At 32.2% G+C, this 144,179-nt stretch overlaps 1 protein-coding gene and 1 long non-coding RNA gene across 2 annotated transcripts; both read left to right on the forward strand.

The window, feature by feature from the left end:
- The first annotated feature begins 16,210 nt into the window (after positions 1-16,210).
- On the forward strand, positions 16,211-114,828 carry LOC127706740 (uncharacterized). The gene is made up of 5 exons (XM_052211399.1): positions 16,211-16,218; positions 16,463-16,746; positions 20,001-20,143; positions 100,433-100,658; positions 114,824-114,828. Exons 1-5 carry the CDS (start codon positions 16,211-16,213, stop codon positions 114,826-114,828), a joined length of 666 nt encoding a protein of 221 aa, XP_052067359.1.
- Positions 114,829-139,270: 24,442 nt separating this feature from the next.
- On the forward strand, positions 139,271-140,645 carry LOC127706018 (uncharacterized). Its single transcript, XR_007984153.1, has 2 exons — positions 139,271-139,427; positions 140,221-140,645. It is a non-coding gene; the product is annotated as an uncharacterized LOC127706018 (long non-coding RNA).
- The last annotated feature ends 3,534 nt before the right edge of the window (positions 140,646-144,179 follow it).

Genomic DNA, 144,179 nt, shown 5'->3' on the forward strand with positions numbered 1-144,179 from the left:
TATCAATTAATAACAGTCTTTAAAAATCTTGTAATTTTGAAACAAAGCAGTGAACATCCGTGACACCTTATTTTGTATCTGCAGTTAGAAAGTGAACGTTTATGTTTTTTTAGCTAGAATTGTTGCATCGTTTGCCAACCTTTATAATAGACGGCCTCTTCCTTTTATTTAAAAAAATAGATGTTAAACATGCTTTTTATCTTAAAAAATTGATCAACGGACTTTAAGTTAGCTAAATCCATCCTAAACATTAAAGGATAAATTGTGGTTACCTAAACAACAGAAAATATTGGAAAGATTGTTTTGTTGTTTGTCTGTATCACATGAATAAAGTACGTTTTCTGGTTAATTTGTTAACATGTATTTCTACACATGTCAACATAACAGGTAGTAGGTTGAATTCTAGTAAAGGTTTTTTATTCAGTCAGATCATAATATGCCTTGCAAGCACAGGCGTATATTAAGTTGCTGGTATCTGATATTTGGTCATGTCATCTGTGAAAAGTTGCTTGCTCATATACCTCCACATGTGCCCACGTATTGGTACGTCCTTGGCTTTCAACGTAATGGGTCTGAGCGTTCGTGATGTTGTCACTTTCAGAAAAATGATGCAAACGCACCAAATTGACAAATTCTTATTTTCATTGTACATTTGATTTGAATAAGAAAGGCTTCATTTAAAATATTCTCAAATTAAAATATCACAAATCGAATTCACCTGAAACAACACATACAAACGTTGATCATAAGGAAGTATTTTGAAGGGACAGTTTATCTCTGCTTTTTGTTTTATTGTTTTCTTTTGTTTTCTTTGCAGATGCAAAGTAGTAACTCATTGAATTAATTAGATCTTGGTTCACATTCTTTATTAGTCAAAACAGATTTATCATTCCTATTTATTACTATACATTATTATTTATAATGTAATATATAAGTCTGTAAATTAACATTTATCCTTGATTATTTTTATGTTATTCTTTTGATAGGAAACAAAATCCAGTACTCCTGTCAAGATTTATGAGACAACAAATTGGAAAGAAGAAGATAGGCATTTACCATTAGAAGTCTTATCACAGCTTCTTGATGTGACCAGATTGTCGAAGTCTAAATCAGCACTTTTAATGACCAGGTAATTGTGTTTATCTGTACAGACTACCATTTGATATGACAAGAACGAAAGGGCACTGTAGAAAATATATATATTTATGGTACGTGAATCTGGAAAGTTTATCAAAATTATTGAAATATATGACAAATGTAAAATGCGTCATTAGTTTCTACAAATATAGACAAAAAGTAATACGAGGTATTCATTTATCCCACAATTCCTTTAATGAAATAGACAGAAAATAAATGAGCGTTACATTTTCTTTTCCGTCATCTCAACTCACCGACCATTAACACGAGGTAAAACCCTGAACTTTACTGCCAGTTTACAATGTCGCCTATTACCGGTTTGAACTGCATTCTTTGAGATAGATGTCAATTTTCTTTGACGGACACTGCTGACTAGCATATCTAAAAATCACTGTTTATAGTTTACACTATGTATGTGCTATTTTCTTAAAAAGAACCGTTAGCCATGGATAAAAATGTATCTATCAGATTAAAACCAAACTAGTATTGAAACAGGAAATATTTCTATTGACAGATGTGAAAATGTACCTACTAACACCGTATTTCGGTTTTGTCGGGATATGTGATAAAGTTTAACAATAGACTTCTGTTACTAAAAATGAAACAAGGACGTAGATTTTGTGATAAAATACGGACATACATGTTTAAAAATAGATAAATAATATAATCAATAGATCAACAACTAATTGACCTAAAATTGGACACAATTACTAAAAGGTCAAAAACAGGAACGGAGACGTATATAAGATTCTTGAATTGTATTTAAACAAACACGATATAACTTCTTTTCGTATTGAATGAAGTTTTATCAACATACGTTAAGAATAGACGGTATCATTTAAATAATTGATACTGAAAACCATAAATAAGAAAAACATTTGTTAGTGCACAATGTTAACATGAATTGTCTCAATCGTGGTTTTACGGATAATGTGTTATTGATATTTTTTGTTACAATATTTTTTAAACTATTTTAAATCTAGGAATATATCTCCCTAATGCAAAGCTCTGATTCCGTTAATAGCTTTTGCTATACTGAATGTCCTTTTTAGTTTTATTAGCTCATCAATGGTTCAAGAAAGTTTTGGATTTTTAAATGTTTTGGCTCCGATCATCACTGAAATTACGTTAATTGTCGAAATGTGCATCTGGTAAAGTAAAATGGAATATGGTATGTAACTATAACAGAACTTATCATTACTTTTTTGCAAAAGCATATTGAATCAAAAGAATGAATTATTTTTTGAGTGTAGAAAACTCTTACACTGCTAAACCAAGTTCGATCTGAAACGGACATTTTTATCTGAACAACTCTTATCAATGAAGTATTAAGTCTTGCAGTTAATTTTTTAACAGCCACGGTAAATTCAGTACTTTCCAGACAATTCGCTTACAGTCAAAAACTTTTTTGACTTCATTTTAGATAGTTCAGGTGCACACAGGAAACTCTATACTACAATTTTGGACTAGAGTGATAATATTTTGTTCTGTTTTGAAATTTCCTTTTGGGTTGGAAGGTGACTTTTATTTTGGTCCCGTTTTGCCGTTTGTATATTTCTGAATCCGCTCTTTATACCAGTGTCTGCAGTGAAATTTAAGATTTAAGTGAACGCAACCTTCGTATAACAAATAAATTATTGAGTCAGAAATTTCGTGACTACGATAACTAAGAATTCCTTTACCTAATAAGTATTTCTCTCTTTAATATAGCTGTTCGAAATTTTAGTTCAACGGGTTATCATATTGACTGTTTTGACGGGGATGTTGTTTATAGATCTCGGAAATAAAAAAAATGAATGTATATACATATATATAAACTGTTTCATCCTTTCAATAAGCTAATGTTCATGATACCTCTTCTGGTGGACTGTTAGTCCCCGAGAGTATCACCAACAGAATGGGCAAGATTTCTGATTGGCATTTTAGTTTGAAAGAACATGGATTAATCAGAAGTTAATTTTGACATCTTGTATAACAATTTTCAGTAACTGCAAGGCCTCAGAAGTTTAATTTGTGTCTTTTGTTTTTCTATTGTTTGTTTTTTCGTTCTGAATAACGATCTGACTATATAGATTTGTTCTTATGTTGTGTAGTTACACCACTGTGCCGGTAGTGAGAAATGTTAAGCGATCACACATACATTTATCGTCGCTTTATTCTTATATTTTGTGTCAGAAGGCTATAATCCGGTGGTCTTCTCTGCTTATTTTCGGTAAAAAATGCCGTTGGTGTCTTTTTAGTGATTCATATTTTATCATCTTGAAGGCAGTATGTTAACTAATAATATCAACATGCATTAATTTTTGAGGTTATATAACAATAAACGAGGTTCCTAATTTGAGACTGTAACATATATATGTAGCTTTTCATTATATCAATGCACTCACAAAATGCACATAATAGAGCATTACATTAGTTGGAAAGCATTGATCCTACTTATGAATCAACAGCCATTGCGTCATAAGACCATACAAATGCAGCAAACACCGACCAAAGTATACATCATGATAACATCAGTAATTCCATGGCATGACAAAAATGTCAAAAGTCGGAACTATTCATAAGTAACAACGCTGGACCTATACTGTAACTCGGTGACAAAGGCAGTATTAGAATCAACGTTCAATGCCACTACAGACTTTTTTTGTACCTTAAATCTAACGTAGAAGGGACGAAAACTGAACGAAAATCTAATTCCTGTCTGACAGTTTTTCGATTTAACATTAAAACATGTAATTGTTAAATCAATGACATAGCAATTATTATTCCGGAAAAATATCTGTTCGATAAAACCAGGAAAAAACAAACCGCTATTCCAAATGTGATGCACTAAATTTTATCACATTACGTTAAGCTGAGAAATTGTTTACACAAATAATCACACATAAATAGTATATAAGATAAAACAAAATATATAGATATTGTTAGCATGATTGACCATGTCGTTAAATTTAAAACAGTTTGTAAACACAGTTATGATATTTTTACTGTTTTAATTTGTGTTTCAGTAATGAGTTAGGTATATGTATGGCTGGGATATTAAAAGTTTGTGCAGATGTGTTACGAGCTATTGATGGGGGCTCAAGCTTCAGTATTTTCCAGCTGGCAAAAGAAGCCAGAAACCAACATCCAAAGATTTTCCAGGAAATGGTGAGTTTTTATCGCGTAATATATGTTATTGTTTATGAAAAATATTGTACTTTGCTGCTCAATTATCCGGTTCTCTACTTTGGCAATAGTGTCTTTCTGGACGTATAATTTTGTTTAAACGTACCACCAGCTCAATGTCAATACTGTAGAACAAAATATACATAACGTGCAGAAACTTACAAAGAAAAGCATTGATATTGGTTTTAGCAAAGCCCGGTTTAAAAATCCCCGATCAAAATCTCCCCTTTATACTTTTGTAATCGGATGTGGTTTTTTTTTTATTAAAGCTGGTATTTTCAAGTCTAACAAAAACTTATGTCTGATCTAACTTTACTAGCTGTAACGATGATCTGAATTTGAAATGGGCATGTTTTGATTACGAATAAGAATTCCACTTGGCTAATTGGTATATGTAGGATTAATGAAATGTATTCACAAAACGCATGTAGGCTACTACATGTACATTATGTGATCTTTACTGCATATAGTAGGATGCATTTGATATTTCCAACTCTGAGCAATTGTATGGTGTTTCAATAAATATCCTATTACAATTTATAAAACTACATTTATCTACAACAATCTTTCTAAACAAAACCATGCCAACAAACTATATTTGAACCCCAACTTCTTTTTTATTGGCGATAATAAAGATCACTTGACAAACAATCTCCTTTCTTTAATTAAAATCGCAGGTATTTTGGAGATATCATTTAGCATTTCAAATCGTCAGACCATCGAAGAGATTTTTTTTCTGAACACATACCATGCAGTTGAAAGATTTCAGAAATTTCCTTAGTTTAAATATATCATGTTTAATAATCTTAGTTGTATAAATGACATAACAATAACATGATGAGATATATGGTCCTATATTAACGATGGTTAGACAAGCATTATATTTACAGATAAAATACTGATACACGCTGTGAATTTCTTGGAAGAGTTCAAAGATCTGTGGTATCAATTTCCCTTTAAAAGTAGTTTTTAGGTTGATGCAGTTACTCAAATTTATCTTCATAAGAACAAACTCATAATGCCATGGCAAAAAACGAAAAACGACGAAAAGACAAACATCATTCTACAAAACACAAAATAAGGAAAAGGGAAACTAAAGACTAAGCGACACAAACCCAACCAAACACGTTGATATGTTATATCAGGTAATTTGACAACACTCAATAGTGGAATGGTAATTGACTCTGTTGGCTATTTATGGGCTTTGCTCATTGTTGAAGGCCGTACTGTGACCTATAGTTGTTAATTTCTGTGTCATTTTGGTCTCTTTTGGAGAGTTGTTTCATTGGCAATCATACTATATCTTCTTTTTTTTTATTCTTATCTTTACTTACTCTAATTCGCAAATCGTCGAACAAGTACATGTTCTAATCCGAAAGCTTTGACATCTATTCATGCCCTAAAGAGCAAGTAATTTGTCAAGCAATAAATGTATAATACAGAAGTAAATGCCTGTACCAAGTCAGGAATGTGACATTTTTTCCTTTCGTTTTATGCGTTTGAGTTTTGATTTTGCCATTTAATAAGAGACTTTCCGTTTACATTTTCCTTGGAGTTGGTATTTTTGTTATTTTACTTTTTAATGCATGTCAAGGAAAAAGAAAGGCGAAGGATACCAAAGGGACATTCAAACTAATAATTCGAAAATAAACGGACAACGCCATGGATAAAATAGAAAAAAGACAAACAGACTAACAACAGTACACAAACTCAACATATAAAATCAAAGACTGAGCAACATGAACCCCACAAAAAACTTGGGGTGATCTCAGAAGCTCCGGAAGGGTAAACAGATCCAGCTCCACATGTGGCACCCGTCGTTTTGCTCATATAGACAAAGCCGGGGATACGTCTAATTCGGTAGGTCACATTCGGGGAAAAGGGGACCGGATTGTAGTGACGACAATTGGAACATATTTGTTGTCATCTGTGAAACGGATATTCCTTAACAGTCAACCAACTCTTGATGGCGTCCGTAAAAATTACGAAAGGACGATTTCAAATTCACCACTGAGAACTCGTGGTTTAAAAGCTTCCTTGTGAACATCAACCTTCTATCAAGGAAATGATTATAGGAAATACAAGCCCTGGGATATCGTATCAACTGGGAGATATACACTCCGTATACAGGCGCTGCTGGAATGTTGCAACATAGAAATGGAATTGGGAAGCTGAAATCTTCTCTGTTGTAAAGTTTTATTTTCAACCGACAATCATTGTCAATTTTTAGATGTTAGTTAGTCAAGATATGAGATAGATTTTACTGTATCCTTTATCTCAAGTTCGATTGGTTAGATGCGATCAACATAATGACCAAATTTTGAATTAATTAGGGAGCGATCATCATATTTATAGCGAAAAGTGAAGTTAAAGGATACTGCTTACTTCTTTTCTTTCTTCCTAAGAAGTTTCTGTATGAAGACAGCCTCATATGAATAAAGGAAAAAATGTTTGAAAAACAATTATAAATTTAAACATTTATAAAATTAATTAGGCAATACGATATGGAAATGGCACTGCTTAACTTTCATATAAACTATCAACTGATGTTCATAATTAGCTTTAAAACAAGTACACGGGCCTTCTCATTTTAATAGCATTTGGCTTTATTATGTATGAGGCATATTTTTGCCATTTTCTATTAACAAATAACAGTTGAATTTTGTTTTAATTAGATATATTTACAGCATATTGACCTTATATTCTATATTTATGTCTTTATCGTCGAACCATTCATTGAAAGTCGAGACATTACCAATGTTTTGCCTTTCGGGCGTTTCTCTAAATGTAAACAGCTGGTAACCAATGCGTTATTTTATAACCATTTACATGAAAATGTTCATAACAACATATCATTTAGATAGTTTCATATGGCTATCTCCTTGTTGTTTTTTTTTTTAATTGAACTTTGTTCTATGAATAGCCTGCCTTTAAAAATAAGAAGCCGATATTAAATCAATACCTTTTTTGAAAAGATGTTTGCTATGAGTTATATAGGAGGTATATTTCTTGTGATAAGTATGCAATTGTCGAATTACAGGCCGATCTGTAGGGCGCAGTTTATTCAAAATCAACTTTAAACACACCACCTATCAACTTATCAATCAATTATTTTTACGATATAGTTATGAATATTCGACGTTTAACGAGATTGAAACTGAATATCATACAATTAATATGATTGTTGATAAATATCAAACAATTTTTGAAGACTAGTTACGCATCCTATTTGTTTTCTTTTCAAAATGATTGACTAAATCACACCAATGAATACTAGACATATTATTTTTCATTTTTTTCATTTCAGACAGATTATGAACATTGTTACCTGTTGACACAACATCATTTGGAAAGTAATCATTTGTATGATGCAATTGACTGAGAAGTGGACAGTAGATGTATTTTATGCCTATAGTCAAGTATTGTCAATTTTGAAATTAATTTAAAATACATAAACTTGTCAGCCTACTTTTCGTTTGGTTGCTGTCTTATGGGTGAATATCCTTCCAATTCCATTCATTGATACAAAAGTTTCTTATTTATTTACTCTTTATTATTGTACTGCAACAATTCTACTATGAAATACAAATGTTATAGTGTTAAATTAGTTAAATGCAAAAGTAAATACTGACTTTGTGAAAATATAAAACGACTTATAGTTACCACAAAAGTTACATGAACAAGCTTAGATAGGTTTCCTACAAAATAAGTAAGAAAGACTTTAGTTCACATCGTATACATGTAGTACAAGTGTGAATAAAATACCTTGATGATTAATTTTTAAGTATAATTACACCTTATATAAGAATGTCGGATTTTGATTGGTTGGTAGCCAGTGTATTTTTCGCATATTCTAACCTTTTTTCCTCAGTTCAAACGAATTTGCCTGTTTTTTGTTCAACACTGCCGGTGAATATGCCTCAAATTCCCCTCTATGCCGTGGTATTTGCAATTTTGGATATTCCTTTTATACCCTCGCGACCTCTTCCCGCCAAAGTTATTCGGAACCTTTCTCACCTTATACCGATTATTAAGGCAACATGATTAAGGAATATGGATTGGTAGAGGTTATCCGAAAACTGTAAACAAAATTTTCAGACAACACGACTGCACGGCACCAATCTCGTGATCGTATATTGAAGAATGCGTTGTGTATATTAAGTGGAAAAAGACGTCTATACAAATGAACGATTTAATGATGGAATGACAATGACGTTTACACATAAATACCATGACGTTACATAAAGACAGCGCTAACGCGTATAAGTAGGCCTACATGTATAAATCCAGCGGTACTATGATAGTCTCTACTTATCCTCAAAGTATGCATAAACACGTTTATGGATTACAAAAAATGTACAACTTACTAGTAAAAAACCAAAACATTTCCCTTCACCTGTACAGATAGTTTCAATCACAATCTATTCGGTGTAATTAAACAGATATATCATTTTATGGAGGGGTATTGGCGAAAAATACCAGTCTTGGGACCAAATTTCACAGTCACTTGCCTGGAAATTGAAAACAAAAATTGTCGATTGAAATTAATTACAAAGTTTTTATACTTATTGTTATGACTTAGACACATTTAGCCGAAAGTGTCGGCCTAGAAAATTGCTCACGTGGGTAGCCAGTTACTTAAAAGGATATATCTCGTGGCCTCGTTATCCTTTCCAAACGAGAGATTTGTAAACATTGTAAACGAAAATTTTGAATAAAGTCAAGAAACGTATATAAACTATGACAAATGTGTGATAATAATTCAATTGTACGATTGCCGTTTACAAGAAAATTAATCATATGAAGATGGGAATATGTCCTATCAGGAAACCAAATAGTGGCGTATTATTTTGATATTCGATATTCAGTATAACCGGGCGATACTCGGATATTCGAGTACTCGTTGACATGCCTAGTAAATGAGGATCAAATATGTGAATAAAATCAGAAATAGCCATTCAGAAGGACATGATTTGTATAAAGCTAGATAATATTGTTAAAAATATTATATTTTGTTTTTTATTATTTGTTTTATTTATCATGCCTGTAGTTGAGAGTTTTTTTTTTATTGATAATGATGATTTTTATTGTACATTCTTGAATGTGTTTTGTGGGATGGTTGAAATTAGCCTAAACATTAGTTTAAATATTAGTTTGATAAAACTACACAATACATTCACGTGCTTGTTCCGTTACAAAACCCTCGTCAGTGGTTATGTGTTGTATATATTTAAATTGATGTCATTTGATTATTATTGATATGCTGTTTTAATGACCCCATCTGTCTTTTTTAAGATGGTATTCGTAACATATATTTCTGTTGGATATTATTATATCCCAAACTTCTATCAATAACATTCCTCACTAACGAATAATCAATCAAAAGGTAAACCTTCAACACAAACATTCATTAAATTACAGTGTTCGAGTTAAGCCTGAAGATAATTTAAATGTGATACAATTTGATAATCATTTTGACAGTCAGTGAATTTTGTACAATACTTAAGGTTCGTTTTTTTAAATTTTTTTTAAATGCTTTATATTTTCTCTTATTGCAGTTACCATGGTTACGTACAATAAATATCTTATAATCCATGGTCTGATTTTTAAGTGTAGGTTCAATAATTCAGATGTATAACTACATGTAGTTATCAATAGTCTCAAAAACGTTTTAATGTCTGTGCAATTATTTGCCGAGAGTGTGTCTGAATATCATATGCATATGTATTATTTACGCGCGACATTCATATGTTAAGTAATAACGATTCGCTTCATTGAAATTTTGAAAATGTATTAAAATCAAGTTACGAGAAATTTGACAGGGACTTTTATTTGTTTAGTATACTGATGTTTTAGAGATACGACGTGATAATTGCTAGCACTACTACATCTCTGTTCTAAGTAGAAAGATCTGATATTTTCCTGCAAAATTTGGATGAGACTAAAATAAGTTCAATCTGATATTTAAATGCGGATCAAATGAAGAGGGTGTATTCAGACGGATAAGATTTGTATAAAACTAGATGATATTGTTATATTATGTATTGTTGTGTTGTTTTTTGTTTTGCAATTCTATTATAACTGTGTTTTAGAGCTATACATGTTTATTAATAATGATTTCTATTGTACATGCTTGATTTTGCCGTATATTTTTTAAGTGATCGAGTACACAAGTATAGGGTCGAAAAACTTGGAATCAAGAAGTAGAAGTGAAATGTAAATAGCCTTTTTGTTTTTGCCTTTTTTAAATATTAACATATTTCTGATGTGTATTAAAATACTATGCTTTGTCTCCCCTTTGGTTAAATTGTTATAGTCTTTCCTGATCTTTAAAATTGGCCTACAAAAAAGTGACGCCATCAGCTTATGTTAGTAATGATGTTGTCATCTGGTTTTTTTTCGTGTCATTCTTTGAAAATATCTAGTATGAAAAAAAAAGGTTTGAATTTGTCCAGGTTTTTACAGCATAACACATGCACAGACAATCCTTTATTTATATATGTATCTACTGTGGATTCATTAATATTCGTTGAATACCAATTTTCATGGATTTCGTGGGTACAGGGGAACCACGAATTTAAAAATTCAAGGAAATACAAATTTTCTGAAGGAATTTATGCAGACTGCCAAAACAACGAAATTCAATATGCACGAAAATCCAAGTTTTTCTCAAATGCAATCCACGAAAATTGGTACCCACAAAAATAAATGAATCCACAGTATATTGTTGGAAGTATATGGTGTCTGTTTTTTCTACCAGTCTGAATTGGTAAATGTCTGCAGTAGCATAGAAACTACAACACTTCAAAATACAACAACTGAAGATTTCTGGTATTTTACTCCATTTCCAAAAAAAATAAAAAAAATAAAATAAAAGCTTTTTGGTTATGTGTTTTCCCTGAAGGACACATTTGACGTTAAATGATATGATCGTATTTCAAAACTTTACTAAGAAACAGTTTTATGCAAGTTGAAACACCTTTCAATGTGACCTTTAATGCTAAATTTATTTACGTTTAAAATATGTTTCATTTGTTACATGTGCATATAAATGTAAATAAACTTGCTTCAGCCTATGTTTTTGTTTATATTATCAACAATACGATCTACTCCTCTTTACATGATAAGGCGTTTGACCGAATACAGAAGAGAATATTATAAGGTAGAAGTTATTATAACGATTCATGCATATACATGATGAGATACCATTAACAAATAATACAATTTTAACGTCTTTGTTTGACCCGGTCGGGGTTCGAACTTACTACCTGCCGCACTCGAGGCGAACACGCTCCCATAAGACCAGCAAGAGATCGGTTATATAGAATTGCATACCAAAAACTCAAATACAATAAACAATACAGTTTCACAGAATTCTCACAGTTACTTCAGCTAGCTAAAAGTATCTAATCTAAATAAGATACGTAAATCTATAATGATATTGGAAACTACACGTAAATATGCAAAGGACTGCTACATAATATATATGTTCCTTAACGGTGATGATTCGAGCATTGATGATGTGTTCAGAGAAGATGATCATAAATCAAGTAGTGATCAAAGTAAAACTGTGACACAAGTAAAAGATCATCGAAATGAGGGTAACTGTACAAACACTCCTTGAAAGATTAATACAATTAGAGAAAAACGAAACTGAAAATAAAAGAACTATCAAAAACCTACAAACTGAAAACGACAAATTAAAAACTTTCGAGCACGCATGATCGATTAAATCAACACGTAACAGTTTTGCCCTACAGGACGTGTGAAACGCACAGCGAAGAAAACATAGACATTGCGAAACAAAATACGGAAAACAGTCACCTTACGTATAAATTACCCGTTCAACTTAAAGGTTTGACAGGCAAAGTTGAAACGACAAATGAAAACTTTTTTACGGGTGTTACAAAGAATAGAATACCTGTCGGCAATTGACTTAAAATCTACGCAGTCTGGCATCTTAAGTTATTTAGAAAATAACAATGTACATGCGACATACTTACGTTTATTCAGCACAAAGAACAATCACCGCAGGATATCTGCAAAGCTTAATAATGTTGATATCGCAGAAATGGCACAGAAATTGTCGAAACAGAAAACTTCTGGCCGAAAGGTGTTTATTGTAGAACATGGTTAGGCAACTGTAAATGGAATCAACGCTTCACGGATAATGCTCAATATGAACCGGACTCATAATAATCTATTAAAATGCAGTGTCATATACTATTTACTCTGGTAACCTTGGTTACTTTGTTGCTTATACTGTCTAGTCTAAAACTTTTAGCATGGAATGTTAGACATGTAAGAAGCATTATGACTTCTACTGTATGTTTAAGTAATTTATTAAAAGATACTGACTGGGATGTTTGTATTATCTCTGAACATAAACTTAAAAACAGATCCTTAAATGATTTGTCCAGTATTGAGCAAGGATACAAATGTATATGTAAAGCTGTTTCCTTGCTTAACTTTTATAACGCATATCATGGTACAGGCGGAATTGCCATCCTGTATAAGAGCACACTTCAATTTTCTATTAATGAAATTCACGATACGAACTCAAAAAGAATTGTTGGCTTTGAGATCAAAAGCCCATCTAAAGGGTCATTTTTTATTTTTGGTGCATATTTACCATACGATGAATCTGTAGATAACTATAGAAATGAACTTGGTATATTAGATACATCATACACACATTACAGTGATTATGGCAATGTTATAATCGTTGGGGATTTAAATGCCAGTTGTCTTGAAAAAGATGAATTATGTTCAAACAAGTACAAGTTGTTGAGCTAATGAATTTTGTTAAAAGATGTCAATTGCTTTTTCCAGGTGGAAAGATTCAACATGAACGGCCAGATTATACATTTTTTAATAAGACATCAATGCATGATTGTACTCTTATGAATGATAGTATATATAGGCAGCTAATTTCTTATGAAATCTTTAGTAATGGTTCGGTTAGTAGTACATCTGATCATTTACCAATTTAAGCCGAAACAGTGTTGCAACATAATACTCATCATGGAGTATTGAATTCATTTAGTAAGATACCAGCATGGTACAAAATAACTGACAATCAAATACAACTGTATAAACAATTTTTACACGCACCTTTACAAAATTTGATAGAGAAAATGGACTCGGATAATGAAGACGTTTATACTATATACAACGATATGGTGACTATTTCACATTTTGCAGCAGATAAAACAGTCCCTAAATATAGATTTAATCCATTTACTAAACCGTTTTGGACCTCTGGGCCCGGTTGTTCAAAAGGCTGGATAAAGTTATCCACTGGATAAGCTTGTCCACTGGATAACTGTTTATCCAGTTGATTACTATCCAGTGGTTAAATTCTGTTGTTCAAAACCTGGTTAAGGATTGGTTAGTTATCCATTGGACAAAATATTATCCAGTGGACAAGTCCCATAACTCTTAGTACTTCCTGTCACATTTGCAAAATGGAACCAGAAAAGGGGAAAAGGGCTGCAAATTTTACGGATGCAGAAAAGGTCTCCCTGACAGAGCTAGTTGAAATGAACATCAACATCATAAATGCTAAATTCAACAGCTCTATTACAAACCAAAGGAAAAAGCAGGTCCGGGAAGATATTGCCAAACAGTTGAAGCTAGGGGTGGGGCACAGAGAACTGCCACCCAAATCAAAGAAAAGTGGAGGAAATCGTGTGGGGCAGCAAGGGAGGAGGCAGCAAAGGAGAAGGTCCATGCAAGGACGACTGGTGGTGGACCTCAAGCCAAGGCAAATGACCCTGTTACGCAGAAGATATTAGAACTACATCAGGGGGCACCAAACTTTTATGGGATCCATGGAGGTCTTGACATAGGCATGCCACTGCCACTGGAATTAATCAACAATCCTTTTGGATTAAATGGTAATACTATATACAATATTTTCACACTGGTTTATAAAACACAAATGCTCATGTAATGACTACTACAAACGGCCGTGAATGTGTCGTCTGCTTATGAGCGGCCATATTTAAATCTTCAATGTTGATATGTTTTTTTATTTAAATTGTTTTAACACGAGAAACGGCGTTTTTCTTCAATCGTAAAATGTGAAGCCATATGCATTCTGCATAAACTTTACATGGTATTTGACCAAATTATACATTTATGTTGTATATACACATACGTATGTTTATTAATTTCGTAATCTGTACACCTTCACTGCCTTCAGTGGTGCCTGTTGTACCTTATCATTTACCGGTTGCCCAGTGTCTGCATTTTCTTTATCTTTCATTTTCAAAACTTCGGTTTTGTTTTTACAAGTGTCCTTGACCATGTGACAGAAAAATATTTTTCACATTCCGTGTTCATGGGTTTTAAATCAACAATTCGTATCTCCCTTCCCATTAGGTTTTGTGCTAGAACTAGATTGTACTTTGTCAAAAAAAACTTAACATACAGTTAGAAGCATTATGAAAAAATGTTCTTAAAAATAACAGACTGCATATGAATAACAAAGAATATAGAGAAATGGAAAATAGAAAGTAGGATTGAAGTACCCCAATTGGGACCTTCAATGTGCATACCATTATATCACTACTGCGCATGTCTCACCTACTTTCGAGTGAATTTACCATCTCTTATATAACCCCTTAATTCTGTTTTATCCAATAATAAAATAAGGGGTTGTATCAGAGATAGTAAATTAACTTCAAACTAGGTTAAATTGTATTAAATCAATACAAATTATGGGGGTCTTCCCAATAAGTGCCTGTGTTTGTAAAAGTTGGGTTTTATAAGTTTGGGTGTTTTTCAGTTTTTATGTTGTGTTATGGGGATTCTTGTTTTACTTTTCGCTGCTACTTTTTGGGCTTCCCGCATGAAATCGCCGTGTAGTTAAAGATTATTAAACCTTGAACCATTTTTCATTTAAGAAGGGGGTCGGAGGGGGTCCTGATTATGTACATGCGACATACTTACGTTTATTCAGCACAAAGAACAATCACCGCAGGATATCTGCAAAGCTTAATAATGTTGATATCGCAGAAATGGCACAGAAATTGTCGAAACAGAAAACTTCTGGCCGAAAGGTGTTTATTGTAGAACATGGTTAGGCAACTGTAAATGGAATCAACGCTTCACGGATAATGCTCAATATGAACCGGACTCATAATAATCTATTAAAATGCAGTGTCATATACTATTTACTCTGGTAACCTTGGTTACTTTGTTGCTTATACTGTCTAGTCTAAAACTTTTAGCATGGAATGTTAGACATGTAAGAAGCATTATGACTTCTACTGTATGTTTAAGTAATTTATTAAAAGATACTGACTGGGATGTTTGTATTATCTCTGAACATAAACTTAAAAACAGATCCTTAAATGATTTGTCCAGTATTGAGCAAGGATACAAATGTATATGTAAAGCTGTTTCCTTGCTTAACTTTTATAACGCATATCATGGTACAGGCGGAATTGCCATCCTGTATAAGAGCACACTTCAATTTTCTATTAATGAAATTCACGATACGAACTCAAAAAGAATTGTTGGCTTTGAGATCAAAAGCCCATCTAAAGGGTCATTTTTTATTTTTGGTGCATATTTACCATACGATGAATCTGTAGATAACTATAGAAATGAACTTGGTATATTAGATACATCATACACACATTACAGTGATTATGGCAATGTTATAATCGTTGGGGATTTAAATGCCAGTTGTCTTGAAAAAGATGAATTATGTTCAAACAAGTACAAGTTGTTGAGCTAATGAATTTTGTTAAAAGATGTCAATTGCTTTTTCCAGGTGGAAAGATTCAACATGAACGGCCAGATTATACATTTTTTAATAAGACATCAATGCATGATTGTACTCTTATGAATGATAGTATATATAGGCAGCTAATTTCTTATGAAATCTTTAGTAATGGTTCGGTTAGTAGTACATCTGATCATTTACCAATTTAAGCCGAAACAGTGTTGCAACATAATACTCATCATGGAGTATTGAATTCATTTAGTAAGATACCAGCATGGTACAAAATAACTGACAATCAAATACAACTGTATAAACAATTTTTACACGCACCTTTACAAAATTTGATAGAGAAAATGGACTCGGATAATGAAGACGTTTATACTATATACAACGATATGGTGACTATTTCACATTTTGAAGATATTGCCAAACAGTTGAAGCTAGGGGTGGGGCACAGAGAACTGCCACCCAAATCAAAGAAAAGTGGAGGAAATCGTGTGGGGCAGCAAGGGAGGAGGCAGCAAAGGAGAAGGTCCATGCAAGGACGACTGGTGGTGGACCTCAAGCCAAGGCAAATGACCCTGTTACGCAGAAGATATTAGAACTACATCAGGGGGCACCAAACTTTTATGGGATCCATGGAGGTCTTGACATAGGCATGCCACTGCCACTGGAATTAATCAACAATCCTTTTGGATTAAATGGTAATACTATATACAATATTTTCACACTGGTTTATAAAACACAAATGCTCATGTAATGACTACTACAAACGGCCGTGAATGTGTCGTCTGCTTATGAGCGGCCATATTTAAATCTTCAATGTTGATATGTTTTTTTATTTAAATTGTTTTAACACGAGAAACGGCGTTTTTCTTCAATCGTAAAATGTGAAGCCATATGCATTCTGCATAAACTTTACATGGTATTTGACCAAATTATACATTTATGTTGTATATACACATACGTATGTTTATTAATTTCGTAATGTGTACACCTTCACTGCCTTCAGTGGTGCCTGTTGTACCTTATCATTTACCGGTTGCCCAGTGTCTGCATTTTCTTTATCTTTCATTTTCAAAACTTCGGTTTTGTTTTTACAAGTGTCCTTGACCATGTGACAGAAAAATATTTTTCACATTCCGTGTTCATGGGTTTTAAATCAACAATTCGTATCTCCCTTCCCATTAGGTTTTGTGCTAGAACTAGATTGTACTTTGTCAAAAAAAACTTAACATACAGTTAGAAGCATTATGAAAAAATGTTCTTAAAAATAACAGACTGCATATGAATAACAAAGAATATAGAGAAATGGAAAATAGAAAGTAGGATTGAAGTACCCCAATTGGGACCTTCAATGTGCATACCATTATATCACTACTGCGCATGTCTCACCTACTTTCGAGTGAATTTACCATCTCTTATATAACCCCTTAATTCTGTTTTATCCAATAATAAAATAAGGGGTTGTATCAGAGATAGTAAATTAACTTCAAACTAGGTTAAATTGTATTAAATCAATACAAATTATGGGGGTCTTCCCAATAAGTGCCTGTGTTTGTAAAAGTTGGGTTTTATAAGTTTGGGTGTTTTTCAGTTTTTATGTTGTGTTATGGGGATTCTTGTTTTACTTTTCGCTGCTACTTTTTGGGCTTCCCGCATGAAATCGCCGTGTAGTTAAAGATTATTAAACCTTGAACCATTTTTCATTTAAGAAGGGGGTCGGAGGGGGTCCTGATTATGAAATCCCAGGCTTAAATACATGAAATCCCGAGGTCCTCAATTTAAAGAAATTTAAGTCCCGACATCCCGAAATTCGAAAAAAGAATTCCCGAACACCGACAGGATCAATCCCGAAATCCCGAGCTTAAAAACACCCGATCCCGACGTCCCGAAAAAGGTCCTGCCCCTTCAGGTAACTTAAGAGGCAGACTCTGGGCCATTTTGGTTCACCTATGACTTTTCATAAGGAAATCATTAGTTCATATAAGTCCTTGCTTTGGGTGACGAACTTTTTTTGGGGGTAGCCTCTATTTTACAGTGCAATTTTTAACAACCATGATTACCTCTGTCTAACTTTAGTTGTTTATAAAATCGTTTCATCTAATGTATTAAGTTTCCCGGGCACATGAAGGCTTATAAACACAAATATTTGCTTCAGGTAAAGAAGTTAAATCTCTTCTTCGAAAAGCAAAAGAAATGAATGTAGAAATTCAGCAATTTTTACAAGATTACAGGCCAAGTAAAGCATTACCAAAAGTAGGAGACGGTATTTTTTACAATTATGTGGACACAACAAAGGGCATCACCGAAGCTGAAAGGGATGAATGGACCTCTTTCCTCAGTACATTCAGTGAAATCAATTTTTCAGTTATTGATGTTCCTACAATGGTGCATGACACAATTGCTTTTATTGTCCACTACTCAGACAAAAAAGGTACAGCACTAGCATTGTAAACTGATAAGTTAAATCAAAATCTAATACAAATACAGCAATTTCATAAGCATTTCCCCTACTTATATAATGACGTTCAGCTAGCTTTATTGTTGAGAAAGACCGCTTTTGTTTAATAAACTGTTATCACAGAATTATGTCTCGCCTTTTTGTAATTTTGATAATGCAAATGTCGAAATTAAAATAGCAATACTTTAACATGTAAGTTATGCAAATATTCAAAGTCGATGAACCATGACTGAAGGTACATGGCTAAACAATCTCCATGGAATGAGATGTGCCAATGCTAATAAAACTGCATACCAAATACCATTGACTTATTATAAGTCGTTCCCTTTAAACAAACCTAAACACAAACATTAACTTGTAAACTATGTAAAAGTTTAAAAGTCAATGAACCATGATCAGGGGTGGGGCTATATAATCTCCATGGAAACGATACTTGCAAATGCCAATAAATTTGCATACCAAATATCATTGACTTAACATTAGCAGTTCATCTTAAACTGATCTAATCACAAACTAATACATGTAAACTAAGCAAAAGTTTCAAAGTAAATAGACCATGACTGAGGGGGCGGGGCCAAATATTCTCCATGGAAATGAGATGTGCTAATGCTTATACAACTGAACACCAATTAACATTGGCCTACCACTAATGGTTCCCCTTGAACTGACTTAAACACAAACTAATACATGTTAACTTAGCAAAATTTTCAAAGTCTATAGACCATGACTAAGCGGGCGGAGCCATATAATCTCCATTGAAATGAGATATGCTAGTGCTTATACAACTGCATACCAAATATTATTGACCTACCAGTAGTGGTTCCCCATAAATTGAGCTAATCATAAACTAATACATGTAAACTATGAAAAGTTTCAAAGTCAATAGACCTTGACTGAGGGGTAGGGGCCGATTAATCTCCATGGTAATGAGATGTGCCAATGCTAATACAAATGCATACCAAATATCATTGACCTACCACTAGTGGTTCACCATGAACTAGACCTAATCACAAACTAATACATTGTTGACGCCGTCGCCGACGACGGAAACAGCATACCTATGTCTCGCTTTTTGACTCCGTCAAGGCGAGACAAAAATGATAAGCCGGGTCGTTTATGTTTATAAACCAATGTCATTAATTTAACAGAGTAACAGAAATTTGTATTGTACTGCACACAGTCTGTGCTAAACTGTTTTAGGGTTTGTCTGACCGAAAGAGAAATTGGATTTTTCTTCTAAATATTCAACCAAAATATTTTTAAATTTCTGTCTGTCCGAATGATTTTTTGTCTGACATTTTGTCGGTCAGACAGAGTTTGGGATACACTGTGCACAACAGAGGACTTACAACAGACACATATCATGACATGACTGGAAGAGAAAACAGTAAATAAGTTGTTATAGAAAAATGCAATATAAATATAATTGTATATAGAAACTATCCCACGCATCAATAACAAAATAACTTTGCTAATATTTCTTGTTTATTACAGAAAATGATGCTTCTGAATTCGTGGTCCTAAACGACCCAAGTAATTATGTTGCCTGCAACACAGAGCAAAGAGAGATTATTGCCACTGTCGATTTGCCAACACTTCGGGTGAAAGGTGTGTTAGGACAAGAATCCCCAAGTTGTGTACGTATTTCTTCATGCCAGTGTCTTGCCTCCTATGCTGTTGTTTATGTTTTCAGTGTTACAGTGTCTTGCCGCCTATGAGGTAGACTATGTTTGATTAATTATCAAATCTTCAAAAATATCATCTGAAGTACATTAACCGTCCGTAAAACACTTGTTTGTTGGCCCCTTTTTGGCCTCTAATTTCTTAACAGTGGGGATAAATATATATATATTTTGTGGTATTAACACTTTTGGTAAATTCCACAAAGATCCATACACTTTAACTAAAGTTATTGTCCGGAAAACAATCTTTCCACGGATGCCGCCGAAGACGACGTGATAGCAATACTGTGAAAGTATTTTTATTTGTGGGTATCAATTTTCGTGGTTTCAGCAAAAGTTACATGTTCGTGGGTTCTTAAATTCGTGGATTTAAGTTTTCTGAAAAAAAAATCGAGTGACGAATTTGAAGACTTCAGAATCGAATATTCGTTATATAAATCATATGTTGTTTTATAATGATTTGTGGGGCATTGTTAAATAAGGTGTTCATTTTCACTAACTTGTTCGTCCTTCATAGATAACAAATTCATAATATTTTGAATTGTAGAATCAATTATTATGACATAAAAAAGCAAGCCCAAAATGAAATCAGTATTTTTTTTCGTATGAGAATTATGGAAAAAGGAACATTTCATTATCGCATATCATCACCGGACATCTGACTTTCATCGATAAAAATATTTCTCATGAGAATTAAAATGTTAACAGTCGTACATTTTAAATTTTTTAAAGATTAAATGGGTAAAATCCGGTCTGAAGTTGTACAAAAAAAATGTATATTTAGTTCATAGTACGTTGGTTTATATGACCGTATCCATGTAATCAAACCTACATGGGGATCTTTCCATGTCTGGAATTGGACAACAGTTATTATATTCGTTGGACAGTTAAATTCGTGGATAAAACCATCTACGAAAACCACGAAAATTGGTACCCCACGAATAAAAGTACTTTCACAGTATACGAACTCAATTTGTTTGCACTCATATAAAAACTTGTGAACTCTGAAAGACTAAGTTCAAGTATCAGTAATACCAGTATACAGAAATATATGGATATAACCTTTTTTCAATTAATATTTCCTTTAAATCAATTCATAGAGAATTAAATCAAAATAAGCTTCTGGTAATCGTACAGTAATGTTGTTTTTCTTTCGAAATGAACAGCGAACCAGGAAAAGGTAACTATACCCGGAGGGGTTTACTCCTGGTTTGCCCACTTTTAATTACACCTATTATTTATTAGTAAAGAAAACAAAAAAGACAAAAGGTTTAATGAGCACACAATTATATAGTCTGTTCTAACTTAGGTATATAGTTTATCAGTGTTTTCTATATATATTCAGGTATTCTTTATTTTGTAATTCCATTTTCATAAATGTATAGATAAATTATAAATAAATTATATATTTTTTCTCTCAATAATTTAACATACATTGTGTCATAGGTCAAATTTATTTGTTCAGTGTATGTTCAATGGTGTTAATATGTCCTTTGATTGAGTTAAGTCATTTCAGTTGATATTTTATAGTGTGTCTTTCTATGTTGTGATGTTACACTATTGTTTCAGAAAAAGGGTGAAGGTTTGGTACCATTAAAACGTTTAAACCCGCTGCATTTGTTTGCACCTATCCTAAGTCAGGAATCTGATGTTCAGTAGTTGTCGTTTGTTGATGTGGTCCATAAGTGTTTCTCGTTTCTCGTTTTTTATATAGATTAGACCGTTGGTTTTCCCGTTTGAATGGTTTTACACTAGTAATTTTTTGGGGCCCTTTATAGCTTACTGTTCGGTTGAGCCAAGGCTCCGTGTTGAAGACCGTACTGTGACCTATAATGGTTTACTTTTATAAATTTTGACTTGGATGGAGAGTTGTCTCATTGGCACTCATACCACATCTTCTTATATCTATGTAAAACAATGGCACTAGCATGGTTTAAAAGTAATATAAAGTATATTAAAAAAAAACTAAACAAATTTCGTGCGCAGGGTTTTGGGGCCGCTGAAGGCCCGAAGAAGCTATAGAAAAATGTATGCAAAATCATGCATTCTGCGCATTTCCCAGAACCTTTCTTGATCAAAAATGCAATTTCTGTTTTTATTATTTTTTGACAATATTTTGGTCTCAAGGTAAACTATATAGTTTCAGTGTAAGACTTTTAGTTTTTAGGGACATCAAAAGACCAATATGTAGGATAAAGCAAAAACATGTAGTTCACATATAGTTTAATGGATGTGGTTGCTATTTTTATTTTTAGATAAAAAATCCTTAAAAAAAATAAAAGTCAAGTTAAATTTTTTTTACTAAATTACAAATGGAAAGCAAAAGAGAATAAAAGTAAATGTTCCTGAGACAATATACCTAAGTTAAATGAAACCCATTTTCAGACATTTATTTCAAGTAAATTAATAATTATACATTATATTATTTAAAGATTTGGGAAGTTTTTCCCTAAAAAAATGAAAAAAGACGAATTTTGGAAGAATCAGGTGCCATCTCATACTTTAGAATAGCATTTATAAAATGGCTTAAAAGACCTGCCAAGTTATTTATTTTCAATACATTTTAAGTCAGTTAAACTTTATTAATTTTCAAACTACTACAGGACAAACCATTATTTTTTTCTTATTATCAAGGCTGAGTTATTTATTTTCAAAATCCTCCATGTACTACAATGTTCCATATCACAAAGGAAAAGCTGGGTTTGAGTTTGGGGGTAATTGCCCTAAACGTTTAGGAATTTGGGGCCAAAAAGGGGCCAAAAAACAAGCATTTTTCTAGTTTCCAGACAATAACTTGTGTTCAAGTGTATGGATCTCTCTGAAATTGTACTGCAAGGTACCATACCACAAAGGGAAAGCTGAGATTGAGTTTGGGGGAGATGAATCATAAGGGGGTTCAAAAAATTTAAGGGGGATTTTTTTTCCCTTTTTTTTCTTTAAAATTTTCCATTTTAAATTAGTTATTTCTGATTTATGTATAAAAGCAAATAATAATGATATGGTTTGAATAGGTAAATTAAATTTTTTTAAGTTCTTAGACCACTTTCATTCTGTGTCAGAAACCTATGTTGTGTCAAATATTTAATTACAATCCAAATGCAGTGCTGTATCAAGCTTGAATTTTGTGTCCATACTTGCCCCAACTGTTTAGGGTTCGACTTCTGCGGTCGTATCAAGCTGCGTCCCAGCGGAGCATTTTATTGTTATTGTTGAAGTTTACATAATGTCCTATTATTGTTATTATATTTGCCTTTAAAACTCTATGCTGTGTCAGTTCATGTTACTCAGATATATTTCTCAGCAATAACAGGGTGCAAACGATTAATATTTCATATGAAGGATGAACATAATAATTTAAAAAAACATTTTTTTTATGTATTTGCAGCAAGCTTCTGTAAGTTCCGTTGTAGCACTAATAGCAACAAACGCTAAAACTTCAATAACTAAACCGGTATCAATGACCCAGCCAAAGAAAAAGCAAACCTACCAGGAGCTTCAAATTGAAGTTCTGAAGCTGCACAAAACAAGAATCCTTCAAGATGAAAAGAAAAATAATATCTAAAAGAGAAAAGCTAGAGCTAGACAAAACTCTCCTGAAATTAAAGATCAAGAAATTGAAACAGGAATTAAATGATAATGAACAGTGAGACTTTACATTCCAGTATCAATTGTTAGATCTTCAATTAATTGTGTGATTAACAAATTAGTGATTATAAAAAAGTAATTTGTGAAAATTTTAATATTTCTCTTTGTAAAATCAGTGTGGACTGATTTTTTGGGTCTTTTTCTAATCTGCTGCAAAAAAAAACTATATTCTGTGAAAACAATTTATATACAAGTACAGTCTGCATGAAGCTAAAAGATTTATCCTCATTATATTAGGGAAACAATTGTAATTTTGTACTATCTACGTTTAGAAAATGTAGCATTAAACCATATTGCACATGTACATTTTAAAGCTTTCAAAAAATTATTTGTATGAATAAACTGTAACAAAACAAAGAGATTTACAAATTGAAATCAGTGCTAGAAATGACCAGCATCATGAAAATAAAAATAAATGTTATTTCATCAGTTTGTTTGATTCAATTTATATAACACTAGAAATAAGTTGTGGCAATTAAGTTACGGATATTAATTCCGTTTTGATGTCCCAAATCTTGTCCAACATCAACATCTTCTATTTCCCGGTCATCTACCATTGGCTCTTTTTGCAAAATAGCAAAATTAAATAAAATGGCACAGGCAACAATAACTTTACAGACTCTGTCAGGGGTCAACCTGATTTCTGAATGCAGCAGATGAAACCGTCTTTTCCAACGTCCGAAAGTCCTTTCAATCACGGACCTTGTCCTGGATTGAGCACTGTTATATCTCTCTTGTTGTCTGAAAAAGGTATTGCTATGGTAACTCATTTAGAAAATTTATATACAAATATTTTCAAATAATTACTTCACTAATTATCTTAAATTTGTAATTTGATTTTTAGATGTGTTCTAAAGTTAATAATATTTTCGTTCTATGTAATTCAGAAGACTAGTTTGGTTCATACAAATGTCAAATATAAACTTTAAAATCAGAATGGTTTTTATGAAAAATAGCAGAAAAGATCTTTACCATAGAACATCGGGTTCTATACTAAAATAGTTTTTAACATTGACTTTTGACCTACAAACGTTTTGATGTAGACTCTGGTGGTGGTTAATGTACATGTAAAGCAAACATTTTGAAATAAATCATAACGGTAATCAAGATATATGGCAAACATAATTGTGTAACTGACGGACGTACAAACTGACCACTATAGGGCGACCCTAATAACTTAGATTCATGACACAATTTGACTATAAGATAAAAACGCAGTTGCTTTATAACATGGAAGCTACAAGTAAATTTAATTATAAACATATGCGACATTAGTGTCAATGAGACAACTCTTTTTTAAACGACAAATTATTGTCAAGTAAGGCCTTGTTCACACCAAACGTCATGTACAGTAAACATGTTTACAATTAGTTTAATGTAATGTACACTGGTTTCACATTAGATTCGCTCCCTTATGATAGATATAAGAAGATGTGGTATGAGTGCCAATGAGACAACTCTCCATCCAAGTCAAAATTTATAAAAGTAAACCATTATAGGTCACAGTACGGTCTTCAACACGGAGCCTTGGCTCACACCGAACAGTAAGCTATAAAGGGCCCCAAAAAATTACTAGTGTAAAACCATTTAAACGGGAAAACCAACGGTCTAATCTATATAAAAAAACGAGAAACGAGAAACACTAATGAACCACATCAACAAACGACAACTACTGAACATCAGATTCCTGACTTAGGACAGGTGCAAACAAATGCAGCGGGTTTAAACGTTTTAATGGTACCAAACCTTCACCCTTTTTCTGAAACGATAGTGTAACATCACAACATAGAAAGACACACTATAAAATATCAACTAAAATAGCTTAACTCAATCAAAGGACATATTAACACCAGTGAACATACATTGATGATTTGCAGTACTTCAAAGATACTCAAGATGTTTCGATTACGCAATACAATTCCGCATATATACACGTACATTGCAAAGATGCAATATTTAAAGATATATATATAGAGATTTTGTGAAAAATAAGATAAAAAACAATTTACCGTGTTGAAGGCCTTAAATAAGGAGTCATGAGATAAGGTTTACAGGCATAACCACTATCTCCTAACAACAGTCCATCAACATCAAATCCTCTGTGGTTTTGGTCCAAGTGTATCCCAACATCAGAATTTCGGAAAATGAAGCTGTCATGTGTTGACCCTGGCCACTTGGCAACAATGTTGGTGAATTTTCCTGAAATTGATATATATAATCTTGTAATTCAGTTAGAGAAGTATATTGAATCTGAGTACTTTCCTACAAAACTATAACATTTTTACTATCGCAATTAACCGTTGCAAGAAACTCATTCCCACACGCAAAATCTTATTATGGGGTCCTCAGCTATCAAATGCGACACAATTATATCCATGAATTTTCTATTTGTGTTCCCATTGAACTCATGATGTGGTTTGATAGTTTGCTTAGATATGATTTATTCTACAAATATGACAAAACTTTGAAAACATTCGCATTTAAATGAAACTCAGTGGTGTGTATGCTTTTGTTTGAGGTGATGTGGTTGGACCCCCGTTTAAATATAATAACAATATGCATATGTTGGAACCCCCATTTTAAAAATGAATGTAGCCGCCCTTGAAACACGAAATTTAAATTGTCAATAATATATCATTAAATCAGCTGTAAATATAAAAATAAGAAGATTTGGTATGAGTCCCAATTCTTCAAAAACACAGCAGTTAAAGGTTAATGTACGACCTGCTATGTTATTGATATCAAAAATTATTTGACATACATACATTTACCCTTATAATTTCATCAACTGAAGTAAATTTCTGTCCTCCATGCCGGATGCATGCATGAATAAACCAACTAAGAATATTTTATTTCACTTATAGATAATATTGTCGGATAAAACTTTCGATGGCTCATATTTTATCAGGTCCCAATCCGATCTTGCATTACGGCAATTAGTTTTCAACGTAACTATAGCTTGTGCCTAGAAAGGTTATACTAGTATAAGAGAGACAACTCGAACGTAATTAATCATCACCAAATTATAATTGCGCTGACCAAGCATCTCTTAGTTAATTGCTTTTTTTACGTCCTATAAAAACAACGTTCTTAAGATTTGTCAAAAATGAATGACACTTTAATTTTAAAAAAGAAATAAACCAAACAGTAACAAATTAATTATGGTCGAAAATATTCTTTTCTATTTTGTACATCGACTAACAATTTTTTTTTCTTGTCTGTATAATCTCTCCTTTTTGAAAATAGCTTAATTTAACATTTCATTTGTTTACCTTCGTGGTCACAGATACCCTGAACATTGATGGAATGGAAGTTTTTCCTGTTGACGAATGCATACTTATTATCACTGGGTGCTTGTATGCGAATGTGAGTTCCATCCACTGCTCCTATAACACATGGGAATCTGGCAATGTCATAGAATCCATTTATAATGGCTGGTTTGGAAGTCTCGTCAGGCCAACGAAGAAAATCTGCCCCATGAGAGTATATTGCACCCGTCACTCCCTGAATAATCCTTGAAACGGTTGATTTATTGTACCCGAACGTATCACCAATGACTTGCATAAAGCTGCCAGAAGCATAATATCTTAATGCAATTTTAATCTGAGTTTCTACCGGAATTGCATGGCTTCTGTGGGTAGGTCTTTTAAGATCATCATTAAGCAAGTTTGTTAGAATTTGAATGCTTTCTTTTGAAAACCTATACCTTGCCTGAAATTCAGACTCTGTGTATGGTTCTGCACCAAGAAATTCCCTATAAATACGTGGTTTATACCTTTGCTGTACATCATACAGCAAGCGGGCAGCCATATTTAACCTCTGGATAAGAACTTATCCGAACCCCCAGACACTGGACAAAATTTGTCCATGGTTAAGCTATGTTATCCACTGGACAACTTTTGAACAACCGAATTTGTCCAGTGGACAAAAGTTATTCAGTGGATACAGAATTTATCCAGTGGATAACTTTATCCAGCCTTTTGAACAACCGGGCCCTGGTGTTAAGATTGCTCATGAGAAGGAGAGGACATGGAAAAGCCTGGGTGATTGATGGTCGCTCTAGAGGTATGCATCAGGATTCATATAAGATTTACAAGAGAGCAAGACATGAATTCAAAAATATACAACAGGCTGCGTATGAACAATATATACAACAAACTAACGATGACATTAATAAGGCAGCTGAATGCGGTATCCGTCTTTTTTGGAAACTCTTTAAACGTAAGAAAACTGTCTCGTCCAAAATTTGTCCTGAAAAAATCCAGGATTACAATATATACAACACTCTCGCAAGCATCGCTAATGCGTGTATTGACTACTTTTCGAAACTTTACAAGCCTGACAGAAGTTTATGATAATGACACGAAAAAACAGATAGAGCTTGATTACAAGTGTACGACAAGGAGGTGTTCTCTCAGGTTAATTGTATATAGATATAAGAAGATGTGGTATAAGTGCCAATGAGACAACTCTCCATCCAAGTCAAAATATAAAAAAGTAAACCATTATAGGTCTTCAACACGGACTCTTGGCTTACACCGAAAAGTAAGCTATAAAGGGCCCCAAAAAATTACTAGTGTAAAACCATGCAAACAGGAAAACCAACGGTCTAATCTATATAAAAAACAAGAAACGAGAAACACTTATGATCCACATCAACAAACGAAAACTACTGAACATCAGATTCCTGACTTAGGACAGGTGCAAACAAATGCAGTGGGTTTAAACGTTTTAATGGTACCAAACCTGCACCCTTTTTCTGAAACAATAGTGTAACATCACAAAATAGAAAGACACACTATAAAATATCAACTGAAATAGCTTAACTCAATCAAAGGACATATTAACACCAGTGAACATACATTGAACAAATAAATTTGACATATGATACAATGTAAAAACAAAATAAATAAACTAAGGGAAGAATAATAAAAATAACATGTTATATCGGTATGAAATGTTAAACAAATTAAGAAAAACAATATGCTCGAACAAAAATAGCAGCCATTTGCAATAACTTTAAACACAGGTAAATGAAAATAATTTTGTTGTTAGGTATACGTGTACAGTTCCAATGGAGAAAGCATATATTTTTACAAAATAAATAATTGTGATGTTCATAGTACGAAGTGAAAAATTATAGTAATACCAAACACTTATCAAAGCTGGTATAGAGACCAGATACAACCCTGAATAACATTAAATAACAAAAAAGCATTACAATTAGTATCAACAGGTCAAATAAACAAGAAAGTACGATTTGAGAGTACTCGCAGTTACTGACAGCTAGTTAAAAGCCAAAACAATTAATAATAAGAAATCATGCATCAGAGACTAAAATCAACTAAAACACATCCCAGAGATTTAGTATTTTAACGTCGTGGACAGTCAAAGAAGACATGACTTGTGCAATGCCAAAAATAAATGTATCGACAGACAGTAAGATAGTTAGGAGTTTAACCTCTTTATAGATCAAAATGAACGTTGGTGTGTCTTTATACATCCCGTTTGAAAAGAATACAAATTTAGTTATGTTTTAATTTGCTGATGACAAAATGGATATTAGTGTCAATGTAAACTATATTCAAAGATCTATTTACAACATTGGTAAGATAACCTTTACTAGTAAGTCTGTTTAAAGGTTCGATGAGTTTAAACGGATCACATAGTGATTTCCGCGCTTTAAGTACAATATTACCGTAAAATATAAGATGTGAAATACCAATTTTAATCAGTTTTCTAAAGGTACAGCCAAATTTACTAATCAAATCTTTGTATCTATGAAAGAATTTAGTAAAGGTTTTGCGTAATTTATGGTAACGAAATCCCTGACTTAATAATTTACCAGTGATGTATTGATTACGTTCGTTAAAATCTATGCCATCACTACACACACGGGCATAACGAACAAGTTGGGATATATAAACACCGTATGATGGAGCCAAAGGAACATCGCCGTCTAAAAAAGGAAAATTAACAATAGGGAATGAAAAGTCGTCTCTTTTGTCGTAAATTTTAGTATGGAGTTTTCCTTTAGAGATGATTTAATTTGTGATCTGGAAAAAAATAATCTAAATACAGGTATTTTAAATATCAACTGTTGTGCACCAGCTCTTGCTGATGACATCATGTACTGCCACATCACCAGTATCCTTAAAACGTATGCTTAATGTGTGTAACCAATATTTCAAGAAATGGCGTTTTCGTTACAATGCCAATAAGTCGTGTATTATTCAATTTTCTGTAAATGCGAAAGAGATCAATGTCAATGTCCCATAGTTTATTATTGGTAATGAACGTATTCCGATAGCAAATAACATTTTTCTGTTAGGTAAAGAACTTAACTGTCGATATAAATCAAATCAAAGAACTGAAAGTTGATGCAGAAAAGGCAGAAAAGCATTCATTGCGTAAACTGGTATCAAGACAAACACAACGAATCCTTGTGTATTACTATCACTTTATAAAACTGTGATACTGCCCAGTGTTTTGTACGGGTGTGAGATGTGAAGATCGTTTTCACGTGTAGAGAAATTTACTAATTACCAGTGCATGATATGATTACATCTTTCTTATAGGTCAATGATCTTATGGGGTCAGCACGAGTTCACGTGTACGTGCTCAGTAAGCAATTCCTTTTATCATTAGCTTTTGACTTGATAACCTGTAATTCTTATCAAGCAATTTGTGAAAAGTTCCCAACCTCATATCTCCTTTAATTTTATCTTTAGAAGAATATATGTATATATATTTATTAGCGGGGCAGACTTTTCTCCTCAACTTTGCTATTCTTCATCATATATTCAATTGATATGATTTTAGTTCATGTAATTTCGTATTGATTATGTATTATAATTTCATATCAATTTGGAACTTTTATGTCAATTCAGCTTTTATATCATATAGAAATACGCGCTCAGACTCTGGCCTGTGAATACATAAGTATGTTTATGGTATCTGTTTGTCTATCTTAAATATTCTTATTTCAAAACTTTACTAAGAATGTTTAGAAAATTAACAGATTTATGCAAGTTGAAACACCGTTCAATGTGACCTTGATGTTAAATTTATTTATGTTTGAAATGTATAAATTGATAAGACTGTCGTACAAGTGAGAGGTAAATAAACTTGTTTCAGCCTATGTTGTTGGTTATATTATTAACAATACGATTTACTCCTCTTTACATGACAAGGCGTTTGACAGAATACAATAAAGAATATAATATGGTAGACGTTATCATAACGATGCATACATATTAAAGATGAGATACCATTAACAATTAATACAAAAAGTAGGTTCATACAAGGTAGGACGACCAATGATAAAAATTAAGACACCACGTTAAATGAAGTTATGATGGGTAGGGGCGGAAATTTAGCCATAAAACAAACCCTTACTGTGAAGAAATTTTCAATTCTAAAAAATCAGAAATCCAAGAGGAATAGGTATTCTTAGAATAATCTACCAGCTCTTGGTTATATTTTAGTCAATTGGTTCTCAAACAACTGGTGTTTCCTGTTTTTTTTTTAATGTTTTATGTATTGCTTTGTTTCAAGGCCAGAAGGGTTAGAAACACCAATGTAAAGTATCAAACTATCTTTCGTTTCATTTAGTTTTATAGTACAAACTAAATGCTAGCTCTTTTCATACTAAAATGAAAATTAAGGATTTGTATAGATCAGTATACTGGTACTGTGAAGATCGGAAACACATTAAAACCAGTGAAATATGAAATCATAATAAGTGGTGATACATCTGACGACACTACTAAGAAGTATTTTGTTTGATGTCATAATGTTCCGGAAAAATGTACTGATAGAATCGTGACGTCATATGCATAAAATTGTGAATGGAAATGGGGAATGTGTAAAAGAGACAACAACCCGATCTTAGAGTAGAAAACAGCCCTAGGTAGCCAATGGGTTTTCAATACAGCGAGAAAATCCCGCACCGCTAGGCGGGCTGCAGCTAGCCCCTAAAAGACAAAAATATGTATTATATTAAAGAAAATTGACGTCATACTTAACTCCGAAACATATAATGAACCAAAATTCAAAAAATCATACAAGACTAACAAAGGACAGAGGCTCCTGACTTGAGACAGGTGCAAAAATATGGCGGGGTTAAACAAGTTTTGTGAGATCTCAACACTCCCCCTATTCCTCTAGCTAATGTAGATTAAACAAACACACAGCAATACGCACAGTAAAACTCAGTTTAAAAGAAGTCCGATGTCAGAATAGGTAACAGAAGAAAATAGGCATACTAACAATGATACAGATCTCAATTAAACTGATTGAAAGATTATGTCTTTATTATATGAAAATTAAGCAAAATTCCTCCCGTTATGGGTTTAGTATTATACCATCATAACAAATATGAGAAGAACATAACCCGTATCATGCCAGCAACTGGTTTTAGAATAAATGTATATATTGCCGATGCAAAGACCCTATGAGTAAATTAATATGTATTCCAAAGATGCCATCCATAATGACCTGACAACACTATCGTAACTATATCCCTTATAAATAAGTCTGTTTAAAATTGGTTAGTTTTTTAGGTGAATGACGACATTTTTGTGCTTTGTATAGAATATTACAATAGAAGATTTGATGTGAAATACTAGAACGTATAAGATGTCTGCATGTTGATGTATATTTACGAATAATGTCCTTGTACCGATGATAACATTTGGTAAATGCTTTGACAAGAATGTATACTTTAGATACAATTATTTGATGTATGCAATGTTCTCTCCCTAAATATACAAAATTTGGTGACCATGTTGAACGAATCTATCCCATCGAACTAGAGATAAAGGATACTACAGATACAGTTAAGTCTGCCTCATATCTTGACTTACATCTAGAAATTGACAATAAGGGTCGGTTGAAAACAAAACTTTACGACAAAAGAGATGATTTCAGCTTCCCAATTGTGAACTTTCCATTTCTATGTAGCAACATTCCAGCAGCGCCTGCATACGGAGTATATATCTCCCAATTGATACGATATTCCCAGGCTTGTATTTCCTATCATGATTTCCTTGATAGAAGATTGCTGCTCACAAGGAAGCTATTAAACCAAGAGCTCCAAATGGTGAAGTTGAAATCATCCCTTCGTAAATTTAACGGACGACATCACGAGTTGGTTGACTGTTATGGAATAATCGTTTCACAGATGATATCGGATATGTTCATTATGTCGTAATTACAATACTCTTCCCTTTTCACGAATGTGACCTACCGAATTAGACTATTTACCGGATTTGCAATAACATAAGCAACACGACGGGTGCCACATGTGGAGCAGGATCTGCTTATCCTTCCGGAGCACCTGAGATCACCCCCAGTTTTTGGTGGGGTTTGTGTTGCTTAGTCTTTAGTTTTCTATGTTATGTCATCTGTACTATTATTTGTCTGTTTGTCTTTTTATTTTTGGCCATGGCGTTCTCAGTTTGTTTTCGATCTATGAGTTTGACTGTCCCTCTGGTATCTTTAGTCCCTCTTTGAGGAGAAAAAAAAACAAACAAGTTAATGGAAACAAACTGATTCTTAAACTTTATGCTGGATTTAAAGAATTTAAAAAGTTTTAGTTATTCTAATTCTATAGAGAATATCAATTATGTCATTAATATTCAAACATAAAGTTGTATTTGTTTGTTTCAAAATTCAACTTTTTCTCAGTTTCAATCGTAAATCCTTCGAACCTGATAAATGTGCTTTAAGGCACTTGTTAATCATTTACATATTTTTATTGTTAGGAACTCTAAGATAAAATCCCTTACTAACAACATGATTTACATTCATTCTTCACAATTTAGGAACACCAAATTCTACAATTTCAATTGCCCAGAGCACTATGATATATTTTGATGGTATATGATATACTATTTAACTATTAATTATTTTAAAACTGTACTTGAACAAGTTTGTCTCCTTTTCTTTCTGTTACGATTGATCGAAGCAAAACCAATACAGCATAGTCAGCCATAAAAGGCCCCGAAATGACAAATGTAAAACAATTCAAAGGAGGAAATTAACGGCCATGTGTTTGCTTTCAAGTTTTGATAATGTGCAATCAAAATATTTCAAAGTTTAAATGCAAAAATGTTTCAACATGTACAATATATCCTTATCCGTCTTGTTGTCATGAAGATGTGTTAATCAAACAATATGATAACTATACCAGTATCAACGTTTTTCCTGACTGGACATTTTTTGGTATACGGGAGTTCACACACTCTTTAATAACATAGCTTTCTATAAAGGTGATACAAAATTTCCTAATTTTCTTATATATATTTTGATAGTCTATTGACCCAAGTTCTCAATATCCTTCTTAAAATATATTTTAAATGCTGTGCTATTGGTCAGAAGTCGTAAAAGTGGATCCGATATATAGTAAGATTATATCATTTTGACAGCTTCGTTAAACAATTTAAAATTAGAAACGTGGAATGTATTTGCCTTGCCTTTGCATTTCAGCAACTGTTACAATCTCTCAGTATTTTGAATATTTATGAATTTATAGTTTTGTTGACATATGAATAAATAAACATTAAAATATTCCTTAGAACTTGCATCAGTTATCGGTAAACGCTATAGGTTGGTTTTCTTTCTTTTTTACATCACTCCTTGGATAAAACACGACTTATTGTGCATATGATTCATTCCCTTTCTAGTGTAACCCTGTTGCACCTACAATAAAAATCAGGTCCTATTCCCTTGGCATCTTCTGTAAAGTTAAGTAACAACATGTTACTTTTAAAAACTATTTCAACTATAACACGTTTTACGACAATAACCGATTACTATATTATGGTAGCTATCATAGCGTAAAGTGAAAACTATTTAGTTAATTATCAAAGTAGGAGCACCACTTCTGTTGACTCAAGCTAGGACATTGTTGAAAGGTGTTTGCTATCTAGTTTGAATACCGAGATATGACACCGCTTATGTTTACTCTTTAGTTCCCAAATGTCTGTATCAATGATACTTATTTTTCTACATGTATGGTGTGTCAAAAATTTATCTATGACCACATTTTATTGTATTCCTGGCTTTTCCTCAATTATACAATTTGTATAGTTTCGTTTTCCTTCACTGTAATAGTTTCCAATACATTTTGCTTTCGGTTATATCAATTGTTTGTTTACTTGTATATGGAATCTTGGGTCAAATATTAGGTTACATCAACATTGGATATCTTTGTTAATCTTCGAACATGTATGTGTGTAGGCTAGACGGAGAAGAACCACAGTTGATTTTTGTCCATATGTTTTGTTTGTACTGTTGAAATAAAAATGTCAGGTTTGAGTTCCTAATTTATGACAATTAATTTTTTTATTTCCATTTGTCAGGTTCGTCAAGGAATCTACTGTTGTAATGTTAACGTGTGTTAGGGCTGTTGACAATATTGTTAACTGACCACAGTGTCGACATATCCAAGAGAGGCGGATGATACCAAAGAAATATTTAAACCACATCAAAGACAAACTTGCAACGCCATGGCAAATCAAAGCAACAAATTGACACAGCAAAACATTAAAAACCAAAGTCTGAGCAACGAGAACCCCACAGAAATCCAGTTTTGTCTATAATTGCATTATTTTCACTTTAAAAATATTTTAAATTTCACGAAAACGGTAGGAAACTTGCAAATAAGCGTGCTTGTGTAAGCTATAGTAGGATCTTACTTATATGAACATCAGAAAAGATCATATTTTGCGTCGATGTCAAATTCAAATTTTGCCATGGGAACAGAAAATCCAGAGAAATTTCTTGTTACTTGAAATTCCTTTTCAATTGTTTAAGCACATTTTTGACAATACACATAAGTCAAGATCACAGAGATTGTTCTTTGTTGAAGTGAATTAGTAATTAATTTGCTGAAACAGTTGCAATCCTGAACACAACGAATATCAAGTTAGATCTTGAAAGGACTGTACTGGTTATTCTGATGACTCAAAGATCTGATGATTGTTCAAATGTCGACGAGACGTGATTGTATATCAAAGAGTTACCCTCCCCAATACAAGACCGAAGAAGTTAAAATGATTATAATTCTATAATGTTGTGACCCTTGTTTGTGTAAACAGTATGTGCTGGTTTTCCTATCTTTAATACTTCTCAATCCTTTAATTAGTTTTGAATAGTGCTAATTTTAACAGCAAAACCTCATCTATTTCCGTAATCATACCATGATCACACCAACTTTGAATCCATATAATTTATGCCATGTTTACAATATCAATTGCTTTATTCGTCTAGATGATTTGTTTAAACGGGAGACTTAAATCACAGAAGTCTCTTTTGGCTCGCTTAGCATACTCAGTAATGGATCAAGGAACTATTAAAAAGGGGAGTTGTTATACTACAACGCGCGTCTGGCGTACAAAATTTCAACCCTTTAATCTATATGATGAATTTATTATTAATAAGGAGAGGAAGAAGGATCCATACGTTAAATTATACATGTATTTGAGATATGAATAAGGAGATGATCAGTAAAAGTCAGCGAGTAAGCAACTTACACAACAACTACATACATAGACATATATTGACTTTTATTGCGATATTGAAAAAAAGAAAATATTGTTTGGTTTGCTTGAATTCGGGAATTGAAAAATGGTGCCTGCTAAAAATGAGAGGCGTACTAGTAAGAGGCAAGACTGACTAACTTCAAGAATATTTGAGTATAGAAAAGTTCTTGCTTTTAATTTGCCTTTCAATTTCAGAACTTTGTCCTCCAACTCCTCACAATCATATACATTTTTCAGTATAATCCATATTATGAAGCTGGAGAGTGACCTATTCACTGATATTCTAGCGATCCCAACCACATATTATAAAGTAAGTGCAGCTCCTTCGAGAATAGACCTTTAAACAAACTTATTAGTAAAGGTTACCTTACCATTGTTGTAATTAGATCTTTGAATATAGTTTACATTGGCACTAATATCGATTTTGTCATCAGCAAATTAAATCATAACTAAATTTGTATTCTTTTCAAACGGGATGTATAAAGACACACCCACGTTCGTTTTGATCTATAAAGAGGTTAAACTCCTAACTATCCTACTGTTTGTCGATACATTTTTTTTGGCATTGCACTAGTCATGTCTTCTTTGACTGTCCATGACGTTAAAATACTAAATCCCTGGGATGTGTTTTAGTTGATTTTAGTCTCTGATGCATGATTTCTTATTATTAATTGTTTTGGCTTTTAACTAGCTGTCAGTAACTGTCTTGTTTATTTGACCTGTTGATACTAATTGTATTGCTTTTTTGTTATTTAATGTTATTCAGGGTTATGTCTGTTCTATATACCAGCTTTGATAAGTGTTTGGTATTACTATACATTTTCACTTCGTACTATGAACATCAAAATTATTTATTTTGTAAAAATATTTCCTTTCTCTATTGGAACTGTACACGTATACCTAACAACAAAATTATTTTCATTTACCCGTGTTTAAATTATTGTAAATGGCTGATATTTTTGTTCGAGCATATTGTTTTTCTTTATTTGTTAAATATTTCATACCGATATAACATGTTACTTTTATTATTCTTTCCTTAGTTTAGTTATTTTGTATTTACATTGTATCATAGGTCAAATTTATTTGTTCAGTGTATGTTCAATGGTGTTAATATGTCCTTTGATTGAGTTAAGCTATTTCAGTTGATATTTTATAGTGTGTCTTTCTATGTTGTGATGTTACACTATTGTTTCAGAAAAAGGGTGAAGGTTTGGTACCATTAAAACGTTTAAACCCGCTGCATTTGTTTGCACCTGTCCTAAGTCAGGAATCTGATGTTCAGTAGTTGTCGTTTGTTGATGTGGTTCATCAAGTGTTTCTCGTTTCTCGTTTTTTATATAGATTAGACTGTTGGTTTTCCCGTTTGAATGGTTTTACACTAGTAATTTTTGGGGCCCTTTATAGCTTACTGTTCGGTGTGAGCCAAGGCTCCGTGTTGAAGACCGTACTGTGACCTATAATGGTTTACTTTTATAAATTTTGACTTGGATGGAGAGTTGTCTCATTGACACTCATACCACATCTTCTTATACCTACTAGCATGTCAGGGCTCGAAAACCTAAAGCTGTGTTTTATTTTTTGTAGCTTCGACCTGTTTAGACAAGCGGAATTTCTTCCGAATTAAAACTTTCTGTAACAAAAAATGTAAAAGAAACATTGCCAAAGGTCAGGAACTGACAGCATTCAGAAACGAATCTAGTTTTACCATCCACATGTATCGTTTTCATTCTTAAATTGCCTGCACAATAGTAACCAGCTCCGAATGTGGGCGTTTAAATAGTGAGGTATATTCCGGAAAATAGTTTTACGTGCAACTATATGAAAGAAATGCCTAAATGGATAAGGACTGATGATATATTTACATTTAGGCCATGATATGATAGTTTACACTTTTGCTCGCACACATCAAAGCAAATTGAGGGGCGTCGGTGGCCAAGTGTTCTAATTAGTCGAATTACTGTATCAGTAGCCTGTCAAGACTGAGGTTGTGAGTTCGAATGCCGCACGGGGCAGGTGCACTCGACTCCAACATTAATTGACTAGGATTGTCAGTTTTCCTACCGAGATAGATGGTTCTTTCCGGGTACTCCGGATGCCTCCACCAATAAAAACCGACCACCATGAAATAGCACAATAGTGTTGAAAGTGGCTTTAAACACCAATCAATCAATCAATTAATCATTCAATCAAAGCAAATAGGAATTATGATGATGATAAATGGCTGTTTAAGGCTCAATGACAGATTACCTGCATATTCAGGACTAGAATATGATATTGTGATATGATCAGAATATCCAACCCTATGTTGTACTAGATCGACAAGCTGAGCCTGATTCTAAGTGTACTTTTTCACAAGGAAATAGTCCACAGGTAGACATATCAGCCAACGCGGACACATTATTCCGACTCTGAGTCGACCAGCTTTTGCTTTAAATCCGAAATGCAGGATTCCTAGCAGAAAAGCAGCAAGTGCGTATTTTTAAGTCTTTGGTTTGATCTCCCGTACTCGAAGGGAGCATTCTACCAAAAGATCACGAGGCGGTCAAATTAAAAGAAAATGAAGATTACACTCAATTGTGTTAACCATGTGTTACCAGTTGTTTACCTTTTATCTTGTCACTACCCGAATGACCTTAATATCAAGTAAAAAAATGATATGTTTTGAAAGTTCGTTTTGGTTACAACCCTTGATATTGTGTAAATCACACGTTAATATATAACGATGTACAATTATGAGACGAGAGTACATATTGTCTCCAGTTGTGTTATAGAGATAAATAGGTATCATTTTTACCAGTCGTGATATAATATAACTCTTGAAAACTAGATTTAAATAAAAGAGACAAATAAAACTCATGATATACGGCAACCCAACGACAAATATGACAAAAGAAAGAAATTGGTGATATATCTTGTTCATGTTTTATTTAAACTCCATATGCAGATTATCTTGACATGTGTCTGTACAGTATATGTATCTTATATAATGTCATGCTCTAAATAGTTCCTAATCTTTATATAAAAGTTGTAAATAGATTTTAAAAGAAACTCATGATCTGCTTTTAGCTAATCATTGCCAAAATGACAAAAAAAATATATAGCTTAAAATCTCATCCTTTTGCTTGATAAAAATCAATCAATCATTTATAAAAAGTTAATTAGTTTTCCCCTGTGCTGACATTTACTCTAGGAATGAAGACTAGATGTTTGGTACATTTTTTCTTACTCTTTTTATCGGATTGCATGATCTATTTGTTGATATTTTTTTTTAAATGAGTTAAAAAATGTGTAAAAGTAAGATTGAAATTAAATTATTTAACCCTGTCTGTAAGACGGAAATAACCGTTCAGGCCAAAATAGAAAATCGCACTCAGCAAAACCGTGGAAAGTATTACATGTGTGTACAGGTTTGCACATGTTAAGAACAAGTAGTTGAGTTCATGTTTACTGCCATGAAATGACCTTCTCTCAGGCGGGTTAGAAGTGGACAAAAAGTTTCTAACCAGATAATTTTCTTTCTTCCTTAATATGCATATTTGCCACTGGACATGACTTTTGATAAATGAATCAATCAATCAAAGTTAAAGTTATCGAAAAAAATATTCCAAAAAATACCGATCTACAATGTAAATTCTAACAGGGGAAAGTCCTTAAAACTGACCAAATCAAACGTTATTAACCAACGGAGCGAGTGCAAAAAAAAACTGTCCTATTCCTGACTTGGTACGGTCATTTTCAGAAACAATTGATAAGCCTGATTTAATAGCTAGCTAAACCTTCCGCTTGTATAACAGTATAGTTCTGCTTCATTGATAAAATTTGTGTGAGCAACCCAAGCAGGCATAATAGGTTAATAGAGCTTATATTTTGACGAAAGGTAGGCACGAACGTAAAGGGAGCATGTATTACATAGTCACGATTACACTCAAAATCTATGTTTTATCCGGTAAAACTGCATTCTCTTCCGAATCAAAGGTGTCTTTCAAAATTTAAACATATCGCGAATAGAACGTTCATTTAATTCCGAAAATAAAGAAAATAGTGTAAAATACACTTACGTCTAATACGTTGCTTATGTTAACCATTATTACACATATTTGCACGGGAATTTTTCATGCATGCTTTTTAAATGTTTAAACCATATACATTTTTACGAGTTTCTTGCAGTATAGTAATCCAAATTTAACGACAAAATTTGTTGTTAATTTTATATATTAAAGACTATGCCATCATCAAATTGTCAACGTGGATCAGCAAAATTTGCCAGTCTAAGATGCAACAATGTATGGAAAAATTGAAAAAAAAAACCAAACAAACCGGGAGATGGAAAAAATAGATTGTGTTTGAAGTTCTTTCAATTAAGTTGAAGTTAAAATGGGAACAAAAACGAACGAACACGTGAACTCCCGTGCCAATTCAAGGGGAACACTAAAGTTGACTTAACACACATACATCCCCACAAACAGTTTTGATTTAGATACTCGTAGTTAGATATAGGATAAATGTCCACAAAACAACAGCCAACCAACAAATAGATGACCATCACCATCAATTTAAATAGAGTTCAATGTGAACATTAGGGTACGACTATTTGATTTTCGGGGAGGGCTAGGTGCATAAACAATCTTGCACTACATATATTCTGAATTTCAATACTGATGATTTAAAAGTAAACATGCTTGGATGAAATCGCAGATTCACACTGAAAGAACGATTCTATAGGTAAGCTTACAGAGGGAAACAATATATTTGCCTTGATATTTTCTAAGGCTGAATAATGCAAATAGGTATTTTTTTTATTAAATCCGGTAGGGGGGGGGGGGGGGGGGGGGGGGGGGGGGGTCGAGCACAATCTTTTATTTTTAGCGGTATTTTTTCGTCTTCTGACGAGGCCTTTGTTTAGCAAATTTGTTGAGTTATCTCCTCCCCCTGGTGGTATTATATTTTTACTGCGTATTTCCAGAAATTCCTATGTCCTACGAAAATTCAAGTTTGACCTGTGTCGTTGCATGCAGTATAATGGTTCTTGTAATGCAAACATTGAGGCAAAACGCCGATGACAGCCTTGATTATGATTACATATATCATATTTTGAAAAGAGTCAAAATAGAGGATCCCTCAGACGGGTTTTACGTATGATTCGTCAACCGTACGTACCTTTTGTCAAATTGTAAGAAAGCTCTAATGTGACAATAATTGGGATCCAGCAGCCGAAACTGTGTAAAAATCCATCGCAGACATAAAACTCAACTGAATAAAATATTCGAACAAACATACAAATAAATCTGAAATGATAGCAAATTTGAAAAAGACGCTAACAAACAGTTTTTGTGGTTGATAGTATATTTACAAAGACGCTGATAAAAAAAAACCTCTTGGAATTGTAGGTGATAGTACATACGGTATTGTATACATTTTTTGGTACAAATAAAGTAAAATATAAATACAAGGGTACACCAAATTGAACCAACACTGTAAAAACATCTTGCGTCGGAATCTCACCTCAGGAACCACCTGCACCAGGAATGCCAAAGGTATAAAACCGGATAGCGGGATGTATAAATACCGATTCACGTAAAGAATCATACTACAAAAGAAAATATAATAGCACACAGACAAATAAAGGAAAGAGTAGAAAGTAAATTAAAAGATACACTTCAGCACCTCGATTCTATAACTCAAGACCAACTTGCATTTTTTGTAATGTAGACATTGACTTTTTATCTACCTGATATTGGTATCGTCTGATAAACCCTTTGAGTAAAAAAAAAAACGTTTTTTGACAAAGCCCTGGCTCATTATTTTTTTGCTCAGACACCGATGACGTTTGTTCTACAAGAGTTGGTGGCTTAAATAACTTGTTAATGTGAAAACTAAATATTATGAAGTGCCTTTGCATAAATGTTTCTGTTGTTTTTGGTTTAGAATAAGAACTATATTTTTTACTGTAAGTAACCAATTCTCTGAAACAACATGTACAACAACAACAAAAAAGTTCTTACCTATATCTCAATAGTAAGTAACCAATTCTCTGATACAATATGTACAACAACAACAAAAAGGTTCTTACCTATATCTCAATAGTAAGTAACCAATTCTCTGATACAACATGTACAACAACAACAAAAAGGTTCTTACCTATATCTCAATAGTAAGTAACCAATTCTCTGATACAACAACAACAAAAAGGTTCTTACCTATATCTCAATAGTAAGTAACCAATTCTCTGATACAACAACAACAAAAAGGTTCTTACCTATATCTCAATAGTAAGTAACCAATTCTCTGATACAATATGTACAACAACAACAAAAAGGTTCTTACCTATATCTCAATAAATAAACCCGTAGATTTGATTAGTAATAATTTTTATAAATTTTCATGCTTATCATATGTTAAAGTTTACACATATATCTTACTAAATTATTTAAAGATTTTTACTTAAGATATGTCTATACATCTGGACATGAAACGTTGTACAAAAGAGAAAGCATGTTAAGGCCACTGTGTTTACTCCTTGAATTTAAAAACCCCAAAATATTATAAAATTTTGAAAATGTTAGTATTGTCGGCTATGGCAGAATAAATAGTACCGTTTTCCCTATACTGAAGATAGCATGGGAATTCAAAATCAATCAGACTTCAGTTATATTATACTATTTTGAAGCTTTTGATTAGACCATTTGATTTTTATCACAAAGAATAGAAATTTTTCCCTGAGAACAATACTGTGTTGAGAAAAGTGCTGAGTCATCATAATAAGTCAAATTGATGGGTACTGATATAAAACTTTATTCTAGGATTTCAATATTAACTATATTGTATAAAATGCACCAAACTATAGTTCTTTTGTATTTGTTTTCACCTTTTGCAATGATTAATTCAATTGGAAACACCAGAATTCAAGTCGCGACAAATATTTTTAGCTGAAATATTTGCCTTTTTTTGCTGTGTAATTCCCTAAATGTATCACTTGGGTATTTCTCTAGACATAATCTATCAAAATGGGAAATTGTCTGGTTAGGTTTGTACTGTTTATGGGGTAAGACAATATTTGGTCATACTAGAAGCATTTTCAGTGTTATAATTGTCCATCTAAGAAAAAAAGAGGCCCACTTGAGGCTAAATTTAGATAGAATTTATACTCTCCTGTGTAAAGAATTGTTCACAATCTTGGCAATTCATGCAGCAAATATTTCAATAGTGCTTCATTTTGTAGTTTCTATCTTTTATTATATCAGGCATATATAATCTTTCATTTTCTACTGTTTGAAAGGACTTTTGTGGGAAATTAATACTCCCAAGGGACATAATTCAGCTTTTTCATAGATTAATACAGGCAACAAAAGCAACTTCACAGCTGAGTATTTTGCATATTTAATGTTTTAAGTGTCTAATATCTTTGTTTTATCATATCAAGACAGAATAATGGATTTTATAACAAGCTCTGAAATTTTGAACCACCATATGGCATATACTAAAGCATGGAATGGCGATTAGTATGAACAATCTTGAATTTGTGCTTATGTTGTAAATTTTGGATAAAATGAATACAAATTAAATGGAACCGTCATTTTTATCTGTTTAAATGGAACTGTTTATTATTCTTTTTAAATAAGATAAGATATGATTGGATACAGGTTGTTTATTAAGCCTTATCTGAAAGAAGCAGAGAAAGAGGTAAACCAGCATGTAGGGGTGGGGACATAAAATGATCCATGTTTCTTTAAGTAATGGGGACATACAAGTATTTATTATAGCCAAGGTTTTCACAATAACCCAGTATTGCATTAATGGTGTCATAAGAATTCTTTATATCTTTATGTCACAGTATACTGAAGATAGCAAGGGAATTCAAAATCAATCAGACTTCAGTTATATTATACTATTTTGAAGCTTTTGATTAGACCATTTGATTTTTATCACAAAGAATAGAAATTTTTCCCTGAGAACAATACTGTGTTGAAAAAAGTGCTGAGTCATCATAATAAGTCAAATTGATGGGTACTGATATAAAACTTTATTCTAGGATTTCAATATTAACTATATTGTATAAAATGCACCAAACTATAGTTCTTTTGTATTTGTTTTCACCTTTCGCAATGATTAATTCAATTGGAAACACCAGAATTCAAGTCGCGACAAATATTTTTAACTGAAATATTTGCCTTTTTTTGCTGTGTAATTCCCTAAATGTATCACTTGGGTATTTCTCTAGACATAATCTATCAAAATGGGAAATTGTCTGGTTAGGTTTGTACTGTTTATGGAGTAAGACAATATTTGGTCAACTAGAAGCATTTTCAGTGTTATAATTGTCCATCTAAGAAAAAAAGAGGCCCACTTGAGGCTAAATTTAGATAGAATTTATACTCTCCTGTGTAAAGAATTGTTCACAATCTTGGCAATTCATGCAGCAAATATTTCAATAGTGCTTCATTTTGTAGTTTCTATCTTTTATTATATCAGGCATATATAATCTTTCATTTTCTACTGTTTGAAAGGACTTTTGTGGGAAATTAATACTCCCAAGGGACATAATTCAGCTTTTTCATAGATTATTACAGGCAACAAACGCAACTTCACAGCTGAGTATTTTGCATATTTAATGTTTTAAGTGTCTAATATCTTTGTTTTATCATATCAAGACAGAATAATGGATTTTATAACAAGCTCTGAAATTTTGAACCACCATATGGCATATACTAAAGCATGGAATGGCGATTAGTATGAACAATCTTGAATTTGTGCTTATGTTGTAAATTTTGGATAAAATGAATACAAATTAAATGGAACCGTCATTTTTATCTGTTTAAATGGAACTGTTTATTATTCTTTTTAAATAAGATAAGATATGATTGGATACAGGTTGTTTATTAAGCCTTATCTGAAAGAAGCAGAGAAAGAGGTAAACCAGCATGTAGGGGTGGGGACATAAAATGATCCATGTTTCTTTAAGTAATGGGGACATACAAGTATTTATTATAGCCAAGGTTTTCACAATAACCCAGTATTGCATTAATGGTGTCATAAGAATTCTTTATATCTTTATGTCACAGTATAGGGAAAACGGTACTATTACATTTTCCCAGCATTAGGTTGGCCTTTTGTGTACCCAAGGCAGGTGAAGGAAGTCAACTTGGGAGCGCTGTGATTGGATGTAAGGGTACAATATATTTTTTTATTTATCTATGAATAACTGCAGTATGTATATTTACAATATAAATTGTGAAACCTATTGAAATATTTTCTAGAGAATTATTCGAAAAGACTTCCAAAATTTCATAAATTTGGCGTAAAAGGACGGTGGGCATGGATAACATAAACAAGCTCCGTTGGAAGTTGGTCATGATACTGTTTGGCTTCAATTTTTAAAACAGAATAAAAAAGTACTAACACCACACATAACTGTTTTATCCAGGTTTTTATTATAAAAAGTGGTAAATTTTGAAAATGTTAGTATTGTCGGCTATGGCAGAATAAATAGTACCGTTTTCCCTATACTGAAGATAGCAAGGGAATTCAAAATCAATCAGACTTCAGTTATATTATACTATTTTGAAGCTTTTGCTTAGACCATTTGATTTTTATCACAAAGAATAGAAATTTTTCCCTGAGAACAATACTGTGTTGAGAAAAGTGCTGAGTCATCATAATAAGTCAAATTGATGGGTACTGATATAAAACTTTATTCTAGGATTTCAATATTAACTATATTGTATAAAATGCACCAAACTATAGTTCTTTTGTATTTGTTTTCACCTTTCGCAATGATTAATTCAATTGGAAACACCAGAATTCAAGTCGCGACAAATATTTTTAACTGAAATATTTGCCTTTTTTTGCTGTGTAATTCCCTAAATGTATCACTTGGGTATTTCTCTAGACATAATCTATCAAAATGGGAAATTGTCTGGTTAGGTTTGTACTGTTTATGGAGTAAGACAATACTTGGTCATACTAGAAGCATTTTCAGTGTTATAATTGTCCATCTAAGAAAAAAAGAGGCCCACTTGAGGCTAAATTTAGATAGAATTTATACTCTCCTGTGTAAAGAATTGTTCACAATCTTGGCAATTCATGCAGCAAATATTTCAATAGTGCTTCATTTTGTAGTTTCTATCTTTTATTATATCAGGCATATATAATCTTTCATTTTCTACTGTTTGAAAGGACTTTTGTGGGAAATTAATACTCCCAAGGGACATAATTCAGCTTTTTCATAGATTAATACAGGCAACAAACGCAACTTCACAGCTGAGTATTTTGTATATTTAATGTTTTAAGTGTCTAATATCTTTGTTTTATCATATCAAGACAGAATAATGGATTTTATAACAAGCTCTGAAATTTTGAACCACCATAGGGCATATACTAAAGCATGGAATGGCGATTAGTATGAACAATCTTGAATTTGTGCTTATGTTGTAAATTTTGGATAAAATGAATACAAATTAAATGGAACCGTCATTTTTATCTGTTTAAATGGAACTGTTTATTATTCTTTTTAAATAAGATAAGATATGATTGGATACAGGTTGTTTATTAGGCCTTATCTGAAAGAAGCAGAGAAAGAGGTAAACCAGCATGTAGGGGTGGGGACATAAAATGATCCATGTTTCTTTAAGTAATGGGGACATACAAGTATTTATTATAGCCAAGGTTTTCACAATAACCCAGTATTGCATTAATGGTGTCATAAGAATTCTTTATATCTTTATGTCACAGTATAGGGAAAACGGTACTATTACATTTTCCCAGCATTAGGTTGGCCTTTTGTGTACCCAAGGCAGGTGAAGGAAGTCAACTTGGGAGCGCTGTGATTGGATGTAAGGGTACAATATATTTTTTTATTTATCTATGAATAACTGCAGTATGTATATTTACAATATAAATTGTGAAACCTATTGAAATATTTTCTAGAGAATTATTCGAAAAGACTTCCAAAATTTCATAAATTTGGCGTAAAAGGACGGTGGGCATGGATAACATAAACAAGCTCCGTTGGAAGTTGGTCATGATACTGTTTGGCTTCAATTTTTAAAACAGAATAAAAAAGTACTAACACCACACATAACTGTTTTATCCAGGTTTTTATTATAAAAAGTGGTAAATTTTGAAAATGTTAGTATTGTCGGCTATGGCAGAATAAATAGTACCGTTTTCCCTATACTGAAGATAGCAAGGGAATTCAAAATCAATCAGACTTCAGTTATATTATACTATTTTGAAGCTTTTGCTTAGACCATTTGATTTTTATCACAAAGAATAGAAATTTTTCCCTGAGAACAATACTGTGTTGAGAAAAGTGCTGAGTCATCATAATAAGTCAAATTGATGGGTACTGATATAAAACTTTATTCTAGGATTTCAATATTAACTATATTGTATAAAATGCACCAAACTATAGTTCTTTTGTATTTGTTTTCACCTTTCGCAATGATTAATTCAATTGGAAACACCAGAATTCAAGTCGCGACAAATATTTTTAACTGAAATATTTGCCTTTTTTTGCTGTGTAATTCCCTAAATGTATCACTTGGGTATTTCTCTAGACATAATCTATCAAAATGGGAAATTGTCTGGTTAGGTTTGTACTGTTTATGGAGTAAGACAATACTTGGTCATACTAGAAGCATTTTCAGTGTTATAATTGTCCATCTAAGAAAAAAAGAGGCCCACTTGAGGCTAAATTTAGATAGAATTTATACTCTCCTGTGTAAAGAATTGTTCACAATCTTGGCAATTCATGCAGCAAATATTTCAATAGTGCTTCATTTTGTAGTTTCTATCTTTTATTATATCAGGCATATATAATCTTTCATTTTCTACTGTTTGAAAGGACTTTTGTGGGAAATTAATACTCCCAAGGGACATAATTCAGCTTTTTCATAGATTAATACAGGCAACAAACGCAACTTCACAGCTGAGTATTTTGCATATTTAATGTTTTAAGTGTCTAATATCTTTGTTTTATCATATCAAGACAGAATAATGGATTTTATAACAAGCTCTGAAATTTTGAACCACCATAGGGCATATACTAAAGCATGGAATGGCGATTAGTATGAACAATCTTGAATTTGTGCTTATGTTGTAAATTTTGGATAAAATGAATACAAATTAAATGGAACCGTCATTTTTATCTGTTTAAATGGAACTGTTTATTATTCTTTTTAAATAAGATAAGATATGATTGGATACAGGTTGTTTATTAGGCCTTATCTGAAAGAAGCAGAGAAAGAGGTAAACCAGCATGTAGGGGTGGGGACATAAAATGATCCATGTTTCTTTAAGTAATGGGGACATACAAGATATTTATTATAGCCAAGGTTTTCACAATAACCCAGTATTGCATTAATGGTGTCATAAGAATTCTTTATATCTTTATGTCACAGTATAGGGAAAACGGTACTATTACATTTTCCCAGCATTAGGTTGGCCTTTTGTGTACCCAAGGCAGATGAAGGAAGTCAACTTGGGAGCGCTGTGATTGGATGTAAGGGTACAATATATTTTTTTATTTATCTATGAATAACTGCAGTATGTATATTTACAATATAAATTGTGAAACCTATTGAAATATTTTCTAGAGAATTATTCGAAAAGACTTCCAAAATTTCATAAATTTGGCGTAAAAGGACGGTGGGCATGGATAACATAAACAAGCTCCGTTGGAAGTTGGTCATGATACTGTTTGGCTTCAATTTTTAAAACAGAATAAAAAAGTACTAACACCACACATAACTGTTTTATCCAGGTTTTTATTATAAAAAGTGGTAGATTTTGAAAATGTTAGTATTGTCGGCTATGGCAGAATAAATAGTACCGTTTTCCCTATACTGAAGATAGCAAGGGAATTCAAAATCAATCAGACTTCAGTTATATTATACTATTTTGAAGCTTTTGCTTAGACCATTTGATTTTTATCACAAAGAATAGAAATTTTTCCCTGAGAACAATACTGTGTTGAGAAAAGTGCTGAGTCATCATAATAAGTCAAATTGATGGGTACTGATATAAAACTTTATTCTAGGATTTCAATATTAACTATATTGTATAAAATGCACCAAACTATAGTTCTTTTGTATTTGTTTTCACCTTTCGCAATGATTAATTCAATTGGAAACACCAGAATTCAAGTCGCGACAAATATTTTTAACTGAAATATTTGCCTTTTTTTGCTGTGTAATTCCCTAAATGTATCACTTGGGTATTTCTCTAGACATAATCTATCAAAATGGGAAATTGTCTGGTTAGGTTTGTACTGTTTATGGAGTAAGACAATACTTGGTCATACTAGAAGCATTTTCAGTGTTATAATTGTCCATCTAAGAAAAAAAGAGGCCCACTTGAGGCTAAATTTAGATAGAATTTATACTCTCCTGTGTAAAGAATTGTTCACAATCTTGGCAATTCATGCAGCAAATATTTCAATAGTGCTTCATTTTGTAGTTTCTATCTTTTATTATATCAGGCATATATAATCTTTCATTTTCTACTGTTTGAAAGGACTTTTGTGGGAAATTAATACTCCCAAGGGACATAATTCAGCTTTTTCATAGATTAATACAGGCAACAAACGCAACTTCACAGCTGAGTATTTTGCATATTTAATGTTTTAAGTGTCTAATATCTTTGTTTTATCATATCAAGACAGAATAATGGATTTTATAACAAGCTCTGAAATTTTGAACCACCATAGGGCATATACTAAAGCATGGAATGGCGATTAGTATGAACAATCTTGAATTTGTGCTTATGTTGTAAATTTTGGATAAAATGAATACAAATTAAATGGAACCGTCATTTTTATCTGTTTAAATGGAACTGTTTATTATTCTTTTTAAATAAGATAAGATATGATTGGATACAGGTTGTTTATTAGGCCTTATCTGAAAGAAGCAGAGAAAGAGGTAAACCAGCATGTAGGGGTGGGGACATAAAATGATCCATGTTTCTTTAAGTAATGGGGACATACAAGATATTTATTATAGCCAAGGTTTTCACAATAACCCAGTATTGCATTAATGGTGTCATAAGAATTCTTTATATCTTTATGTCACAGTATAGGGAAAACGGTACTATTACATTTTCCCAGCATTAGGTTGGCCTTTTGTGTACCCAAGGCAGGTGAAGGAAGTCAACTTGGGAGCGCTGTGATTGGATGTAAGGGTACAATATATTTTTTTATTTATCTATGAATAACTGCAGTATGTATATTTAAAATATAAATTGTGAAACCTATTGAAATATTTTCTAGAGAATTATTCGAAAAGACTTCCAAAATTTCATAAATTTGGCGTAAAAGGACGGTGGGCATGGATAACATAAACAAGCTCCGTTGGAAGTTGGTCATGATACTGTTTGGCTTCAATTTTTAAAACAGAATAAAAAAGTACTAACACCACACATAACTGTTTTATCCAGGTTTTTATTATAAAAAGTGGTAAATTTTGAAAATGTTAGTATTGTCGGCTATGGCAGAATAAATAGTACCGTTTTCCCTATACTGAAGATAGCAAGGGAATTCAAAATCAATCAGACTTCAGTTATATTATACTATTTTGAAGCTTTTGCTTAGACCATTTGATTTTTATCACAAAGAATAGAAATTTTTCCCTGAGAACAATACTGTGTTGAGAAAAGTGCTGAGTCATCATAATAAGTCAAATTGATGGGTACTGATATAAAACTTTATTCTAGGATTTCAATATTAACTATATTGTATAAAATGCACCAAACTATAGTTCTTTTGTATTTGTTTTCACCTTTCGCAATGATTAATTCAATTGGAAACACCAGAATTCAAGTCGCGACAAATATTTTTAACTGAAATATTTGCCTTTTTTTGCTGTGTAATTCCCTAAATGTATCACTTGGGTATTTCTCTAGACATAATCTATCAAAATGGGAAATTGTCTGGTTAGGTTTGTACTGTTTATGGAGTAAGACAATATTTGGTCATACTAGAAGCATTTTCAGTGTTATAATTGTCCATCTAAGAAAAAAAGAGGCCCACTTGAGGCTAAATTTAGATAGAATTTATACTCTCCTGTGTAAAGAATTGTTCACAATCTTGGCAATTCATGCAGCAAATATTTCAATAGTGCTTCATTTTGTAGTTTCTATCTTTTATTATATCAGGCATATATAATCTTTCATTTTCTACTGTTTGAAAGGACTTTTGTGGGAAATTAATACTCCCAAGGGACATAATTCAGCTTTTTCATAGATTATTACAGGCAACAAACGCAACTTCACAGCTGAGTATTTTGCATATTTAATGTTTTAAGTGTCTAATATCTTTCTTTTATCATATCAAGACAGAATAATGGATTTTATAACAAGCTCTGAAATTTTGAACCACCATAGGGCATATACTAAAGCATGGAATGGCGATTAGTATGAACAATCTTGAATTTGTGCTTATGTTGTAAATTTTGGATAACATGAATACAAATTAAATGGAACCGTCATTTTTATCTGTTTAAATGGAACTGTTTATTATTTTTTTTAAATAAGATAAGATATGATTGGATACAGGTTGTTTATTAGGCCTTATCTGAAAGAAGCAGAGAAAGAGGTAAACCAGCATGTAGGGGTGGGGACATAAAATTATCCATGTTTCTTTAAGTAATGGGGACATACAAGTATTTATTATAGCCAAGGTTTTCACAATAACCCAGTATTGCATTAATATTGTCATAAGAATTCTTTATATCTTTATGTCACAGTATAGGGAAAACGGTACTATTACATTTTCCCAGCATTAGGTTGGCCTTTTGTGTACCCAAGGCAGGTGAAGGAAGTCAACTTGGGAGCGCTGTGATTGGATGTAAGGGTACAATATATTTTTTTATTTATCTATGAATAACTGCAGTATGTATATTTACAATATAAATTGTGAAACCTATTGAAATATTTTCTAGAGAATTATTCGAAAAGACTTCCAAAATTTCATAAATTTGGCGTAAAAGGACGGTGGGCATGGATAACATAAACAAGCTCCGTTGGAAGTTGGTCATGATACTGTTTGGCTTCAATTTTTTAAACAGAATAAAAAAATACTAACACCACACATAACTGTTTTATCCAGGTTTTTATTATAAAAAGTGGTAAATTTTGAAAATGTTAGTATTGTCGGCTATGGCAGAATAAATAGTACCGTTTTCCCTATACTGAAGATAGCAAGGGAATTCAAAATCAATCAGACTTCAGTTATATTATACTATTTTGAAGCTTTTGCTTAGACCATTTGATTTTTATCACAAAGAATAGAAATTTTTCCCTGAGAACAATACTGTGTTGAGAAAAGTGCTGAGTCATCATAATAAGTCAAATTGATGGGTACTGATATAAAACTTTATTCTAGGATTTCAATATTAACTATATTGTATAAAATGCACCAAACTATAGTTCTTTTGTATTTGTTTTCACCTTTCGCAATGATTAATTCAATTGGAAACACCAGAATTCAAGTCGCGACAAATATTTTTAACTGAAATATTTGCCTTTTTTTGCTGTGTAATTCCCTAAATGTATCACTTGGGTATTTCTCTAGACATAATCTATCAAAATGGGAAATTGTCTGGTTAGGTTTGTACTGTTTATGGAGTAAGACAATACTTGGTCATACTAGAAGCATTTTCAGTGTTATAATTGTCCATCTAAGAAAAAAAGAGGCCCACTTGAGGCTAAATTTAGATAGAATTTATACTCTCCTGTGTAAAGAATTGTTCACAATCTTGGCAATTCATGCAGCAAATATTTCAATAGTGCTTCATTTTGTAGTTTCTATCTTTTATTATATCAGGCATATATAATCTTTCATTTTCTACTGTTTGAAAGGACTTTTGTGGGAAATTAATACTTCCAAGGGACATAATCAGCTTTTTCATAGATTAATACAGGCAACAAACGCAACTTCACAGCTGAGTATTTTGCATATTTAATGTTTTAAGTGTCTAATATCTTTGTTTTATCATATCAAGACAGAATAATGGATTTTATAACAAGCTCTGAAATTTTGAACCACCATAGGGCATATACTAAAGCATGGAATGGCGATTAGTATGAACAATCTTGAATTTGTGCTTATGTTGTAAATTTTGGATAAAATGAATACAAATTAAATGGAACCGTCATTTTTATCTGTTTAAATGGAACTGTTTATTATTCTTTTTAAATAAGATAAGATATGATTGGATACAGGTTGTTTATTAGGCCTTATCTGAAAGAAGCAGAGAAAGAGGTAAATCAGCATGTAGGGGTGGGGACATAAAATGATCCATGTTTCTTTAAGTAATGGGGACATACAAGATATTTATTATAGCCAAGGTTTTCACAATAACCCAGTATTGCATTAATGGTGTCATAAGAATTCTTTATATCTTTATGTCACAGTATAGGGAAAACGGTACTATTACATTTTCCCAGCATTAGGTTGGCCTTTTGTGTACCCAAGGCAGGTGAAGGAAGTCAACTTGGGAGCGCTGTGATTGGATGTAAGGGTACACTATATTTTTTTATTTATCTATGAATAACTGCAGTATGTATATTTACAATATAAATTGTGAAACCTATTGAAATATTTTCTAGAGAATTATTCGAAAAGACTTCCAAAATTTCATAAATTTGGCGTAAAAGGACGGTGGGCATGGATAACATAAACAAGCTCCGTTGGAAGTTGGTCATGATACTGTTTGGCTTCAATTTTTAAAACAGAATAAAAAAGTACTAACACCACACATAACTGTTTTATCCAGGTTTTTATTATAAAAAGTGGTAAATTTTGAAAATGTTAGTATTGTCGGCTATGGCAGAATAAATAGTACCGTTTTCCCTATACTGAAGATAGCAAGGGAATTCAAAATCAATCAGACTTCAGTTATATTATACTATTTTGAAGCTTTTGCTTAGACCATTTGATTTTTATCACAAAGAATAGAAATTTTTCCCTGAGAACAATACTGTGTTGAGAAAAGTGCTGAGTCATCATAATAAGTCAAATTGATGGGTACTGATATAAAACTTTATTCTAGGATTTCAATATTAACTATATTGTATAAAATGCACCAAACTATAGTTCTTTTGTATTTGTTTTCACCTTTCGCAATGATTAATTCAATTGGAAACACCAGAATTCAAGTCGCGACAAATATTTTTAACTGAAATATTTGCCTTTTTTTGCTGTGTAATTCCCTAAATGTATCACTTGGGTATTTCTCTAGACATAATCTATCAAAATGGGAAATTGTCTGGTTAGGTTTGTACTGTTTATGGAGTAAGACAATATTTGGTCATACTAGAAGCATTTTCAGTGTTATAATTGTCCATCTAAGAAAAAAAGAGGCCCACTTGAGGCTAAATTTAGATAGAATTTATACTCTCCTGTGTAAAGAATTGTTCACAATCTTGGCAATTCATGCAGCAAATATTTCAATAGTGCTTCATTTTGTAGTTTCTATCTTTTATTATATCAGGCATATATAATCTTTCATTTTCTACTGTTTGAAAGGACTTTTGTGGGAAATTAATACTCCCAAGGGACATAATTCAGCTTTTTCATAGATTATTACAGGCAACAAACGCAACTTCACAGCTGAGTATTTTGCATATTTAATGTTTTAAGTGTCTAATATCTTTCTTTTATCATATCAAGACAGAATAATGGATTTTATAACAAGCTCTGAAATTTTGAACCACCATAGGGCATATACTAAAGCATGGAATGGCGATTAGTATGAACAATCTTGAATTTGTGCTTATGTTGTAAATTTTGGATAACATGAATACAAATTAAATGGAACCGTCATTTTTATCTGTTTAAATGGAACTGTTTATTATTTTTTTTAAATAAGATAAGATATGATTGGATACAGGTTGTTTATTAGGCCTTATCTGAAAGAAGCAGAGAAAGAGGTAAACCAGCATGTAGGGGTGGGGACATAAAATTATCCATGTTTCTTTAAGTAATGGGGACATACAAGTATTTATTATAGCCAAGGTTTTCACAATAACCCAGTATTGCATTAATATTGTCATAAGAATTCTTTATATCTTTATGTCACAGTATAGGGAAAACGGTACTATTACATTTTCCCAGCATTAGGTTGGCCTTTTGTGTACCCAAGGCAGGTGAAGGAAGTCAACTTGGGAGCGCTGTGATTGGATGTAAGGGTACAATATATTTTTTTATTTATCTATGAATAACTGCAGTATGTATATTTACAATATAAATTGTGAAACCTATTGAAATATTTTATAGAGAATTATTCGAAAAGACTTCCAAAATTTCATAAATTTGGCGTAAAAGGACGGTGGGCATGGATAACATCAACAAGCTCCGTTGGAAGTTGGTCATGATACTGTTTGGCTTCAATTTTTTAAACAGAATAAAAAAATACTAACACCACACATAACTGTTTTATCCAGGTTTTTATTATAAAAAGTGGTAAATTTTGAAAATGTTAGTATTGTCGGCTATGGCAGAATAAATAGTACCGTTTTCCCTATACTGAAGATAGCAAGGGAATTCAAAATCAATCAGACTTCAGTTATATTATACTATTTTGAAGCTTTTGATTAGACCATTTGATTTTTATCACAAAGAATAGAAATTTTTCCCTGAGAACAATACTGTGTTGAGAAAAGTGCTGAGTCATCATAATAAGTCAAATTGATGGGTACTGATATAAAACTTTATTCTAGGATTTCAATATTAACTATATTGTATAAAATGCACCAAACTATAGTTCTTTTGTATTTGTTTTCACCTTTCGCAATGATTAATTCAATTGAAAACACCAGAATTCAAGTCGCGACAAATATTTTTAACTGAAATATTTGCCTTTTTTTGCTGTGTAATTCCCTAAATGTATCACTTGGGTATTTCTCTAGACATAATCTATCAAAATGGGAAATTGTCTGGTTAGGTTTGTACTGTTTATGGAGTAAGACAATATTTGGTCATACTAGAAGCATTTTCAGTATTATAATTGTCCATCTAAGAAAAAAAGAGGCCCACTTGAGGCTAAATTTAGATAGAATTTATACTCTCCTGTGTAAAGAATTGTTCACAATCTTGGCAATTCATGCAGCAAATATTTCAATAGTGCTTCATTTTGTAGTTTCTATCTTTTATTATATCAGGCATATATAATCTTTCATTTTCTACTGTTTGAAAGGACTTTTGTGGGAAATTAATACTCCCAAGGGACATAATTCAGCTTTTTCATAGATTAATACAGGCAACAAACGCAACTTCACAGCTGAGTATTTTGCATATTTAATGTTTTAAGTGTCTAATATCTTTGTTTTATCATATCAAGACAGAATAATTGATTTTATAACAAGCTCTGAAATTTTGAACCACCATATGGCATATACTAAAGCATGGAATGGCGATTAGTATGAACAATCTTGAATTTGTGCTTATGTTGTAAATTTTGGATAAAATGAATACAAATTAAATGGAACCGTCATTTTTATCTGTTTAAATGGAACTGTTTATAATTCTTTTTAAATAAGATAAGATATGATTGGATACAGGTTGTTTATTAGGCCTTATCTGAAAGAAGCAGAGAAAGAGGTAAACCAGCATGTAGGGGTGGGGACATAAAATGATCCATGTTTCTTTAAGTAATGGGGACATACAAGTATTTATTATAGCCAAGGTTTTCACAATAACCCAGTATTGCATTAATGGTGTCATAAGAATTCTTTATATATATGTCACAGTATAGGGAAAACGGTACTATTACATTTTCCCAGCATTAGGTTGGCCTTTTGTGTACCCAAGGCAGGTGAAGGAAGTCAACTTGGGAGCGCTGTGATTGGATGTAAGGGTACAATATATTTTTTTATTTATCTATGAATAACTGCAGTATGTATATTTACAATATAAATTGTGAAACCTATTGAAATATTTTATAGAGAATTATTCGAAAAGACTTCCAAAATTTCATAAATTTAGCGTAAAAGGACGGTGGGCATGGAAAACATAAACAAGTTCCGTTGGAAGTTGGTCACGATACTGTTTGGTTTCAATTTTTAAAACAGAATAAAAAAGTACTAACACCACACATAACTGTTTTATCCAGGTTTTTATTATAAAAAGTGGTAAATTTTGAAAATGTTAGTATTGTCGGCTATGGCAGAATAAATAGTACCGTTTTCCCTATACTGAAGATAGCAAGGGAATTCAAAATCAATCAGACTTCAGTTATATTATACTATTTTGAAGCTTTTGATTAGACCATTTGATTTTTATCACAAAGAATAGAAATTTTTCCCTGAGAACAATACTGTGTTGAGAAAAGTGCTGAGTCATCATAATAAGTCAAATTGATGGGTACTGATATAAAACTTTATTCTAGGATTTCAATATTAACTATATTGTATAAAATGCACCAAACTATAGTTCTTTTGTATTTGTTTTCACCTTTCGCAATGATTAATTCAATTGGAAACACCAGAATTCAAGTCGCGACAAATATTTTTAACTGAAATATTTGCCTTTTTTTGCTGTGTAATTCCCTAAATGTATCACTTGGGTATTTCTCTAGACATAATCTATCAAAATGGGAAATTGTCTGGTTAGGTTTGTACTGTTTATGGAGTAAGACAATATTTGGTCATACTAGAAGCATTTTCAGTGTTATAATTGTCCATCTAAGAAAAAAAGAGGCCCACTTGAGGCTAAATTTAGATAGAATTTATACTCTCCTGTGTAAAGAATTGTTCACAATCTTGGCAATTCATGCAGCAAATATTTCAATAGTGTTTCATTTTGTAGTTTCTATCTTTTATTATATCAGGCATATATAATCTTTCATTTTCTACTGTTTGAAAGGACTTTTGTGGGAAATTAATACTCCCAAGGGACATAATTCAGCTTTTTCATAGATTAATACAGGCAACAAACGCATTTTCACAGCTGAGTATTTTGCATATTTAATGTTTTAAGTGTCTAATATCTTTGTTTTATCATATCAAGACAGAATAATTGATTTTATAACAAGCTCTGAAATTTTGAACCACCATATGGCATATACTAAAGCATGGAATGGCGATTAGTATGAACAATCTTGAATTTGTGCTTATGTTGTAAATTTTGGATAAAATGAATACAAATTAAATGGAACCGTCATTTTTATCTGTTTAAATGGAACTGTTTATTATTCTTTTTAAATAAGATAAGATATGATTGGATACATGTTGTTTATTAAGCCTTATCTGAAAGAAGCAGAGAAAGAGGTAAACCAGCATGTAGGGGTGGGGACATAAAATGATCCATGTTTCTTTAAGTAATGGGGACATACAAGTATTTATTATAGCCAAGGTTTTCACAATAACCCAGTATTGCATTAATGGTGTCATAAGAATTCTTTATATCTTTATGTCACAGTATAATATCACTGGTTTTGACTACAAATTTGTATTTTTACTTTGTTTTAGTTTTGGACAGTGCTAAAGTGGTTCATTCAACCCATGCCAACATTTTGAAATTTAGATATAAAATTGTACGAACAATGTTGGCATACGTTGAATAATTTTTAACAGATTAATCGTTATAAAAACATAGATTTATTAAGGACTTATCAATTGGCATAGGTTGAAGACACCGCTTAAGTATTCCTCCTGAATTATAGGAATAGCGAGATGCTCTCATTAGCTACGCATTTTATTCATTTCTTAATTTGGCGTATAAATATTTGGTAATTCGGTTTTCATACATATATTATATCTTTCAATTTCGCGCCTTTTCTCTTGTCGAGAAAAATTCACTGATCAGATCGACACGTATACTGACCTTGTTATTATGAGTGAACCTGAACCGGAATCGCCTATACGAATTGAACGCAGTGAAGAACGTTAAGGGTCTACTCGATTTTCACCTGAGGATGCATTATCGCTGTTTACCCAAAGCCTTGATTTGACTTTGAGAAAGCACAAAGAAGAGTTATTCAAGGAGATTGACACGAGAATTGGTGCTAAAGAAGCTGACAGTTTACCTCCGGCAAAACAGATTCCTAAATTCAGGTACGACGCTAATGAAAGACAATTTAGTTTTAACGGAGAACGTTTAGTAGAACTTGAAAAGACCCTGAAACTCATAGAGAAAGACTCTCCGGCTTTAGCCATTCAGTTTCTAGAAAAGAGCATGAAAGCCCTGAAGGAAAGAAATAAGATTCTACGAATACGGTTGGGACGTCGTGGACGAATATATAGACGACCCAATTACAGAGGGGACCGACGCCGCAACTAAGTTAAGACAAGCCGATTACCGGGCTAAAGCTAAGAGACGAGACAAAGTAAGGACCCGTTCTGCTCCTTATATTCCAGAACCAGAGAGCCCTCAAGTGACTCAAGATGAGCCTTTTTGTAAAACTTCATCAACATCTACAAGAGAAGTACCTAGAAACTACAAATACCCGATTGGACAAGGAACACAAACCCGCACAGGACCTCGCACCGGTATCTTCAACCAGAATGACAACTTCACCAGTTCACAACCAACAGACAGGTGTTATTACTGCAATGGCGAGGGTCACTGGGCCTATCACTGCCCAAAGAGACGTAGGTTCCAACCAGCCGAGACCAGTGGTTCTTCAGGAGCAAAGTGATGAAACAGTTAAGTACAATTTATCTCCTTTTATAAGTCACGAACAAGATTTTGAATTTGAGTGCTCCTTAGCTAGCTCGTTTAGAGTAGATAACCTACGAAGAAATTTAGACTTTTGGAAATATACTTTAAATGCTAATAATTTTGTTCTTAACGTTGTCGAATTTGGATACCTTATTCCTTTTTTCAGATTGACTACGTCAGCTTCTTTAAAGAACAACGGTTCAGCTATAAAACACACATCTTTTGTTGAGTCGTCAATTATAGAATTATTGTCAACAGGTGTTATTCTTGAGGTGAAAGATCACATTCCTTTTATCGTTAATCCGTTATCGGTGTCAGTTAACGACTCAGGTAAAAAGAGATTGATTTTGGACTTGAGGCACGTTAATAAGTTTAATGAAAAAAGGAAATTTAAATACGAAGGTGTTACTGAAGCTTTGCAATTTGTATCAAATCCAGGATGTATGATAAAATTTGATTTAAAATGTGGATATCATCAAAATAATATACATGATGATCATCAAGAGTTTTTGGGTTTTTGTTGGGTTTTCCCAACCGGCATACGGTATTTCGTTTTTAGATGTTTACCGTTTGGTTTATCTACAGCTGGTCATGTGTTTTCTAAAGTTTTGAGGCCATTAGTTAAGCACTGGAGATCACAAGGTTACCGTAGGATCATATATTTAGATGATGGTTTGGGGATTGAGTCCTCTTTTGAGGATTGTGTGAAGCTTTCTAAGGTCGTAAAGCGTGATTTATTGACGGCGGGTTTTTTCCCGAATCATGAAAAAAGTATTTGGGAACCCACAAAAGTTTTAACTTAGATTGGGTTCCTGCTGGCATTTGGACACTTTTAATTTGGAGATACCTGAAGATAAGATTGAGCGCTTTAAAACTACTATAGATGATATTTCTAGCAACATAAATAATATTACCGCTAGACAATTAGCACGAGTTACTGGCAAGATAATTTCTTTATTCCCAGTTTTGGCAACATTTGCAGGATAATGTCCAGGAATATGCTCATCCTCATCCCCGCTAGCGATCATTGGGATTTTCGTATTCAGTTAACTAACGAAGCAATCCTAGAAATAAATTTTTGGAAGAATAATTGCAGATCACTTCCAAGGAAATCTCTCTTTCCCGTCTCATTTCTACCGGATAGAATTGTCTTTACTGACGCAAGCGGTTTCGCTTGTGCGGGGTTTTCTGTTCAAACGTTCAATAAAATTGTACATAAAATGTGAACTCCCGACGAGGCGAAGAAAAGCTCTACATTTAGAGAATTTTCAGCAGTATTTATAACCCTATTTTCCTTAATGTCCGACTTTCAAATTCGTTTTGTGAAAATTTATACAGACAATCAAAATATAGTTAAAATTGTGCAGGCTGGGAACATGAGATCAAAATTACAAGAAATCGCATTGAAAATATTTAATCTGTGCATTCACAATTGCATATCCCTTGAAGTAGAATGGGTTCCCCGGGAGCTTAACGGCATTTTCATCCATACTCCATTAACTTGCAACGTTCTCGTATTAAAGATCGATTGTAGTAAAATCCGTAAGTATATCACTCCATATCCATTTGTATTTCTTTAATTATTATTTTTCCGTCTGATATTATAATTCTATTTTTACCTTCATTATAACCAATTCCCTTTTTATATTTTATTTTGCATCTAGTTACGTATTGTTATTAAATTAATAATGTTTTTTTTTTAATTTTTTTTAATTTTTAATTTTTAATTTTTTATTATTATTCTTGCTTAGCTCAATTTGCGACAAGATCGGGTTTTATCTTTTTTGAAGTTTAGTTTGTGACAAGTTTCGTTTGAGAATCATTATTCCTAGAGTTTATTTGGCGGCAAGCTCCTATTGGACATTACTTTTCTTGAATTACTTTTGCGGCAAAGCCCAACATGGTTTTGTTATATCGAGTTTATTTGTGAAAAGTCCCGTTTGGTATTATTATTGTCGATTATATACTAGTAGTTTGCGACAAATCCCGTTTGGGCATAAAATTTATAAGAATTTGTTTTACGATACGTACTGGTTGAGCATGATCAGAATTGGAGTTGCATTTAATATGCATTTAATAGAGATAAAACCGTTTATAATGCCTTGTGCACTTACTAAAGTCCCGTTTGGGCATAACTTTGATTAATTTTTTTTTATTTTAGAGATAAGACCCCATTGGGCCCTCTCGTATGCATACATAAGTCCCGTTTTGGGCATTATTTCGATTTATTCCGTATTTGTACTATAATAAAGAGATAAGTCCCGTTTGGGCCCTCTAGCACACTTACACAAGACATTATTTTGTTTTATTTTGTTCGGTTTGTTTCGGCAGAGATAAGTCCCGTTTTGGGCCCTCTCGCACGCATGACTAAAGTCCCGTTTGGGCATTACTTTATTTTATCATGTTTTAACGAATTTTACAAAGATAAATCCCGTTTGGGCCCTCTCAAAAATATCATTTAGGTTAATTTTGTTATATCTTTATCTAAACACATTCAGTCTGTTAGTATACTTGTATATCAAAATTGAGATTATCTCTGAATAAATTAATTTACATATAGTATTTCACTATATGATTTTTTAAATATAATTAATTTCATTTCAATTTATTTTTCAGTTTAGATTCAAACATTCGCATTGGGAATCCTTAAAGCATTTTTCAAATCCTGACTTGAAAGCTCTAACAGTTTCTTTATCTTCAGTAGTTACTGCTTCAAAAAGTGAAAATACTTTGAAGAAATATAAAGGATATTTTAAAAGATTCAAATACTGGTGCTTAAAGTACAATCTGCCGTTTTTGACTACCACCGTTTGTACTTTTGCTATTCATCTTAACTACTTGATTCAATCTGGAGTTTCCACTGCCGTTTTAAACGCAGCGTACTATTCAATTAAGTGGGAACATGATCTTAATCTATACGACAGTATATTAAATGACAAATTACTAGACATGGTATTAGAAGGTGGCATAAGATTGTTATCTAAACCTTTGAAAAGGAAAGAACCCATCACCCCTACGATTTTGAAGAGTATTATTGCAAAATTCGACAAAAATAACAATTTGCCAGGGTTGAGGATCTGTGCTATGATGCTGTTAGGTTTTTCCGGGTTTCTAAGATACGATGAGTTGGCACACATCCGATCTTCTAATTTAACGTTCAACGATTCTCACATCAAATTAACATTCAAACAAGTAAGACGGATAGATATCGACAGGGTAACACTACTTTAATTTCTAGAACTGGCACTGACCTATGTCCAGTTTCTATGTTACAGAAATATTTTCGCGTTGCAAGTTTGCCCGTTGGAAGCGACGAATACATCTTTAGAGCTTTGTCGTACTTCAAGTCTATTGATAAGCACAAACTAGTCTGCAAGAATAGGCCTTTATCTTACACTCGAACTAAGGAAATTGTTCTAGATGCACTTTCTGACATAGGTCTAAATAGATCTCTATTTGGCTTACATAGTTTAAGGAGCGGAGGTACTACAGCAGCTGCTAGTAATTCTGTTCCCGACATGCTTTTGAAAGCTCACGGTAGATGGAAGACAGACAAGGCTAAAGATAGTTTCATTAAAGAAAATTTAGAAAATAGACTTAAAATTTCTCAAAATTTGGGATTATAATATTGTGATTAGAAGATCCTACCTTCCTTTGTTTTTGTCGAAACTGATCAGTACAATTTCTCATCCCACATTGCTTTTTGTTTTTTATTTACGTATTATTAAGACAATCTTTTTGTTCGTATGAGCATAGCGAAGGAGAACATAAATTCATTTCTTAATTTGGCGTATAAATATTTGCTTACACCTAGACTCGGTAATTTGGTTTTCATACATATATATCTTTCAATTTCGCGCCTTTTCTCTTGTCGAGAAAAAATCACTGATCAGATCGACACGTATATTTTGCATTCATGATATGTTATTAAATAGAGTTGTCTCTTTTTCTGATTGAACATTTTTGTATTTGTAGATTTCCTACCATTTATTCGGAGATTTGGAGACAATGATTTACAGAATTGTCACAATTCATTAATATTAAACTGATCAGTGCAATTTCTCATCCCACATTGCTTTTTGTTTTATTTACGTATTATTAAGACAATCTTTATGTTCGTATGAGCATAGCGAAGGAGAACATAAATGAACCTTTACTAACAACGGGGGAAACGGTAAAGCTCAAAAACAGAATATAAAATACAAAAATAACTTACTAGCTTCATACAAATTCCATGCTGATACTAGAAATACTTTAAGTGACTAAAAAAAGTGTATTTTTCATTAGTATAAGATTATCTGCTCGTGGATTAGGTGCTCCACGGTTCGTCAAGCGAAATTTGACAGTTTTATTATCGTTGATTGCTCTTCAGCCTTTGATAAGGTAATTTGAAAGTAATATGCAAATTGACAACGATGTGCATCATTACTATTCGGTATCAAGTAATTTTGTATTAATACACCCAGGTTGAACGCATTTTTTACGATGGTTGATATAGTCAAGCGGTTGATTTTATCAGGTTTTACGGATTTTCCCCTTATTGAATTTCCCTTGGAGTTCAGTATGTTTGTTGATATTTTTTTAAATAATAAAATGTCAGCTCTTCATTGACACGCATAGGTAATTTTGTGGAGAGAGAAAATTTGTACTGTGAGAATTGACAACATTTTAACCCATTAAAAAGTAAAATCACAAAAATACTGAACTCCGAGGAAAATTCAAAAAGGAAAGTCCCTAATCAAATGGCAAATTCAAAAGCTCAAACACATCAAACGAATGGATAACAACTGTCATATTCCTGACTTGGTACAGGCATTTTCTTATGTAGAAAATGGTGGATTGAACCTGGTTTTATAGCTAGCTTAACCTCTCACTTGTATGACAGTCGCATTAAATTCCACAGTAGATGGTGATAAAAGAGAGGCAAAAGATACCAAAGATACCCAGCCGACTATCAAACTTATCAATCTAAAATAAACTGTCAATGCCATGGCAAATAAAAAGATAAATCTGTTAGTACCTTACGGAAACTAATCTTGTTATATTTGCCCCCGGAAAGATGTACTTGTACATTAGTTCTTTGTTAGACGAAAATATTTGATTTTTTATATGATTAAAAATTATTGATTGAAAACCTAGTATACTAATTCTAAAATGTTTGTTTTAGTATTAAAGAATTAGAAGAAATTTCAAAATCTTTAACCTGTAAAAAATGAAAGTTATGTTTACTTTTATCACTTGAAATGGTGATAAACAGAGTTAAAAACTTGTTAGATTAAACAAGATAACCATAAAGAACTAATTACTGACATAAATTTGAGGAAACCGATGTTCAACCCCATGAATTGATACAAGGTAGAACATGTAGAAAGAATGCATGAACCATAAAAGCTGTAGGGCCAGGTGTAAAAAATAATTTGAAATTCCTAAGTCTAGATTACATTTGGCACTCGTTTTTTCCCTCTTTTGTGACTTTATTTTGGTCATAGGTTTACACGTTATTGTACTTTCGGTATTTGTAAGTTTTGTATTGGTCATCCAATTAACCTGCATTGTCCTGCTTTCATTCTCAATTCATATAATAAGGCCTACTGATATCCCAATTTTTAGTCTGCAAATATTAGTTTGCGCTATTATTTTTAAAGGAATTCTTAACCAAAATTAGTAATAGAACACATAGACTAATTTTACAACTTTTTAACAACAATAACTCTTTATAGTTTCCAATTCCTCGAGATACGCGGCCTTTTATAACAAACATACGATTTGGGTTTTTCTCATTGTTAAAGGCCACATGGTGTCCTATTATATGCTTACACCCTCGTTTTTTGGTTTGTACTGAACTCTTGTCTTATTTGAATTCTATCACATCTGCATTTATATGTTAATGGCATTGACCAAATATCTGTGGAAAATAAGTACTGATGGGCATAAAATAGTTATCAAAGGTACCAGGATTATAATTTAATAAAAAGTGGTGTATTGTTATTAGACAATGTAAAATATAAGCTGTTTTTTTCCTATTTCAACTACTATGGTATCTTCTAAATTATTTTCAAGACGATAATAATCATCTAAATGAGCGTTTAGGAAACATGCAAAACGTATAACACACATTTTGCCGATCAATCCGCTCGTAGAGATAAAAGAAAAAAAACCCAACAATATTCCTATATAGGAAGTATTAATTCACCATAAATTCAAAACTGTGATGAAACGTCTACTGTCTCTTGTAGATCTAGTCATCTAGTCATCGGCCCTTCGGATGGTCAATATTATGATGACTAGCATTGTCTTTGTTCAAAACGCCAGCTTGTGAATACAAAAACAAAATAATTGAGAACTTCAAATGTGAAAACGTTTTTGTTGAACGCGAAAAAGCAAGAGTTTAGAGTCTTGCATTTTCCTACACGATGCCGTTTAACAGTTTTTGCATTGTTTAGTGCGGCTTTTGTCGCAAAACGTTATTTTTAAGTAACCGTCGTCTGAGAGGCTCCAGTCCGACAGTAAAGCAATTAAAAGACAAAAAAAAAACGATTGAAAATGAAATGTCTTAATGTCTTACATTCCTGATAATTAGTTTAGTAGAATTTAAATTATTTTTTAACGTGTGATTTGTTTCAATTTTAATTCAAATGTTCGTTAAAATGAGTTCATTGAAACTGCAGAAAACAGCTTCGATTGTACATATAAAGGTCTAAAAATGTTAGTCACTTGTTCACATGTTAGGAGTTATAGTACATAAAGATACAACCATTCAATATGCTCTTTACATACTTTAAACCACAGGAAATATATCCTTTTGTACGTATTAACATTAACTTCCGTCAAGATTTCCATGTATTCTCGACATGACGTTTATAGAGGATTAAATGATGGATTTTACATTGTATCTTAGTTTTATTATAACATCATCTATAATAGCAGGTTTGTGTTGACTTACTACTTAACTTAATATTACCAAAGGTATGACGAATCAAGTATTTCCCACCAATTTTAATGCTTGACCGTTCCGTTGCCCTTAGTTATTTAGATAGTTACATATTACATATTTATATATATATCTAACAGATCTAACATTGTTGGGCTGTTGTTTAGACGATTTATATATACAGAATGTATTTTCAGTCTTGTATCACCATCACTGCTGGTGATCCGATGGATAAAATATGTTGTAGCGTCGTCACTGGTTCAGACGTACTTATAATATAATTATTTCTGTGACTGCATCTTACCTTAATTTGTAGGATCCTTTACAATAGATAATTCAGCTGATCTGTCACAATTCCATCTTCATGCCTTATATATCATGTACTGCGTTACGACGCTAGATAAAAAGTGACGAGGAAAGGTAACACCCGGCCACCGAAAGCTTTATTTTTATAGAGCCTAGGTGGTCGAGTGGTCTAGCGCGTCGGGCATAGTGCAAGGCGATTTGGTGCCACGATATCTCAGTAGCATGAGTTCGAATCCCCGCCAGGGAAGAACATAAAATTTGCCTCCGCAAATTTACAGATCTAACATTGTTGGGCTGTTGTTTAGACGAATTATATATATAGAATGTATTTTCAGCCTTGTATCACCATCACTGCTGGTGATCCGATGCATAAAATCAGTTGTAGAGTCGGCACTGGTTCAGACGTACTTATAATATAATTATTTCTGTGACTGCATCTTACCTTAATTTGTAGGATCCTTTACAATAGATAATTCAGCTGATCTGTCACAATTCCATCTTCATGCCTTATATATCATGTACTGCGTTACGACGCTAGATAAAAAGTGACGAGGAAAGGTAACACCCGGCCACCGAAAGCTTTATTTTTATAGAGCCTAGGTGGTCGAGTGGTCTAGCGCGTCGGGCATAGTGCAAGGCGATTTGGTGCCACGATATCTCAGTAGCATGAGTTCGAATCCCCGCCAGGGAAGAACATAAAATTTGCCTCCGCAAATTTACAGATCTAACATTGTTGGGCTGTTGTTTAGACGAATTATATATATAGAATGTATTTTCAGCCTTGTATCACCATCACTGCTGGTGATCCGATGCATAAAATCAGTTGTAGAGTCGGCACTGGTTCAGACGTACTTATTATATAATTATTTATGTGACTGCATCTTACACTAATTTGTAGGATCCTTTACAATAGATAATTCAGCTGATCTGTCACAATTCCATCTTCATGCCTTATATATCATGTACTGTGTTACGACGCTAGATAAAAACTGACGAGGAAAGGTAACACCCGGCCACCGAAAGGTTTATTTTTATAGTGCCTAGGTGGTCGAGTGGTCTAGCGCGTCGGGCATAGTGCAAGGTGATTTGGTGCCACGATATCTCAGTAGCAGGAGTTCGAATCCCGGCCAGGGGAAACAAAAAATTTGCTTCCGCAATTTTACAAATCTAACATTGTTTAGACTTGTATATATATATATATATATATATATATATATACAAGTCTAAATTGAAAACAACGTTCAAACCTATGATTGCGTTGGATAAAAACCGCAATTTTTATACGTGTACATGCAAAACTAATTTCTTGGTAGAGGGGTCTAAATACAGCACAAACAACATTTTCCAAAAGACCAAATGAGTGAAAAAGTATATTTTAACAAAACGCATTTGACTAGCAGGTCGAACAACTGATGTTCTTAAACCCTGCTGACTGCCATTGGCGATTGCCAAATAAACGGATCACAAGATGTTACAAAATATATCTTAATATTAATTTATTACCAAACAGAAAACAATAAACTTGCGGAAAAGATGGTATACCGCAAACATGAGGTGCAAAAATTTGTACACCATATCCGGATTTCGACAATTAATGTCTCTTCCGAGATGTTAGGAATCGAAACGGTATTTGGAAGGCCATATAATTTCAATTTAGGATAGATTCTTGAATTTTGAAAGAGTCAAAATAGGATGAACGGATCATATAAACCCGAAGGCAAATATAATACAAGCCGAAACGAAAAAAATATAAAAAAAGTCTAAATTGAAAACAACGTTCAAACCTATGATTGCGTTGGATAAAAACCGCAATTTTTATACGTGTGCATGCAAAATAAATTTCTTGGTAGAGGGGTCTAAATATAATGTTTGAATAATAGCCAACGATAAATCTTACGGGGCGATGGATCATATAATTATGATACAGTACACTACAAAATATAATATATAATAAGCAAGTCTTAACTAATATCCTTCATCAGTAAGATGTCAAATGATTCTTATCTTGACATGTGGTAGTCACACTGTAATAGTAATCTTGATCGTTATACAAATTATCACGAATCAATACGCTGGTAATTTTTTTCAATATTGATGTTTGGGAGAAGGAATAAATTCCTTCAAACTGTAAGAGTCCTGTACTAAAGCCTGAGTTACTGGAAACAAATGATGGTAGGGAGTCATTAAGAATGAAGGATATTCTTTTTCTTTTGGTGATGTTGTACCCTTTTAGATTTGCTTATTATATATAAAAGATATATTCGAGTATTTAGTACATAAATCTACATCACATGCATTATACATAAAAAGTTGTTACCTTTTTTCAATGTTAGGTTACCTCGTATACATGATATCAGTGATCGGCAATCTACGGATGCATTGTGAATTGGCTGGATTACATTAGACTTCAATGACATCAACAACTATCCTATTTGGGCATAATTTTGCAATTATAAAGCTTTACATCTTTTAGTTTTTAAACTTTGTTATTGGAATTTTAATAATCATTAGGTTTTATAACCGACAAAGGTTTCAGTAAAGCAGCTTGTATTACTTTATGGTTTGAAAATTAACTAGTGGAATTATTTTAAGAGGAATGTTATTATAATTATTTCATTCTAAAGTGATTGTATCAATAAGGTTCACATCTAACTAACGGCACCAGAGACGATTTAATTTAAGTTTTAAAACATATCGATTATATTATGGATCGGAGATTATATTTCTTTAAAGCTTTCAGACATATCCTATAATCAAGAATACAACAATTAAAGTCTTATACAAAACACAGTATTTCAAAGCGACAATTCATTCTTGCTTTGAGTTTGAAGTTATACATATGTTAATCCTTAATTTCTTGTTTCTTGATGATCGCTTCTGTGATTGTCTAAATTGTTTACGCAGTTGCCAAGCCTGATACAACAATGCGTTGTGAAGGAACTGATATAAACATAAGTAGATATGGTATAGTTGCAAATTAGACAACTATCCACCAAATGACGTGGATGTACATATGTAATCTTCTAAAGCTTATGGCCTTCAACAATGAGCAGACCGAATAGTACATTTTAAAAGGCCCGACGAAGTGTCAATTAATCAAACGAGAAAACGATCGACCTTATTTATGTAAAAACAATAAACAAAAACACAGACAACAATTAATTCCAGGGCCCTGACTTAGGACTGGCATATTAGTGTGGTTAATTAAACAAGTGTGCGAGCACTCAGCCCTCCCCTAGCCTGGGACAGTAGTTGCACAGTATATGAATTCTAGTTATGTTGATCCATAAAACATGTTTTCTGAACGTTGGTTTTTTTTTCTACCTAAAAATCACCAAACTAGACAAACACATACCATGATAAATTATAACATTTCTTTATTGTGTTAAATAAACTACAGTACAAACAAATTATTTTTCTTCCCTAATCTTAGCGTATCATTAGACAACAATTCATAAGAGTACCTACTTCGTGTCCATAGTTAACGAAAAGTGGCCATCAGTCTAACCAGTATTTGAGTTTTGAAGTATAAGCAAGTGCAAATCTTTTTAAGCATTGTTGAGCTGTAAAATACAATCAAATTAAACTTTAAAAACTTATTTTCATATTTTCCGATAAAGTATTGGTAAATGTACTTTTTTCAAATTTGTACCTTTAAATGTTATTTTTTTTATGAATTATTCATGGTGTGTGTTAGGGTTTTTTGTTAATTGTATCTTTAAATTTGTGTATTGAAATTTCATCATTGCTTCTCAACGGACAATTGCTTTGGGTAGATTTAATTGTGTAGAATTTCAAATGTTACATTCCCAAGTGATGTCTCTATGAGACGAAACACAGAGATCATAAATTGGAACCAGTACGTTAACAAATTAACATATCTATGAATATTATATATCTCCCCAAAAGAGGCATGGTTTGAAAAACAGCTGTATTTACAAAGTATAACCTATACAAACATTTATTCAAATAGAAAACTCTCCAAAAACACTTTTTCTCACAACAATACATATTTATCAGAATTATAGCCTTAAAGAAATCCCTGCATATACTCTAAGTTTTCTTTTACAGTGCATTTTATACCCCTAATCCCCCCCCCCCCCCCCCCCCCAAACGCAACATCATTTTAACGTTGAAATGTGGTTGATATTTCGTCATGACGTTGCTTCAACGTTGTTTCAACGTTGTAACTTCAACGTTGTTTCGACGTTGTAACAGCAACATCGAAGTTATGTTGCAGAAAGTAAGTTGATTCAACGTTGAATTTTAGTTGAATTTTCAATGTTGAAGTTAGGTTGAAATAAATATGTTGTTTCAACGTTAAATGTTGGTTGACATGTCGACGATGGAGGTTCGTCCAGAAAAAAAAATGGATGCATCGGTGTAAAAAATTATCCACCATCAGCGTTAAAGGCGAATCATTATAGTTGTACATCCTTTGTTATTGTATCAACAAAAGTTCATAAATAAGGATTTTGCTATGAAAAATTGTAATCAATGTTTCCTTTCATTTTTTTTTTGTACAATATCTAGTAAAATAAGGAATATTCCAACACCGGGACGTTTATCAAAATCATAAAAGTGTACAAATTTAAATTATCATTCATCGAAATATGCTACTAACTAATTTGTTATTATCCGGAAATATTTTAATCAAAGATAAGACACAGCATGTGAAAGTGCGGCATCTACACAACTGATACACGAGGATTAGCACTCCCAATAATCTATTGATAAAATTATCACGTGACATGATGCTGATTAATGTATGACCACACGTGTGTGACCGCCTTTTTCAAACGCGGAAATTGTATAATTTTCCTGGACAATATTTTACACTATAGCAAATATAGTAAATATTAGGAATCTTAGGACCGCCAACTCAGAGTTCGGACATTACCACTGCTCTCTTCACTTTATCTGGTTTTCCTTTACATAAAATTGAAAAAATATATTTTGAGTCTATTTCAGAACCCCTTCTTGGGGGTTAGGAAGGACAGCCAGAACTTGAACCAATATTGGAAGTGCTAAAGTTTTAATAACTACAACCCTTCCAATATATGTTAGTTCTCTGTAAACCCAAGTATTGAGCAATGAGAGAGAGAGGCTCCCCTTAACAAACCCCTTTTTTCAATGAAAACAAATCTGAAATATATCCGTTATTTAACACTGCACTAGAGGCATCACAGTAGCATGTCCTTATCAATTTATACGTATGGTCAAAGCCACAAAACTGCAAAGCCTTTAATATAAAAAAACCATTCGACAGTGAAAGCTTTCTGAATATCGATTAAAAGTCAAGGACTTTCGTCTTCCTCCATCTTTTCGATCAGATCATAAATAAATCTAGTCCATTCGCATGTATGCCTACTTTTAGGAACACATTTTTGTGTTTGGCTTGTTATAATTACCAGAACCGTTTTGAGTCTATTTACTAGACTTGCTGTAGCTATCTTATAGTGTACACACAACAGTGTGATAGGTCGCCAGTTCTTGAGATAAAACTTTGACTTACCCTCCTTTGGTATACAAATAATGAATCGCTGTCTTTTAGTGATAGAGAACTTTCTATGTTCTAAAGCCTCATTTAAACATCTTACCAGTGGTATTTTAATATCATCACTCCAAACAATTTTATAAAACTCAATGGTGAATCCATCCATACCAGGTGATTTGGAATTCTTCATATGCTTAAGAGAAGACAGTCATTCCTGGATTGTTAAAAGTCCCTCACAGTAACCCACTTCTTCCTCATTATGTCTTGTAATAAAAAGGATTGCCATGCTGCAGAAATGAGTCCCTGTGAGTTTCAAGTAACGAGGTTTAAAAACTTGTATATATTGTTTTATAAAATTGGTTTGTTCATTTCTAATAATAAAAATACTTGAATCTGTTATCTCAGACTCGTCCTCCAGAATAAGTTTGGGAATATTTGTTCTGTGTAATGTTTTCTTTTTTCAAATTACAAAAATAGTTACTTCCCTTTTCTCCTCTACTTACCATCTTGCTTTAGCTCTTGTAATTATTCCTTTGACCTTTTTTTCCCTGAATATTTTAAGTTCTAGTTCCACCCCTTCCTTTTTTTAGTGTTCTGATGGCAAGTTATTCTACAAGAGTTTTTTTTTTTTTTTTTTTTTTTATCTTATAATGATATTGTATATAGTAATTATTTTTCTTTTTTCTTTCCTTCCTTCTTCTGAAATGACGAAAATGAGATTGCAGATCCGCGGATTTTCATCGTGATCATATCCCTTAAAAATTGATAGCTTATATTAAACTGTTTGTCCTTTATCTCAATATTCATATATGGATCAGACTCATATTCTTCAAAGACAGTTTTGATGTCCTCTTTTACTTTTTCAACAAATTCAATTTCCCTCAAAAGACTGTTATTAAAATTCCCTTCACTCTTATCTGGCTCGAAAATTTTAAATTAATAGGTACCGGAGAATGGTTCGATCTATAACTGATCCCTATATCTGATGAAATTAGGAAATCTTCTATATCAGAGGTAATCATGTAGCAGTCAAACGACTTTGTTTGTGATTTGGACCCCGCCATGAGTACCTCTTATTAAATGGATGCTGCAGGCGTCATATATCTAAACAAAATCAAGGTCATGCATTACCGCATTTATCTTGGCTTTTAACTGGGTAGTATTTTCACTTCTATAATGTAATGTGTCTATGTCATAATCTTGAACAACATACCAATATCCCACCACTACAATTGACGAATTGCCATAGTGGGATATTTTATTTGTTATGTTCTCAAAAAAGACTGGTTCATCAGTATTCGGTACATATATATTGTTGCCAAAGTTATTAGGTAGTCCTGAATGGTGATATCTAATATAATAAAATTACCAGAGAAGTCTTTAGTTTCCTCACGGATCTTGAATTCAAAGTATTTTTGAAGAGAATAGCTACCCCTCTATATTTACTAGAATAAGAACTGAATTTCCCCAAATATCCCCATTTGTGAAGCCATTGATTTTCTTTTCCAGATGTGCTATGGGTGTCTATAATATAGTTTTATCATATACTTATAGAAAATAATGGTATAAATGTACCCCATGATAAAACTAATTTGTACATATATTTATTCATTAAATTTGAAGAATTGTCTTAGCCGTGTGATATGACTTTTGTTATCAACTGCTTCCGGTTATTATACGCTATCTATTCTTGCACTTAGCATAGATAACTCTGATTTAAAGTGTTGTTCTACTTTCGCTTGATTAGTTTGAATTTCGACCATCATTTCATTTCTAAGTTCTTTTTTCGTCTCATTTTTTTTTTTTTTTTTAATTTGGGCAAATTAGCTTTAACTGTTTCAATGATGATCATTTTAACATCTTCTTTTTTCAAAATATTTTTTATGGATTTTCTTATCTCATTTAATTCGGTTTTAATGCATAGACTGTGATCGCCATCGTTAGATAGATATATGCGGGCGTTTTGCAAATTTAAGTTTTGTTAGTGTTTCCCTCATTTTTAGTCTGTAACCCGGATTTGCTTTTATCTCTATCGATTTATGAGATCATAGGAACAACGGTATACTACTGTTGCCTTTATTTAGTCACTAAATCAGAGTCATCATTTTCCTTTGTAGCAGAGAGTTTGCCAGCATTAGATGTCGATACAAAGCTTGTAATTTGCTGCTGTTGCGCCATTCTCGGATTACGGGGAACGTTTATGTATAAATGATAAAAATATAGAATTCTCGATCTGTTTTTACAATCTATTTTTCGAACTATTCTACAGTGAGTTGTTTTTACTCAATTAAGGCACTATCAATGTCTATATTTAGAATGTTTTTTGCAATTCTTCCAACTTCGAAAGGCTTTTAAAGTATCTTTCTTTTATAAATTATAAAAAAAAATTTCAGAAAGACACATTATTGTTCGAGGTTCCAAAATCCAAGAAAAATCATATACAGGACTGCAAAACTTCAAACTAGCACAAAAACATAGGATTGTCACTACCCTCGACTAACCACGTGCACAGACGCCATATTTTCTTTCTTTACGTATACATTAAGTTACATGGAAGACAAACGATTGAGAAGATACCAAGTAGGTCATTCAAAAATCATAAGTCCAATAGAAACGGACAATTCAAAAACAAAAATTACAACGACGAAAGGACAAACAACAATGACAAAACATACCATATACAAGTAAACGTACTGTCTGTGTTTTTGTTTGATGTTTTTCTTTGTATTGATTTGATGAGTTCAGTCTTTTTTAACTAATTTTTATAGTGTGTTCTTATTTTGTTTTGCTGTTTCACCACTGTCCCAAGTTCGAGAGAGGGTTGAACACTCACATACATGTTTAACCCGGAACATTCTTTATGTGCATGTCCCAAGTCAGAAGCCTGTAGTTCAGTGGTTGTCGTTGGTTCATGCCTGTCATATTTGTTTTTTGTAAATTGTTTTGTTGTCAATTAGGCCGTTTGTTTTCTCAGTTGAGTTGTTTCATATTTTTCATGTCGGGGCCTTTAAATCCGAATTTACGGTATGGGGTTTTCTCTTTGATGAAGGCCGTAAGGTTACCTATTATTGCTTTCATCCACTTCATTTGAAGTTTGGAGATAGTTGTCTAATTTCCAATCATACCACAACTCCTTATTGTTATATATTAGCACCACGGATCCCAAGAAGAATTTTATATTTTTAAACTTGACTCTAAAACAATCTAGTTACTAAACTGTTCGATGAGTATCGTATGTGTAGCAAATACAATACACAAGAATATATATTGACACCCAGTTTAATCAGATGTCATATTAATTAGCATTTGACAAAATGCAACAGGGAAAATGGTATTATAATGTAGCCGTATAAATTGTCTGTTTGAAGATTTGACCATCAATATATGTATCTATATCTAAAAGAAACAACTTTTAGCACATTATAGTTTGGTGCCTATGTGTGTAAGCCGATTATCAATAAAATAATTTTAATTATTTGTAGAGCTGCACGCTATTTATGTCATCAGTTCCACAGTCAAATTCGATTGAACAGTTTTGGGAGTTTGTAAACAAGAACGGAGTAGAACATATTATCCTCCTTCTAAAAGAAAACCAACAGGTTTGATTTCATAGCATTTGAAATTGGCAGTTTAGATTTATTATAAAATTCTATTATTTTTGTGTTATGCCTTATGTACAAGTGCATTATACTTACTTAAGAAACTACTACCTAGAATGTCAGAAATATGGATCGAAAGTCTATGGATAAAATCATTTGTATTCGTGAAATATTTTTTTAGTGACCTGTACGTATTATTGTATAAGCACTTTTAAACAAGAGACAAGCAACAGTTACACCAGTAAACCAATTTTGAAATGCAACTGTTCAGACATTTCGCTTGCTGTCAATTAAGATCTATTCAGTTTATGTTTAGGCTGTTCAGTATTTGATATTTACCTGTAAAAATTAACATCACACTGAATCGTCAGAAATGTTACTGAACAGTACTGAATGGATTGCAAGCCAACCATCTTATCGTAACTGAACATTCAAAATCAGAAGTCGAAAACAAACTGACAACGCCATGGCTAAAAAAGAAAAAGACCTACAGACAAACAATAGTGCACAAACAACAACAGAGAAAACTAAAGACTGAGCAGCGCGAACCTCACCAAAAACTGGGGGTGATCTCCGGTGATCCGGAAGGGTAAAAAGATCCTGGTCCACATGTGGCACCCGTCAAATTGCTCATGTTAGTACAAACTCGGTAATAAGTCTTATTCGATAGGGCGCATTCAGGAAAAGGGAACGGGATTGTAGTTACGACATTATGAACATATTCGCTATCATCTGTGAAACGGATATTATATAACGGTCAACCAATTCGTGATGGCGTCCTTAAAACTTACAAAGGAATGATTTCAACTTCACTACTTGGAACTCTTGGTTTAATTGACAAATGATGGAATAAACTTATTACTTGTACATCTATTCGTGATGTTTAAGTGATGAGGCGAGAAATTATACTCTTTTATTCAATTAATCATTTTAGGTTGCAGCATTTTACCAAGGTAGTCACAAACCAATACAAATGAGCCATTTTAGACTTGAACTCGATTTATCGGAAAAGAAAAATCAGAATCTTTTTGTGTTTAATGTGCAGTTGACAAATAAGGTATACATATTATAAATAGCTTTTGCAACACTTAAATAAAAAAATGCTTAAATATTGTAAGCAATAAAGAATGCTAAAGCAAGATGTTGTTCAGATGATGAAATTGAGTAGGTTGTTCCAGAATACATAATGTGAATCATGCATGTCCATATCAACATTTGTTATTTGATGCCGGATATTTTAACAAAGATCACGTAAATCTAGAAGCAAAAGCTCGCAGCTATTCCATAACACTATAAAGAACTATTCCAAAACTATCTAAAAGTTTGACATATATTGATATCAAAGTTTTGGCATTTATAAAAATTCATGCATGTTCGGACGACCTTTCGGTTTAACTTACTTGATGTGCTTTTTGGAAACGTTTAGTTCCTAGTGTCTATCGAACATGACGAAAACTGTCATAAGACTTGTTTTTTTTTTTTACTTTTTACCTGATATTCAGAATCCTCTGGTTTAATTAACATGTGGTTTCATCAAATTTTTTGTCTGCTCACCCTTGCTTTTCTTTCAAAATTTTCTTTTATATTGTTTTGATTCCCATGTGTGAAATTCTATTAGCACCCTTGGTATATTTTCATAGTTTTCGAAAGAAAAAGGCGCCAATGTTAAATATATGGAACATTTAGAGATAACAGTAATCTGGCATTCTGCAATGACTTATATCTTAAAACCAAAGACACGAACCTTTCTTTTTTTTCAGCATATGACCGTTATTTATATTCTATCAATTAATAACAGTCTTTAAAAATCTTGTAATTTTGAAACAAAGCAGTGAACATCCGTGACACCTTATTTTGTATCTGCAGTTAGAAGGTGAACGTTTATGTTTTTTTTTAGCTAGAATTGTTGCATCGTTTGCCAACCTTTATAATAGACGGCCTCTTCCTTTTATTTAAAAAAATAGATGTTAAACATGCTTTTTATCTTAGAAAATTGATCAACGGACTTTAAGCTAGCTAAATCCATCCTAAACATTAAAGGATAAATTGTGGTTACCTAATACAACAGAAAATATTGTAAAGATAGTTTTGTTGTTTGTCTGTATCACATGAATAAAGTACGTTTTCTGGTTAATTTGTTAACATGTATTTCTACACATGTCAACATAACAGGTTGTAGGTTGAATTCTAGTAAAGGTTTTTTATTCAGTCAGATCATAATATGCCTTGCAAGCACAGGCGTATATTTAGTTGCTGGTATCTGAGATTGGGTCATGTCATCTGTGAAAAGTTGCTTGCTCATATACCTCCACATGTGCCCACGTATTGGTACGTCCTTGGCTTTCAACGTAATGGGTCTGAGCGTTCGTGATGTTGTCACTTTCAGAAAAATGATGCAAACGCACCAAATTGACAAATTCTTAATTTCATTGTACATTTGATTTGAATAAGAAAGGCTTCATTTAAAATATTCTCAAATTAAAATATCACAAATCGAATTCACCTGAAAAAACACATACAAACGTTGATTATAAGGAAGTATTTTGAAGGGACAGTTTATCTCTGCTTTTTGTTTTATTGTTTTCTTTTGTTTTCTTTGCAGATGCAAATTAGTAACTCATGGAATTAATTAGATCTTGGTTCACATTCTTTATTTGTCAAAACAGATTTATCATTCCTATTTATTACTATACATTATTACTTATAATGTAATATATAAGTCTGTAAATTAACATTTATCCTTGATTATTTTTATGTTATTCTTTTGATAGGAAACAAAATCCAGTACTCCAGTCAAGATTTATGAGACAACAAATTGGAAAGAAGAAGATGGGCATTTACCATTAGAAGTCTTATCACAGCTTCTTGGTGTGACCAGATTGTCGAAGTCTAAATCAGCACTTTTAATGACCAGGTAATTGTGTTTATCTATAAAGACTACCATTTGATATGACAAGAACGAAAGGGCACTGTAGAAAAAATATATATTTATGATACGTGAATCTGGAAAGTTTATCAAACTTATTGAAATATAGGACAAATGTAAAATGCGTCATTTGTTTCTACAAATATAGACAAAAAGTAATACGAGGTATTCATTTATCCCACAATTCCTTTAATGAAATAGACAGAAAAAAAAAATGAGCGTTAGATTTTCTTTTCCGTCATCTCAACTCACCGACCATTAACACGAGGTAAAACCCTGAACTTTACTGCCAGTTTACAATGTCGTCTATTACCGGTTTGAACTGCATTCTTTGAGATGCCAATTTTCTTTGACGGACACTGCTGACTAGCATATCTAAAAATCACTGTTTATAGAGTACACTATGTATGTGCTATTTTCTTAAATAGAACCGCTAGCCATGGATAAAAATGTATCTATCAGATTAAAACCAAACTAGTATTGAAATAGGAAAGATTTCTATTGACAGATGTGAAAATGTACCTACTAACACCGTATTTCGGTTTTGTCTGGATATGTGATAAAGTTTTACAATAGACTTCTGTTACTAAAAATGAAACAAGGACGTAGATTTTGTGATTAAATACGGACATACATGTTTAGAAATAGATAAATAATATAATCAATAGATCAACAACTAATTGACCTAAAATTGGACACAATTACTAAAAGGTCAAAAACAGGAACGGAGACGTATATAAGAATCTTGAATTGTATTTAAACAAACACGATATAACTTCTTTTCGTATTGAATGAAGTTTTATCAACATACGTTAAGAATAGACGGTATCATTTAAATAATTGATACTGAAAACCATAAATAAGAAAAACATTTTTTAGTGCACAATGTTAACATGAATTGTCTCAATCGTGGTTTTACGGATAATGTGTTATTGATATTTTTTGTTACAACATTTTTTAAACTATTTTAAATCTAGGAATATATCTCCCTAATGCAAAGCTCTGATTCCGTTAATAGATTTGGCTATAGTGAATGTCCTTTTTAGTTTTAATTGCTCACCAATGTTTCAAGAAAGTTTTGGATTTTTAAATGTTTTGGCTCCGAGCATCACTGAAATTACGTTAATTGTCGAGATGTGCATCTGGTAAAGTAAAATTGGAATATGTTATGTAACTATAACAGAACTTATCATTACATTTTTGAAAAAGCATATTGAAACAATAGGATGAATTATTTTTTGAGTGAAGAAAACGCTTACACTGCTAAACCAAGTTCGATCTAAAACGGACATTTTGATCTGAACAAATCTTATCAATGAAGTATTAAGTCTTGCAGTTAATTTTTTAACAACTGCGGTAAATTCAGTACTTTCCATACAATTCGCTTACAGTCAAAAACATTTTTTAATTCATTTTAGATAGTTCAGGTTCACACAGGAAACTCTATACTACAATTTTTGACTAGAGTGATAACATTTTGTTCTGTTTTGAAATTTCCTTTTAGGTTGGAAGGTGACTTTTATTTTGGTCCCGTTTTGCCGTTTGTATATTTCTGAATCCGCTCTTTATACTAGTGTCTGCAGTGCCATTTAAGATTTCAGTGAACGCAACCTTCGTATAACAAATAAATTATTGAGTCAGAAATTTCGTGACTACGATTACTATGAATTCCTTTACCTAATAAGTATTTCTCTCGTTAATATATTGTTCGAAATTTTAGTTCAACGGGTTATCATATTGACTGTTTTGACGGGGATGTTGTTTATAGATCTCGGAAATAAAAAAAATGAATGTATATATATATATATATATATAAACTGTTTCATCCTTTCAATAAGCTTATGTTCCTGATACCTCTTCTGGTGGACTGTTAGTCCCCGAGAGAATCACCAACAGAATGGGCAAGATTTCTGGTTGGCATTTTAGTTTGAAAGAACATGGGTTAATCAGAAGTTAATTTTGACATCTTGTATAACAATTTTCAGTAACTGCAAGGACTCAGAAATTTAGTTTGTGTCTTTTGTTTTTCTATTGTTTGTTTTTTTTTCGTTCTTAGTAACGATCTGACTATGTAGATTTGTTCTTATGTTACACCACTGTGCCGGTAGTGAGAAATGTTAAGCGATCACATATACATTTATCGTCGCCTTATTCTTCTATTTTGTGACAGAAGGCTATAATCCGGTGGTCTTCTTTGCTTTTTTCGGTCAAAAATGCCGTTGGTGTCTTTTTAGTGATTCATATTTTATCATCTTGAAGGCAGTATGTTAACTAATAATATCAACATGCATTAACTTGTGAGGTTATATAACAATAAACGAGGTTCCTAAATCAAGACTGTAACATATATATGTAGCTGAGTGAAACTATCTCAACCCTACCCTTTCCATTATATCAATGCACTCACAAAATGCATATAATAGAGCATTACATTAGTTGGAAAGCATTGATCCTACTTATGAATCAACAGCCAATGCGTCATAAAACCATACAAATGCAGCAAACACCGACCAAAGTAATGATAACATCAGTAATTCCATGGCATGACAAAAATGTCAAAAGTCGGAACTATTCATAAGTAACAACGCTGGACCTATACTGTAACTCGGTGACAACGGCAGTATTATAATCAACGTTCAATGCCACTACAGACTTTTTTTGTACGTTAAATCTAACGTAGAAGGGACGAAAACTGAACGAAAATCTTATTCCTGTCTGACAGTTTTTCGATTTAACATTAAAACATGTAATTGTTAAATCAATGACATAGCAATTATTATTCCGGAAAAATATCTGTTCGATAAAACCAGGAAAAAACAAACCGTTATTCCAAATGTGATGCACTCACTTTTATCACATTACGTTAAACTGAGAAATTGTTTACACAAATAATCACACATTAATAGTATATAAGATCAAACAAAATATATAGATATTGTTAGCATGATTGACCATGTCGTTAAATTTAAAACAGTTTGTAAGTACAGCTATGATATTTTTACTGTACTAATTTGTGTTTCAGTAATGAGTTAGGTATATGTATGGCTGGGATATTAAAAGTGTGTGCAGATGTGTTGCGAGCTATTGATGGGGGCTCAAGCTTCAGTATTTTCCAGCTGGCAAAAGAAGCCAGAAACCAACATCTAAAGATTTTCCAGGAAATGGTGAGTTTTTATCGCGTAATATATGTTATTATTTATGAAAAATATTGTGTACTTTGCTGCTCAATTATCCGGTTCTCTACTTTGGCAATAGTGTCTTTCTGGACGTATAATTTTGTTTAAACGTACCACCAGCTCAATGTCAATACTGTAGAACAAAATATACATAACGTGCATAAACTTACAAAGAAAAGCATTGATATTGGTTTTAGCAAAGCCCGGTTTAAAAATGCCCGATCAAAATCTCCCCTTTATACTTTTGTAATCGGATGTGTTTTTTTTTATTAAAGCTGGTATTTTCAAGTCTAACAAAAACTTATGTCTGATCTAACTTTACTAGCTGTAACGATGATCTGAATTTGAAATGGGCATGTTTTGCTTACGAATAAGAATTCCACTTGGCTAATTGGTATATGTAGGATTAATGAAATTTATTCACAAAACGCATGTAGGCTACTACATTATGTGATCTTTACTGCATATAGTAGGATGCATTTGATATTTCCAACTCTGAGCAATTTTATGGTGTTTCAATAAATATCCTATTACAATTTATAAAACTACATTTATCTACAACAATCTTTCTAAACAAAACCATGCCAACAAACTATATTTGAACCCCAACTTCTTTTTTATTGGCGATAATAAAGATCACTTGACAAACAATCTCCTTTCTTTAATTAAAATCGCAGGTATTTTGGAGATGTCATTTAGCATTTCAAATCGTCAGACCATCGAAGAGAATTTTTTTCTGAACACATACCATGCAGTTGAAAGATTTCAGAAATTTCCTTAGTTTAAATATATCATGTTTAGTAATCTTAGTTGTATAAATGACATAACAATAACATGATGAGATATATGGTCTTATATTAACGATGGTTAGCCAAGCATTATATTTACAGATAAAATACTGATACACGCTGTGAATTTCTTGGAAGAGTTCAAAGATCTGTGGTATCAATTTCCCTTTAAAAGTAGTTTTTAGGTTGATGCAAGTTTCTCAAAATTATCTGCATAAGAACAAACTCATAATGCCATGGCAAAAAACGAAAAACGACGAAAAGACAAACATCATTCTACAAAACACAAAATAAGGAAAAGGGAAACTAAAGACTAAGCGACACAAACCCAACCAAACACGTTGATATGTTATATCAGATAATTTGACAACACTCAATACTGGAATGGTAATTGACTCAGTTCGCTATTTATGGGCTTTGCTCATTATTGAAGGCCGTACGGTGACCTATAGTTTTTAATTTCTGTGTCATTTGGTCTCTTGTGGAGAGCTGTTTCATTGGCAATCATATACTATATCTTCTTTTTTTTTTATTCTTATCTTTACTTACTCTAATTCGCAAATCGTCGAACAAGTACATTTTCTAATCCGAAAGCTTTGACATCTATTCATGCCCTATAGAGCAAGTAATTTGACAAGCAATAAATTTATAATACAGAAGTAAATGCCTGTACCAAGTCAGGAATGTGACATTTTATTTTCGTTTAATGCATTTGAGTTTTGATTTTGCCATTTAATAAGAGACTTTCCGTTTTAAATTTTCCTTGGAGTTAGGTATTTTTGTTATTTTACTTTTTAATGCATGTTAAGGAAAAAGAAAGGCAAAGGAACCAAAGGGACATTCAAACTCATAATTCGAAAATAAACGGACAACGCCATGGATAAAATAGAAAAAGACAAACAGACTAACAACAGTACACAAACTCAACATATACAATCAAAGACTGAGTAACACGAACCCCACGAAAAACTTGAGGTGATCTCAGAAGCTCCGGAAGGGTAAACAGATCCTGTTTCACATGTGGCACCCGTTATTTTGCTCATATAGACAAAGCCGGGGATACGTCTAATTCTGTAGGTCACATTCGGGGAAAAGGGGACCGGATTGTAGTGACGACAATTGGAACATATTTGTTGTCATCTGTGAAACGGATATTCCTTAACGGTCAACCAACTCTTGATGGCGTCCGTAAAAATTACAAAGGGACGATTTCAAATTCACCACTGAGAACTCGTGGTTTAATAGCTTCCTTGTGAACATCAACCTTCTATCAAGGAAATGATTATAGGAAATACAAGCCCTGGGATATCGTATCAACTGGGAGATATACACTCCGTATACAGGCGCTGTTGGAATGTTGCAAAATAGAAATGGAATTGGGAAGCTGAAATCTTCTCTGTTGTAAAGTTTTGTTTTCAACCGACAATCATTGTCTATTTTTAGATATTAGTCAAGATATGAGATAGACTTTACTGTATCCTTTATCTCAAGTTCGATTGGATAGATGCGATCAACATAATGACCAAATTTTGAATTAATTAGTGAGCGATCATCATATATATAGCGGAAAGTGAAATTAAAGGATACTGCTTACTTCTTTTCTTTCTTCCTAAGAAGTTTCTGTATGAAGACAGCCTCATATGAATAAAGGAAAAAATGTTTGAAAAACAATTATGAATTTAAACATTTACAAAATTCATTAGGCAATACGATATGGAAATGGCACTGCTTAACTTTCATATAAACTATCAACTGATGTTCATAATTAGCTTTAAAACAAGTACACGGGCCTTCTTTTTTTAATAGCATTTGGCTTCATTATGTATGAGACATATTTGTGCCATTTTCTATTAACAAATAACAGTTGAATTTTGTTTTTATTAGATATATTTACAGCATATTGACCTTATATTCTATATTGATGTCTTTATCGTCGAACCATTCATTGAAAGTCGAGACATTACCAATGTTTTGCCTTTCGGGCGTTTCTCTTAATGTAAACAACTGGTAACCAATGCGTTATTTTATAACCATTTACATGATAATGTTCAAAACAACATATCATTTAAATAGTTTCATATGGCTATCTCCTTGTTGTTTTTTTTATTGAACTATGTTCTATGAATAGCCTGCCTTTAAAAATAAGAAGCCGATATTTAATCAATACTTTTTTTGAAAAGATGTTTGATATGAGTTATATAGGATGTATATTTCTTGTGATAAGTATGCAATTGTCGAATTACAGGCCGATATGTAGGGCGCAGTTTATTCAATATCAACTTTAAACACACCACCTATCAACTTATGAATCAATTATTTTTACGATATTGTTATGAATATTCGACGTTTAACGAGATTGAAACTGAATATCATACAATTAATATGATTGTTGATAAATATCAAACAATTTTCAAGACTAGTTACGCATCCTATTTGTTTTCTTTTCAAAATGATTGACTAAATCACACCAATAAATACGAGACATATTATTTTTCATTTTTTTCATTTCAGACTGATTATGAACATTGTTACCTGTTGACACAACATCATTTGGAAAGTAATCATTTGTATGATGCAATTGACTGAGAAGTGGACAGTAGATGTTTTTTATGCCTATAGTCAAGTATTGTCAATTTTGAAATTAATTTAAAATATATAAACTTTTCAGCCTACTTTTCGTTAGGTTGCTGTCTTATGGGTGAATATCCTTCCAATTCCATTCATTGATACAAAAGTTTCTTATTTATTTACTCTTTATTATTGTACTGCAACAATTCTACTATGAAATACAAATGAGGATCAAATAAGTGAATAAAATCAGAAATAGCCATTCAGAAGGACATGATTTGTATAAAGCTAGATAATATTGTTAAAAATGTTATATTATGTTTTTTATTATTTGTTTTATTTATCATGCCTGTAGTTGAGAGTTTTTTTTTTTATTAATAATGATGATTTTTATTGTACATTCTTGAATGTGTTTTGTGGGATGGTTGACATTAGTTTAAATATTAGTTTGATAAAACTACACAATACATTCACGTGCTTGTTCCGTTACAAAACCCTCGTCAGAGGTTATGTGTTGTTGTATATATTTAAATTGATGACATTTGATTTTCATTGATATGCTGTTTTAATGACCCCATCTGTCTTTTTTAAGATAGTTTTCGTAACATATATTTCTGTTGGATATTATTCTATCCCAAAACTTCTATCAATAACATTCCTCACAGTGTGTTCCAACTAATGAATAATCAATCAAAAGGTAAACCTTCAACACAAACATTCATTAAATTACAGTGTTCGAGTTAAGCCTGAAGATAATTTAAATGTGATACAATTTGATAATCATTTTGACAGCAAGTGAATTTTGTACAATACTTAAGGTTCGTTTTTTTAAATTTTTTTAAAATGTTTTATATTTTCTCTTATTGCAGTTACCATGGTTACGGACAATAAATATCTTATAATCCATGGTCTGATTTTCAAGTGTTGGTTCAATAATGCAGATGTATAATTACATGTAGTTATCATTAGTCTCAAAAACGTTTTAATTTCTGTGCAATTATTTGCCGAGAGTGTGTCTGAATATCATATGCATATGTATTATTTACGTGCGACATTCATATGTTAAGTAATAACGATTCGCTTCATTGAAATTTTGAAAATGTATTAAAATCAAGTTACGAGAAAAATGACAGGGACTTTTATTGTTTAGTGTACTGATGTTTTAGAGATACGACGTGATAATTGCTAGCACTACTACATCTCTGTTCTACGTCGAAAGATCTGATATTCTCCTGCAAAATTTGGATGAGACTAAGATAACTTCAATCTGATATTTAAATGCGGATCAAATGAAGAGGGTGTATTCAGATGGATAAGATTTGTATAAAACTAGATGATATTGTTATATTATGTATTGTTGTGTTGTTTTTTGTTTTGCAATTCTATTATACCTGTGTTTTAGAGCTATACATGTTTATTAATTATGATTTCTATTGTACATGCTTGATTTTCCTGTTTATTTTTTAAGTGATCGAGTACACAAGTATAGGGTCGAAAAACTTGGAATCAAGAAATAGAAGTGAAATGAAAATAGCCTTTTTGTTTTTGTCTTTTTTAAATGTTTACATATTTCTGATGTGTATTAAAATATTATGTTTTGTCTCCCCTTTGGTTTTATTTTTATAGTCTTTCCTGAACTTTAAAATTGGCCTACAAAATAATGGCGCCATCAGCTGATGTTAATAATGATGTTGTCATCTGGTTTTTTTCGTGTCGTTCTTTGAAAATATCTAGTATGAAAAAGAGGTTTGAATTTGCCCAGGGTTTTTACAGCATAACACATGCACAGACAATCCTTCATTTATATATGTATCTACTGTGGATTCATTAATATTTGTTGAAAACCAATTTTCATGGATTTCGTGGGTACAGGGGAACCACGAATTTAAAAATTCAAGGAATTACAAATTTTCTGAAGGAATTTATGCAGACTTTGCCAAAACAACGAAATTCAATTTGCACGAAAATCCAAGTTTTTCTCAAATGCAATCCACGAAAATTGGTACCCACGAAAATAAATGAATCCACATTATATTGTTGGAGGTATATGGTGTTTGTTTTTTCTACCGGTCTGAATTGGTAAATGTCTGCAGTAGCATAGAAACTACAACACTTCAAAATACCACAACTGAAGATTTCTGGTATTTTACTCCATTTCCAAAAAAAAAAAAAAAAATAATAAAATAAAAGCTTTTTGGTAATGTGTTTTCCCTGAAGGACACATTTGACGTTAAATTAAATGATATGATCTTATTCCAAAACTTTACTACAAAACAGATTTATGCAAATTGAAACACCTTTCAATGTGACCTTTAATGCTAAATTTATTTACGTTTGAAATATGTTTCATTTGTTACATGTGCATATAAATGTAAATAAACTTGCTTCAGCCTATGTTGTTGTTTATATTATCAACAATACGATCTACTCCTCTTTACATGATAAGGCGTTTGACAGAATACAGTAGAGAATATTATAAGGTAGAAGTTATTATAACGATTCATGCATATACATGATGAGATACCATTAACAATTTATACAATTTTAACGTCTTTGTTTGACCCGGTCGGGGTTCAAACTTACAACCTGCTGCTCTCGAGGCGAACACGCTCCCATAAGACCAGCAAGAGATCGGTTATATAGAATTTCATACCAAAAACTCAAATACAATAAACAATACAGTTTCACAGAATTCTCACAGTTACTTCAGCTAGCTAAAAGTATCTAATCTAAATAAGATTCGTAAATCTATAATGATATTGGAAACTACACGTAAATATGCAAAGGACTGCTACATAAAATATATGTTCCTTAACAGTGATGATTCGAGCATTGATGATGTGTTCAGAGAAGATGATCATAAATCAATTAGTAATCAAAGTAAAACTGTGACACAAGTAAAGATCATCGAAATGAGGGTAACTGTACAAACACTCCTTGAAAGATTAATACAATTAGAGAAAAACGAAACTGAAAATAAAAGAACTATCAAAAACCTACAAACTGAAAACGACAAATTAAAAACAGAACTTTCGAGCACGCATGATCGATTAAATCAACACGTAACAGTTTTGCCCTACAGGACGTGTGAAACGCACAGCGAAGAAAACATAGACATTGCGAAACATATTACGAAAAACAGTCACATTACGTATAAATTTCCCGTTCAACTTAAAGGTTTGACAGGCAAAGTTGAAACGACAAATGAAAACTTTTTTACGGGTGTTACAAAGAATAGAGTACCTGTCGGCAATTGACTTAAAGTCTACGCGGTCTGGCATCTTAAGTTATTTAGAAAATAACAATGTACATGCGACATACTTACGTTTATTCAGCACAAAGAACAATCACCGCAGGATATCTGCAAAGCTTAATCATGTTGATATCGCAGAAATTGCACAGAATTTGTCGAAACAGAAAACTTCTGGCCAAAAGTTGTTTATTGTAGAACATGGTTAGGCAACTGTGAATGGAATCAACGCTTTACGGATGATGCTCAATATGAACCGGACTCATAATAATCTATTAAAATGCAGTGTCATATACTATTTACTCTGGTAACCTTGGTTACTTTGTTGCTTATACTGTCTAGTCTAAAACTTTTAGCATGGAATGTAAGACATGTAAGAAGCATTATGTCTTCTACTGTATGTTTAAGTAATTTATTAAAAAATACTGGGATGTTTGTATTATTTCTGAACATAAACTTAAAAACAGATCCTTAAATGATTTGTCCAGTATTGAGCAAGGATACAAATGTATATGTAAAGCTGTTTCCTTGCTTAACTTTTATAACGCATATCACGGTACAGGCGGAATTGCCATCCTGTATAAGAGCACACTTCAATTTTCTATTAATGAAATTCACGATACGAACTCAAAAAGAATTGTTGGCTTTGAGATCAAAAGCCCATCTAAAGGATAATTTTTTATTTTTGGTGCATATTTACCATACGATGAATCTGTAGATAACTATAGAAATGAACTTGGTATATTGGATACATCATACACACATTACAGTGATTATGGCAATGTTATAATCGTTGGGGATTTAAATGCCAGTTGTCTTGAAAAAGATGAATTATGTTCAAACAAGTACAAGTCTGTTGAGCTAATGAATTTTGTTAAAAGATGTCAATTGCTTTTTCCAGGTGGAAAGATTCAACATGAAGGGCCAGATTATACATTTTTTAATAAGACATCAATGCATGATTGTACTCTTATGAATGATAGTATATATAGGCAGCTAATTTCTTATGAAATCTTTAGTAATGGTTCGGTTAGTAGTACATCTGATCATTTACCAATTTAAGCCGAAACAGTGTTGCAACATAATACTCATCATGGAGTATTGAATTCATTTAGTAAGATACCAGCATGGTACAAAATAACTGACAATCAAATACAACTGTATAAACAATTTTTACACGCACCTTTACAAAATTTGATAGAGAAAATGGACTCGGATAATGAAGACGTTTATACTATATACAACGATATGATAACTATTTCACATTTTGCAGCAGATAAAACAGTCCCTAAATGTAGATTTAATCCATTAACTAAACCGTTTTGGACCTCTGGGCCCGGTTGTTCAAAAGGCTGGATAAAGTTGTCCACTGGATAACTGTTTATCCAGTGGATTACTATCCAGTGGTTAAATTCTGTTGTTGCAAACCTGGTTAAGGATTGGTTAGTTATCCACTGGACAAAATATTATCGAGTGGACAAGTCCCATAACTCTTAGTACTTCCTGTCACATTTGCAAAATGGAACCAGAAAAGGGGAAAAGGGCTGCACATTTTACGGATGCAGAAAAGGTCTTCCTGACAGAGCTAGTTGAAAAGAACACCAACATCATAAATGCTAAATTCAACAGCTCTATTACCAACCAAAGGAAAAAGCAGGTCTGGGAAGATATTGCCAAACAGTTGAATGCTAAGGGTGGGGCACAGAGAACTGCCACCCAAATCAAAGAAAAGTGGAGGAAATCGTGTGGTGCAGCAAGGGAGGAGGCAGCAAAGGAGAAGGTCCATGCAAGGACGACTGGTGGTGGACCTCCAGCCAAGGCAAATGACCCTGTTACGCAGAAGATATTAGAACTACATCAGGGGGCACCAAACTTTTATGGGATCGATGGAGGTCTTGACATAGGCATGCCACTGCCACTGGAATTAATCAACAATCCTTTTGGATTAAATGGTAATACTATATACAATATTTTCACACTGGTTTAAAAACACAAATGCTCATGTAATGACTACTCCAAACGGCCGTGAATGTGTCGTCTGCTTATGAGCGGCCATATTTAAATCTTCAATGTTGATATGTTTTTAATTTAAATTGTTTTTACACGAGAAACGGCGTTTTTCTTCAACCGTAAAATGTGAAGCCATATGCATTCTCCATAAATTTTACATGGTATTTGACCAAAATATACATTTATGTAGTATATACACATACGTATGTTTATTAATTTCGTAATGTGTACACCTTCACTGCCTTCAGTGGTGCCTGTTGTACCTTATCATTTACCGGTTGCCCAGTGTCTGCATTTTCTTCATCTTTCATTTTCAAAACTTCGGTTTTGTTTTTACAAGTGTCCTTGACCATGTGACAGAAAAATATTTTTCACATTCCGTGTTCATGGGTTTTAAATCAACAATTCGTATCTCCCTTACCATTAGGTTTTGTGCTAGAACTAGATTGTACTTTGTCAAAAATAACAGACTGCATATGAATAACAAAGAATATAGAGAAATGGCAAATAGAATGTAGGATTGAAGTACCCCAATTGGGACCTTCAATGTGCATACCATTATATCACTACTGCGCATGTCTCACCTACTTTCGAGTGAATTTACCATCTCTTATACAACCCCTTAATTCTGTTTTATCCAATAATAAAATAAGGGGTTGTATCAGAGATAGTAAATTAACTTCAAACTAGGTTAAATTGTATTTAATCAATACAAATTTGGGGGTCTTCCCAATAAGTGCCTGTGTTTGTAAAAGTTGGGTTTTATAAGTTTGGGTGTTTTTCAGTTTTTATGTTGTGTTATGGGGATTCTTGTTTTACTTTTCGCTGCTACTTTTTTGGTTTCCCGCATGAAATCGCCGTGTAGTTAAAGATTATTAAACCTTGAACCATTTTTCATACAGTTAAGAAGGGGTTCGGAGGGGTCCTGATTATGAAATCCCAGGCTTAAATACATGAAATCCCGAGGTTCTCAATTTAAAGAAATTTAAGTCCCGACATCCCGAAATTTAAAAAAAGAATTCCCGAACACCGACAGGATCAATCCCGAAATCCCGAGCTTAAAAACACCCGATCCCGACGTCCCGGAAAAGGTCCTGCTCCTTCAGTTAACTTAAGAGGCAGACTCTGGACCATTTGGGTTCACCTATGACTTTTTATAAGGAAATCAATAGTTCATATAAGTCCTGGCTTTGGGTGACGAAGTTTTTTTTGGGGTAGCCTCTATTTTACAGTGCAATTTTTAAGAACCATGATTACCTCTGTCTCGAGACCTATGTCAAGTTTATCAATAAAACTTTTGTTGTTTATAAAATCGTTTCATCTAATGTATTAAGTTTCCCGGGCACATGAAGGCTAATAAACATAAATATTTGCTTCAGGTAAAGAAGTTAAATCTCATCTTCAAAAAGCAAAAGAAATGAATGTAGAAATTCAGCAATTTTTACAAGATTACAGGCCAAGTAAAGCATTACCAAAAGTAGGAAACGGTATTTTTTACAATTATGTGGACACAACAAAGGGCATCACCGAAGCTGAAAGGGATGAATTGACCTCTTTCCTCATTACATTCACTGAAATCAATTTTTCAGTTATTGATGTTCATACAATGGTGCATGACACAAATGCTTTTATTGTCCACTACTCAGACAAAAAAGGTATAGCACTAGCATTGTAAAGTTAAATCAAAATCTAATACAAATACAGCAATTTCATAAGCATTTCCCCTACTTATATAATGACGTTCAGCTAGCTTTATTGTTGAGAAAGACCGCTTTTGTTTAATAAACTGTTATCACAGAGATATGTCTCGCCTTTTTGTAATTTTGATAATGCAAATGTTGAAATTAAAATAGCAATACTTTAACATGTAAGTTATGCAAATATTCAAAGTCGATGAACCATGACTGAAGGTACATGGCTAAACAATCTCCATGGAATGAGATGTGCCAATGCTAATAAAACTGCATACCAAATACCATTGACTTATTATAAGTCGTTCCCTTTAAACAAACCTAAACACAAACATTAACTTGCAAACTATGTAAAAGTTTAAAAGTCAATGAACCATGATCAGGGGTGGGGGCTATATAATCTCTATGGAAACGATATTTGCAAGTGCCAATAAATTTGCATGCCAAATATCATTGACTTAACATTAGCAGTTCATCTTAAACTGATCTAATCACAAACTAATACATGTAAACTAAGCAAAAGTTTCAAAGTAAATAGACCATGACTGAGGGGGCGGGGCCAAATATTCTCCATGGAAATGAGATGTGCTAATGCTTATACAACTGAACACCAATTAACATTGGCCTACCACTAATGGTTCCCCTTGAACTGACCTAATCACAAACTAATACATGTTAACGTAGCAAAATTTTCAAAGTCTATAGACCATGACTAAGGGGGCGGAGCTAAATAATCTCCATGGAAATTAGATATGCTAATGCTTATACAACTGCATACCAAATATTATTGACCTACCAGTAGTGGTTCCCCATAAATTAACCTAATCACAAACTAATACATGTAAACTATGAAAAGTTTCAAAGTCAATAGACCTTGACTGAGGGGGCGGGGCCAAATAATCTCCATGGTAATGAGATGTGCCAATGCTAATACAACTGCATACCAAATATCATTGACCTACCACTAGTGGTTCACCATGAACTAGACCTAGTCACAAACTAATACATTATTGACGCCGTCGCCGACGCCGGAAACAGCATACCTATGTCTCGCTTTTTGACTCCGTCAAGGCGAGACAAAACTGATAAGCCGGGTCGTTTATGTTTATAAACCAATGTCATTAATTTAACAGAGTAACAGAAATTTGTATTGTACTGCACACAGTCTGTGCTAAACTGTTTAAGGGTTTGTCTGACCGAAATAGAAATTGGATTTTTCTTCTATATATTCAACCAAAATATTTTTAAATTTCTGTCTGTCCGAATGATTTTTTGTCTGACATTTTGTCGGTCAGACAGAGTTTGGGATACACTGTGCACAACAGAGGACGTACAACAGACACATATCATGACGTGACTGGAAGAGAAAACAGTAAATAAGTTGTTATAGAAAAATCCAATATAAATATAATTGTATATAGAAACTATCCCACGCATCAATAACAAAATAACTTTGCTAATATTTCTTGTTTATTTGCAGAAAATGATGCTTCTGAATTCGTGGTCCTAAATGACCCAAGTAATTATGTTGCCTGCAACACAGAGCAAAGAGAGATTATTGCCACTGTCGATTTGCCAACACTTCGGGTGAAAGGTGTGTTAGGACAAGAATCCCCGAGTTGTGTACGTATTTCTTCATGCCAGTGTCTTGCCTCCTATACTGTTGTTTATGTTTTCAGTGTTACAGTGTCTTGCCGCCTATGAGGTAGACTATGTTTGATTAATTATCAAATCTTCAAAAATATCATCTGAAGTACATTAACCGTCCGTAAAACACTTGTTTGTTGGCCCCTTTTTGGCTTCTAATTTCTTAACAGTGGGGATAAATATATATATATTTTGTGGTATTAAGACTTTTGGTAAATTCCACAAAGATCCATACACTTTAACTAAAGTTATTGTCCGGAAAACAATCTTTCCACGGATGCCGCCGAAGACGACGTGATAGCAATACTGTGAAAGTATTTTTATTCGTGGGTATCAATTTTCGTGGTTTCAGCAAAAGTTACATGTTCGTGGGTTCTTAAATTCGTGGATTTAAGTTTTCTGAAAAAAAAATCGAGTGACGAATTTGAAGACTTCAGAATCGAATATTCGTGATATTAATCATATATAGATATAAGAAGATGTGGTATGAGTGCCAATGAGACAACTCTCCATCCAAGTCAAAATTTATAAAAGTAAACCATTATATGTCACAGTACGGTCTTCAACACGGAGCCTTGGCTCACACCGAACAATAAGCTATAAAGGGCCCCAAAAAATTACTAGTGTAAAACCATTCAAACGGGAAAACCAACGGTCTAATCTATATAAAAAACGAGAAACGAGAACTTATGAACCACATCAACAAACGACAACTACTGAACATCAGATTCCTGACTTAGGACAGGTGCAAACAAATGCAGCGGGTTTAAATATTGTTTTATAATGATTTGTGGGGCATTGTTAAATAAGGTGTTCATTTTCACTAACTTGTTCGTCCTTCATAGATAACAAATTCATAATATTTTGAATTGTAGAATCAATTATTATGACATTAAAAAGCAAGCCCAAAATGAAATCAGTATTTTTTTTCGTATGAGAATTATGGAAAAAGGAACATTTCATTATCGCATATCATCACCGGACATCTGACTTTCATCGATCAAAATATTTCTCATGAGAATTAAAATGTTAACAGTCGAACATTTTAGATTTTTTAAAGATTAAATGGGTAAAATCCGGTCTGAAGTTGTACAAAAAAAAAGTATATTTAGTTCATAGTACGTTGGTTTATATGACCGTATCCATGTAATCAAACCTACATGGGGATCTTTCCATGTCTGGAATTGGACAACAGTTATTATATTCGTTGGACAGTTAAATTCGTGGATAAAGCCTTCCACGAAAACCACGAAAATTGGTACCCCACGAATAAAAGTACTTTCACAGTATACGAACTCAATTTGTTTGCACTCATATAAAAACTTGTGAACTCTGAAAGACTAAGTTCATGTATCAGTAATACCAGTATACAGAAATATATGGATATAACCTTTTTTCAATTAATTTTTCCTTTAAATCAAATCATAGAGAATTAAATCAAAATAAGCTTCTGGTAATCGTACAGTAATGTTGTTTTTCTTTCGAAATGAACAGCGAACCAGGAAAAGGTAACTATATCCGGAGGGGTTTACTCCTGGTTTGCCCACTTTTAATTACACCTATTATTTATTAGTAAAGAAAACAAAAAAGACAAAAGGTTTAATGAGCACACAATTATATAGTCTGTTCCAACTTAGGTATATAGTTTATCAGTGTTTTCTATATATATTCAGGTATTTTTTATTTTGTAATTCCATTTTCATAAATGTATAGATAAATGATAAATAAATTATATATATTTTTTCTCTCAATAATTTAACATACATTGTGTCATAGGTCAAATTTATTTGTTCAGTGTATGTTCAATGGTGTTAATATGTCCTTTGATTGAGTTAAGCTATTTCAGTTGATATTTTATAGTGTGTCTTTCTATGTTGTGATGTTACACTATTATTTCAGAAAAAGGGTGAAGGTTTGGTACCATTAAAACGTTTAAACCCGCTGCATTTGTTTGCACCTGTCCTAAGTCAGGAATCTGATGTTCAGTAGTTGTCGTTTGTTGATGTGGTTCATAAGTGTTTCTCGTTTTTATATAGATTAGACCGTTGGTTTTCCCGTTTGAATGGTTTTACACTAGTAATTTTTTGGGGCCCTTGATAGCTTACTGTTCGGTGTTAGCCAAGGCTCCGTGTTGAAGACCGTACTGTGACCTATAATGGTTTACTTTTATAAATTTTGACTTGGATGGAGAGTTGTCTCATTGGCACTCATACCACATCTTCTTATATCTATGTAAAACAATGGCACTAGCCTGGTTTAAAAGTAATATAAAGTATATTAAAAAAAACTAAACAAATTTCGTGCGCAGGGTTTTGGGGCCGCTGAAGGCCCGAAGAAGCTATAGAAAAATGTATGCAAAATCATGCATTCTGCGCATTTCATAGAACCTTTCTTGATCAAACATGCAAGTTCTGTTTTTATTATTTTTTGACAATATTTTGGTCTCAAGGTAAAATATATAGTTTCAGTGTAAGACTTTTAGTTTTTAGGGACATCAAAAGACAAATTTGTAGGATAAAGCAAAAACATGTTGTTCACATATAGTTTTATGGATGTGGTTGCTATTTTTTTTTTTAGATAAAAAATCCTTAAAAAAAATAAAAGTCAAGTTAATTTTTTTTTTACTAAATTACAAATGGAAAGCAAAAGAGAATAAAGTAAATGTTCCTGAGACAATATACCTAAGTTAAATGAAACCCATTTTCAGACATTTATTTCAAGTAAATTAATATTTATACATTATATTATTTAAAGATTTGGGAAGTTTTTCCCTAAAAAAATGAAAAAAGACGAATTTTGGAAGAATCAGGTGCCATCTCATACTTTAGAATAGCATTTATAAAATCAGGGGCGTTACTTAAACAAGTTATTTTTTTAAGTTACTTATATAAGTAATTTTTGTTTTTAAAAATAATAAAATTACTTAATAGAGTTATTTTAAATTTCAATAGAAGCATAGACTAAATGTAGTTTTCATGAATTTTTACATCATTTTATATCATAAATAAAGAATTTATTAGATTTGAGAGGAGTATAGAGATAAAGGGTTACTTTAAAAATAATGACAAAAATATTACTTGAATAAGTTATTTTATACATTTATGAAAAAAATAGTAATAACACTTATTGAAGGAACATATGTAATTGATTTTGGTTACAAGTTATAAATAACTTCAAGTCTTAATTAATTCACAAGTATCTATCTATTTATATCAGTCTACCTTCAAGATTTTGGAGGAAAATTATAATTTAATAGTCCCATGAGACCAATCTTCGACCCAGAAGCGTCAGTATGAAAGATAAGTGCGTCAGAAAGTTAATTAGTGTTTCAGAAGGATTAGATTTTATATTTCATGGGAAAAATAACCAGATGACTGTGAAAATTTGTTAAAGCTACTAAATGCTGTATAATTGGACACCTATAAAAATAATATTCAGAAAAGTTACTTATATAAGTAATATTTAAAATAGCCTCGTTTTCAACATTACTTGTATAGGTAACTTTAATTGTTACTTATTTAAGTAATGCCCCTGACTGTAAAATGGCTTTAAAGACCTGCCAAGTTATTTATTTTCAATACATTTTAAGTCAGTTAAACTTTCTTTATTTTCAAACTACTACAGGACAAACCATTATTTTTTTCTTATTATCAAGGCTGAGTTATTTATTTTCAAAATCCTCCCCCCCCCCCCCCCCTGACAATATCCAATGGTCGTCACCTAATATATGAATCAAGTTTATAAATGCATTGCATAAGGAAATAAATAGAGCACTATGGTAAAATAACAATCTGTTGGGTTTTTTTTAAATAATTTCATTTGTAAAGCTTGGCCACTGAACAGTTGCATTTTTATTCTATTTGTTAGTATTTATTGTCAAATTCAATACATTTTCCTGATAAAAACTATATTAAAACTTTTGAACATTTCATTGATTTAATAGCAGAATATAGTATTTGATAAAATTTTACAGGTAAAATAAAAGGTAAAAATATGACTATAATTCAGAAATAAACTATAATTGTTAAAACAACAATCCACCCTATGTTTACATATGCATGTAATTAAAAAATGGGCAAACCAGGATGACACCGTCGGATGGTGATGATACAATGTTAAACATCAATGTATTGTCATTGGTGTTGTCGTTGGTTTTTGTCTGTAAGAATGAAGCCGCCAGAGTTATCATTTGAATTTGTTTCACATTTTTCATGCTTATATATACTGGTAATAGCTGACTATATGGTATGGGTTTTTATACGACCGCAAAATAAATTTTGTGGTCGTATATTGGTATGACGTTGGCGTCGTCGTCGTCGTCGTCGTCGTCCGGCGTCGTCGTCGTCTTACGAAGACACATTAGTTTTCGCACTCTAACTGTAGTTTAAGGTAGATCATAAGTATATACTTTTTGAGATAGAATTTTCTTATACTTTGCCAAAACGAAGATTTTACTATGCTTTTTTCAAAAATATAATAAAAAGTATGGGTCACCGTGCTATTTTCCAAGCTATGAGTCGTTGAAATTTGCCTAAATTTGGTTAGATTGTTCATGAAAAAACACATTTGTGTGCATAAAAAAAATTCCATGAGATAGAATTTTGAAATAAATTGTAAGAAGATAGGTTTTATAATATGTTTTAAAAAAATAAAAAGAAAAAATGGTGTCACCGCACTTGTTTTCTTGCTAATAGTAAAAATAAAAGATTTCCCTATCAGTCCAGTATATATTTTTACCAAAAGAGTTATCTCCCCTTAAATGGCTTATTTGTATTTGTTTAAATATTTTGAATAATACAATAAATCACCAAGTTTTCTTTATATAAATAAACAACCTAACCATTAAATTGCAAATATGTCTTCTAATTTGCAGATTTGGCCAAATAACTAGACCAATTTTGTACTGAGATTGTACAATCCGAGATGGCGGTATACCATGAATCTACCTTAAGTGAATGGATCTCAATGATATTTTACCATAAGGTTCAATACCACAAAAGGAAGGTGTGGATTGATTTTGGGGGTTATGGTACCAACAGTTAAGGAATAAGGGGCCAAAAAGGGGCCAAAATAAGCATTTTTTGTAACTTCCAGACATAACTTGTGTGTAAGTGTATGGATCTCTCTGACATTGTACCACAAGGTTCCATATAACAAAGGGAATGCTGGGATTGATTTTGGGGGTAATTGCCTCCAAATTGTAGGAATTAGGGGCCAACAAGGGGCAAAAAACAAGCATTTTTCTAGTTTCATGACAATAACTTGTGTGTAAGTGTATGGGTCTCTCTGACATTGTATCACAAGGTTCCATATCACAAAGGGAAAGCTTGGATTGATTTTGGGGGTAAATGCCTCAAAATTTTAGGAATTAGGGGCCAAAAAGGAACAAAAAACAAGCATTTTTCTAGTTTCATGACAATAACTTGTGTGTAAGTGTATGGATCTTTATGAAATTGTACTACAAGGTTCCATATCACAAAGGGAAAGCTGGGTTTGAGTTTGGGGGTAATTGCCCTAAACGTTTAGGAATTTGAGGCCAAAAAGGGGCCAAAAAACAAGCTTTTTTATAGTTTCCAGACAATAACTTGTGTTCAAGTGTATGGATCTCTCTGAAGTTGTACTGCAAGGTACCATACCACAAAGGGAAAGCTGGGATTGAGTTTGGAGGTGATGAATCATAAGGGGGTTCAAAAAATTTAAATATTTAATTACAATCCAAATGCAGTGCTGTATCAAGCTTGAATTTTATGTCCATACTTGCCCCAACTGTTCAGAGTTCGACCTCTGCGGTCGTATCAAGCTGCGTCCCAGCGGAGCATTTTATTGTTATTGTTGAAGTTTACATAATGTCCTATTATTGTTATTATATTTGCCTTTAAAACTCTATGCTGTGTCAGTTCATGTTACTCAGATATATTTCTCAACAATAACAGGGTGCAAACGATTAATATTTCATATGAAGGATGAACATAATAATTAAAAAAAACATTTTTTTTTATGTATTTGCAGCAAGCTTCTGTAAGTTCCGTTGTAGCACTAATAGCAACAAAGGCTAAATCTTCAATAACTAAACCGGTATCAGTGACCCAGCCAAAGAAAAAGCAAACCTACCAGGAGCTTCAAATTGAAGTTCTGAAGCTGGACAAAACAAGAATCCTTCAAGAGAAAAGAAAAATAATATCTGAAAGAGAAAAGCTAGAGCTAGAAAAAACTCAAAGATCTATTTACAACATTGGTAAGATAACCTTTACTAATAAGTTTGTTTAAAGGTTCGATGAGTTTACACGGATCACATAGTGATTTCCGCGCTTTAAGTACAATATTACCGTAAAATATAAGATGTGAAATACCAATTTTAATCAGTTTTCTAAAGGAACAGCCAAATTTACTAATCAAATCTTTGTATCTATGAAAGAATTTAGTAAAGGTTTTACGTATTTTATGGTAACGAAATCCCGGACTTAATAATTTACCAGTGATGCATTGATTACGTTCGTTAAAATCTATGACATCACTACACACACGGGCATAACGAACAAGTTGGGATATATAAACACCGTATGATGGAGACAAAGGAACATCGCCGTCTAAAAAAGGAAAATTAACAATAGGGAATGAAAAGTCGTCTCTTTTGTCGTAAATTTTAGTATGGAGTTTTCCTTTAGAGATGATTTAATTTGTGATCTGGAAAAAAATATTCTAAATACAGGTATTTTAAATATCAACTGTTGTGCACCAGCTCTTGCTGATGACATCATGTATTGCCACATCACCAGTATCCTTACAACGTATGCTTACTGTGTGTAACCAATATTCCAAGAAATGGCGTTTTCGTTACAATGCCAATAAGTCGTGTATTATTCAATTTTCTGTAAATCCGAAAGAGATCAATGTCAATGTCCCATAGTTTATTATTGGTAATGAACGTATTCCGATAGCAAATAACAATTTTCTCTTAGGTAAAGACCTAAACTGTCGATTTAAATCAAATCAAAGAACTGAAAGTTGATGCAGAAAAGGCAGAAAAGCATTCTTTGCGTAAACTGGTATCAAGACAAAAACAACGAATCCTTGTGTATTACTAACACTTTATAAAACTGTGATACTGCCCAGTGTGTTGTACGGGTGTGAGATGTGAAGATCGTTTTCACGTGTAGAGAAATTTACTAATTACCAGTGCATGATATGATTACATCTTTCTTATTGGTCAATGATCTTGTGGGGTCAGCACGAGTTCACGTGTACGTGCTCAGTCAGCAATTCCTTTTATCATCAGCTTTTGACTTGTTAACCTGTAATTCTTATCAAGCAGTTTGTGAAAAGTTCTCAACCTCATACCTCCCTTAATTTTATCTTTAGAAGAATATATGTATATATGTTTATTAGCGGGGCAGACTTTTGTCCTTAACTTTGCTATTCTTTTTCATATATTCAATTGATATGATTTTAGTTCATGTAATTTCGTATTGATTATGTATTATAATTTCATATCAATTTGGAACTTTTATGTCAATTCAGCTTTTATATCATATAGAAAAACGCGCTCAGACTCTGGCCTGTGAATACATAAGTATGTTTATGGTATCTGTTTGTCTATCTTAAATAATCTTATTTCAAAACTTTACTAAGAATGTTTAGAAAATTAACAGATTTATGCAAGTTGAAACACCGTTCAATGTGACCTTGATGTTAAATTTATTTATGTTTGAAATGTATAAATTGATAAGACTGTCGTACAAGTGAGAGGTTGAGCGCTATAAAACCAGGTTCAATCCACCATTTTCTACATTTGAAAATGCCTGTACCAAGTCAGGAATATGACAGTTGTTGTCCATTCGTTTGATGTGTTTTGTCATTTGATTTTGCCATGTGATTAGGGACTTTCCGATTGAATTTTCCTCGGAGTTCAGTATTTTTGTGATTTTACTTTTTTTTTGTATATATAAATGTAAATAAACTTGTTTCAGCCTATGTTGTTGGTTATATTATTAACAATACGATTTACTCCTCTTTACATGCTAAGGTGTTTGACCGAATACAATAAAGAATATAATATGGTAGACGTTATCATAACGATTCATACATATTAAAGATGAGATACCATTAACAATTAATACAATAAGTAGGTTCATACAAGGTAGGACGACCAATGATAAAAATTAAGACACCACGTTAAATGAAGTTATGTTGGGTAGGGGCGGAAATTTAGCCATGAAACAAACCCTTACTGGGAAGAAATTTTCAATTCTAAGAAATCAGAAATCCAAGAGGAATAGGTATTCTTAGAATAATTTACCAGCTCTTGGTTATATTTTAGTCAATTAGTTCTCAAACAACTGGTGTTTCCTGTTTTTTTTAATGTTTTATGTATTGCTTTGTTTCAAGGCCAGAAGGGTTAGAAACACCAATGTAAAGTATCAAACTATCTTTCGTTTCATTTAGTTTTATAGTACAAACTAAATGCTAGCTCTTTTCATACTAAAATAAAAATTAAAGATTTGTATAGATCAGTATACTGGTACTGTGAAGATCGGAAACACATTAAAACCAGTGAAATATGAAATCATAATAAGTGGTGATACATCTGGCGACACTACTAAGAAGTATTTTGTTTGATGTCATAATGTTCCGGAAAAATGTACTGATAGAATCGTGACGTCATATGCATAAAATTGTGAATGGAAATGGGGAATGTGTAAAAGAGACAACAACCCGATCTTAGAGCAGAAAACAGCCCTAGGTAGCCAATGGGTTTTCAATACAGCGAGAAAATCCCGCACCGCTAGGCGGGCTGCAGCTAGCCCCTTAAAAACAAAAATATGTATTATATTAAAGAAAATTGACGTCATACTTAACTCCGAAACATATAATGAACCAAAATTAAAAAATCATACAAGACTAACAAAGGACAGAGGCTCCTGACTTGAGACAGGTGCAAAAATATGGCGGGGTTAAACAAGTTTTGTGAGATCTCAACACTCCCCCTATTCCTCTAGCTAATGTAGATTAAACAAACACACAGCAATACGCACAGTAAAACTCAGTTTAAAAGAAGTCCGATGTCAGAATAGGTAACAGAAGAAAATAAGCATACTAACAATGATACAGATCTCAATTAAACTGATTGAAAGATTATGTCTTTATTATATGAAAATCAAGCAAAATTCCTCCCGTTATGGGTTTAGTATTATACCATCATAACATATACGAGAAGGACATAACCCGTATCATGCCAGCAACTGGTTTTAGAATAAATGTGTATATTGCCGATGCAAAGACCCTATGAGTAAATCAATATGTATTCCAAAGATGCCATCTTTAATGACCTGACAACACTATCGTAACTATATCCCTTATAAATAAGTCTGTTTAAAATTGGTTAGTTTTTTAGGTGAATGACGACATTTTTGTGCTTTGTATAGAATATTACAATAGAAGATTGGATGTGAAATACTAGAACGTATAAGATGTCTGCATGTTGATGTATATTTACGAATAATGTCCTTGTACCGATGATAACATTTAGTAAATGCTTTGACAAGAATGTATACTTTAGATACAATATTTTGATGTATTCAATGTTCTCTCCCTAAATATACAAAATTTGGTGACCATGTTGAACGAATCTATCCCATCGAACTAGAGATAAAGGATACTACAGATACAGTTAAGTCTGCCTCATATCTTGACTTACATCTAGAAATTGACAATAAGGGTCGGTTGAAAACAAAACTTTACGACAAAAGAGATGATTTCAGCTTCCCAATTGTGAACTTTCCATTTCTCTGTAGCAACATTCCAGCAGCGCCTGCATACGGAGTATATATCTCCTAATTGATACGATATTCCCAGGCTTTTATTTCCTATCATGATTTCTTTGATAGAAGATTGCTGCTCACAAGGAAGCTATTGAACCAAGAGCTCCAAATGATGAAGTTGAAATCATCCCTTCGTAAATTTAACCGACGCCATCACGAGTTGGTTGACCGTTATAACCGTTTCACAGATGATATTGGATATGTTCCTTATGTCGTAACTACAATACCCTTCCCTTTTCACGAATGTGACCTACCGAATTAGACTATTTACCGGATTTGTAATAACATAAGCAACACGACAGGTGCCACATGTGGAGCAGGATCTGCTTACCCTTCCGGAGAACCTGATATCACCCCCATTTTTTGGTGGGGTTTGTGTTGCTTAGTCTTTAGTTTTCTATGTTATGTCATCTGTACTATTATTTGTCTGTTTGTCTTTTTATTTTTGGCCATGGCGTTCTCAGTTTGTTTTCGATCTATGAGTTTGACTGTCCCTCTGGTATCTTTAGTCCCTCTTTGAGGAGAAAAAAAAAACAAACAAGTTAATGGAAACACACTGATTCTTAAAATTTATGCTGGATTTAAAGAATTTAAAAAGTTTTAGTTATTCTAATTCTATAGATAATATCAATTATGTGATTAATATTCAAACATAAATTCAACTTTTAGTCAGTTTCAATCGTAAATCCTTTGAACCTGATAAATGTGCTTTAAGGCACTTGTTACTCATTTCCATATTTTTCTTGTTGTGAACTCTAAGATAAAATCCCTTACTAACAACATAATTTACATTCATTCTTCACAATTTAGGAACACCAAATTCTACAATTTCAATTGCCGAGAGCACTATGATATATTTTGATGGTATATGATATACTATTTAACTATTAATTATTATCAATCTGTACTTGAACAAGTTTGTCTCCTTTTCTTTCTGTTACGATTGATCGAAGCAAAACCAATACAGCATAGTCAGCTATAAAAGGCCCCGAAATGACAAATGTGAAACAATTCAAAGGAGGAAATTAATGGCCATGTGTTTGCTTTCAAGTTTTGATAATGTGCAATCAAAATATTTCAAAGTTTAAATGCAAAAATGTTTCAACATGTACAATGTATCCTTATCCGTCTTGTTGTCATGAAGAGGTGTTAATCAAACAATATGATAACTATACCAGTATCAACGTTTTTCCTGACTGGACATTTTTTGGTATACTTGAGGCCAAAGGTGTGAAACCCTTAACATAATTAACATGTAGGAGCTCCAGAATAAAAAAAAAACAACTCTTTATATAGAAGAGCTAAAATTGAAAAACAAGATGCTACATACATCTAAATATGTTTATTATGTTAAAGGAAGAAAAACCAAGACATATGGCATTATTTAGAACCGTATGTAGTAGTATACCTGACGACTTTATTGTACTCAGTTAACTGGCTGATCTTATTTCAACACGTGCAATATGTCAAAAGTACAGGTGTTAATGTTCATATATATTTTCGTTACAAATTTAGCATTCCTTATTGAAATCATGTTAATGTAGCGACGGTGTCAAGAATTGTGGATTATTCTGAGCATTCACAGATGTTGTATCTAGCATGCAGATCGATAACAATACAAATATCTTCCAACTACTACAATTAAGACGACCTGAGTTCTTCACACACTTTGTAGTACTAGTACTAACAATCACCATAACACTAATTTACTTAAAAAAGAATATCCATTGATGTATCATAGTTCTATTTTGGTTATGAACACTTTTTTCACAATTTGACTTTTTTCTTTTTTGCAATTAATTATGTAATTTTAGTTTTATATGGGTTTTACTAGAACGACCTTACATGTATCTTAATTGTGGCAGGTTTTGTAAATTAAAAAAAGTGTAAAAAGAGTAACAAACATCATGACTAAAAGGAACACATACCAGTCTACTTAACATTGCACAGAAAACTAAACATTATAAAACTCAAACCCAAATGAAAACCATAGTGAACTCAAGCGGTGCCTGTTCAAATAGTGGAAACTGTTGTGTCCCTCATGGGAAGTACAAGATATTGCGATATTGAAAAAAAATGTTGTTTGGTTTGCTTGAATTCTTGAATTGAAAAAAGTGCCTGCTTAAAATGAGAGGCGTACTAGCAAGAGGCAAGACTGACTAACTTATAGAATATCTGAGTATAGAAAAGTTCCTGCTTTGCCTTTCAATTTCAGAAGTTTGTCCTCCAACTCCACACAATCATAAACATTTTTCAGTATAATCCATAGTATGAAGCTGGAGAGTGACCAATTCAATGCAATTCCAGCTATCATAACCACACATTATAAAGTAAGTGCAGCTCCTTCGAGAATAGACCTAGCATGTCAGGGCTCGAAAACCTAAAGCTGTAGCTTCGACCTGTTTAGACTAGTGGAGTTTCTTCCGAATAAAAACTTTCTGTAACAAAAAATGTAAAAGAAACATTGCCAAAGGTCAGGAACTGACAGCATTAAGAAATGAATCAAGTTTCACCATCCACATGTATCGTTTTCACTCTTAAATTGTCTGCACAATAATAACCAGCTCCGAATGTGGGCGTTTAAATAGTGAGCTATATTCCGGAAAATAGTTTTACGTGCAACTATATGCGAGAAATGCCTAAATGGATAAGGACTGATGATATATTTACATTTAGGCCATGATATGGTAGTTTACACTTTTGCTCGCAGACATCAAAGCAAATAGAAGGGCATCGGTGGCCCAGTGTTCTAATTAGTCGAACAACTGTATCAGTAGCCTGTCAAGACTGTGGTTGTGAGTTCGAATGCCGCACGGGGCAGGTGCACTAAACTCCAATATTAATTGACTAGGATTGTTAGTTTTCCTACCGAAGGTCGATGGTTCTTTCAAGATACTCCGGCTGCCTCCACCAATAAAACCTGACCACCACGAAATAGCACAATAGTGTTGAAAGTGGCTTTAAACACCAAGCAATCAATCAATTAATCATCCAATCAAAGCAAATAGGAATGATGATGACGATAAATGGCTGTTTAAGGCCCAACGACAGATTACATGCATATTCAGGACAAGAATATGATATTGTGATATGATCAGAATATCTAATCCAACCCTATGTTGTACTAGATCGATATGCTGAGCCAGATTCTAAGCGTGCTTTTTCATAAGGAAATAGTCCACAGGTAGACATATCAGCCAACGCGGACACATTATTCCGACTCTGAGTCGTCCAGTTTTTGCTCTTAATCCGGAATGCAGGATGCCTAGCAGAAAAGCTGCAAATGCGTATTTTTAAGTCTTTGGTTTGACCTCCGGCACACCAAGAGATCACGAGGCGGTCAAATGAAAAGAAAAGGAAGATTAGACTCAATTTTGTTAACCATGTGTTACCATTTGTTTACCTTTTATTATGTCACTACCCGAATGACCTTAATATCAAGTAAAAAAATTATATGTTTTGAAAGTCCGTTTTGGTTACAACCCTTGATATTGTGTAAATCACACGTTAATATAACTCTTGAAAATAGATTTAAACAAAAGAGACAAATAAAACTCATGATATACGGCAACCCAACGACAAATATGACAAAAGAAAGAAATTGGTGATATATCCTGTTCATGTATTATTTAAACTTCATATGCAGATTATCTTGACATGTGTCTGTATAGTATATGTATCTTATATAATGTCATGCTCTAAATAGTTCTAAATAGGGAGGGGGCGGTAGGTCAAGAACAATCTTTTATTTTTTGCGGTATTTTTTCGTCTTTTCGTCTTCTGACGAGGTCTTTGTTTAGCAAATTTGGTGAGTTATCTCCTCCCCCTGGTGGTATTATATTTTTACTGCGTATTTACAGAAATAATATGTCCTACGAAAATTAAAGTTTGACCTGTGTCGTTGCATGCAGTATAATGGTTTTTGTAAGGCAACATTGAGGCAAAACGCCGATCACAGCCTTGATTATGATTACATATATCATATTTTGATAAGAGTCAAAATAGAGGATCCCTCAGACGGGTTTTACGTATGATTCGTCAAACGTACGCACCTTTCGTAAAATTGTAAGAAAGCTCTAATGTGACAATAATTGGGATCCAGCAGCCAAAACTGTGTAAACAAGCATCGCAGACATAAAACTCAACTGAATAAAATATTCAAACAAACATACAAATTAATCTGAAGATGATAGCAAATTTGAAAAAACAAACAGTTTTTGTGGTTGATAGTATATTGACAAAGACGCTAATAAAAAAAACTGTTCTGTAGTTGATAATACATACGGTATTGTATACGTTTTCTCGATAAAGTACAAATAAAGTAAAATATAAATACAAGGGTAAACCAAATTGAAGCAACACTGTAAAAACATCTTGCGTCGGAATCGCACCTCAGGAACCAACTGCACCAGGAACGCCAAAGGTAAAAAAAACCCGATAGCGGGATGTATAAATACCGATTCACGTCAAGAATCATACTACAAAAAAAAATATAATACCACACAGACAAATAAAGGAAAGAGTAGAAAGTAAATTAAAAGATACACTTCAGCACCTCGATTCTATAACTCAGGACCATCTTGCATTTTTTGTAAAGTAGACATTGACTATTTATCTACTTGATATTGGTATCGTCTGATAAACCTTTTGAGTAAAAAAAAAACGTTTTTGACAAAACCCTGGCTCATTAGTTTTTTGCCCAGACACCGATGACGATTGTTCCCCAAGATTTGGTGGCTTAAATAACTTGTTAATGTAAAAACTAAATATTATGAAGTGCCTTTGCATAAATATTTCTCTTGTTTTTGGTTTAGAATAAGAACTATATTTTTTACTGTAAGTAACCAATTCTATGATACAATATGTACAACAACAACAAAAAGGTTCTTACCTATATCTCAATAGTAAGTAACCAATTCTCTGATACAACATGTACAACAACAACAAAAAGGTTCTTACCTATATCTCAATAGTAAGTAACCAATTCTCTGATACAACATGTACAACAACAACTAAAAGGTTCTTACCTATATCTCAATAGTAAGTAACCAATTCTCTGAAACAACATGTACAACAACAACAAAAAGGTTCTTACCTATATCTCAATAAATAAACCCGTGGATTTGATTAGTAACAAATTTTATAAATGTTCATGCTTATCATATGTTAAAGTTTCTACACATATATCTAACTAAATTATTTAAAGATTTTAACTTAAGATATGTCTATACATCTGGACATGAAACGTTATACAAAAGAGAAAGTATGTTAAGGTCACTGTGTTTACTCCTTGAATTCAAAAACCAAAAAAATATTATAAATCAACAGAATAACATCCTTCAAATGTTCATAAAATATTTTCCTGATATACATAAGAATTCATAGTTTTGAATATTGTCTCAGATATGGTACAAATACATAATTGCTTATTAATTCAAAATATACAATATATGGATCCCAAAAATATAAAAATTCCTCATTAATGGGACCATTAAACATAATTTCTGTTATCCAATGTGTTCAATATAAAAATAGGGAGATGTGGTATGATAACCAATGAGACAACTACCCCACCAAGTTCAAATGAAGAGGATGTAAGCAATTATAGGCAACCGTACAGTCTTCAAAAATTAGAAACACCCATACCGTATAGTCGGCAATAAGAGGCCCCGACATGGAATAGTTGTTAACTCTAAACCCATTAAGTAAATTTGAAACAGTAATATCAATATCAATAGGTTAAATCCTCTTTAGAATAATAATACTTAGATGACACATATCATAAATCTATCTGATAGCGCACATGTTTTCTGAAGCAGCATTGTGACCAAATTTAAATGGAACACGGATCATATTGATAACAGAGTTGATTCCGGAAAACTAAGTCCTATATATAAAAAAAAATAAAAACAAACATGTGTATTCACAATGAATTACTAAATACATTTGTGGAATGAATTATATTATAGATACTAATATCATGAATAAGTTATATCTTACCAAATAGTGCTTCCCTTAACTATTAGGTACAATAACCTAAAGGAATCCGATACTTAGCTCAAAGCTGTAAACTTAGAAAGTTGTTACAGCACATATGCAATAAAAATATTGTTATGTTAAAAAAAAAAATGAAAAAAAGTAATTTCAATGAATATTTTGGTCAATAAAATCGTATTGTATTGACTCCTAAAATATAACGTGTATTGGAAATATCTATAATATCACTGGTTTTGACTACAAATTTGTATTTTTACTTTGTTGAAGTTTTGGACAGTGCTAAAGTGGTTCATTCAACCCATGCCAACATTTTGAAATTTAGATATAAAATTTTACGAACAATGTTGGCATACGCTGAATAATTTTCAACAGATTAATCGTTATAAAAACATAGATTTATTAAGGACTTATCAATTGGCATAGGTTGAAGACACCGCTTAAGTATTCCTCCTGAATTATGAGAATAGCGAGATGCTCTCAGTAGGTACGCATTTTATTCATTTCTTAATTTGGCGTATAAATATTTGCATACGCCTAGAATCGGTAATTCAGTTTTCATACATATATAATATCTTTCAATTTCGCGCCTTTTCTCTTCTCGAGAAAAATTCACTGATCAGATCGACACGTATACTGACCTTGTTATTATGAGTGAACCTGAACCGGAATCGCCTATACGAATGGGAACGCAGTGAAGATCGTGAAGGGTCTACTTGATTTTTACCTTAGGATGCATTATCGCGTTTACGCAAAGCCTTGATTTGACTTTGAGAGAGCACAAAGAAGAGTTATTCAAGGAGATTGACACGAGAATTGGTGCTAAAGAAGCTGAAAGTTTACCTCCGGCAAAACAGACTCCTAAATTCAGGTACGACGCTAATGAAAGACAATTTAGTTTTAAAGGAAAACGTTTAGTAGAACTTGAAAAGACCCTTAAACTCATAGAGAAAGACTCTCCGGCTTTATCCATTCAGTTTCTATAAAAGAGCATCAAAGCCCTGAAGGAAAGAAATCAGATTCTACGAATAGCCGACAAATACGGTTGGGATGTCGTGGACGAATATATAGACGACCCAATAACAGAGGGGACCGACGACGCAACTAAGTTAAGACAAGCCGATTACCGGGCTAACGCTGAGAGACGAGACAAAGTAAGGACCCGTTCTGCTCCTTATATTCCAGAACCAGAGAGCCCTCAAGTGACTCAAGATGAGCCTTTTTGTAAAACTTCATCAACATCTACAAAAGAAGTACATAGAAACTACAAATATCCGATTGGACAAGGAACACAAACCCGCACAGGGCCTCGCACCGGTATCTACAACCAGAATGACTACTTCACCAGTTCACAACCAACAGACATGTGTTATTACTGCAATGGCGAGGGTAACTGGGCCTATCACTGCCCAAAGAGACGTAGGTTCCAACCAGCCGAGACCAGTGGTTCTTCAGGAGCAAAGTGATGACACAGTTAAGTACAATTTATCTCCTTTTATAAGTCAAGAACAAGATTTTGAATTTGAGTGCTCATTAGCTGGCTCGTTTAGAGTAGATAACCTACGAAGAAATTTAGACTTTTGGAAATATACTTTAAATGCTAAAAATTTTGTTCTTAACGTTGTCGAATTTGGATACCTTATACTTTTTTTACAAATTGCCTACGTTAGCTTTTTTAAAGAACAACGGTTCAGCTATAAAACACACATCTTTTGTTGAGTCGTTAATTATAGAATTATTGTCAACAGGTGTGATTCGTGAGGTAAAAGATCACATTCCTTTTATCGTTAATCCGTTATCGGTGTCAGTTAACGACTCAGGTAAAAAGAGATTGATTTTGGACTTGAGGCACGTTAATAAGTTTAATGAAAAAAGGAAATTTAAATACGAAGGTGTTACTGAGGCTTTGCAATTTGTATCAAATCCAGGATTTATGATAAAATTTGATTTAAAATGTGGATATCATCATATTAATATACATGAAGATCATCAAGAGTTTTTAGGTTTCTGTTGGGTTTTCCCAACCGGCATTCGGTATTTCGTTTTTAGATGTTTACCGTTTGGTTTATCTACAGCTGGTCATGTGTTTTCTAAAGTTTTGAGGCCACTAGTTAAGCACTGGAGATCACAAGGTTACCGTATGATCATATAATTAGATGATGGTTGGGGGATTGAGTCCTCTTTTGAGGATTGTGTGAAGCTTTCTAAGGTCTTAAAGCGTGATTTATTGTCGGCGGGTTTTTTTTCGAATCATGAAAAAAGTATTTGGGACCCCACAAAAGTTTTAACTTGGCTTGGGGTCCGCTGGCATTTGGACACTTTTAATTTGGAGATACCTGAAGATAAGATTGAGCGCTTTAAAACTACTTTAGATGATATTTTTAGCAACATTAATAATATTACCGCTACACAATTAGCACGAGTTACTGGCAAGATAATTTCTTTTATTCCCAGTTTTGGCAACATTTGCAGGATAATGACCAGGAATATGCTCATCCATCCTCATCGCCGCTAGCGATCATTGGGATTTTCGTATTCAGTTAACTAACGAAACAATCCTAGAATTAAATTTTTGGAAGAATAATTGCAGATCACTTCCAAGGAAATCTCTCTTTCCCGTCTCATTTCTAGCGGATAGTATTGTCTTAACTGACGCAAGGTTTTCTGTTCAAACGTTCAATAAAATTGTACATAAAATGTGGACTCCCGACGAGGCGAAGAAAAGCTCCACATTCAGAGAACTTTCAGCAGTATTTATAACCCTATTTTCCTTATTGACAGACTTTCAAAATCGTTTGGTGAAAATTTATACAGACAATCAAAATGTAGTTAAAATTGTGCAGGCTGGGAGCATGAGATCCGAATTACAAGAAATCGCTTTGAAAATATTTAATCTGTGCATTCACAATTGGTTATCCCTTGAAGTAGAATGGGTTCCCCGGGAGCTTAACACCACTGCAGATTTTTACAGCAAATTGTTTGACTTTAATGACTGGTATGTTAATGATGTGTATTTCAAGTATTTTAATTCCTTATGGGGTCCGTTCGATTGCGACGTTTTCGCCGACTACAACAATCACAAATTACCTATTTTCTTTTTCGGCATATTGGTGTCCAGATACAAGTGGTGTTGATGCTTTCGGGTTCTCGTGGAATACTTATAACTGTTGGTTAGTTCCTCCTTGTAGGTAGAACATTGAATCATATGTTTATTTGTAAAGGAAAGGGTACTATCGTTGTTCCAAAATGGACTTCGTCATGTTTTTGGCCTTTATTGTGGTCATCATCGAACAACCAATACAAATCTTTTGTAAAGGATTTTGTAGAGTACGAAACCATCTGGATTTTTTGGTAAAGGTTCGGATAAAAATAGCATTTTCATCCATACTCCATTAACTTTCAACGTTCTCGTATTAAAGATCGATTGTAGTTAAATCCGTAAGTATATCACTCCATATCCGTTTGTATTTTTTTAATTATTATTTTTCCGTCTGATATTATAATTCTATTTTTATATTTTATTTTGCAACTAGTTATGTATTGTTATTGAATTAATAATTTTTTTTTTTTATTTTTTTTTTTTTTTTTTTTTATTTTTATTATTATTCTTGCTTAGCTCAATTTCCGACAAGATCGGGTTTTTATCTTTTTTGAAGTTAAGTTTGTGACAAGTTTCGTTTGAGAATCATTATTCCTAAAGTTTATTTGGCGGCAAGCTCCGTTTGGGCATTACTTTTCTTGAATTAATTTTGCGGCAAAGCCCATAATGGTTTTGTTATATCGAGTTTATTTGTGAAAAGTCCCGTTTGGTATTATTATTGTCGGTGTTATACTAGTAGTTTGCGACAAATCCCGTTTGGGCATAAAATCTGTAAGAATTTGTTTTACGACACGTACTGGTTGAGCATGATCAGAATTGGAGTTGCAGTTTATATGCATTTTATAGAGAGAAAATCGTTTATACCGTCTTGTGCACTTACTAAAGTCCCGTTTGGGCATAACTTTGATTATTTTTTGTTTTTGTTTTTTTATTTTTATTTCAGAGATAAGTCCCGATTGGGCCCTCTCGTATGCATACATAAGTCCCGTTTTGGGCATTATTTCGATTTATTCCGTATTTGTTCTATAATGAAGAGATAAGTCCCGTTTGGGTCCTCTGGCAAACTTACACAAGTCCCGTTTGGGCTTTGTTTTGTTTTGCTTTATTTTGAAGAGATACGTCCCGATTGGGCCCTCTACCACGCATACACCAAAGTCCCGTTTGGGAATTATTTTGTTTTATTTTGTTCGGTTTGATTCGGCAGAGATAAGTCCCGTTTTGGGCCTCTCGCACGCATGACTAAAGTCCCGTTTGGGCATTACTTTATTTTATCATGTTTTGACGAATTTTACAAAAATAAGTCCCGTTTGGGCCCTCTCAAAAATGTCATTAAGTTTAATTTTGTTATATCTTTATCTAAACACATTCAGTCTGTTAGTATACTAGTATATCAAAATTGAGATTATCTCTGAATAAATTAATTTACATATAGTATTTCACTATACGATTTTTTAAATATGATTAATTTCATTTAAATCTATTTTTCAGGTTAGATTCAAACATTCGCATTGGGAATCCTTAAAACATTTTTCAAATCCTGACTTGAAAGCTCTAACAGTTTCTTTATCTTCAGTAGTTACTGCTTCAAAAAGTGAAAATACTTTGAAGAAATATAAAGGATATTTTAAAAGATTCAAATACTGGTGCTTAAAGTACAATCTGCCGTTTTTGACTACCACCGTTTGTACTTTTGCTATTCATCTTAACTACTTGATTCAATCTGGAGTTTCCACTGCCGTTTTAAACGCAGCGTACTATTCAATTAGGTGGGAACATTGATCTTAATCTATACGACAGTATATTAAATGACAAATTACTAGACATGGTATTAGAAGGTGGCATAAGATTGTTATCTAAACCTTTGAAAAGGAAAGAACCCTTCACCCCATCGATTTTGCAGAGTATTATTGCAAAATTCGACAAAAATAACAATTTGCCAGGGTTGAGGATCTGTGCTATGATGCTGTTAGATTTTTCCGGGTTTCTAAGATACGATGAGTTGGCACACATCCGATCTCCTGATTTAACGTTCAACGATTCTCATCTAAAAATTAACATTTAAAAAAGTAAGACGGATAGATATCGACAGGGTAACACTACTAGCACTGACCTTTGTCCAGTTTCTATGTTACAGAAATATTTTCGCGTTGCAAGTTTGCCCGTTGGAAGCGACGAATACATCTTTAGAGCTTTGTCGTACTTCAAGTCTATTGATAAGCACAAACTAGTCTGCAAGAATAGGCCTTTATCTTACACTCGAACTAGGGAATTTGTTCTAGATGCACTTTCTGACATAGGTCTAAATAGATCTCTATTTGGCTTACATAGTTTAAGGAGCGGAGGTGCTACAGCAGCTGCTAGTAATTCTGTTCCCGACAGGCTTTTGAAAGCTCACGGTAGATAGAAGACAGACACGGCTAAAGATGGTTACATTAAAGAAAATTTAGAAAATAGTCTTAAAATTTCTCAAAATTTGGGATTATAATTTGGTGATTAGAAGATCCTACCTTCCTTTGTTTTTGTCGAAAGTGATCAGTGCAATTTCTCATCCCACATTGCTTTTTGTTTTATTTACGTATTATTAAGACAATCTTTATGTTCGTATGAGCATAGCGAAGGAGAACATAAATTCATTCCTTAATTTGGCGTATAAATATTTGCATACGCCTAGACTCGTTAATTCGGTTTTCATACATATATATCTTTCAATTTCGCGCCTTTTCTCTTGTCGAGAAAAAATCACTGATCAGATCGACACGTATATTTTGCATTCATGATATGTTATGTTATTAAATAGAGTTATCTCTTTTTCTGATTGAACATTTTTGTATTTGTAGATTTCCTACCATTTATTCGGAGATTTGGAGACCATGATTTACAGAATTGTCACAATTTATTAATATTAAACTGATCAGTGCAATTTCTCATCCCACATTGCTTTTTGTTTTATTTACGTATTATTGAGACAATCTTTATGTTCGTATGAACATAGCGAAGGAGAACATAAATGAACCTTTACTAACAACGGGGGAAAAGGTAAAGCTCAAAAACAGAATATAAAATACAAAAATAACTTACTAGCTTCATACAAATTCCATGCTGATACTAGAAATACTTTAAGTGACTAAAAAAAGTGTATTTTTCATTAGTATAAGATTATCTGCTCGTGGATTAGGTGGTCGACGGTTCGTCAAGCGAAATTTGACAGTTTTATTATCGTTGATTGCTCTTCAGCCTTTGATAAGGTAATTTGAAAGTAATATGCAAATTGACAAAGATGTGCATATTCGGTATCAAGTAATTTTGTATTAATACACCCAGGTTGAACGCATTTTTTCCGATGGTTGATATAGCCAAGCGGTTGATTTTATCAGGTTTTACGGATTTTCCCTCTTATTAAATTTCCCTAGGAATTCAGTATGTTTGTTGATATTTTTTTAAATAATAAAATGTCAGCTCTTCATTGACACGCATAGGTAATTTTGTGGAGAGAGAAAATTTGTACTGTGAGAATTGACAACACTTTAACCCATTAAAAAGTAAATCACAAAAATACTGAAACATTACAATGTATCGGCCCTTCGGATGGTCAATATAATGATAATTATCATTGTCTTTGTTCAAAACGCCAGCTTGTGAATACAAAAACAAAATAATTGAGAACTTCAAATGTGAAAACGTTGTTGTTGAACGCGAAAAAGCAAGAGTTTAGAGTCTTGCATTTTCCTACACGATGCCGTTTAACAGTTTTTGCATTGTTTAGTGCGGCTTTTGTCGCAAAACGTGATTTTTAAGTAACCGTCGTCTGAGAGGCTCCAGTCCGACAGTAAATAAATTAAAAGACAAAAAAAAAAAAACGATTGAAAATGAAATGTCTTAATGTCTTACATTCCTGATAATAAGTTTAGTAGAATTTAAATTATTTTTTAACGTGTGATTTGTTTCAATTTTAATTCAAATGTTCGTTAAAATGAGTTCATTGAAACTGCAGAAAACAGCTTCGATTGTACATATAAAGGTCTAAAAATGTTAGTCACTTGTTCACATGTTTGGAGTTATAGTACATAAAGATACAACCACTCGATATGCTCTTTAAATACTTTAAACCACAGGAAATATATCCTTTTGTACGTATTAACATTAACTTCCTTAAAGATTTCCATGTATTCTCGACATGACGTTTATAGAGGATTAAATGATGGATTTAACATTGTATCTTAGTTTTATTATAACATCATCTATAATAGCAGGTTTGTGTTGACTTAATACTTAACTTAATATTACCAAAGGTATGACGAATCAAGTATTTCCCACCAATTTTAATGTTTGACCGTTCCGCTGCCCTTAGTTATTTAGATAGTTACATATTATATATATATATATATATATATCTAACAGATCTAACATTGTTGGGCTGTTGTTTAGACGAATTATATATACAGAATGTATTTTCAGCCTTGTATCACCATCACTGCTGGTGATCCGATGGATAAAATCTGTTGTAGCGTCGTCACTGGTTCAGACGTACTTATAATATAATTATTTCTGTGACTGCATCTTACATTAATTTGTAGGATCCTTTACAATAGATAATTCAGCTAATCTTTCGCAATTCCATCTTCATGCCTTATATATCATGTACTGTGTTACGACGCTAGATAAAAACTGACGAGGAAAGGTAACACCCGGCCACCGAAAGCTTTATTTTTATAGAGCCTAGGTGGTCGAGTGGTCTAGCGCGTCGGACATAGTGCAAGGTGATTTGGTGCCACGATATATCAGTAGTATGAGTTCGAATCCCGGCCAGGGAAAAACAAAAAATTTGCTTCCGCAAATTGACAGATCTAACATTATTGGGCTGTTGTTTAGACAAATTATATATATATATATATATATATATACAAGTCTAAATTGAAAACAACGTTCAAACCTATGATTGCGTTGGATAAAAACCGCAATTTTTATACGTGTGCATGCAAAACTAATTTCTTGGTAGAGGGGTCTAAATACAGCACAAACAATATTTTCCAAAAGACCAAATGAGTGAAAAAGTATATTTTAACAAAACGCATTTGACCAGCAGGTCGAACAACTGATGTTCTTAAACCCTGCTGACTGCCATTGGCAATTGCCAAATAAACGGATCACAAGATGTAACAAAATAGATCTTATTATTATTTTTTTTTTTTTTTTTTTTTTTTATTGAAATCTGTACATTTGTTAATTGAATACATCGAATACCAGTACCTTATCCCGGCCTCGTTAACATTAGTAAATAACATATATATGCAGATATTAGTATTTGTTAGTAATTTACTCATTATAATGACATAATAAAATAAAAATACATATCATAACAGAAATAAAAATTTGGATGTTCCTTAACAATTTAAATAGCTTAAAATTAAATATACTTTAAATACCAAAACATACAGATATATATATATATATAAAAATAGATACAAAAACTCATAGTGAGTTCTGCATTATAGACCAGATATTGAAGAGAACTGATAATTAGAGAGAAAAAAAAAGAAAAAAAGTTTTGCCTAGATGAATTTTAATTTAACATCCTATCCTATTTCTTTCAAATTTAAACATAAAAGTTTGCTTCTATATGTTTGTACATTTATTTATTTAACTGTCAAATAATATAGTGAAAGTATTCCACATTTCATCGAAAATTTCCAGTTTCTTGTTTTTAACAGCAATGTGTTTCTCAATACAGTAAAGATCCTGTATTTTCTTTTGCACTCCAAATAATGTAAGTCTTCTCTTAAAGTATTTACAACTAAAAATATAATGTCTGATATGCAGAAAAATTAGGTTGGTCACATTTCTACTAAAAGCTTTTGAGATATCTCCAAAAATACAATTTTGAAAAGTAAAGGGAATACTTATACCATTTGAAAGAAACCAATGTTTAGTTTCATTTAAAAATATTTGTACAATCTCACAATTCCAAAACAAGTGTTCAATTGTTTCATCTTCTTTTTGACAAAATGTACAATTTGGGTTATCCATTATTTTTATTTTAGACAATAATTTGTTTGTTCCTAAAATACGCTGATTGATTCTATACTGTAACCATTGCAATTTGGTATTATTTGTCACTACAAAAGGTAGTCTAAAAATTTCTTTCCATTCCCCTTTTTCACAATTTATAATTTCATGCCCATTTGATATAATATTATTCTTGATTAGTATTGAATACATATCTTTTGTTCCCCTTGAGCTTCTCAACAGAATTTTCAAAAAGGATGGAATAAATGGAGCCAATAACTTATAATCATCAACAGCATAAATTTTTGCTGCTTTTTTAACAGCAGAAATAATACTGTTATATTTCATAGCATTTTCTTCAATATCAAAATTTTCCTTTAACTGGGCATTGGAGAGAAATTTTCCAGTTTCAGACATAATGTCATTTATGGAACAAATACCTTTGTTAAACAATTCTACATAAAAAGCTGATTTATTACCAATTTTTATACATCTATTAAACCACAATGAACTTGACAAAAGATGATCCCATGTATGGGTTTCTTCTTTAGTAATAATCATATCCCATGCATCAAAAACATCCTTCCAAAATTTGTTTTTTACATTATTTTTAATTTGGGATAAATATCCGTTTCCACATTTGAATAGTCTATCTCTATTTACTGTTGACAAAAATACATTTTTCCATTTACATTCTGAACGAAAAAGTTTTCTAACCCATGTTGATTTCAAAGCTATGATAAATAGGTTAAGATTGATCATTTTTAAACCTCCCTCACAATAATTTTTTTGTTATATTTCTTTCTTTATCCTGTGCACAGGTGAATCCCAAATAAAGGTGTAACAAATTTCATTAATCATTTTTATAATCGCATCACTAGGATTTGGTAATGAGATTATTAAATGATTTAAGACGGGTAGAATTAAAGTTTTTACCACAGTTATTTTACCAATAACAGTAAGATTTCTTCTAGACCAAGTTTTAACTAATTTCTTTATGACCAAAAGTCTCTGCTCATAATTTATATCAACAATTTTATCTAAATCTACATCAAAATGAATTCCCAGTAAAGTAAAATCCGTTTTACCCCAGGATAATTTTCTTTCAGGACATAAAACATCATTATTATATTTTTTGTTTCCAATCCAAACTACTTGCGTTTTTGTGAAATTAATATTTAGCCCAGAAAGTTTAGCATACCAATCTAATTCAATTAATGCTTCATTAAGAGACTGTTCACTTCCGTCTAAAATTAATGATGTATCATCGGCAAACTGTGATAACTTATGTTCTACTCTCGTCACATTTATTCCACAAATTTTTTTATTTCCCCGAATTCTGATTGCTAAAATTTCTGCACACGGTATAAATAGATAAGGTGATAAAGGATCACCTTGACGGCAACCACGTCCTACCTTAAAAAAATCTGAAAGGTTACCTCCTTGATTAACAGCAGATGAAATATTTTTGTGGAACACTTTAACCCAGTTTATAATGTTTTCTCCAAAATAAAAAAATTCTAGAACACTATAAAGAAAATCCCAAGAAATAGTATCAAAAGCTTTTTCAAAGTCAATCAAAAGTAATAAACCAGGTATGTCCTTTCCTTCAGTAAATTGTAAAATGTCATAGAGTAAACTGATATTATCCCCAATATAACGCCCACTAATAAAACCAGTCTGATCAAGATCAATCAGTTTACATAACACTTTTTTAAATCTACTAGCTATAACTCCTGAACCAATTTTGTAAACAGTATTTAATAATGATATAGGTCGCCAATTTTTAAGAAAATGTCTTGGTTTATTATCTTTTGGCAGACATGTTATAATCCCTTATTTTTGAGTAACTGATAATTCCCCAATAATATATCCATCGTTAAATGCTTTTACAACAAATGATTTTAAATCTCTCCAGAAAAACTTAAGAAATTCAGTTGAAAACCATCCGATCCAGGTGATTTATCATTATTCATCTTTTGTAAAACACAACTTGCTTCATCAATAGTTATCTCCCCTTCTAGACTCATCTGTTCCTCTACAGATAATTTATTAAAATTACAATCTTTTAGATCCCTTTCCAAATCACTGGCTTTACAACAATTTACCTCCCTTTTCTTGTATAAATTTTCATAAAATGTTTTAACCTCCTTCAAGATATCAAACTGGTTAACAACAACTTTCCCATCTTCTAACTCTACTCTTGGGATAAGTTTGTTTGTAAAATTTTTTGATTCAAGCCCACAAAAATATTTTGATGGTTTTTCACCTTCCTCGACCCACTTAACTCTAGACCGTATAATTCTACCCCTCAATTTTTCTTTTCTTATCATTTCTAATTCTTGTTTCTTACTTGCTAATATTTGCCATGATTTTTCATTTAAAGCAGCTTCTAAAAATTCAGTTTCTTGTAAAAGTTTTTTTTCCTTTATATCCCTTTGTTTTCTCTTGTAACTAGAATACGAGATAGTTTTACCTCTAATTTCCAATAATAATATCTCAAGAAATAATTGGTTATTAATAGTTAAATGGAGATCATAATTACAAATTTCCTGTATACTTTCAAAATTATAGACCAATGCACCATATTGTTTTTTCACTTCTAAAATCTTTTCTTTAACAATATCAATATATTCCTTGTCATATAGTAAAGAATTGTTGAACTTCCACAGTCCTTTACCACCATTGGTCTATAATTTCTAACACTTTATCTCTAGCATTAGGATTGTTTTACATGTAAATAATTATAACAATCAATATTTGGATACAATACTAAATTAAAATCACCACAAAGTATAAAACTTTCATTTCCAAAATCTTCAACAGTGTTCATAATCTTGTCATAAAAATTAGGACTGTCTGTATTAGGACCATAAACTGAGACAAGAGTTATCTTTTGTTCACCAATCACAATACCTAATGCTATGTAATTACCATTTAAATCTCCCTTTTCTTTTAATACTTTAAATTCAAAATTATTTTTTAATAAAACTGCTACTCCTTTTGAATTTGATAGGTAAGATGAAAAGTAGCATTCATATCCCCACATTGATCTTTTACTTTTCTCGATGTCTGTGGTAAAATGAGTATCCAGTATGCAATAAATATTATAATTTTTAGATTTCAAAAAATTAAAAACGTCTTTTCTCTTGTTAGTATTTCCTAAACCCTGACAATTTAATGTCAAAACTTTAAGTGAATTCATTATAGTAAGCAAAATTTCCCATCAGTATGTACACAAATGAAATGTGACAAATACAAATTCATCTGGCAAACAAAGATTTGACATAATAGATAAGTCATATTCATAAAACAGTAGTTAGAAAGCAAAATATCCGAAAAAAAAACCTTGAATAAAAATATAAGTAAAGATTAAAGTAGACAGGCATACACCTACCTTAAAAAGAAGTCCAAAGTACAATTTCTGCAAAAAACTACATTTGTACATATTCTGATTTTCTTTTTACAAAATACAAATTGAAATTGACCTAAATGATTTTCTATAATCTTCAGTATAATTGAATGTAAGATATATGTCTATGTATAGCATGACGATATAGACAAATGTACAGCAAGTTTAATATCCCTGTCTTATTCTCAAGTTAATGTCATCATATATTCCAATTTTCAACTGTAGACCACTCGGAGTTCTACCATAAACACCACAATTGAAATACCATACCTGGTCGAAACGTTGGCTTTTTTCTAGTCTATGTATAAGTTCCATATTCCTTTGGCTAACATCATCAACAAATTTCACTTTGCCTGATAGTTCTTTTCTCACACGCATAACATTTCTCTTTGTGTCACTGTTGTAAAGTCTTACAATCATAGGACTTGGTTCATGTGCTGCTGGTAGTCGGTGTATGGCAACTACATCTCTTTCCTCCAAAGTTACCTTCAGATCAGTTTTTACCATGTTAATGAAGTCCTGACGGAGGTTCTGTTTTTCTCGTCTTGGGAAATTAAAAACTTTAATATTGTTTTTTATTATTAATTTATTACCAAACAGAAAACAATAAACTAGCGAAAAAGATGGTATACCGCAAACATGAGGTGCAAAAATTTGTACACCATATCCGGATTTCGACAATTAATGTCTCTTCGATGATGTTAGGAATCGAAACGGTATTTGGAAGGCCATATAATTTACCTCAATTTAGGATAGACTCTTGAATTTTGAAAGAGTCAAAATAGGATGAACGGATCATATAAACCCGAAGGCAAATATAATACAAGCCCAAACGAGAAAATATAAACAAATCTAAATTGAAAACAACGTTCAAACCTATGATTGCGTTGGATAAAAACCGCAATTTTTATACGTGTGCATGCTAAACTAATTTCTTGGTAGAGGGGTCTAAATACAGCACAAACAATATTTTCCAAAAGACCAAATGAGTGAAAAAGTATATTTTAACAAAACGCATTTGACTAGCAGGTCGAACAACTGATGTTTTTAAACCCTGCTGACTGCCATTGGCAATTGCCAAATAAACGGATCACAAGATGTAACAAAATAGATCTTATTATTAATTTATTACCAAACAGAAAACAATAAACTTGCGGAAAAGATGGTATACCGCAATCATGAGGTGCAAAAATTTGTACACCATATCCCGATTTCGACAATTAATGTCTCTTCAGTGATGTTAGGAATCGAAACGGTATTTGGAAGGCCATATAATTTACCTCAGATTAGGATAGACTCTTGAATTTTGAAAGAGTCAAAATAGGATGAACGGATCATATAAACCCGAAGGCATATATAATACAAGCCCAAACGAAAAAATATAAACAAGTCTAAATTGAAAACAACGTTCAAACCTATGATTGCGTTGGATACAAACCGCAATTTTTATACGTGTGCATGCAAAACTAATTTCTTGGTAGAGGGGTCTAAATATAATGTCTGAATAATAGCCAACGATAAATCTCACGGGGCGATGGATCATATAATTATGATACAGTACACTACAAAATATAATATATAATAAGCAAGTCTTAACTAATATCCTTCATCAGTAAGATGTCAAATGATTCTTATCTTGACATGTGGTAGTCACACTGTAATAGTAATCTTGATCGTTATACAAATTATGACGAATCAATACGCCGGTAAATATTTTCAATATTGATGTTTGGGAGGAGGAATAAATTGTACTAAAGCCTGAGTTACTGGAAACAAATGATGGTAGGGACTCATTAAGAATGAAGGATATTCTTTTTCTTTTGGTGATGGTGTATCCTTTTAGATTTGCTAATTATATATAAAAGATATATTCGAGTATTTAGTACATAAATCTACATCACATGCATTATACATAAAAAGTTGTTACCTTTTTTCAATGTTAGGTTACCTCGTATACATGATATCAGTGATCGGCAATCTACGGATGCATTGTGAATTGGCTGGATTACATTAGACTTCAATGACATCAACAACTATCCTATTTTGGCTTAATTTTGCAATTATAAAGCTTTACATCTTTTTGTTTTTAAACTTTGTTATTGGAATTTTAATAATCATTAGGTTTTATAACCGACAAAGGTTTCAGTAAAGCAGCTTTTATTACTTTATGGGTTGAAAATTAACTAGTGGAATTATTTTAAGAGGAATGTTATTATAATTATTTCATTCTGAAGTGAGTGTATCAATAAGGTTCACATCTAACTAACGGCACCAGAGACGATTTAATTAAAGTTTTAAAACATATCGATTATATTATGGATCGGAGTTTAAATTTCTTTAAAGCTTTTAGAAATATCCTATAATCAAGAATAAAACAATTAAAGTCTGATACAAAACACAGTATTTCAAAGCGAATTTATTCTTGTTTTGAGTTTGAAGTTCTACATATGTTAATCCTTAATTTCTTGTTTCTTGATGATCGCTTCTGTGATGGTCTAAATTGTTTACGCAGTTGCCAAGCCTGATACAACAATGCGTTGTGAAGGAACTGATATAAACATAAGTAGATATGGTATAGTTGCAAATTAGACAACAATCCACCAAATGACTTGGATGTACATATGTAATCTTCTAAAGGTTAATGTATGGCCTTCAACAATGAGCAGTCCGAATAGTACATTTTAAAAGGCCCGACGAAGTGTTAATTAATCAAACGAGAAAACGATCGACCTTATTTATGTAAAAACAATAAACAAAAAAACACAGACAATAATTAATTTCAGGGCCCTGACTTAGGACTGGCATATTGGTGTGATTAATTAAACAAGTGTGCGAGCATTCAACTCTCCCCTAGCCTGGGACAGTATCCATAAAACATGTTTTCTGAACGTTGGTTTTTTTTTTGTACCTAAAAATCACCAAACTAGACAAACACATACCATGATAAATTATAACACTTTATTGTGTTAAATAAACTACAAACGAATTATTTTTCTTCCCTAATCTTAGCGTATCATTAGACAACAATTCATAAGAGTACCTACTTCGTGTCCATAGTTAATGAAAAGTGGCCATCAGTCTAACCAGTTATTGAGTTTTGAAGTATAAGCAAGTGCAAATCTTTTTAAGCATTGTTGAGCTGTAAAATACAATCAAATTAAACTTTAAAAACTTATTTTCATATTTTCCGATAAAGTATTGGTAAATGTATTTTTTTCAAATTTGTACCTCTAAATGTTATTTTTGTTTATGAATTATTCATGTTGTGTGTTAGGGTTAATTATATCTTTAAATTTGTGTATTGAAATTTCATCATTGCTTCTCAACGGACAATGGCTTTGGATAGATTTAATTGTGTAGAATTTCAAATGTCATCTTTTCTTATATTAGAATATGGATATGGCAGTTTATAAGATTTCTTGAGAAGCAGGATATTACTTATTGAAGCTTTTAATTACAGTAATAAATATTCAAGCATTAGACAAAAGAAATAATTAGTAGGCTGAAGCATTTTTTCATCATAGTATACAGCATAAATACGTTTAACACTGAGCAATACAGTTTAGATATAGGAGTACGTATGAACGGAAATTTAAGTGTGTGATTGATCTTCTAATTTGTATTATATACCGATTAATGTATATTCATGATATACCAGGAGTTTCTAAGTACACGACACAACCAATTTGAATATTAGACGAATACATTGTTATCAGCTTGTATAGGTTGCAATTCTGTAAATATAGACAATGCAATTTCCCATAGGAACTCCCTTTGCGGCTACAACTGTGACACTTTTACTATGAAGTTTCGTGAAAAATAATATCCTAGAACGGAAAGTTTATATGCATTACTATTTTATTCAAAGGTCAAAATATAGGGCTGTGCGGCATATTTTCAACATTTATATGCCCTGAACTTCTAAGAGTTTAAACTTATACTAAAATTCTATACTACCCTTACTAACATTTTTGGACCTCCTAAGAATCAAAATTTAGGCGCTACCATGTTTTTCTATACTGGTTACATTCCCAAGTGATGTCTCTATGAGATGAAACACAGAGATCATAAATGGGAACCAGTACGTTAACGAATTAACATATCTATGAATATTATATATCTCCCCAAAAGAGTCGTGGTTTGAGAAACAGCTGTATTTACAAAGTACAACCTTAATGGCAAATGATAAATTACTGAAATTTGGATCCCCCGACGTAGTATTTTTTCATAATCAAAGACGAAAATAAATGAACCCTAATCATGTATGCCTAGTAAACGCAGTTACCAGTCTTTGTATCAGTTCCCAATAATTGAGATACAACGTTTTAAGAGCTACAATGATTTTTGAAGGAACTCAATCAAATAGATTACTTTTTGAACGAAAACACATTTGTTGATACGCAGTTCAACAGATAATCGTTAGTACCTGCATCTTAAATAACCGACTTGCATTTGAATTTAAAGACAAGATGACAAGAACATTTAGAAACATTCTATATTCACAGATGTCATTGATGCAGTCCTTTCTTTCAACAATACAAAAGTCGTCTTGGGTTAAGAATTGTGGTATCCTGAACTTGTACCATTCCGGCAATACCACAATTGCTAAAACAGAGCGTCCGTTCTTCAATGAGGGGTGCTTAGTCTAGAATGGAGATGTTCCAAGCTCTCTGTATGTTTAACAAACAATTGTACTAATTTTCGGATGTGGTAGGCAGGTGGCCTGCTGCAAGGCAAAAGTTCTACCAATATCTTGCATACTCTAATTACCAAGTCTGACTAAATTTCATGCCATTCATATTGGGCGGCCTACATTGTAGGAACTACCTGTTGAATCCATTATTAATTAATTTACGTCTTGCATCTGTATGCCACAATTGCCGTTGGACGTTATGCCTCTATCGCACATTTGGGATTTTACTGTCGTCCTTGAATTAATTGGACAAATTCCGATTAAATTTGTCAAAAGTCTGTTCAAAATCCTGTTATGTTTAAACATATGTTATTGTTCAAAAGGGAAATGAATCAGACATAAGTTTTTTTTCAACTTAGTTACGTCTTCTTCAATACTTAAAATATAAAAATAAGAATAAATGAGCATTACATATATCTGACTTTAACAAATTATATTTTAGCATGATGATCTACAAATAAATTACATAAACAATTGAGGTATTATTGCCGAATTCCATAGTACTTACGGAACTGTTCCAGAATGCATTTGGCAAACACTAGAAAATCGGTTCAGAATCGGATGCGGCAAGATCTGAACTCGATTGGCAAGAAAAGGCTATGATAAATTTCTCAAGATCATGTCCGTTTCAGATGACATTGTTACCATTTTGATACAATAAAGCAGAATCTGTCGCGATATAGTCACGATTGCATCCCAACTGAACAAAATTGGCTGACTTTCTCGAATGTTACGGAATGCACCTAACTGCCGGGAATGCTACGCCAACCTTGACGTACCAACCCTGATCCATAAGACTCTTTTACGAAAGTATACGACTGCGTCCAAGCAATGATAGGACATTCCAGATCATTGTAGATAGTAATCCGACTTTTACACTTTTCGTGCCGTAGCGCTGTCTGATCTCAAACGGAAGCCGTTATCGGCACTGTATGAACGCCGCATAAATGAAGTAAAAATAAATCATTCATGATTTATTGTAGTGAATAATTTTATCTCAAACATCCCTTTCAATATACTCAATTGATACCAAAGAGGCCAGATAACTTGAATTAGTACGATGTAAATCTCTTTCTTGGAGTTAATAATGCTGCATATTAGTGGAATATGCAAACTGGGTTATTTCAGTTTATTTTATATTTCGATTAATACTTGAATAATAAAATCCATGAAATCAGCAGAATACTAAGACATCCTCTGACAATATTGCTATAAAATGTTGTTGCAAGATATTTATTTCCGGGCATACGATACAAAATTGATCACTAGATAATGTTTCTTTTAAATTTTGACACAGTCAATTGTGATGTGGACTATCGAAATATGCAAAGATAAAAATAACATCGGAACTAACGTTCATATTTTATTACTAGACCTAAAAATAGCAAAACTTTCAATCAAAAAGTAATATTTGCACGTGTTTTTGAAAAGTGTACTTTAGTTTAATATAAAAAAGTAGATGTGGTATGATTGCTTATGAGACAACTATCCACTAAGGTTCAAATGAAGTGGATGTAAGCAATTATAGGCAACCGTATGGCATTCAGCAGAGAGATTAACCCAAACCGTACAGTCGGCTATAAAAGGCCCCGACATGACAAACATGTTATAATTCAATTGAGAAAAAAATAACGACCTAATTTATAACAAAACAATTTGCGAAAAAATAAATATGACAAACATCTACCAACGACAACCACTGAACTACAGGCTCCTGATTTGGCACAGGCACGTAAAGAATGTGTCAAGGTTCAAAATGTTAGTGAGCGTTCAACCCCCCCCCTAACCTGAGACAGTAGTGTAACAGCCCAACATAAAATCAAACTATAAAAATCAGTTGAAAAAAGGTTAACTCCTCAGACCGATACAACGAAAAATATAAAACAAAAACACAAGACAGGACGTTGCAGGGTATGTATGCATCCCTTATTCCTAACAACAAAAGAGACACTAAGTACAGATCTGAGATAACTCGCAGTTACTGACTGCTAGTTCACAGCCAATAAAACGTAATAAAAAAATGTATCTAAGACTAAAATGTAGGCTTTTAAAAAGTTTCAAATTTGAATGTAAAATAAGATAGAATTGTTGTGGTGAAAATAATGCAACTGTTGGTAACAGAAGCCGCATACATATTTCGTGTCAATACAGATGTATGCAGACAAAAATCTGTTGATGTTTTCTTGCAAATTAAGACAAAATACTCTCGACACAGTAGACAGTCGATTGCAAATGAAAAAGAATAAAATTGGGAATCCATGAGCTTGGTTTTATCTGAAAGCAGAAAACAACATTTTGTTCATGCGATCAAAATCATTACATTTTTTGGCACACAAGAGCGTGACAGTTGTTTTCTATTCGTTTGATGTGTTTGAGGATTTAATTTTGCCATTTGGTAAGGGACATTTCGTTTTGAATTTTCCTTTGAGTTCGGTATTTTTGTTATTTTACTTTTAAAAGCCAAATTTTCGGCTAATAGAAAGAAAAACGGATGTGGGGTACCATATCCGGCATATAGTACAACATTAAACACATCTTGTACATTTAGATAAAAGTGGCAAGCTATTTATTTCAATCGAGCTTAATGACCAACAGCATATTTTATACGCTTACATAAACAGCATCGTTTTTCTCTGAGTTTTCTTTCCAATTCACGGAACCGATTTTATGACGTCTGTAAAATTACAGATACACTTCGATTGATAATTAATCGCAGATCACGTGGCCCAAGACACAGTTATTTCGTAGTGCATTTCTTTTAGATAAAAAGTGCAAATTAAAAAAATCGCACCTGTTCTATCCAAAAATTTGTTTACAGTGTACTGTACTACTTTTGGGACAAATTATATTAAAATTATAGAAAAGTCTATCGGTTCTAACTCAAAATATGGATAATGTTATGCTAAGGGGGTCTGTAGTTCAGTTTGACAGCTTCAGACATACTAATTTTGGACCTTTTCAAACTAGATCAAATCACTACTTTACTTAAAAATGCATGCCTCAATTCTTTTTAGCATATAATTTAATCCCCCTACTTACTATTTTGTGCATAAAATAATGCAACTGCTAAACTGGAATACAAACCAGAAAACTATTATTGCGATTCCATTGTAGTTCAGACTAAAATAGGACCAAATAAATGTAATTAAAATGATTTTCATTAGCTCAGTCAGTGTTCCGCAGGCTATTCGCGCTCACAGATAAATGCGAATTGAAAATTTCCAAAAATGAGAAGAAATTTCTTTATTACATCCAACCACATAAATATAGACCCTTTTTAATGCTGTCAAAATTTTGACCAACAGGTATCGATCGTTCGAAATTTTAAAGGATCACTTAGCCATCTCTATCTGCGGTTTCTATTTCTATAGCTTAACAATTCATATGTTCACCACTCAGAATAATGGTCTTACTTAATTAGTAGATGCTAATTATTTTTATATTGAAAATGATTACAAGGAACTTTCAAATTCTACAAAAAAAAAAAGGTTTGATCGTTGTGATATGATCCATTTCACAATGTCAACTACAGAATTGGAAATTTTTGTTCTCAATAATATGTTTCAACTTTATTTCATTGAACATTTGGTTCGGTGTTAAAATAACTGTACCGACATATTCGACATTTGACTTCAGAAAACTAATAATTATTTCAAGTCAAAGTGTCTCAAAACATAAAATGTCCCCTACTTGTTTTTGACATTCATATTTTTATGGTATTGAAACACTTAATATATAACTGCACAATTATAAACTGCATATTTATAGTTTAGAGAGGTAAACAGAACTCTGGTGACTATACTTTTTGTCAGTGACAGGAAACTGTTCATGTTCTAAGTTCGTTATATAGAAAAATGAAACTGAATGATTGAGATACATACATGAATATATTTGTTATGGTAATTACTTTGGTTGTAAATACATAGGATATAACGCACGATGTTGTAAAATTATATTTTTCAATTATTCTCCAATATCAAAATAAAAACGTAACTTGGGGTCAATAAAAAATCATAAATCAAAGGAAAACATACAGCATCATATATATAGCATGACCAAAGGTAAAAATCTTAAAAATGAAACGGAATAGCCATTATTGTAAACAAAAAAATTTTAGTCCATTTTTGAAGAAGTGTATTTTGACCTCTAGATGTCATATTAGTTTTCTGTGTCGTTTGCTTGATGTCTCAATGACGTATACCAAACTTGTCCTCTAATTCATGTCACAGATTATCATGGATATGTGTCACTTGTCGTGACACTAATTCCGTCCTCTTTTTTCTCGACTTTAAATTTATACCGAATGCGACTTAATTGTTACCGTATTTTCTCTTGTATGATCAACCCTATATGTTCCTTGTGTGGAGCTCCTGAGTTCATCCATGTTTTTGTTGGTGTTCCGCATACTTAATCTTTGGTTTTCTGTGCCTGTGCTATGTTTTTTTTTCTTCTGTTTTTTTTCTTTTTGTCCTTTTTTTTTAACCATAGTGTTGTCTATGAATTTTGATTGCCTCTTTGGTATCCTCTCTCTCTCTCTCTCTCTCTCTCTCTCTCTCTCTCTCTCTCTCTCTCTCTCTCTCTCTTTATGCAATAGATCAACACTGATATGAGTCAATTATCTTAAAGGTTATTCTAATTACTTTTTAAAAGGCTCAATTCTTCTTTTTGTTTTAAATGTTTTGGGTAAAAACGATTACTACTGCTTAAGATCCGTCAATCAGCGAAATTGATAAACTTTAAATTGATCTAATACGATGATGAATGGACTTTTTTTTGTTTATATTGTTAGATGCTGTCGGAGATGAACAAATATTGAAATGTGAAAACAGTGTTAATGCACGTAATTTGTTATGGCAACGACAGGGTTTGACCGGAGCCTTTACCGATATACCACCAAACGATGCAAAATACTATAAAAGACACACTACTACAATGACGATAAAACAGTTTACCAGTACTGATAGCGGTGTATACAGATGTAGATTATTTTGGGAATCAACTAATAACCGTTACAGTTCTCCTATTGAATTAAGTAAGTACTAATTCTGGATTATGAAAACAATTTTACACTAAAACACCCTTTGGTCTCTGTAATAGTTTTCTCCATGTAAATCATTAAACATCTTCTGATTTTTACATTTATGCTTGACTCCAATGGGTCTTTTTGACACTGTACATATGCTACTGCTACTATATATGAATCTCAAAATGAAATATAAACAAGTCTTAAAAGCTTTGGAGTGCTTCGCTGTATCATACTTTTAAGTAAGATGTGGTTTATGTGGTTGTTTTAGTATGAGAAAGGTGATAATTATCTCCTTTGTGTATACTAGTAGACTCATAAGTTTGGTAGTATAAGCCCGTCGTAGAAGGGATAGTATATTTCATCCATTAATATTTCCCATAAAACTCAAATTTGTCAATTCCTACAAAACTTAAACGGAACATTAGAATTAAAGAATATAAAAATAAGGAGATGTGGTACATAGGAAAAATTGCAACATATGTTTCCATATGTTTTTTATATGTTTGAAAACATATGGAAACAAACCTTTAGGTCCGGTATGAAAACATATGTTTTTGAACATATTTAAACATATGTTTTTCATATATGTAAACATATGGGAAACATATGTTTTTGATATGATTTTAACAAACATGTGTTTTTCATATGATTTTCATTGGTCCTAAACATATGTTTTTCATATAATTTTCATCAGTCTTAAACATGTTTTTCATATGTATTATCTTTATTTTCAAACATACGTTTTTCATGTTTTCTTTTTGATTTATTGAAACATATGTGTGACATGTTTCCTTTTGGTACTTAATTAACAGTGCTCCATATTTTTTTATCTGAGGTGGTTATTATTTGATCACGCTATTGCCTGTTTGGTCCGAGTACACAGTTATTTCGTAGTGCATTTCTTTTAGACAATAAATGAAAATTTAAAAAATCCCACCTGCGCTTCCTCAATAATATTTTTACAGTGTGTTGTACTACTTTTGGGACAAATTATATCAAAATTATAGAAAACTTCATCGGCTCTAACTCAAAATATGGACAATTTCATGTTAAGGGGGTCTTCAAATCTTTTGACAGCTTCCGAAGTGCTAATTTTTAACATTTTTCAGCTGGACCAAATCACTGCTTTACTTTAAAATTCATGACCCAAATTTTTTTACAGTGTCATTTCACCCCCCTACTTACTATCTGAGTCATAAAACATGGAGAAATAAATTAGGAAGGGGTATAAAAAAATCGACAAGTAACACACTGTCCACACTGGGGACTATATTCGTGGACAACGAAAATCAAAGGACGATAACTGTGTACCCGGACCTAATAGGGTAGAAAAAGTTGACCAATCTTAATGAAACTTGGTATGACCAAAGCTTAATAAATTATAAGACTGCTTACAAAGTTTCATGGCAATAGGATATATATATTATAGACAATATGACTAATTCTATATTCAACTTTGCGTGTTAAATTTAGACGTTAAAATTGAAAATTTTCAACTATCAACATTTGGGGCTTAAAAAATTAAAATATTGCAAAAAAATACTTTTGAAATGCCTTAATATATAATATATTATGTATCAAAAGCAATAGAGTACTCATTTGATTTATCAGACTTATCATAATTATTAAAAAGTCAAATTTATATGAGCCTGTGGCTAAAAATGGGGGTTTTCCTATGAAGGGGGGCCTTACATGAAGATGTAATATTTTCCAGCAATTTTAAATTTGTAAAGCTTTTTGATTATAAATAATCCTTACATATGTATTTAATGTACTTTAAATGGAAAGAAAACTTACAAATAACATATCACATTAGTTTAAAAGGGTCTTAGGCCAAGTAAGACTGAAAATAATTTAGGGTCAATTTAGGCCGTATCACATATTTACATTTAAAAATGCATATTGAAGCTATAGGAAATAAAATTTTGTGTCTTTTCTATCATTTCTATACTCAGGTGATATGATACAATAAATCTGAGCACAAAAAAACTCTTGCATTCAACTTTTTTTGCAGACAGTATGGTCTGATACAAAGATTTTTCACTTTTTAGTGAAAAACATGCATGCAATTTTAGTCTCAACAGGCTTATATTTGAACCACTTGCTATCATATGGAAGAAAAGGAAGATATTATGTGACATAAAACAGGTACAAAAGACATTGTTAAGTGCTTTTTATACAAATTTAGTGAGGTCTTTATAATGGACTTCAACTTTTATGTTCCAAGCTCCTCACATTTAACTTGATCCAAACAGGGTGTTAGACGAGGATCATATATACAACACATTTTGCACATATTGTCCGAGATAATCTTCTTTTCTGTAGATTCAGAGTTAACAAATGAGTAATATAACTGGATTGAAGCAAAGAAACACAAATATTGACACATAAAAACCTGTCAGATAGAAAGCCAGAATGCCACTTATGCATCAAAATTGAAAAAGCTATGAAATGCTTATTTTGACCATAAAATGCCAAAATTGGTTATTTTTGCAGAAATTCTATCAAATAAAAGTTTAAATCCTTTAGTTTTATGCTATTTGATAAATTGACACCATCAAATCATTCAGGGAAGTTGCCAAAGTACAGATTCTATATTTCCTGATTTCACCTCTTAGGGTAGAAAAAGTATTCAAATCTTAATGAATCTTGGTATGACCAAAGCTTATTAAATTATAAGACTGCTTACAAAGTTTCATGGCAATAGGATATATATTATAGACAATATGACTAATTCTATATTCAACTTTGCGTGTTAAATTTAGACGTTAAAATTGAAAATTTTCAACTATCAACATTTGGGGCTTAAAAAATTAAAATATTGCAAAAAAATACTTTTGAAATGCCTTAATATATAATATATTATGTATTAAAAGCAATAGAGTACTCATTTGATTTATCAGACTTATCATAATTATTAAAAAGTCAAATTTATATGAGCCTGTGGCTAAAAATGGAGGTTTTCCAATGAAGGGGGCCTTACATGAAGATGTAATATTTTCCAGCAATTTTAAATTTGTAAAGCTTTTTGATTATAAATAATCCTTACATATGTATTTAATGTACTTTAAATGGAAAGAAAACTTACAAATAACATATCACATTAGTTTAAAAGGGTCTTAGGCCAAGTAAGACTGAAAATAATTTAGGGTCAATTTAGGCCGTATCACATATTTACATTTAAAAATGCATATTGAAGCTATAGGAAATAAAATTTTGTGTCTTTTCTATCATTTCTATACTCAGGTGATATGATACAATAAATCTGAGCACAAAAAGACTCTTGCATTCAACTTTTTTTGCAGACAGTATGGTCTGATACAAAGATTTTTCACTTTTTAGTGAAAAACATGCATGCAATTTTAGTCTCAACAGGCTTATATTTGAACCACTTGCTATCATATGGAAGAAAAGGAAGATATTATGTGACATAAAACAGGTAAAAAGACATTGTTAAGTGCTTTTTATACAAATTTAGTGAGGTCTTTATAATGGACTTCAACTTTTATGTTCCAAGCTCCTCACATTTAACTTGATCCAAACAGGGTGTTAGACAAGGATCATATATACAACACATTTTGCACATATTGTCCGAGATAATCTTCTTTTCTGTAGATTCAGAGTTAACAAATGAGTAATATAACTGGATTGAAGCAAAGAAACACAAATATTGACACATAAAAACCTGTCAGATAGAAAGCCAGAATGCCACTTATGCATCAAAATTGAAAAAGCTATGAAATGCTTATTTTGACCATAAAATGCCAAAATTGGTTATTTTTGCAGAAATTCTATCAAATAAAAGTTTAAATCCTTTAGTTTTATGCTATTTGATAAATTGACACCATCAAATCATTCAGGGAAGTTGCCAAAGTACAGATTCTATATTTCCTGATTTCACCTCTTAGGGTAGAAAAAGTATTCAAATCTTAATGAATCTTGGTATGACCAAAGCTTATTAAATTATAAGACTGCTTACAAAGTTTCATGGCAATAGGATATATATTATAGACAATATGACTAATTCTATATTCAACTTTGCGTGTTAAATTTAGACGTTAAAATTGAAAATTTTCAACTATCAACATTTGGGGCTTAAAAAATTAAAATATTGCAAAAAAATACTTTTGAAATGCCTTAATATATAATATATTATGTATTAAAAGCAATAGAGTACTCATTTGATTTATCAGACTTATCATAATTATTAAAAAGTCAAATTTATATGAGCCTGTGGCTAAAAATGGAGGTTTTCCAATGAAGGGGGCCTTACATGAAGATGTAATATTTTCCAGCAATTTTAAATTTGTAAAGCTTTTTTATTATAAATAATCCTTACATATGTATTTAATGTACTTTAAATGGAAAGAAAACTTACAAATAACATATCACATTAGTTTAAAAGGGTCTTAGGCCAAGTAAGACTGAAAAAAATTTAGGGTCAATTTAGGCCGTATCACATATTTACATTTAAAAATGCATATTGAAGCTATAGGAAATAAAATTTTGTGTCTTTTTTATCATTTCTATACTCAGGTGATATGATACAATAAATCTGAGCACAAAAAGACTCTTGCATTCAACTTTTTTTGCAGACAGTATGGTCTGATACAAAGATTTTCACTTTTTAGTGAAAAACATGCATGCAATTTTAGTCTCAACAGGCTTATATTTGAACCACTTGCTATCCTATGGAAGAAAAGGAAGATATTATGTGACATAAAACAGGTACAAAAGACATTGTTAAGTGCTTTTTATACAAATCTAGTGAGGTCTTTATAATGGACTTCAACTTTTATGTTCCAAGCTCCTCACATTTAACTTGATCCAAACAGGGCGTTAGACGAGGATCATATATACAACACATTTTGCACATATTGTCCGAGATAATCTTCTTTTCTGTAGATTCAGAGTTAACATATGAGTAATATAACTGGATTGAAGCAAAGAAACACAAATATTGACACATAAAAACCTGTCAGATAGAAAGCCAGAATGCCACTTATGCATCAAAATTGAAAAAGCTATGAAATGCTTATTTTGACCATAAAATGCCAAAATTGGTTATTTTTGCAGAAATTCTATCAAATAAAAGTTTAAATCCTTTAGTTTTATGCTATTTGATAAATTGACACCATCAAATCATTCAGGGAAGTTGCCAAAGTACAGATTCTATATTTCCTGATTTCACCTAATAGGGTAGAAAAAATTGACCAATCTTACTGAAACTTAGTATGACTAAAGCTTATTAAAATATAAGACTGCTTACAAAGTTTCATGGCAATAGGATATATATTATAGACAATATGACTAATTCTATATTCAACTTTGCGTGTTAAATTTAGACGTTAAAATTGAAAATTTTCAACTATCAACATTTGGGGCTTAAAAAATTAAAATATTGCAAAAAAATACTTTTGAAATGCCTTAATATATAATATATTATGTATTAAAAGCAATAGAGTGCTCATTTGATTTATCAGACTTATCATAATTATTAAAAAGTCAAATTTATATGAGCCTGTGGCTAAAAATGGGGGTTTTCCAATGAAAGGGGGCCTTACATGAAGATGTAATATTTTCCAGCAATTTTAAATTTGTTAAGCTTTTTGATTATAAATAATCCTTACATATGTATTTAATGTACTTTAAATGGAAAGAAAACTTACAAATAACATATCACATTAGTTTAAAAGGGTCTTAGGCCAAGTAAGACTGAAAATAATTTAGGGTCAATTTAGGCCGTATCACATATTTACATTTAAAAATGCATATTGAAGCTATAGGAAATAAAATTTTGTGTCTTTTTTATCATTTCTATACTCAGGTGATATGATACAATAAATCTGAGCACAAAAAGACTCTTGCATTCAACTTTTTTTGCAGACAGTATGGTCTGATACAAAGATTTTCACTTTTTAGTAAAAAACATGCATGCAATTTTAGTCTCAACAGGCTTATATTTGAACCACTTGCTATCATATGGAAGAAAAGGAAGATATTATGTGACATAAAACAGGTACAAAAGACATTGTTAAGTGCTTTTTATACAAATTTAGTGAGGTCTTTATAATGGACTTCAACTTTTATGTTCCAAGCTCCTCACATTTAACTTGATCCAAACAGGGCGTTAGACGAGGATCATATATACAACACATTTTGCACATATTGTCCGAGATAATCTTCTTTTCTGTAGATTCAGAGTTAACATATGAGTAATATAACTGGATTGAAGCAAAGAAACACAAATATTGACACATAAAAACCTGTCAGATAGAAAGCCAGAATGCCACTTATGCATCAAAATTGAAAAAGCTATGAAATGCTTATTTTGACCATAAAATGCCAAAATTGGTTATTTTTGCAGAAATTCTATCAAATAAAAGTTTAAATCCTTTAGTTTTATGCTATTTGATAAATTGACACCATCAAATCATTCAGGGAAGTTGCCAAAGTACAGATTCTATATTTCCTGATTTCACCTAATAGGGTAGAAAAAATTGACCAATCTTACTGAAACTTGGTATGACTAAAGCTTATTAAAATATAAGACTGCTTACAAAGTTTCATGGCAATAGGATATATATTATAGACAATATGACTAATTTTATATTCAACTTTGCGTGTTAAATTTAGACGTTAAAATTGAAAAATATTGTGTTTTAGAGTCTTTATACTTAACTGAAAGAAGCTTCTTAATTATATATGTACATTGTATGATAAATATCAGTAATATATGATGCATACAGGTCATGACCAGAATTAAAAATTATTAATAAAATGTTTTTACATTTTTTTTAGGTTGTCCATATATGAAAAGGGATTGATCATGGTGAAGGTACAAAGCTGCAAAAATGATGACTGTGCATCGATCAATATCCACTCAATAATATGAAAACACGATGAAAACAAACGAACCAGCAGCAGAAAAGAAATTTGAGTATAAGATTATTGAAAGGTACTTATTGAATTATTTTTTCATCCTTCCCACACTTGAAATAAAAATACATTAATCATGTTAATCATTCACATCTATAAGCTGTAAACACATCTCAAAAACATTGATTTGATCATCATGCACAATGGTTAATCATGGCTATTATGTGAACAAAATGAGGTGTCTGGTATGCTTCAACCAGATAGTCTGATAGTAAACCAACAACAAACACAACACAAAGGGAAAGATAATATGAGGCTAAATAAAAATATTTGCGTGGTTCCAATTACCTTACCTACCTTTTTTTTTAGTCTTAACAATAGCCTACCCTAAAGATTTTTTTGTCATTTTTCAGTAAGTACTGTTTAAGTCAGAATGTTGCTCCCATAGACATGATAGACTCAATGTAAAAAAAAACCATAAAATAAAAAAAATTCTTACCTACCTACCCTAATTTTTTTTTAAATGTAACTGGAACCACACATACTATTTTATTTGGCTTTGAGAGACACCTGATCCATGAACAATAAAAGTCTATTTTGATAAAAAGAGATGTGTGTTATAAGTCTAAGAGACAGCAACCCAACAACTATAGCCAAAGATATCTAGAGAACACATAGTCTTCAATAATAGACATACATGTGTCTAAATTGCTCTTAGTGTATAAATGTTGTGAATAAATTACACACAAACACAAATAAAATATGCCAGTTACATATATTTTTGAATAATTGCAGACTGGAGCATGGTATTGTAATGTTATTTTAATTCAAAATTCTATGCATGTTATGATGTATGATTTTTTTTCTTTCAGATTAATAAATGAAGACTTAATGGAACAGGATTGGAATGCAGAAACTTTGGACTTAATTCATGAATAATATCAATGGATGATGAAGAAAACTGACCTAACTGACAAAGTATTTCGTATGCATGTTAACTGGACATTTTTGTTTGTTTAATGCACAATAAACAAATTTGTAAAATTGAAAATTAAAACCATTTGTGAAAGATTTCAAGAGGACCAAAAGTTACCATGGACTTATGAATGATTTAACCAGAAAAATGATTTACATGTACAATTAAGTAAATACATCTTTGACTAAAAAATGATAATTTATCAACGTTAATATTTTAAAGAGGTTGATCTTTTCGTTTAAAAGGTCTACAATGTGGATGATGTATAAACTGTTGTAATTTCTTTAATTGTTGACTTGCATTAAAATGGTTATTGTCTTATTTCAAGTTTTCTTATTAATTCATTCAAAAATAAGCAGTGCATGCAAAATGATATCTAACATTTCAGTGGAATTGTCAATTTCCATTGAAATATCACTGGTTTTCTTTGGTTGATTGTTACAATTTCCAATGGAATTACCACTGGTATCCCAGTAGAAAACAATAAATGTCCAGTGGGAAAACAATGGTATTCCAACGAAGTTTTCACTGGTATTCCAATGGAATTTCCACTGTATTCCACTCGAGTATTCACCGGAATCCCACTGGATATTCCACTGATATCCCAATGGAAAACAATGAATGTCCAATGAAAATCCCGACCAAATTTCCCAGTGGTAATACAGTGGTATTCCAATGGAACTCTGATGAAACTCCACTGGTATTTTCAGTGAAATCCCACTTTACATTTTCAGTAGGGTTTCCAGCAATTTTAAATTTGTAAAGCTTTTTGATTATAAATAATCCTTACATATGTATTTAATGTACTTTAAATGGAAAGAAAACTTACAAATAACATATCACATTAGTTTAAAAGGGTCTTAGGCCAAGTAAGACTGAAAATAATTTAGGGTCAATTTAGGCCATATCACATATTTACATTTAAAAATGCATATTGAAGCTATAGGAAATAAAATTTTGTGTCTTTTCTATCATTTCTATACTCAGGTGATATGATACAATAAATCTGAGCACAAAAAGACCCTTGCATTCAATTTTGTTTGCAGACAGTATGGTCTGATACAAAGATTTTTCACTTTTTAGTGAAAAACATGCATGCAATTTTAGTCTCAACAGGCTTATATTTGAACCACTTGCTATCCTATGGAAGAAAAGGAAGATATTATGTGACATAAAACAGGTACAAAAGACATTGTTAAGTGCGTTTTATACAAATTTAGTGAGGTCTTTATAATGGACTTCAACTTTTATGTTCCAAGCTCCTCACATTTAACTTGATCCAAACAGGGCGTTAGACGAGGATCATATATACAACACATTTTGCACATATTGTCCGAGATAATCTTCTTTTCTGTAGATTCAGAGTTAACATATGAGTAATATAACTGGATTGAAGCAAAGAAACACAAATATTGACACATAAAAACCTGTCAGATAGAAAGCCAGAATGCCACTTATGCATCAAAATTGAAAAAGCTATGAAATGCTTATTTTGACCATAAAATGCCAAAATTGGTTATGTTTGCAGAAATTCTATCAAATAAAAGTTTAAATCCTTCAGTTTTATGCTATTTGATAAATTGACACCATCAAATCATTCAGGGAAGTTGCCAAAGTACAGATTCTATATTTCCTGATTTCACCTAATAGGGTAGAAAAAGTTGACCAATCTTACTGAAACTTGGTATGACAAAGCTTATTAAAATATAAGACTGCTTACAAAGTTTCATGGCAATAGGATATATATTATAGACAATATGATTAATTCTATATTCAACTTTGCGTGTTAAATTTAGACGTTAAAATTGAAAATTTTCAACTATCAACATTTGGGGCTTAAAAAATTAAAACAATGCAAAAAAATACTTTTGAAATGCCTTAATATATAATATATTATGTATTAAAAGCAATAGAGTACTCATTTGATTTATCAGACTTATCATAATTATTAAAAAGTCAAATTTATATGAGCCTGTGGCTAAAAATGGAGGTTTTCCAATGAAGGGGGGCCTTACATGAAGATGTAATATTTTCCAGCAATTTTAAATTTGTAAAGCTGTTTGATTATAAATAATCCTTACATATGTATTTAATGTACTTTAAATGGAAAGAAAACTTACAAATAACATATCACATTAGTTTAAAAGAGTCTTAGGCCAAGTAAGACTGAAAATAATTTAGGGTCAATTTAGGCCGTATCACATATTTACATTTAAAAATGCATATTGAAGCTATAGGAAATAAAATTTTGTGTCTTTTCTATCATTTCTATACTCAGGTGATATGATACAATAAATCTAAGAACAAAAAGACTCTTGCATTCAACTTTTTTTGCAGACAGTATGGTCTGATACAAAGATTTTTCACTTTTTAGTGAAAAACATGCATGTAATTTTAGTCTCAACAGGCTTATATTTGAACCACTTGCTATCCTATGGAAGAAAAGGAAGATATTATGTGACATAAAACAGGTACAAAAGACATTGTTAAGTGCTTTTTATACAAATTTAGTGAGGTCTATAAAATGGACTTCAACTTTTATGTTCCAAGCTCCTCACATTTAACTTGATCCAAACAGGGCGTTAGACGAGGATCATATATACAACACATTTTGCACATATTGTCCGAGATAATCTTCTTTTCTGTAGATTCAGAGTTAACAAATGAGTAACAAAACTGGATTGAAGCAAAGAAACACAAATATTGACACATGAAAAACTGTCAGATAGAAAGCCAGAATGCCACTTATGCATCAAAATTGAAAAGGCTATGAAATGCTTATTTTGACCATAAAATGCCAAAATTGGTTATTTTTGCAGAAATTCTATCAAATAAAAGTTTAAATCCTTTAGTTTTATGCTATTTGATAAATTGACACCATCAAATCATTCAGGGAAGTTGCCAAAGTACAGATTCTATATTTCCTGATTTCACCTCTTAGGTCCGAGTACACAGTTATTTCGTAGTGCATTTCTTTTAGACAATAAATAAAAATTTAAAAAATCCCACCTGCGCTTTCTCAATAATATTTTTACAGTGTGTTGTACTACTTTTGGGACAAATTATATCAAAATTATAGAAAACTTCATCGGCTCTAACTCAAAATATGGACAATTTCATGTTAAGAGGGTCTTCAAATCTTTTGACAGCTTACGAAGTAATAATTTTTAACATTTTTCAGCTAGACCAAATCACTGCTTTACTTTAAAATTCATGACCCAAATTTTTTTACAGTGTCATTTCACCCCCCTTCTTACTGTCTGAGTCATAAAACATGGAGAAATAAATTTGGAAGGGGTATAAAAAAAATCGACAAGTAACACACTGTCCACACTAGGGACTATATTCGTGGACAACGAAAATCAAAGGACGATAACTGTGTACCCGGACCTAATAGGGTAGAAAAAGTAGACCAATCTTACTGAAACTTGGTATGACTAAAGCTTATTAAAATATAAGACTGCTTACAAAGTTTCATGGCAATAAGATATATATTATAGACAATATGACTAATTCTATATTCAACTTTGCGTGTTAAATTTAGACGTTAAAATTGAAAATTTTCAACTATCAACATTCGGGGCTTAAAAAATTAAAATATTGCAAAAAAATACTTTTGAAATGCCTTAATATATAATATATTATGTATTAAAAGCAATAGAGTACTCATTTGATTTATCAGACTCATCATAATTATTAAAAAGTCAAATTTATATGAGCCTGTGGCTAAAAATGGAGGTTTTCCAATGAAGGGGGGCCTTACATGAAGATGTAATATTTTCCAGCAATTTTAAATTTGTAAAGCTTTTTGATTATAAATAATCCTTACATATGTATTTAATGTACTTTAAATGG

This window comes from Mytilus californianus, unplaced genomic scaffold, assembly GCF_021869535.1.
Source record: "Mytilus californianus isolate M0D057914Y unplaced genomic scaffold, xbMytCali1.0.p SCAF_6, whole genome shotgun sequence".
Lineage (NCBI taxonomy): Eukaryota > Metazoa > Mollusca > Bivalvia > Mytilida > Mytilidae > Mytilus > Mytilus californianus.

Excerpts from the sequence above, each read along its gene's own strand:
- LOC127706740 (XM_052211399.1), top strand. Across the intron at positions 16,747-20,000 it reads CAATCCTTTTGGATTAAATG|AAAATGATGCTTCTGAATTC; the intron begins GTAATACTATAT and ends TGTTTATTACAG. Across the intron at positions 20,144-100,432 it reads GACAAGAATCCCCAAGTTGT|CAAGCTTCTGTAAGTTCCGT; the intron begins GTACGTATTTCT and ends ATGTATTTGCAG.